The sequence below is a fragment of the Curcuma longa genome, chromosome 2 (genome assembly GCF_044706935.1).
Source record: "Curcuma longa cultivar G26 ecotype Majalengka, Jawa Barat chromosome 2, ITB_CL_G26_1.1, whole genome shotgun sequence".
Taxonomy (NCBI): Eukaryota; Viridiplantae; Streptophyta; class Magnoliopsida; order Zingiberales; family Zingiberaceae; genus Curcuma; species Curcuma longa.
In genome coordinates this window covers 4973468-5114054 of record NC_133862.1, presented here as the reverse complement: position 1 = coordinate 5114054, position 140587 = coordinate 4973468, and the positions used below count along the sequence as shown (strand labels likewise).

Here is a 140587-nt window from a genome sequence, read left to right as displayed (position 1 = left end):
TGCAATGAATTATCTTGCTCAACACTGCTGAATTTTGTCATCATACTTTCAGTTTTATTTTCATAGCTGTATACCTTGTCACTGGTGCCATATGCCACTCATTTGTTTGTTTGAGGGAATTTGAGTATGTCATAATTTAGAATAAGTAAAACAAGAATCATAACATCCTTTCTACCTGGTTCACTTCATGAATCTTCATCCAATATTGATCCTCTTTTGATGATTTTGGTTCTGTGCCAGAATTTAGGTAGGATGTACCCTTTTATGTAAGGGTATTTCTATTATAAGGATTATGCTATAGTGAAGATGGTATGCTAATTGGCATGTTAATAGGTGATAAAATAAGAAAAAATGAGTTAAGGTGATATGAATATGTTCAAAGACAATCACTAGATTTTATAGTTAAATATCCACCAGATTTGGTGGTGTGACGGATTGGGATAGGCTAGGAAAATTTTGGTTAACTTAAGCAAAAGTATTTTAAGAGAATTGATTCCTCAAATGATATAGATTTTCAGAGAGTTCAATGGAGTGAAAAGATCCATATAGCTAAAGTAATAGTTTGGACTTAAATCATTTATTGTTGTTGTAGAGATTTTCTTGATGATTTTTAAATTTTCATCATGATCTAGTGTAGATTGAGATGGTAATGTTAAACTTTGCCCAATAGAGCATGATTTGATTTTTGAAGCTTTGATTGCTTTTTTGAAACTGTCATTTTATAGTTCAATTTCCATTTTTGTTTTTATCTACCAAATTATATTTTTCCATTTAGCACTATTCAATTCTTATTGATCGTGGCTATTTGCTATGACCGGAGTTGTGACAAATTCAATCAAGTATTTTTGTGCCCTATCTACATCTTCACTGTGGTAGAATTACTTTCCCCCCTGATTTTGAGCTTATCACATTGAGCTATAAGCAGATTATTTGACATTCTTGGTTCAACGTGCTAGATTTAATCTCTATCTCTCTCACACTTGCTCACAAGTCAGTTTGTACGGATAAGTCACAAAACCTTCTAATGAAGGGCGAGAGCATTTTACAGAAAATTCATTTGTAGGATTAATGTCCTAGTGAAATTGAATGCAGGGCTACTTGTGTGAATAATCTTTGTATATTTCTTTGCATGAATTTTTAGATTTATGTAGGATTTCTGATGTAAAATAATACATGACTTTATTTGTGCTCTAATTTTGTATGAAAATGCTGTCTTTTTAACTCGTTAACTGTCTGTTTGTTGCTATCATTTACAGAGGTTCAATGGAGATCACTCAGATTCTCTTAAATGCACAAGCAGTGGATGGTACTGTTCGGAAACATGCAGAAGAAAGTTTGAAACAGTTCCAGGAACAAAACCTTCCTGCTTTTTTGCTATCTCTTTCTAATGAGTTAGCCAACAATGAGAAGCCTGTTGATAGCCGAAAGTTGGCAGGCTTGGTACTTAAAAATGCTTTGGATGCAAAAGAACCGCTTAGGAAAGCTGAGCTTGTTCAGAGATGGTTGTCTTTAGATGTGTCTGTCAAATCCCAGATTAAATCTTGCTTGCTGCAGACCCTTTCTTCTCCAGTACCTGATGCTAGGTCTACTGCTTCCCAAGTTATTGCTAAGATTGCTGGCATTGAACTACCTCAGAAACAATGGACTGAACTTATAGCATCTCTGCTCTCAAACATACATCAGCTCCAGTCGCATGTTAAGCAGGCTACACTGGAAACTCTCGGCTATATATGTGAGGAAGTTTCTCCACAAGTGGTTGATCAAGACCAGGTCAACAAGATACTTACAGCTGTAGTCCAGGGAATGAATGCTTCAGAGGGAAGTACAGATGTCAGGGTTGCTGCTACAAGAGCATTGTATAATGCTTTGGGGTTTGCACAAGCAAATTTTTCAAATGACATGGAACGTGATTATATTATGAGAGTGGTCTGTGAAGCCACTTTGTCTCCAGATGAGAAGATCCGGCAAGCTGCATTTGAGTGTTTGGTAGCTATCTCATCTACCTATTATGACAAGCTTGCATCATATATGCAGGACATATTCAATATCACTGCAAAAGCTGTGAGAGAAGATGAGGAGCCTGTTGCTCTGCAAGCAATAGAGTTTTGGAGTTCAATCTGCGATGAGGAAATTGACATCTTAGATGAATATGGGGGTGATTTCACAGCTGATTCTGATGTGCCTTGCTATTATTTTATCAAGCAAGCTCTGCCTGCTTTGGTTCCCATGTTATTAGAGACACTTCTTAAACAAGAAGAGGATCAAGACCAGGATGAAGGTGCTTGGAACCTTGCAATGGCAGGAGGAACTTGTTTGGGTTTGGTTGCACGCACAGTTGGGGATGACATCGTGCCTCTTGTGATGCCATTCATTCAGGAAAACATCACAAAACCAGACTGGAGGCAGAGAGAGGCTGCCACTTATGCATTTGGTTCAATTCTGGAGGGTCCATCACCGGACAAGCTCATTCCTGTTGTCAATGCTGCTTTAAACTTTATGCTCACTGCCTTGATGAAAGATCCAAATAATCATGTCAAGGACACTACTGCTTGGACATTGGGAAGAATATTTGAATTTCTCCATGGATCTATGTTGGAGGCTTCTGTCATAACTAATGAGAATTGCCAGCAGATACTTACTGTCCTCCTTCAGAGCATGAAAGATGTTCCTAATGTTGCTGAAAAAGCCTGTGGTGCTCTTTACTTTCTCGCCCAAGGTTATGAAGATAGTTCAGGATCACCACTGACCCCTTTCTTTCAAGAGATCATTCAGTCTCTCCTTAATGTCACACACAGGGACGATGCTGGGGAATCCCGCTTGAGGACGGCAGCTTATGAGACACTGAATGAGGTTGTGAGAACATCAACTGATGAGACAGCCCCAATTGTGACTCAGTTGCTCCCAGTTATAATGATGGAGCTCCACAAGACGCTTGAGGGCCAGAAGCTGTCATCAGATGAGAGAGAGAAGCAGAATGAACTGCAGGGCCTTCTTTGTGGGTGTTTGCAGGTTATCATCCAGAAGTTGGGAGCATCTGAGACAACAAAATATGGTTTTATGCAGTATGCTGACCAGATAATGGAACTTTTTCTCAGGGTATTTGCTTGCCGGAATGCCACTGTGCACGAAGAAGCCATGCTTGCAATTGGAGCCCTTGCATATGCTGTCGGGGGAAATTTCATAAAGTACATGCAAGGATTTTATCCATATTTGGAAATGGGTCTTCAAAATTTTCAGGAGTATCAGGTATGTGCTATCACTGTTGGAGTGGTTGGAGATCTATGCAGAGCATTGGAGGATAAGATACTACCCATTTGTGATGGAATCATGACACAGTTACTTAAGAATCTCTCCAGTAATCAGTTGCACCGATCTGTTAAGCCCCCAATATTTTCTTGCCTGGGAGATATTGCATTAGCAATTGGGGAAAATTTTGAGAAATATTTGATCTATGTTATGCCTATGCTACAGAGTGCAGCAGAGCTGTCTTCGCATGCTGTTGCAACTGATGACGAAATGCTGGAATATGCCAATCAACTTAGAAATGGGATCCTGGAAGCATACTCTGGTATATTGCAAGGTTTTAAAAACTGTCCAAAGTCCCAGCTTCTAATGCCTTATGCACCTCACATCCTTCAATTTCTTGATACGCTATACAACGAAAAGGACATGTATGTTCTCATGCTTTGTTTTTGATATGTTCTGATGAATTTGAGTGATTCATCTTTCTTCTTGCTGACTTAGTTGTTATTTTATTCCTCTTTTATTAGGGATGATGCTGTTATGAAGACTGCAGTAGGCGTCTTAGGTGATTTGGCTGACACCCTCGGCAGCCATGCTAGTACATGGATGAACCAGTCTGTTGCCAAGTAAAGAGTTCCTGGAAGAATGTTTATCCTCAGATGATCCATCCATAAAAGAGTCTGCTGAATGGGCTAAGATGGCCATTAGTCGGGCAGTCTCTGTTTAATCGTAAAGTATGGTGTTTTATGAGTCTGCATATGCATAGTTGTCAGGTCAAGTCTGGTCTGGGGTTGCATACATGTGTCAGTCGTCACCAGTTTGCACAGGATTTTTTTATGGGCAGAGTCGCACGCACGAGCCATTTTCTAATATAGACATGAGCATCATGTATTGGTTTCTTCCCATTTCATTGGGAAATTGCATTGCAAATGATTCAACTACGCCTATCATGCAGGAGAGCTGAAGCTCTTGTGGAAAATCCATAGGGGCCCATAAATAAGGGCGTATCCAGAGACTGTTGTAGTCAAATTTCCATTGCATTATTCCAAAGCCATCCTTTTGCAGCATACAAGCAAGTCTATAATTTATAGTCTCCTGGTCTCTGGAGCATGTTCCACATTTTCAACTCGAGTTCCAAGTACTCACAGTGTCTGAGTATTTGGCCATTTTCCTTTTGGGGATATTTTATTTCCTTATGGGGATTTTGTCTTAGTTATTTTGTATCTTCAGAGTTGGACTGCCCCTCCCTTGGAGCAATTGTAGAAGTTATATTGTGTTATTGCTCTGCCACCAGTAATTGTCATATATTGCTCAGTAATTTCGTCCATTACACCTTGGCATTCATGTGTATTGTCATTGAATTTATTTAATAACTTCAGGTTGCTCTATTGGTTACTTGTATGATCTTTTATGTATTTTAATGCTTTTTGTTACCTGTTTAATTCATTGGTAATAGTTCTTCTCTTTGTGGTGATTTCCTTGCTGAGCTATTTACGTGCATAGTTTGGTTCTGTTGTTTATAGAATCGCATGATCAGTATTTCTGTCTTTGAGATGATTCCAACTGAAACCCATGGTTGTAATAGACTATATGTAAGTTGGTCTGACAAAATTATTTATTCTTTTTATTTGCATATTTATTTGATCGGTTTGTCAACTGTCTTAAATAGTCTATTGGTTTATTCAACTTGATCTCTCTCATCCAATTAGTTTGACTAGCACAATTATCCTGAACAACTTTGATCAACTTGAATGACTTAACTACATGGTCAACTTGATCACTTGTCAACTTGGCTAACCTAACCAACTCTATTGTGCACTTGACTACTACACTTAACCGCTATGTCCCAACTCATTAGCTAAGTGCTCATGGTTGAATTGACTTGTTCTTCTGCAAAAAGTGAATCTATCACTCTAACAGGTCTACACGGTTGATTCCATGACCATCTGTGAGGGAGGTAAATCGAGAAATTACAGTTGGTCACGATGGAGGAGAGTATTGCTTCGACTTCGTCGAAATTCAAACTTTTGTCTTTTTTTGTAAATTTGTTCCGTCGTAACCAACTCAGTTAGGCTTCGGAGTTGAATTGACTTGCTCAATGGCACTGATCAAACTAGTCCATCTACTTAGGAATGACAATTATATTTATTTTTTATCGGATATTTATTTTCAGAGAATTAAATATTCATATCTTACTCAAATATCTTATTATTATCATTTACGATTAAATTTTTTTTAAGTTGAATTATTTTGATAAAGTTATAAATCTTTATCAAATTCTTTAAAAAATGATAATGCGTAGTCGAAATTCATGTTAGATATAAATAGGATTTTATCAATTAATCCTTAAAATTATATTATTTTTTTTCAATCTATATTCTGGAAATATATTTTAAATGATTCTAAATAATTTTAAAAAATCACGAAACCAAAGAGCGGTTCAATCAATCCGATCAAATCATCAAACCGGTATAAGCGACTCATGAACCGGTTGATGGGTTCTGATTCCCCTCCTGTTATATATTCTTCGACCACCGCCGCAGTAGCAGCAGCATCTTGTCCTCTCGCGGCAGTCGCACTCGGTCCCGATGGAGGACGGCGGCGAGAGTGTGTTGGACGCCATATTCCAGGAGATCGACCTCGCTGGAGAAGAAACCCTAGAGGACCCCAAGGCCTGCGACGTCGAGATGCTCGACGCCCATGAAGCCCTAGAAGCCGGAGGCGGACGTTCACCCTCAAGCTCGGTCGGAGGCGGGGATCCTCCGGAGGAGGGAGGTCGGAAGAAGCCCCGTAAGAGGTGTCGTAAAAGGAAGAAGAATCGATCGGCGGGGAATGCCAAAGGCGATGATGGTGGCGCCGCTTCCAGCATCGCCGACATCAATAGGTTCCGATATATCTCTTTCTCGATGAGTTTATCGGGTTTTTAATTTGTTCTTTCCTCCTGTAAAATTATAAACAGTTCATTCTGAAGCACTTTTCTTTTCGTTTAAAAACTATTGGTAGTGTTCAAAGCTTTGTTTTCCTTTTGATATTTTACAGGTTTGTGATACAGACATGTAGGCATCTAAAAGAACACAAATCCTACTTACTTTGGAGTGCAGTAGGTTGCCTTGGTGTCTCTGCTGTCAAAGATCTTGTTAAGGAGGTATGCCTTTGTAGAAATATTTTTTTTCTGTTTGAAGCAGGAACGATTTTTTTTATTTTATGTTGTTTTCTTCTGGGAATTGATGTGGCAAATGATGCTAGCTGAACTTCTCAATAATCCTGTTGTAAGCTAGTTGTGCCATTGTATTCTTTGCCTATTTATCTTTGGTTTCATTTGATGCATCATAGCAGATATCTTCTCTGCATTTTTGGATTCCTAAGTGCCAAATTTCTATCTTGTCTAGCTAAATCTCAAATGAAATTGAGTCCGTCTAAAATAATAATTATTATAAAACATTTTTGCAAATATAAATAATCTCCATCTTTGGTGACAGTATTCTAGTCGAGTCGATACAACTACAAAATATACAAATACACAACAGATTTTAACACTTTGCTAAAATTGCTTGATGCACCATGGTGGTTTGTCTGGAGTAACTCCATAACATTACTTAATTTGGACAGTGCTTAACTTTGATTCCTCTTATCCTTGTCAACTATACATGCTAGGTTGCTTTAGTCATGCTGGTTAAGTCTTTGCTTAATCTTTATTCTTGAACCTTGATTCTCTAGCTTGGAACTATAGATATTTTCTTTCAAATGTTGAACTCACTTGCTATCTCAAACTGAAAAACATCAAGCTTCATATCATAAATTTTTAATCTTTGGTCTTGAAGCAAAAATTTTGCAGCCATCAACTGACAACATTGTCCCATTATAATATCACAATTATATTAGACTTAATTACATTAAGGTTACCCACTACTGGGATTGGGCACAAAAATTCAACCCAAAAGGTTGATACCTAATGTATTTCCAACACTTCTCCAATCTGTTTGCCATAAGAGATTGCTCTTTCAGTTACCTATAGTTCATTTCACGGAAACTTAATCCAACAATCTGAAAATTCTCTTTTAAAACTATATGTTGCTTTTGCTCTTAAAAATGGAACCTACGCATTTGGATTCTAGTACGATGGAGCTAAGATACATCTTTCATTGCTTATCAATAAATTTTGGTTCTTACTGAGCTTTCTCTTGCTCAATTGCAATATATTTGTCAAGATATATTGATCTGTACTTTGAATATATTGCTTGTTTGGGGAGACTATAGAAAAGATAAAGCACATCTGTATTGCTAATCGGTGCATTTACTTAATTGTCATGACAATGTATAGATGCAAAAGAGGAGTTCTGATGATGAACTGAGGGAAAATGTGGGAGGGCAATCTGGAACAATTCCACTTTGTTGAGAATAAGATCCTTGGTGTCTAATACCAGTTGATGCCCCTTATAATGTAGTGTATCATGGTATGTTCTAGTGTACCAATCCTTTCACACACAGCCTTGTTTGTGATGAAATAATTGATTTTGTTGTTGCTCAGTCAGTCCCAGTAGAATGTTTTGTGGGATTGTTCATGCAAACAACCATATTGTTAGAATTATAGAGCTCTTGTTGCGCTGTGTCATTGTATCAACAGGGTAACATGAAATTGATCGACTTGGTTATCTAAACATGATTTATTTTGCTTTCTCTTACCTTTTAAATTTTATGCAACCAATGGATTTTTGTTCCAAATGCAGGTTGATGCCATCCAGAGCTGTGGTGGCCAGAAGACTAATGATGGTCGGCGCCACCGCACAGGCGGTGGTATTCTATTTAATATTTTAAAAACTCGCGAACCAAAGGCATACAAGGAAATTATGGCCAGAGGAAGGGAATTTGAGGTATCGGATCATCACATTTGAGTTATTCTTTTATTCAATAAAATGACCTACAGAATTGATGAATTTAATCATTGGAAATACATTAGCATATATTGAGAAATATTTAAACCAATGTAAGTTGGTAGGGTGAAACATGTTTCAAGCGCATTTTTAAGTTTATATACGACTGCTCCAAGTAACTTTATGATCTTTCCAGTCCACTTAAAGGTTACTATTTCACTCTGCTCTACATTGTGTTGTGTGGATGACTAACTCTCCAGGATGCTTTTTTTCTTCTCAGAAGCAGCTGAAGGTATCAAAAGGAAAGACGACGACAAACACTGAGGGTACCTTCAAGAATTCCAGTATAACATCAGCAGCAGAGGAAGCTTTAGACCATGCCGAAACTGGAGCAAATGATCAGCAGCAACTTGAATCTTCCGAGCCGGTCAAAGAGCGCAAAAAATTGGCGGATAGGATGCGCATTCCTGTTTCATATGAGGATCTCCTTGAGGAAGGTGAAATACCCCAATGAAACTTCTAGACCAAATATATGACTGATGAAGGCCGAATCTTGCAACCCACATGACTCATAATCCAACTTGTTATGGCGGATTTTCGATCCTGAGAAGTAATCTGCAGAATAATTTGGCTGGGCGTACATGTTTCTCAATCTTGGTGGAAAGCTTCTTGACCAGTTTTCACATAAAGGGGAACTCGATAAGTGTGGGAACTAAATTTTGTAGAAATTCATTTGTCATCTCTTTTTGTGGATGCAAATTGTTTGATGAGCCTCTTCAATCTTGTCTATTATTGCTTCGCAATTAGTATAATATTGTCTGCAGCTAATTTAGGTTGGTTTTGTGTCTAGTTTAAAACATAACTTAGAAATCAACTAGCCTTTGACAAGTTTTTCTCCTTTTTTTCTTTTTATTTATTTTTTGAATATGACTGCTAAATCACATAATACAGCCTTTTTTTCTCTTTAATTTTTTATTATACATACTTTAGTTTCGAAAACTAAAAATATAATTCCTTTAATATGTCACTAAAATATGCAAACAAAAGTGGACTTTGTTTTGTTGTTAAAAGTCACATGCAAATGATAGAAAGAATATGTAAAAATTTGTAAGTCTTTTTTATTTTAAAAAGAATTTTTTTAATAATCTAGATGTTCAATTTATATTATTAAGTTTGGAGGTGGATGCTGTGTCTCAATAGGAAAATCGATGTTTTACTATCAATCATAAGTTTTATGTTCGGCGTAGTATTCATATTGGAAATTATGATCAAGAATTGCTTTATCAATCCGCATCTACTTCAGAGATACCTTCTAAAATATTTTTTCAATCCAAAAGTTCAGTATCTCCCCCCGAATTAGTGAATCAGGAAAGGTAAGGTTCTTTTGTGCAGAATAAAAAAAAAAGATGACTCTTTAAAAATTTTATTGTAAATTGAAATACTCAATACAAATAAATATAAATGTGGGAGAAATCAAGAAGATGCAACATGATCGTTGATGATCGTTTATCTGATTGGTTAGTAAAACAGGAATACTTAAGTAATTTATTGAATAATTAATTTTAGAAGTGGACAATATTATAAATACTTAATTTTAGAGATGATTAAAAAAAAATCAAAAAGAGCATTTTAAATTCATTAAGGTTATTTTTTAAAAAAGGTCCTTTTATTTCTAATCCTGAACATTGAAATAGGCCGGCTCGACCTCATTGGAATGAAATGGGCTTAAATGGGCCGCCTCTCATCTTCGTGCAGATCCATAGATGCAATCGCCAATCGGCGAGTCGCCGAGTGGGAGTTTGAGCGCGAAATGGCGGAAGAAGTATCGTCTAGAAGGAGATGTCGTCGAGGATGACTCGGAGCCCATCGATTACCAGGTTCGCTAGCTCTTCTTCTAGGTTTTCTACCTTTCCTCGAGCCTCAGCGATTCGATCCTTCGGTTCCCATTTCCTCTTTTTGCAGAACAAGAGGAGATGGTTGGGTCTTTTGAGATGGAGCATGCTCGATAGGGTCGCATTTGGAGCCGGCTACTGTTTACTTTGTACTGTTGCTCGAATGAATTAAATACTGTGTCGAGACCTTGCCATTGATTTTAAAGTAAGTTGATCTTCTAAGATTCGGTGTAAATTTGACTTTGTTTGTAAAATTAATAATAAAATTGTTCTAGCAAAATTTTGGACACGAACTCAGTAACTTTGCTAGACCATAATAGCTTGGCAATTTGGAAAGAAAAAATAGATTTATATTTCATTGCAAATCGTTGATCTACAGGTGCTCTTCAGTTTAATACAACGGAAAAATATGAGGCAAATCATGTGTACTGCCAAAACTAATGAAGATTGAAATATACAAATAATATTTCAATCACTGCCACCATTTCACAAGGAGTGACGGTTTACTTTCGTTTTGCTTTATAATGATAATAAAGACATACCATTATCTTTGTATTTGATTATTTTAGAATTTAATTTATTACAAGTTTGTATTTTGCTGACTTGGTTGCGGTCCTAGCTTGTTCATTTGCTGTCAAGGGAATAGATGATAATTGAAGATCTCTGCAGCAGTGGATGTGGTATTCGTGCTACATTGGGATGCTGCTTGCCATCTTTTGGTTGTTTTACATGATGAAATGTCATCTTTCTGAATGTGTGTAAGCCTTCTCACTCTTCAATCTAGTTTTAGTATTGTTAAAATAACATAGTTCAAAAAGAAAGCTCAGTTGTTTCTCTTAATAGGTTTTTTGTTCAAGTAAAGTTTTCTGAATTTTTTGCTTGCTATTTTCCCCATCAATTTATTTGTAGTCAAGGCAATAGCTTGTCGTTTCCTTCAGGCAATGCTTCTCCTAAGACTTTCATCTCAACACTGCATATCCTTACTGGCTCATTTGTGATCTTGGTTGCCATTATGGTTCCTCATATATGGTCATAAAAAAGTTATATTTCTTGTAAATTATTCCAGGTTACCAATATTTAGGTGGGATGTACTGGCTTCTTTTTGGTCCTCTAAGCTACAGATATTTCCAATTTCTAATTCTTTGGTTAGAACTTGTTCATGGAAATACGATTTTGTGTCATCAGTAAAAAGCTGAAATAGTTTGACAAGTTCGTCCACCTTACATGTCTCTTACATTTTCATAGTTGGTTAAATCTTTGCAGTGCTACTGGAGCCTGTCTTTACATGGTTCATTTGCTACATGGATCGATGTAAAGCTGCTTGTTATTTGCATGTATGATTACAAGGCCTTGTAGAGCTGGTAATCATGTTCTTCGCCATATGAATCTCTTACTTTCTTATAGCTGTAAATTTATTTCTTGTAGAAACAATAGTATAGAGAGACGAAGATCTTTTACATCTAGAGAACATTCAAGTAGTTCATTATGTCAACCATTACTCTTGTTTATGTCGTGATACATTACAGATCATGAACAAGCTTAAATTTTGTCAAATTAGCCTTAATTAGCTCCTTTTTCTGATTTTTTTTTTCACATAATCCAAATCATATAATTACTAAAACCAACAACCTGAAATCCAATCCAATCTGAATGGAAAACAGGAGATAGGGTTGGGTTATAGCCTGATGCCTTTCTAATGTGGCATGATGAGAGTATAAATTTAATATGCATTTAACAGAAAACAATAAGGTGCCACTAAGAGAGTCAAAATGGATCCGGGTCTCAGAACCAAAGAAATATTAGTAACCATTTGAGATGTGGACACAATTTGGATCTATTTAACTTGTGTTTGCATTTTTATAAATATTCAATGCAAATAGTTGTTAAATTTTTTTGATCATTCCTTTCGTCTCACATGTCATGAGGTGAGGGTAGAGAAAAATAAACATATTTTGCTCATTTGGTGGTATCAACTTCTGTTTACTTCCTTCAACTTAATTTTTCCTTGTCATGAAAAATGAAATTTTCTATGGGGCACACCTGGATGTGGATAATTTCCAAATCATGCACTAAATTTAGTTTTATTCAATTTGTACACCATCCTTCTTGAAATGTCTGTTTTACACTTGTTTTCCTTTCACCAGCCCTTTTGCGACCTGGCTAGCAGCCTCCCAAGGTGGACCAGGGATTAAAACACCATACAAGTTTGGTCTCTTTCCTGCAATTAACCCTATTTGATTCTTTTTTATTCATTTTTGTTTTTTTATTTTTAGCCAAGATAACCACCCTTCGACTCTTTCTTCGACGAATCCTTATCCTTGACTTATGCAGTTGGGATTACCATCAAAGTCTCATATTAAAAATACATGAAGAAGATCATGAATTTGTAAGATGAAAAATATCTTCATTGGTATCAGACCTTTTGGATAAAGTTCAAAAATAAAACTATAAGAACTTAAGTCCAAAGTGGACAATATCATACCATTGCGGAAATATGCTAATTCCATCGGTAGGTAAGTTTAGTAGGTCAGTTGGACTGGATATTAGGTAGTCTTGACAGATCAAGAGGACGGGAAGAGATCAGACGTCAAGCTGGCATCGATTGGAATATAGTAGTCCTTCGTTTGAGGGGAGGATTATTGGAATTACAATCAAAGTCTTACTTTTTAGGTAAATCCCAAAAATAAAACCATAAGAACTTAAGTCTAAAGCGGATAATATCATATCATCGTGGAGATATGTTGATTCCATCGGTCCTAACAGCTACTTCACTTTTCTTTTTCTTTTCCCTTTAATTCTATTTCTCACATGGGTGAGTAGAGGGCATGCATGAACTTTTAGGAGCACGTGAAATAATCTTTGTTGCAATTTCTTAATTTGACTTGTATAAGGCTAGCCAAAGTGTTTTTTTTTACGAACACCTTTATGACTATGGACAAATCATACAAGTTAGGTGAGAGCATCAATGAATTAAGGTGTTCTTCCCCATGTGATCCTTGATGGCCCTAGGATAGATGGATTCCCTAGAGTCAAGTAGTTTGGCAGTCTCTACATTTAGATTAATTTAGGACAATTAAGGTGTTCTTTTTTCTAAAACATCTTGATGGCCTTTGATCAATTAGGTGGCTTACTTAGGGAGTAAGTATAGGTCAGTTGAGTAGAATTCACCATTGTATTATGGAAAAAGAGTAGTCTGGTACATGAAGCTTCCACCAATGTAGAGTCCCAAGGAAAAATCTATTACACGCAATATTGTAAGAGGTTGTTTCCGCAATAATTTTATCGTTGAGTCAAGATTCTCCTTCACCATTGTACTATGGAAACAAAGGAAATAATACCAAGCCTTTCTATCATTGCTTCACTGTAGAATTGCCAAAAGCGACGTAATATTTACGGCTTTATATCGCTCCCCTTCCTAAAAGTGCCACCTTCTCAATCACACATATAATTTTGATTCTCCAGCTACCTTTCCGACTATATTTAGCATGATTAGACAATGGACAGTGATGCCTTTGGAAGATATTTCTAGTTTCTTTTATTTCACATGTATATATTTTTAAAAAATTCTTGTAAAAAGTCTTTGATAGTAACATGTTTAATTATATAATGTGACGGCTTGTCCAGTAGTTGGGAAAATGGCATTGGCCGGTGTCCATGTTCGTTGCTTCATAATCTTATTCACCTAAGATTCCTCCAATTCGATGAGGAATCTGTGGGGGGAGCTCTAATTGTTCAATGCTGCTGTCACACCTTTTGATTATTGATTCAAAATTAAAGTAGGTTTGTCTTGTTATACATCACCTTCTATCTCAATCCTTATTATGCCCATTCTTTTACGGTGGAAGAAAATTATTATTTTTTCCTATGACTTTAAAGAAGTAGGTTTATTTCTAGCTATTTTCCCCACTTTCCTCCAGTTCATCTTTTCCTAATTGTTTTTCTTCACCTAGTGTTGTTTTATCATCCTCAATAAGCATGGTTAGTTCTAACAACTTAGGGATAATTTATGGTTTTATGGCTACTGGATCTAAATAGATTATTGGGAATTAGATTTCCTGCTTGATATTGATTTTTTTCTTTTTTTTATTTGAATTATTTTTGTGAGTTGGTACATTAGAACAAGTTACTCATAAGTATGGTGTACATGTTAATCTCTCTTGATTATGGCTTGGATTTGGTTTGCACTATTATCTTCTTTATATAAATTCTTGATGTGATGGATAACAAGCCTAACCTACTCTCTCTTGGGGTTCGGTCAGAGATTCCTCTCCATTTTTCTAACAATATGCATCATGTTCAAATTTTTTTAACTAATCTTAGAGATAGACGATCTTCTTGAACTAACCTTCAAAATAGTTATCTTTATTGGGATTCAATTTATGATTTATTTATTTATTCTTCTAAGTATTTTATCATTGTACCGTATCCGTGGGAGCATATGCACCACTATCTTGAGTGTGTATCCTTTTAAATTTCATGTTTACCCTCATCTTCACCATGTGTGAGCTTTGAATGCAAGATTCAATGAACAAGCAAGCTCGCTAACGACGTGATGATAGAAAGATTCAGGAAATGGGTGATATCTTAACATAGTGATTTAAGATAAGTTTTCATCTATTCACTTCTCCTCGCCCTATAATTGCTATAGATAATTTATCCCCACGGATATGATTAAAGTTGACTTTTCAGTATGCTAAGTTATGCTCTGGATTTATCTGGTAGGTGAACAAGAGACAGTCATCTACAAATTAGTCAAGCAAAGCTTAGACATCTAAAGAAAAATATATCAATGGCAGAGGTTGTGGGCTGTCAATTGATAAGATTATGATAGAAATTATGGTTAAGATTTCAAGATTTAATTTATCATAATTTATTGATAAGACTATGACAGGAATTATGACTGAGATTTCAAAAATTAATTTACTATAATTTATTAGATGTAGATTAATAGTAATGTGTAATATTAGTTGTATATATATTCTTATCTTAAATAGACAAGTAGTAATTAGTATAATTGTTATAAATATTTTCTTATCTAGAATATATTGTATAAAAATTCTTATTTAAAGAAAAGATTATCAAAGAAAGAGACATTCAACCGTTTTATCAATTTTATCATAATAGATAACTCAATCTCTTCCCTCTTCCTTCTAATTCACTCCTCTCCATCTTCATCCTTTATCTCCCCTCCAATCCTAATCAGCAAGTAAACAAAGTCTATAATCTTTTTGAATTGAAACCTACAATTTTTTTAGATTTTCATCAACCTTCAAAATTTTAAGCAGGACAAGTTGAGCGTGGAGAGCAAGTTAAAATATATTCAGATCGTTAGTGTTTGTTTTTTCTTTGCTTTAATTTTTCAATTTGTCTTAGAAAGGACATTTTGAGGAATCTTTTGAGTCGATACTTGCTTCTTTTGTTTGCGTAACCACTCCCTAGTATAATACTATCTTCGCTCTTGTGTTTACTTATATATATATGGGAAATTTAGTCCTTGAATTTCAGGGTTTATAAAAATTGTATGAGACAAAGGGATGTGTGTTTTGTGAAACAAAAACCCTTGATTCATAAAATGCTTGTCTTTTGCTTCAAGCAACTCGCTTTCTTTTTCATGACGTATTTATTTCATTAAACTATTCAAATTGTTTGAATGATTAGAATCACATATTTATAATGATTACTCCACTTTGCTTGCTTGCACATATCCATGTTTGTTGCTTCCTTGCACATATCCACTTGATCTTTTTTTTTATTAATCCAGTATCTAATTCTTTTATTAATTTTAAAAGTGAACGGTCTGATCCCATGAACTGCCCATCAAGTAAATTCAAGAAGTAGTGAACCACGAAGAGGACCTAACATCATCAGTGATTCGAAATCCACGGGGCATTCAGAAGTGTCCAAGTGAAATTTGAATTCTTGTTGCATAGGAATGAGTCCCTCCGCTTACACCAAGTGGCAACTTGGGATCATTTATCGTTTCTTGCATATGTCCATGTTCGTTGCTTCGTAATTTTATTCACCTGGGATTCCTCCATTTGGCTGGGAGCTCTATTTGTTCAATGCTGCTGTCAAACCCTTTGAAAATTGATTCAAACAATTTGGGAACATTTATCGTTTCATGGCTGCCGGATCTAAATAGATTATCATGAGTTAGATTTTCTGCTTGACATGATTTTTTTTATTTGAATTATTTTTGCAAGTTGGTACATTAGGACAAGTTATTCCCAATTATTCGTGTTCATGTCAACATCACTTGATTATGCCTTTGATTTGGTGTCCTTATTGTCTTCTTGTATACATTCTTGATGTGATCTCTTGGGTTCCGTGAGAGATTCCTCTCCATTTCTCTAACGATGTGCATCACTATTTTGTTTTATTTCATTTGATTAACATTATCTTTTTCTTGATTCCCAATATGCACATTAGAATATTTATTCCTATTAAAATTTGAACTCTAATCTTATTGTTTATTTCCTAGGTATTTTTACTATTGCATCGTATCCATGAGGACATATACACCTCTGGGTTATGGTTGAATTGGTTTCTGTGAGATAGATTTGTTGTAGTGGATAAGAGTTAAATTTTGATGAAATCGAGATAATATCTTCTTTCGTAGTGATCAATTATATATTTGCTTACAGATGCTAGATTGAAGATCATGACACTCATGTGGCTGTGGTGCTAGATCAAGAGGTTGTGATGTTCAGTTGAGCAGTAACCACCCTTGATTGGGTGGACCCAGCAGATAGGAAGTCTCACACGTTAGGTTGGCGGTGCGACGACATGAATTGGTCGGGCAAGTGGGCATTAGGTGACATTAGTGACAATCATACAGGGAGAACTTGCCCCTCAAGCCATAACTCTATACGTCATAAAATGGGATGAACATGTGGTGCACACTCAAATCAAATGTAGCATCACCAGAATTTTCAACTCCCAACTTTCCTCGACAGATAAGCAGGGAGGCTTGTCTATCACCTCCTATGCCACCTCAGATTTTTAAGATTTTGCTCTCATGACGGGGTTGGAAGACCTCCGCTCCATTGGGTGTCAATACACATGGACAAATGGCCACATATGCTCCTAATTGGATAGGGCAATGGTCGATCGAATTTAGTTGGAATAGGACGGTAGTAGTTTTGCCGAATTTAAAACAGTCGGGGTGTGTAGACGGCTTATGATCACTTTAGAGGAGCTAATACTAAGAAACCATGGACGAGGACAGTCTAACTGAGATATCTTCAATGAGCCATACCTCCACACTATGGTGTTGGGGGAAGACTAGATTGATGAGAGCTCGTTACCTTGCCATGTTTGCCATGATCCACCATATTTGGAAGGTCAAGAATCGTAGCAAGTTTGAGGGGGAACGGTTTGATACTGAGTTAGTTTACAGGAAGATACAAACACATGTATCTAGGTCCCTGGACATCTACTCAGACTTGACACTTCGTCAGACATGAGTAGTTAGCCTTGGTCGGTTCACTTTGCTTGTTAAAAAAAACTTCTTTCTTGGACACCTATTCACATCTAATACCTTGTTAAATGCGCGTTGGTATCTTTGCTTTTGTAGTGTATTGAGGGTATACATACAAGATAGAGTGAGACATCTATTCAAATATGATGTTATATCAAGCATGGATCGATATCCTTGGTCACCTTAACATATATTCACATCTGATACCCCATCAAAGATGAGTCGATATCTTGGCTTTTGTTGTGTTTTGAGAGTACACATTGATATAGAGTTGGTAGTTAGAGTATTTTGAGGGTATATAGAACATTGGACATCTATTCAGATCTCATATTATATTAGGCATGGGTTGATATCCTTGGTCGCCTTGAATAGTTTGGATACTTATTCACATCTGATACCTCGTCAACTGTATGTCGATATCCTTACTTTGGCTGCATTTTGAGGGTATGCATTGATATAGAGTTGATATTCAGAGGTTTTGAGGATATATAGAGCAAACATGAGTTGATGTCCTTAGTCACCTTGTATATTTCGAAAAAAATCTAGTTTCTTCATAGAGGTGATGACTAGCTAGTTGTGGAGAAGGAATAAATGGTGGTTATAGATGTGACGCTGCAAGTCTTTCGATCTCATACCAGGAGACTATTAGCTTGGTGTGAGTCGTCACCTTACTAGGCATGCATCACTCATCATATGCCCAACTAGCGAGGAAATGTATCATGATCGAAGGTGTACGGATAGATGTTGTACATTTTATAGTGTGTAAGAAGGAGACACTAGAATAAATTTTCATCTAATGTCTAGACATCACTCAACTTTGGATGGTGGCTATAGATGACACAAGCGATGATTACATGTTGAAGGATATTGCGAGTATTCAAAGATTGTGACATCAACAGATGGTTGTGTGCCTGACATCTTACAGGACATCCATGATTCATCATATATGGTCGACAAGGTACACTAGTATGTTAGATGGTGACTTTTTAAAATTTTAAATTAGATGAATATTTTAAAAGTTAATTTTTAAATATGTATAAGTTATATTTTTGATTTATTCGATTGATGAATTAAAGAGAAGGTCATATAATGATAGAATGTTAGTACAACAATGATGAAATATTAAGATAAAAATGTAGAATTATAAAAAAAAACAAAAAAAGATTTTTTTTTTCGGGTCGATTATGTTATTCAGATTGATCGGATTATACGGATTCGGAATTAGAATTGAGTTCGGATTCAAATTGAAATTTTTTTATAATATTTTTACTTCAATCCAATCTGACCCATCCAAATTGATATTTCTATTTTGAGGAATCTTTTGAGTCTGATAGTTGCTTGTCTTTACTTAACCACTCTATAGTATAACGTTTGCTTAATTGGACATTTGGAGGGACCTTTTGTATATATATGGGAATTTACTTTTTTTTTTAAGAAAGAAATAGGATGCCATCTCTTCGATATTAATCCTTGAATTTTAGGGTTTATAAATATTGTATGAGACAAAGGGATGTGTATTTTGTGAAACAAAAACCCTTGATTTATAAAATGCTTTCTGTTGCTTCAAGCAACCTGCTTTCTTTTTAATGAAATGAAATGATAATATATTTTTTTCTTTAAACTATTAATTGTTTGAATTATTAGAACCACTCTAGAATGATTACTCCACTTTGCTTATCGATATGGCAAGCTCTTGATTGATACGTATAATTCATATAGTTAAAATCTTATTTAGATTTTTTTTTAAAAAAATTATTTATTTCAAAATTATATATATAAAATTATAATTTGAATTTGGGCAAAAATAAAAAAGGACATTTTTTGAAAAAATCATCTGGCAAATGCTACTTTTTAAATTTGGGAAATGATATTTAACACGAAAAATCTCAACATGAATAGAGCATGACACTCACATTGACAACAGTGGAACCCACTGTCAATGTGAATGTCATGCTCCATTCATGTTGAGGATTTTTTATGCTAAGTATCATTTCTCTTTAAATTTTAATCAAAAGAACACATCATTCCACTAGTAATATAATTATCTAACTATTTTTAAGTATATTATTTTTATTATTATCTTTCACTTAAATTTTAAATTGATCAGACACATTATAATAGCTACAGCTTCATAGATATTATAACATGTATAACAACTACGGTTTCGTAGTTGCTACAATGCAGAATTAACCTGTTCAAAAATATTCACATTGTAGTTGTGACGATTTTGTAGTTGCTATAATGTGAGTTCAATCTAATTCACCTATCATTAACGTATGTGGATTCAATTTATTTATCTAATATTCATATTACATCAACTACGAAATTGTAATTGCTATAACATTTGTAGCATTTATAGTTTTTAATTGCTATGATGCGTTTTTGATTCAAAATTTAAATGGAAGATATAAACGAGAGATAATAATAAGAATAATATATTAAAGAGAGGATAATTGAGTAATTATACCGGGGTCATTGGTAAAATGAGAGTTTTTTTTTTTTGATAAAAAATTAAAAAGGAACCCTTCCATGAATTTGAAAAAATGGGAATCTCGTTGATTTCTTGACCTCCCTAGATTCCCATTTTTTCCTCTTGAAAGTGACATGGAATCGTTCTTTATTATTGTCCACGTCGGCCAACAGTGGCCATTCAAATAATTGTATCTATTAAAAATAAATTAAATTAATCGAAATTAGTGAAGGCCAGCGAAAAATGAACAAGATGTGTGAATTCTGTCTCGCGGGTGTAAGTTATCTCCATGTCTCTTTGCCGGGTCCCGCACAGAACCGACGGTTGCGATCCATGCATCAGCAACAGCACGACAAGTAAAGCATGAGCCCAGCCTTCTATAAATGAGACTCTGCTTCTTCGCTTGTTCCTCGCTCTTCGTCGCCGTTTCCTTCCTCCGGTTGATCGTACGTCACGATGGGCCGCTCCGCCGCCGGATCCCTCCTCGCCGTAGCTTTCCTCTTCTTGATTATTCTTTCTGACGCTATAAGAAACCCCATAATGCTTCCTTCCGATAGAAGCGAGGGTCTGAGGGTCGAAGAAGGTAGCGGCGACTCCGTAGGCACCCGATGGGCAGTGCTCATCGCTGGATCCAACGGTTTTTACAACTATCGTCATCAGGTATTTTTTGAATCCGTCGTGTTCATTTATCTCTCCTCTTTTAGTTCTAGATTGCTTTGTAATTGTCTATGTACTAAGTTTCTTGTTTTAAGTTCGATGATATACTTTTTGTCCCCCTTTTTATCTGATAAGTTTAGAACATTTTTATTTTTTGCGTGGAGATATAAATTCTAATTCAAAAAAAGGGATTTGAAGCTTGTCAGTCTGAAAACATGGTCAATTTCTATGCTTTTTCTTTGGAGATTTTATGCTTGTTTTTTTTCTTAAAACTTTTTTTTTGTTCCGTGTTATCTCTTTGTTTGCATGAAGATTTGCTAATAATATAAGAGATTTGTAAAACAATCGAGAAGGGCGTAATGAAATTAATTTGACAACTTTAGTGGGTAAACTGATTTTTTAATGGGGAAAATTTTGAATGGGACCAATTGAAACTTTCTGTTTTTTACCTTTTATTTAATTTGTTCAATCCATTTGGTCCCCTGTTTCGTATTGTTTGTTGGGTCGTTTTGACTGGCTGTTGTGGCTCAGTTTCTATTCAACTCTACAGGCTAAACCACAACCTAAACATGCACACACGATTGAAGATGTGGTCTAGTGGTGCGGGTGCCAAATGAGTTATTGCAGGAATAGAGCAACAATAGAGTAAGGATAAGTATTATCTCGATAATAAAATAGAGGAAGAATAAAACCTTAGAATAGAGCAAGAAAGAGTTACGAAGGATGATTAAGAAATCATAATTGATGTTCCAAATTTAGTTTAGTAAGCAAATATAAAATTCTATGAAAACTCATAGAAAATAGAATAAGGATTCCTATAAACCAAAAACACCCTAATTTTTTTGATTTGGGCTATGTCAGTTCTCAGGTTTTGAGTTGTGGTTCTGGATTCTTTCACCTTGAGAATCATGGGGTACAAAGCGTAAACAGAGTGGAGAGTTCTTTTGAGGAAGTGTATTAGGTGTCTAAAAATGCTTGAATTGCGTTTTTAATTTTTGCTCCTTGATCTTGATTTGAGAGTTATCTAATGAAGTGAAAATTTATTTGCATGAGTGAGGATAATTTTTGTCCTTGTTTTTTTTTCTCTCTTTGAGAAATAGATGCAATTCAAACCATGTAAATCATTTTCTTGTATGTGAATTATGCATGTTATCATTTGCTGTTCATAGAGGTTGCTTCTTGATTCATAGAAAAGCTAGACTTGTACCATATATGTGTCCACCTTTTATTTATTTAGATGTTGAAGAGGTGGATTGCTTCAACCACAAAAACAAGGTGATTTTCTATTCTGTGAATATATTGTTTTTTGTCAGCATCTAGACGACAGAGTAAGATATCTCACCAATCTGTGGTAGGTTCTACATGAAGTTTTTTAGCCATATTGATCTCAACAGGTGGTGTATGAGCTGCTTCACCAATCTTAGTTAGACAAATTTTCTCCAGTAGTGTGACATGCCAGATGTACGAAGCATGAATCTTTTCTTTGTTGGTATTAGGTAATAAGGCTAATTGTAAACATAGTTTGCTAGCACCTGTAGTTGGTGCATTGGGTGATCATTTTCATGTACTTTTTCTCTTTTTCTTGTCTTACAAAGTTCTGTTGAAAATACCTTCTTTTTTAAAATGAATTTTAAGGAATTCTTGTACGAAATAATAGTTCCTTTGTCTATCTGTATGCACTCTTCATTGTACATGGATCCTAACACTTTAAAGCATAAACTCAGGCAGATATTTGTCATGCATATCAAATAATGAAGAACGGTGGACTGAAAGATGAGAATATTATTGTTTTCATGTATGATGACATTGCATACCACAAGCACAACCCAAGACCAGGAGTCCTAATCAATCATCCCGAGGGTGGAGATGTGTATGCTGGAGTTCCAAAGGTTTGATCTTTTTTAACACACTTCATTCTCAATATTTCTTGGTTGCCCTAGATTACTTGTCTCAGTTTGGATCAATTCCTTGCAGGATTATGTTGGAGAGGATGTTACTGTGAACAATTTCTTGGCTGTTCTCCTTGGAAATAAAACTGCTCTAAATGGAGGTAGTGGAAAAGTAGTTGATAGCGGTCCAGATGATCATATTTTTGTATTTTACTCTGATCATGGTGGACCAGGGATTCTTGGTGAGTACTTTCCTAGATTTTGTCATGCCATTACATTTTTGAATACACATATCATTTATCTAATGTTTAATGCTATACTTATTTGAAGGAGAGGAAGTAGGATAGAAATGAATCATCTTGTTTTCACTCTATTTTATTTTTCGTGTTTATTTTGGTGGAACCAAAGAAAATAAATAATCTTACTTATCTATGCTTTTAGTCATTGGTTAAACTTCATTTGCCTCCCTTTCCACTTAATTTTGTTAACATAAAATAGAGGGATTTGATGGAATTAAATTTTTTCCTTGTCTCCATTTCCTTCCAAATAAACAAGACAAAATAATAATTTTATTCCTTTTCATATCGTTTCCCCTCTTAATTCCATCCAAGTAAATATAACATAAAGGATGGGATAGTTTGGGACTGTCATGATTCATGAAGTTAATCTGACACAACAGTCTTTTCTTAGAGGATGTAATTTAACACTGAAAAGAATCAAAGAAGATTAAGGGGGAACAACTTCATGACTTATCTTTTGTTGCATCTTCCTTTGTCGATAGAAACAGTGATAATGAGGCACTGACACTTGGAAATTTGTAGGGATGCCCACATATCCTTACCTATATAGTGACGAGTTGGTTGGTGTGTTGAAGAAAAAACATGCTTTGGGGTCTTACAAAAGCTTGGTAACAACCTCTATGACATTATCTAATTTCATAAGCGCACATAATTTATTGCTCACTTTGATGTTTCAGGTATTTTATCTTGAAGCTTGTGAATCAGGGAGTATTTTTGAGGGTCTTCTCCCAGAAGACATAAATATTTATGCAACAACGGCAGCAAATGCTTACGAGAGTAGTTGGGGAACTTATTGCCCTGGAGATTACCCTAGCCCTCCTCCAGAATTCCACAGCTGCTTAGGTGACTTGTATAGTGTTTCTTGGATGGAAGACAGGTACATGAACTACATAATGTTATCCAGTTTGACTTATTGTTAGGTCATGAATAGGACTTCAGTCGTGACCAGTGGTAAAATCTTTAGAACCATTGCATGCATATCCTTAGAAAAAAATGTTTAGTGATGTTGAATGATGAATGATCTTTTCCATGTCTCTTCTTGGTAATATTTTTAGCAACATGGTATGTGTTATACTCTTCTGGGAGTCTGGAGTGTTTGACATCAAATCAAATCAAATAAGCTAAACTTCCCTTTTTAGATATCTCTAGAATAGGGTTCTTTAGCGTATATGAAAGAAAGGAGTGTTTGATAAGTTGTTAAAATAAAAAAATTCTATACAAAATTTGGTACAAGCTTGCTTGGCTTTTGTGATATCTGACTAATTCTATGCAATCTGTTACCCATATATGCAGTGATATACACAATTTACGGACTGAAACATTGAAGCAGCAGTATCAACTTGTAAGCACTTCTGAATTTGGTTTGTGTTTCTTGGCAGTAGTTAGTTTGATAGCCTTTTGGGTTTGAATTTCTTCGTCCTACATCCTTTACAGGTCAAAACCAGAACTTCAGTTGGTGAGACATATAGCGGTGGTTCACATGTTATGCAATATGGAGATGTAGAACTCAATGCGGAAAACCTTTTCTCGTACCTGGGTTCCAATCCTGCTAATGAGAACGCCACTTTTAACGAAGATAATTCATTGTATTTTCATAAAGCTTCTGTTAACCAACGGGATGCAGATCTAGTCTATTTTTGGCATAAGGTTGGTGCTTCTCGACTACCTAATTTGTGTTACATGTGCTCTTAATTCTCTTACTTCCTTCTGCTCTTTGTATAATTTTCATGGTTTCAGTGGTCAATGCTGATGTTTAGAATTATCTTCATCTAACATGTTGATTTGCTCGTTGTTTATGACTAAAATCTTCCATTTCCCTTCTGAAGTATCAAAGGGCACCTCTAGGCTCATCCCAGAAGCTTGATGCCCACAAGGAATTAGTTGATGTACTGGCTCATCGCTTGCATGTAGATGCTAGTGTAGAACTGATTGGGAACTTGTTGTTTGGTTCTGAACGAGGATCAGAAGTGCTGAAAATGGTTCGTCCTTCAGGCCAGGCTTTGGTGGATGATTGGTCCTGCCTCAGATCGATGGTGAGCATACTGATCAGTTATTTTTAAAACAATTTTAGTTCATACTTGTTTTAACATGTCTATGAATTATTCTAAAAGGCACTTGCATGCTCATTAGAGCGACAAGTTGAATCACTAAGACATGTCCAAATCTAGAATTGAAACTCAATTCATTCTTGATAACTTCCTCAACATTTGCATCATCAGACTGAATTAGAATTTTTCTCCCTTTCCTCCTCTCATTAGAAAGTGATCTTTCTTTCTAGGTGAGGACTTTCGAGATGCATTGCGGATCTCTCTCTCAGTATGGGATGAAACACACGCGCGCTCTGGCAAACATTTGCAACGCAGGTGTCAGCGTAGAGGCCATGGCGAAGGTTTCCGCACAAGCTTGCACTAGCATCCCCACCAATCCCTGGAGTTCTCTCCACAAGGGTTTCAGTGCCTAAACTCGCGATGGACTGTTCGTCGTCATGTTAATACTTGTGCATAAATCTATAGTCAAGTTGCTTAGTTATATTCTCCAGTTATACTTCAGCAAAAGGTGGAATCCGTCATCTCAGCGGCTCCACATGGTCAGTGACCTATATTCTTCAGCTATATGTGTATCACACAAAAGGAGGACAAAGCACATTCATCACGATATAGTAAAGGTATTGCTTGACTATCTTCTCCAACAATGTAAATATAAATTAAGATGGTTGGAGACTATTTTATATATCTATTTGTCTATCTATATTTCCTACTCCAACTGTGTAACTTCTTGTTTAATTAGTGAAAATGGAGTTTAAGTTGTCAGTGAATTAAGCTTTTGGTTTTTTCTTTTTTCTTCATTTTTAATGAGATGTGTCATGGACATTCCAATAAATAATAAATAATGTCCTTTTTTTAATTTCTTTTCCCTTTTTAACAATTTATACATGAAATAACTAAATATTAATGGGCCCATTTAACTATGAGGCCCATCACGAAGGCAACCCACATGCTATCACTACCATCCCGTCAAACCGTTATAATCGCTGCTATTTAACTCCGATCCAGTCCGCTACCAAGAAAAAAGTCGTTACAGCAGTTCGCGATAGGTCTCTTCGCTTTCTCCGCTCCGTCCCTCTGCGATTCCTTCGCCGCCTCCTCAAACCCTAATCAATCGGCTTTCGACTCAGCTCCGATCCGCCGCTGTCATGGAGATCTATCGATGCCCAGAGGTAATCAGCTGTCTTCTCCTCGATTCCCTCTTCTGTAGTTTTTGTCCATCTGTTTCTTGATCTCGGTTGGGTTCCTTTCGATCGTCCGCCATGGTGGTCGGCTCCTCCTCCTCCTCCTCCTCCTCCGCCGACGAGGAGCAAATCGGTAACCCCGGTCCTCAGCCGGCCACTGCTGTCGCTCAAGTGAGCCCCGACTTGGCGGCGTCCTTAGCAGCGGAGGACGAGGCCGCTGTCGAATCTTTTGAGCGCAGGATCCGGCCGGCGCTCTCCGTGGTCCATCCACCCGACTACCATTCTTAGGTCCACTTCCAATTGGAGGAAAAATTCGAGGTAAACTAATTATCCATTGGAGCTAATCACCTCTGCGTCTCTTGTTCTTTGGATTATTTGCATTGTTCAAACAAATCAACTAATGACGCAAAGTTTGGTAAACTAATTATTTGGTGCGATTATTTAGACTAGTTGACATGATTGTTTCTTTGCCAAATTTCTTCACCTTAACGCTCTGTTTGGGAGGAGGTGAGGGAAAGGGAAAGAAGGGTAAGGAAGGGAAAAAATGGAGGGGAAGGGGAAAGAAGGGTAAGCTTTCCATTACACCCCGAATCAGAGGGTAAGAAAGGGAAAGAAAAATATAAAAATTATTTATTCTAATTTTACCTCTCTATTAAAATATTATTTATTAAAACAAATCATCCATTAGGTTAATTTGTCGCTCCTTTCCGTCCCAACGCAGCAGCTCTCGGCCTCTCGTCTCATCGCCGTCCCAAAGCAGCCGTCAAACAGAAGCGGAGCCTCATCGCCGTCCCAACGCAGCCGTCACACAGAAGCGGAGCCTCATCGCCGTCCCAACGCAGCCCTCATCACTTCAGGTCTTTTTCTTCCTCAAGTCTTCACGAACAGTTTGCTCGGAATCACCTTTTTCTTCCTCACGAACAGTTTGCTCGGAAAAAAAAGCTCCTTTCCACCCTGATTACTGATTATTACAGTATGCTTGAATTACTGAGATAGAGATAATAAAACTTCTGTTCTTACTAAGTTAGTTGTTCGTTGTGATGAGTTTTAATGTGTGTTGCATATAGTTCATTAATTAATATGTACCTTATATTGTTTGATTCCCCTCATTGGGTTCTATCCATATCGTATGGTTCCATTGAGTGGCTCTTTATTAAAGAATAGTTTTCATTCATATGAATTGTATTCCTCATAGTCCCACTAATCTCAATCCCTAGCTATAAAGACCTAGGCAAAAGAATTGATTTTAAGCAAAAAAAACACAGGTCTGCTGAGCAACTAGGGTGAACTCATCTTCTTAAGACCCCGCACCAGCACCAGCTTTAATTAGTAGTCCTGAGAAACCCAACATTAGGATATTTAGACGGGGACTAGCTTCTAGAAGTATACAGTGCAGAATGAGTACAACTCTCTTTTTCCATGTTAGACTCAAGAAAAGGTATATGATGCCAATTAGGCTATTGAAGGCTATTCAGGGCTATATTTATTCTTTTTCTTTCGGCAGCTGCAGCTGTTCAAGGGACGAGGACTGATTATAGGAATGAAGCTGAGTGCTTTTGTTCAAACGTTTGACTAAGCATACATGACCACTATAGGAGCATCCTATGTAGGAGTTGTCATGTTTTTATCTTCCTCAAGCCTTTATTTTTTTTATCTTCCTCAAGCCTTTTTTATTGCAGCATCATGTAAACCACCTTTTTTTTAGTCTTCCTCAAGCTTTATTTTTTTTTTAGATATGTATGACCACTGTAGCAGTATCATGTAAAGTAGCTCTTTTGTGATTAAATCTTGTAATTGTTCATGGAGCATCATGACTGTATAACAACTAAATTTACTGTTTCCAAATTTCCTCTAGATTGGATTTACTATCTCACAAAATTTAGATCTAACAAAATTCTTTCTTGGATTTTTTTTACTTTCTATTTAACAGTATGAATATCTTGTATGATATTAATTTATTTATTTTTATTTATTTGATTATAGATGGGTGATCAAAACGATAAACATAATGATTTCATTAAGTTGCAAGAAGGGGAGAATTGATTAGGGATTCCATAGCTGCGGCTATGTGGTTAGATTATAATATGTGATATTTATGTTAATTTGTTTATCTTGTGGTTTTGGACAAATTATCTTGTAATTGGATGATTGTGAATGTTGACATTTTAATTTATTATGTTACTTGAATGTTATGTCATATGACTATTTATGGGATTGTATGTTTGATTGTTACTATATTTTAATTTTTAAGGATGTCAAAAAAGAAGAACTGGCAAAGTGAAAATGCAAGTGCAAACAAGGCGAATAATCAATGTGTTTGGAATAAAGTAATGGATGATGCTCTTATTGATGCATATTTGAACCAACATAATATAGGCAACAGGGTTGGTGGAACATTTACTACACATGCATTCGAAAATATTGTGAATGAATTGAAAGAAAAATTTCTCGACAAATTTATTGATAAGGATAAGGTTCAAAATCGCATGAAACATATTAAAAGAGGCTGGTTTTCATGTTATGATATATTCAAAAATGGTATGAGTGGTTTTGCATGGGATCCCATCACAGAATTCTTCAGTGCTGAACTTGAAGTTTGGCAACAACTAATTGAGGTGTGTATGCATTTAAAAAATATATTTGATTTTCTTTTGTGATACTATCTATGAATGAATATTTGATACAATTATCTTGTAATTTGTAGATCAAACCAGCAGCTGCCGAATGGAAGAGCAAGCCTATTCGAAATTATGAAAAGTTAGTTCAATTATATGGGAAAGATAGGGCTACAGGACAACATGCCAACACTGCGTCAGAAATGCGAAAAAAAAGGACTAGCATGGAAGTGGAGAATAATATTGGTGAAAATCAGTTTGAAACCATTGATGAAGTTGATCTTATGATCTCTCAACAAGAAATTCATTTGGATAATTCAAATGCAATTAATGAGGATGTTCAAATTCCAACTCCTAATTCTGAACCAACTAAATCTCAAGCTAACTCTTTTGTTGGAGCATCATCAAAGAACAAGAGTGCAAAGAAAGGTAAAGTTGATGATGACAGTATAAGTAAAGCAATTGACCATGTAGCTCAAGCCATTATGAGTTCAACACATGAAATGGTTAAGTCAAATGAACTTCCCATTCCTGAGAATGAAGTGTGGAGCTTGTTGACTCAATTAGGTGTTGAGCAATATAGAGTTTCTAAATGCTATTTGTATCTTGTTGAACGCCCGAAGATGTTGAGAGCTTTACTTGGATGCCCTTTGGAATATCGCAAAAATTTATTATTCCAAATGATGGATAGAAAGAATCTACTGCATGATTAGTTTGTTACTTGTTAGATGCAATATATTTGGATATTATGTAATATGCATTTGGATGCTATGTACTTGGATGATTTTGGATGTTTGGTAAACTATTATTATTTAATGTAAGACTTGTTACTTGATGCTATGTCTTTGGATGCTATGTACTTGGATGATTTTGGATGTTTGGTAAACTATTATTATTTAATATAAGACTTGTTACTTGATGTTATGTACTTGGATGCTATGTCCTTGCCGTGGACTTCATTTCTAGACTTTGAAGGGGTGGATTTAATTTGTAATTTTGATTGACGAACAAGTCAATGACCCTATTGATACAAAACAAAGTTTCATTGAAACGGTTGTGGCCACACCCACTGGTACTGGAAATGGAACTTCATTGGCCAGGTATCGTTCATTTGGTGGAAACACAAAGTATATATCTTCTGGTTCTTCTGAATTTGCTCAGAGGCTTCTTGCACACTCTCTTCAACCGAAATTAACAATTATAAAGCCTGGTAATCATTCACCTACTGATGATAAAAAGAAATATGAGGAAATCTCATGTCTAAATAGACATAAAGAAGCTTGTGAAACATTGATAAAGACGTCAAATTCAAATTACTCCAAACTGGCTTCTCCACCTATCACAGAAATGAATGCATCTTTTCAATGTACTAATGATTTAGGAAATTCCAAAGTGAAACTGAGAGTCTTGGAGAACAGTCGCCAAAGGTATAATATTCTGTTAAGGCAACAATCATAACTACAAATTAGCATTAGCTCTTCTGTTATATGTAGCAGTTAAGTTTGGAGAAAAATCTCATCGTTCTCTTTATATTATGTGTGCAGCAAGTTCAAGTTAAGGGAGGAGTTATCAAGGCATTAGACAAAATAAAATGTCTAACAAATAGTTATTGTCAAATTATTATAGATTTATTTTAACAAGTAAGGATATTTTTGTAATTTTATATATTTAACCTTCATTTCCTTCCCCTTCCTTCCAAACAAGGTAACACATGTTACGTTAATGAACCTTCCCTTCCTCCCAAACAAGAAAAATATAAATACTTCTCTTCCCTTCCCTTTCCTTCCCTTCCCCTTCCTTCCCCTTCCGTTAATGAACCTTCCCTCATCCCATCCAAACAGAGTGTAATTCACGCTAATCCTTTGATAGAAAAAAAGCACCTTAAATCCTCCACGTAAATTATGAAAATACAATGATAAATCTCAATTAGCCGACTATACTGAAGGTGATGGCGCAGTCCCACGGAAGTTTTCTACATGCCACCAAGGTAAATCAGGAAGTGCACGTAGCAGTCAGCTCAGACGTCCGACGTTCTTTGATTGCGCTCTCTATTTAAAAGAAAATTTCTACAAATACATCGTAGTTGGGAATCAAATTGTGAGTATCTGGATGACAAATTGGATATCCTATCGCGGCATTATGCCCAAAGACATGAAAATACATATGATATGAAGGTTTATAAGAAATTAATGTAACAGTAAATATTAATTGATATATAATTAGTCGCAGCCAACAATTTATTCATAACTTAATTTTAAAATTCTAGCTTTGCATAATTTTTTTATCGATATATATATATATATATATATATATATATAAATAAATTTTAAATTACTATTCGTTTAATATAGTTAGGGTTAAATTCGCTTTAATTATTTTCCTTGAATTTAGATAATCGTATCATTTTTATTTGCTGATGGATGAGGATTATGCAAAATAAATGGTAGGTAATAAATAAATGAAATTTCAAACTATTATTGACAATTTTAACTTAAAATTGAATAAGAAACCTATTAATAATTTATTATTTTTATTTCAGAAATGATTCGAGTCAGAGTACTTTAATTAAATGAAAATAAATTCCAGTTGAGGGAGAAAAATTGGCACACGATAGGACTTAAAGCCGGCACAGTTAACAAAAACCTTAAAAATAAAAAACTAGAAGAGGTGACATAACAAAAAGCTTGGTCGATAAAAAGTTTATGTGAATTGAATCGCTCATCCTCGAATTAATCAATATGAAAAATTAAATATTTATGAAAAATTAAAAAGACAAAAGGCTACTGAACCAATCAAATTCCTTTCCTTCTGTTCAAATTAGTTAATAATAAATGATTGCATTATATGCAGGATGAAGACAACCACTTCACCTCTCGATGACTTGTGGAAAATATCTACGACACTGAACAAATAATCTTCAAGATTAATCGATTCAAAAAATTAAATATCTAGATTATAAATAAAAGTCAAAATAAAAAAATTGAAAAGACAAAAAAACAGTTTGTAACTGCCTTTGTATGGATAGGTATATGATACGAGGTGATACATTTTAGATGACTCACTGCACGTATATGAAGGTGCAAATGCAAACGCAACAATCACTTTTCATAATGATGTTGGCCTTACACATTTTAGATAGGAGAACAAAGAAGCTCTACAACATCTTTCTTGCTTGACCTGTAATTTACATAAATAACAGATGAATGTTGCCAAAAGGCAATAAACTACATAAAGAATCTGTGGAATGAATGAAAGGTGGACATAAAAAAATTACAAGAAAAATGAAAGAAAATTAGACCCAAATATTTACTACCAACTACTCTGTTTACTTGATGATATGGTCAGGATGGAAGGATATCATATACACATGAGGGCAAGGCAGAAATTTATGCACAGGCACAAAGGCATAAGCAGTGGATAAACAGGAGGGCAACAGTTGCTACTTTCATTGTGCCAAAAATGCAAAGCCCGAACTCTGACAAAGGAAAGGCGGTGGATCGATATCTGCTATATCTATTTCTGTCATTGATTTTGATTTTGAGATATCATCAACCGAAAATGGAATGCTGCATCAAAGCAGAATGTAAATCTAATTTATAGTAACTAAAATGTGGAACAGAGGAAGAAAAAGTTTACGGCTTACCTGGAATCATCATCTAACAAGAAAGAACTACCGGAAGAATTAGTTGAGCCCTCGGCCATCATAAGTCTCATACTTGAAATGATCTATAAAAATTTTTTTTAAAAAAAACTCATGTCATTACTTGGAAAGACCTAAAAGTGCAACAGAACTGTTTGAAGGTATTAGCAAAATAAGTTGATACCATCAATCTCACTCAAATAGAAAGATATGATTGTCCCAAAGGCAAGCTATGAAACGGAAGACTTGGTATAGGCCAATATATTTATTCCCAATTGTCTCCCATCAGTTGGTTATGTCAACAAGAATATTACCAGACACTAGAAAAAAAACTTTGAGGACTTCCTTGCCATTATTGCTTCACGAGACTGGCCCCATCAAATTGGTGCCTCAATTGCTCTCTATTTTGTCTCTACACTAACTTAGTTGGTACTACACTTGGCTATTCCATTGTGAATATGAAAATTATGTATGTGAAATATATATATATATATATATATATATATATATATATATACTAAACAGAGTGCAACTTAAGAACAAATCTAAATGAAATCAGACCTCTGATGAAACGCTGTGTGTGCCATACTTGTCATCCCAGTACATAGTACTGATTCTGTATAGCTGTTGTATGCTAAGAACCTGAAAACCAAATCAAACCAAAAAACAGTTCGTTACTGACAATCTAAATGACTGAAACTTTGAATATTTATGTGGTCTCAACTGGGCATAAATCTTTGGTTATCTCCTTCAGTGTCTTCTTTGGTTTCTGATGTAAAACCTATATCACAATATAATATTAATAGCTCAAAGATAAGTTACCGGACAACAAGTACAGTTATTCAATATGCTTTTGCAAATGTGTGGCTGCCAAAAGACAATGTACCAGGAATCCAACAGCCTGCCTAATATGCTTCAATTCATCCCATGAAGAACCAGCATACTGTGAGAAAAATAATATTTTAGCTTAGGGTTAAGGATGACATTTACAAGAACGTGGATCACCTCTTCAGTTGCATCATTGCACCAACGTTCTAATTCAGCAAGTCCTGCTTTAACATATTCCCCATTGCTAAACGAACAGCACTCGCGCCTCAGAAGAAGGCTACAAAATTAGAAACATATATTAACATATCTCTCTGCAAAAGAATGACCAAACTGAAATAGCAGAAGCAATGAATTACATAGTTGAATCGATTAGTTACCTGTTGAATAGTTGAACATTGATGGAAGAAAATATTTGAGTGAACAACTTTTGAACTAGGAATGGAGGGGCCTAAAAGATGAAAATCTGAAAATGTCAAATCAAATAATACCAAATGAGAATATTGGAGTGTCAAGCTCTACTCCAACTTACATAATTAGCTTTCAGTGGTTTCATGTAGTTGGTTAAGCTTTTCACAATACTTTGCCAGTGTCCCATAAGAGCTTGTTGGGCCACAGCATTTGCTGGTGAACGAGTTCCTTTGACTAAGCTTGCACGGGATGTCCTTGGAGCCTGCATGTTTTGCATCATTGGAACATTCCCCTCTCAACAACTTGAATAAAGCAAAAAAACTAGCTTTACGGGGCACTGTGTAATAGTAAATAGATTCTAAGGGGCACAGATTACTCGCCCTAAGTACCTGTATACACAAGCCAAGAACAGGAGATATCTCTTTCTTTAAGCTGTCCCTTATCATTCCATAAATTTTCTCAAGGAATGCAGTAAGTTGTTGCTTAAAAAGCAAAGCTGGATATTTAGCTTCAAGTTGGTGCAAGTCATTTGATCCACCAACCATGCGACCATTCAGAAAAGGAGTTCCAGCACTCTGAGGTGATGCTCGAATTCCCTCAAAAGTTAAATTGAAAATTAAAATAAATTAGTTAAACCGAAACAAAATTGAGAATGTGTGGATTTATTTCCAGAAAAATCATGATAAAGAAGTTCTACTAGTTTACTTGAGGCATCCTTCCAAACATAGAAGCTGATGTTCTCCGCCTCTGTGGAGTAAAACTTCCCATGTTACTTGCTTTCAGTGTGCGTTGAAGAAGAAGCAATAGTGTAGATGTATTTGACAACCAATAAGATAATACATTGGTGTTATCCTGAGACATCAACCAAAAAAGTCATACTTGATAAGATAGAATTTTCATCAATTAGAAACATGTGTTGTTTCTCTTTTATGGCTGAAGTACAAAGAAGTTATGAGTTTGCATCCAATTCTCATGAGTTTGAGATACCAAAAAAAAAAAAATCAGAATTAAAGCACAAGGAAAAGATAAGCTACCTCAAGTTTTGAACCTATCGCTTGGATTATTTGGTCAAAAATATTAGTCCTTTCAACTTCAAAAGATCTCCACTGGAGGAGGCATTTATATATAAGGCAAGCAGTGACAGGTCTACCCTTGGAGAATCCTAGCTCTTCAGAGATGCACTTAAGAAGCAAGTTCTGACTTTCCTGAGGACAAACAAAGTTTTATTATCAGTTTCCAGTTAGAAGGACACTATCAAGATAGCAGCATCATTATAACTTGCTAGGAATTTGATCAGAAACCTACCTGCTGCTTCTCACTCAATGACTTTTGTGGTTTTTCATCAATTTCAAGATTCTTGGGATTTGGTAATGCAGGACTCCAATCCTGCAAATATTCTCATAATTAGGCAAATACAACAACTCATTGTTAACTCCTTTACTTATCAGATAAAGGTAAGCTACATCTCTCAATGTCGAGTGAAGAAAGAAAATTTTACTTACCAATGGAGGTTTTGTTTCTCCAGATAGAACATTATTATTCTCTGGTGTTCTCTGTGACAAAGTCGCAGACAAATAGAGGTCAGATATTAGGAGATAATAATCAGTATGAACTAAAGTAACAGTATGTACAGGGAAGATAGTTGCTTTTGGATGCACAGCTAACACTCTGCTAGTTGGTGAAATGGAAAGTGCTTGCTGGCGAAGCACTTGATTCTCTGATGCCAGATTTGATACTTCCTCTTCAAGTCTATTTTGGCAGACAGAAGGCAAGTTTCTATCTCAGTTACAAACAAAGATGTGCTAGGAACTGGGTAGCCACAGGGTCCAAATGTTTTACTTTATATTATAAAAAACATAGATTTCATGTTAGCTTGCCAATGTAAAAAAGGAACGTATGCAACTAGTCACTAAACAAGAAATGTTAGCACCTCCGAATAGTATCTTGAAGCTGATGAGCATGTCTTTCAGCATTTTCAACTTTCTTAATGAGTTCATCATTTTTTTCTTGTGCCTCACTGTAAGCTTTCTTGGCTGCATCACTTTCCAGCTTCTCCATTGGCAATAGAGCCTGTCATGGTAATAAGAGAAGGAACAAGTTATAAAGTAAATCAGCTTCTCATATTAACAAATTATCAAGTATCTAAAGCATTCAAAATAAGAATATTATATTTTCCACAAAAGGTAAATATTACTTTTTAGTTGGAATGTTTCAAAACTTTTCTATTCTTCATAATACCTAACATATTTCACTTTTTCCATCCAGGAAGCAATACTAGCAGAAGGAAATTAGCAACGCTACCTTCAACTGTTCAACTTGAGCTGTTAATGAATTGATTTTCTCCATGTCCTGAACCAGGATAGTGGTCTCCTTAATAACAGGAGGTGCTTCTTCTAGAGCTTTTCGTGCGGCATCACGCTCCCTAATAAGCATTAATTTGGTCTCTTCAACTTGTAGTTGCATCTCAGATAACATAGTTTGTAATTTACGCACTTCATGTGCTTTTGATTCCTCCAGATCAGTCTGCATACTCAAGATATCACTATTTCAACTAGTAAATAGGTACGATGCATTCAGAACAGAAGTATGACATATCTATATCTAAGAATTTAAGCAGTCATCTACCAGAAATCTAAAATCAAGAAATGTTATCAACTTAAGACAGAATAATTACTCTTAGTCGTTTCTCCAACTGTAAACGCCAAGTTAACTCCTCAACCCGCTTCTGAAGCTTGTCTTTTGCCTCTTTCAGAGCTCCCGTCTCCCTTGCAGCCTATGGAAAAACCATCATAAGTCGAGCTATCTTGACTACACATGTATCCCAACATATCTTTGGCAATACCCAGGTCAATTTTTTTTTTTTTGGCTCAATTTGATTTGCAGAATCACATAAAATTGCCAGGAAATTTTGTAGGAAGGTTGCGTTGTTTGGTCCATGAAAATTTTCTATCTTTGATATTCATTTTCCAATATATTGAAAATTGAAAAGGAAAAAGGAAACAAGTATTTTTCAGCAACTAATAAAATTTATTTTTTTCTATACAAAAGATGCTTGATCCTTATCAAAAACAACAAAAAAACTGTTTGAAAATCTTGGCAGTTGAAAATTTAGAAACTTAATAAACATGGCACATTGCTCTGTTATGGTTCAGCTTTTTTTATTTTTCTCTTCTTTTGAAATTTTGAGGCATCTTACATGCTAGCGGAAAAACATGCCCATAAACATGGGAATGTGAACCGACCAAAATAGGCAATAATCCTGCACGTCACCACTTGTGGAGAGGGATTATTCCTTCAGCTTCTATAAATGTATGGGAAAGTATAATGGAGTATAGTATATAAAAGAAGAGTATGTATAGTATATTATATGATTTAATTGATTTTTATTACTACTGATATAGTTTTGCATAAAGCTTAATTGAGAGAAAACATATATGTAGCCGATCAAAAAGATATTATATTATACTTTTTGTATGATTAACTCTCAATATTTATCCTTTCAAATTAAGTTGTCGAAATAAGAAATAATTAAATAAAAATTTAAAGTCAACATGCAATAAATGGGTACCAAAAACTAACATATCATCATCACATGCCTATCAATGCATTATGGTTTTAATTAGTATACACTCTAAAAGGGCAATTTTCTAAGAGCACCAAAGTGGACGATATATAGAGTGCATTAAGATTTAATAACCATACCATTCTTAGTTTTCTGAGCTCTCTTCTAGCAAGCTTTTGCCTCCATGAACATTGATAGGTAAGTGCTGCCTTCTGCAATCTCTTGTAATGTGAATAATCTCTATGGCTATGCCAACGACACTACAAGTGAGAAAATGACACAATACTAAATGAGCAACTCAGTGCATAACAAAACAATATCACCTATCTCAGACACAATTCAGACACAATTTAAGAAATATATTTACTAGAGAAAACTATAGCCGACCCCACTTAGTGGGATAAGGCTTGGTTGTTGTTGTTGTTGTTGTATTTACTAGAGAAAACTGACATCAGGATCCCTTTCTAATTAAAAGAATAAACATTCTGGAACAAAAAAAAAAGGTACCTGGATGCAGATTGCTGCTTTAGTTTGTTTTTTGAATCTAAATACATTGCGAGCAGACATTGCCCTTAAGCCTGTTTGCAATGCAATTGCTGACATTTCAAGTGCTAAATATGATTTCCTTGCAATATAGCAATGGTAATTTTTCTGAATCTTGAGTGCTGCTGCTTCACGCCTCATTTGTGCAAACAACTTACAAGCCAACCATCCTACATTAACAAAAGCAAATAATACTTAGTCTACAATACCAAGTACGCCTAAAGGGACATGTAGTCTAACCAAGGCTTTATGTGATTGCCAGTTTTTTAACTGTCTATAAATTAATTTCTAAAATTATAATGCTATAATTTCATCATTCACTGAAATTGATAAAAAACATGGCCAAGACATGGCTAGACTTTGAAGAAATGGAGATGAGAAGCATTAAGAACAAATGCAAGTTGATAATTAGTAAAATGAAGTAAAGCACTAAGGCATACAGCAAACTATATAAACAAAAGAAGGTTCACTTACATGAATCTCCAGTACAAATTAGGCAGCATAAGTAACTCCAAATAAGGTTATACCTCTACAGAAAGTTTGCAATTGAATAGATGCTTCCCGTAGCAAAAGAAATTCTTTGCGAGCAATATATGTCCGGATTTGCCTCTGTATGGTTCTGGCTGCTCTTCCTAATACCTCTGCCCTTCGAGCATCCAGTTCAGCCATCTGGCCAGCTCTCAAAAACACTTTACTCTTGCCTAGCTGCCAAGGTAAACCATAAATTTAGTTAGGATTTATGATAAGACAGTTTAATAAGAATGTAAGGATTTTTGCATGAAAGTAAAATATAGAGAATGTACGTCAAATGTTACCAAGCTGTCTTTATCGCAATTATTTGGAATCAAGTGCATGGATCTTATACCTCAATTGAACTACACAAGGCATAGAATGAGTAATATTCAAATCAAGTAATAATTTTTCATTGCACTAAATAAATTTTTCCCTGTATCCGACCGCTATCTCTTATACCTTTGTGACACCATAATTGCATATCACATGAGGAATTGTGGGCTAATAAAGAGGATTTATAAGTTTAGATGGATGAGTTACTATTGACTTGGGTTTAAGCATTTTTCATCAATGGTTGGGCCCCAAAAGATAATTAATTGGTGACAATTGGTATTATAGCGACCCTAATCCTAGACAGTAGTGAGGCAAAGAGTTTTATATATGATGGTGATTCCACCGTCAAGATTCAGATGTTGTCAATTAAGGATGCTCAGAGCTTAGAGTTGGACTTTGAGTCTTGAAGTAGACATCAAGTTTTAAGTAGAGGTTATGGCACCCTAGCTTCATCCCACGCACAAGCTAACAGAGAGGGTAATGAGCAGGAATCAGTGAGTTACTCGTAACTTGGGTTTAAATATTTTGGCTCAATAGTCGGGCTTAACAAATAAACGAATTAGTTCTCTCATTTCATCTATTTGACTTGTCCAACTATAGAATCTATTAGTGTTGATACCATCTTGGCCAAGTTCTCTCATTTTATCATCTATAGGCACTAAACCTAATTGAATTGAAATAATAATTTTTCATTTTTTTCTAACATCACACATCCATTTTAGCATTCTAATCTTTAGCACATTAATTCTTATGAATGTTTTTTTCTTTACCACACAACTGATTCATAACATATTGCAGGTAATATTACAATTTACAAAAAATTTCTTTTAATCTCAAAGGCAAGAGACAATTGCAGAAGAATATAAAAACATCTCCTTCTCAAAAAGGCACTTATAATCCTAATAATATCCACTCTTTTTGCATAAACATTTCTTCTTGTTGGCTAATAGTTGCTATGCAAGACTTGTAAACAACCATAAGATGTTAATAAAACAGATTCCCATTTAGGAGCAAAAAATTTAAACATTTAAGTTTTATAATAACAACAAATTTAATTAGTATCTATTACAAAATTATTGACATTGATCCATGTGAAATCTTATTGATTCACAAGAGAGAGCCTAGGTGAGAATGGATTTTCTGATATCCAATCAAATGAATTCTCTCCAGGCAAACTGAAGAATTTTATACCAGTGCCTTTATTATAATACCAATTGCCTAGAATATTCAAATGAATTCTCTCCATGATACTAGAATATTCCTTGAAATTTCAAGATATACTACCAATCGCCTACATGGACTTAGTGAATCCTCTTCTCTTTTTTCACATCTCAAATTTTATCGTCCAAGTAACAGGATTAACAAGTTACCTTATTTTATTTACCACTGACATCGAAGTCAAATATTCTCATATTGCTGTCCATTATAATAGTATTTAGAATTTAGAGATCTATTCATACAGTGATATAAAAAATATTTATGTAGCAATGGTAATTGAGTTGCTAGAAACAAAAATAGAAAAAATAAATAAATAGATACTATGTAATATTTTTGTAATAGTTTTTGAACGCTCATATTAAATTTATTAATTTTAGAGTCTTTTTTAGCATATTACTATTTTATTTTATGGTATTTTATTTCAAACCATTTAAAAGTAATAGATAATTCTTTTAAAAAAATATTGTTTATTGATATAACATAAGTCTTTATTCGATTATTAATATTTTCTAATTGATCATTTTATTTTATAATTTATTAAATTTCACAATGTGAATAAATAATGTTGTGTGTGTGTGTAGGAAAAGAAATGATACAATTGTGTAAAATTGAACTTACTTGGTAACCTTTCAATCTCATTTTGGCCAAAATCTTTTGACACGCAATCTTGTCATCATAACTATCAAGAAAATTAAGACGAAAGCAGTCATATCAAATTAAGTATTTCATAATTACCATTATTAAAGCACACTAAACATATTTCAGAACGAATCAAATAACATACTTTTCTTCCATAAATTCTGGTGCCAGAAGGGCAAATCGATGGAGAAATTCATAAAATGTTCTTCGAGTAGGATAGCCAGCACAGCTTATCCTAATTGCTTCAAGAACTCCCTATAATGATGAAGCAAATAAAAGAAAATTGCAAAAGCCGATGCCAAGAACAAAAAATCATAGTGTTGAGAAACAGGTTGCATTAAGTTAGGATCTTACTCCACATCGCAATTGCTGGATGACATTGAAGTTCTCGAATATAGCAGGTTTGAGAACATTATTTGGCTTCACACACCTAATATAATGTGGTTGCATAGAGCTCAAAGTTTCCATCAAAGCTTGAAGTTGTAACTAGATTTACACATAGAACAAACAAGTTGAAAACTAGTTAAATCTTTGACAATGGCAGTTTATATACATCACTTATCAAAAATTACTAAATCAACATGTGCTAATCATAAAATATTTAGGTTACCAATGCAGATCTATATAATCATACACAATAGATATTAAAATACCAAAAATAACCCAAGCATTTGAACAACTTATAACCAGGACAAGTACCTCTATCAGCAGTTAACTCAGAAATCCGCTCTGATAAAATCTTAGATAAACATGTGTGCAGAATCATACTCCAATTCAACTCAAGGGGGGTTGAAAATCTATCACTAGTACAAAAAGAAACCAAACCAGTATAACCTGTTATGATAAATAGGAAAATTATATGGTTTTTCTTTCTCTAGGTAGTCCTCTCTATATTTATATTCATTATTATAACTTTTCATTTTGCACCCTTGAATATGTGGTATTACAATTAGTTCTTAGCAGTCTTGTTGAAGTTGATTCAAAGAAATTATAGAAATTCATTTGTTATAATAGATATAATTAATTTTAGGATCACTTAAAGATTTGATTAGCAAATTTACAAACTTACCATTGAAACTAATAAGGTTACAATTTCATTGAATTGCACTTTCTCTTTGATGAAATGACAATCAAATCTTTATTTGTTTTTAGTCTCTTGTGGATCCCTACTAGAGATTATGTGTATGACAGCTTGACTGTCATAGTATAACTTCATTAGCTCTATGTGAGTATGTTTCAACTCAATCATCAGTTATTTAATCAATATGAACACACATGTAGCTTGGTATATAGCCCTTAGTCTGCCAGTTTTGCTTTTTCGCACTAATAGGAAATTAGATTTAATATCAGAAGGTCGCAATAGTTTGATGTCGATCATTTGTATGTGTGAGAAAATGCTCAATAAGCATCAGTATATACCACAATATGAAGATGATCTCAATCCTGAAACAAGAGAACTTTCCCATGACCATTCTAAGATATTGTGAGGTAGTGGCTCCCTTGTCGCGGAGCTAGTTTGACTTTAAGATTCATAATAGTGTTAACCAATTTGATTCCTAGCATATCAGTCTCCTGAAACATATTAAATACATACTCCATTGAAAGAAATACATGCCAAGTAGCAATCTCTATGACATGGAAGTACATGGCATCTCACAAGTCTCTAGTTTAAATGTTAATGAAGGCACTAGTAATTAGTAATAACAAAATCATCTACACAAACAATAAAAAGTGTATATCTTCCTAACTAAGAGATGAGGTGATATATAGTAATTGTTCAAACTAAAGAATGGCAAAGCTAAATTTACCAACCAAAGTGCTAGTGATTTCTTAATCTTGTATGCTATGTCAGTATCCCCTGACCAGCAACCCTTAAACCATGCTCTATATAGACTTTCTTAGTATGATCATCATGAGAAAATGTTCTCGACAAATTGATCAAGGGGCCAATAAAAGATAGCTACCATACTGAAAAAAAATGAATTGAAGTAAATCTCTGCCATAAAAGAAAAGGTGTCAAGATAATCAACATCATCTGAGCATATTCCTTAAATACCTTTGAGTCAATCCATAATGTTATCAAGATAACATTTAAAGATAAAAACAGACTTGGAACCAAAAATAGATTGCTAGAGAAAGAGGAATCAGCTTCTAAGTGTTGTTACACTGGAAAATATTCATCTCATCAATCATAGTCTACAACCAACCAAAATAATAAAGGATGTCTGAGATACTTTAAGGAATTGGCTGTAAATCTAAAGAGGCCATCAAGGCACAATAATGGGTGGCGGAGAAGCATAAAAAATAAAGTGAGAAAGTGGAGGTAAGGTAGTGTAATATACGGCGAGAAAAAATTAAGCCTACCCTCTCCACCAACACAACTTCTACATCCCTATTAACTTGCTTTACTGCTATGACACACAGCTAAACCTCCAAAGTGAATCTATCAAGCTCAGGATCAAACAAATAGTAGAGATATAGTAGAATCTCACAGTATTCATTTGTGTTATATTTGAGAGATGTTCTAAATCAATCGCCTTAGATATTGTATTATTTATTGAATAAATAAAATCACTATTTGAATATACATTCTCTATGTATTTGATTTGATCTTAAATTCAATTACTGATATCCACAATACAATGCATAGCATGAGAGAAATTATGATTGAATAACAATTAGTGGATATCTCTACATGTGCAATTATGTACGTATTGAAATATTCCCTAGTCAATGAATTGATGAGATTAGACATCGTCAATTCTGTGAAATTAGCATATGTTAGACTCCTTGATTTTGCCAAACAGTCAATCCTTACTGGCTCGAAACATTGAAATGTTGAGACTTAATATATGGATGCTAGTTAAGGGTAACTAGTTCATTGGGAGTGAACTGCCATGAGATTTCATGTACTTTTATAAATATCTATGAAGATCTAATTGCAGTTCGAGTGCAAGTTTCCTCTGACTTGAGGTATTCAAATTATCTTGGTCATGGAGACTTATACTTTGACATCTCAAGCAAGCGTCTCTATGGCGGTATAGACCCAGGATGATTAGATATAAACCGAAATGCCTGAAAATGTTTGAGTAGCCAACAGAGGATTCACCACTCTTTTAATTAGGAGACGTATACTCTATGGTCACTTGTCAGAATTGTTACTTGTAAGTCTTTGATCAAAGCAATAACACGTCAAGAGGATAGTCCTCTTGGACAGTTGTTTTGAGTAATTTGAATTCGCAGGACAAGGAAGTACAACTTGTACTAGGTGCGACGTAGTCAGCCTAATGGGAACTGACATATAAACCATATTATGAATTAAGCGGGTGTAAAATGGTGAAAGAAACACAAGTACGATCAACCATAGCTGCTAAAGGGTTCAAAAAGGGTTCTGAAATCAACTGTGATTTTTCGATTAATTAGGGATCATGATATACTACTAGGTGTCACTCATAATTGATCCGTAATTAATGGTTAATTATAGACGGTCAAAATAAATCGAAAATCTATAAGGTCGCACGCACTACGAGTTTCTTCAAGAGATATAAAATAAATTTGAGAATTGGATTCTCAAAAGAAAAAATTGAGTTTAATTGGACTAAACGAAAGATAAATATGAAAGATATTTTGTCAGAAAAGAAACGTGAATGGACCACGTCTTTTGAAAACAAAGTGAGCCCTCTTTAGTTTAATTATAAATCAAATTGGTTTAGTTTTAATTAAAGGTGGTTTGGTTTTGAGCCATTCCAGTTTGGTTTTGAACCAAACTTGAGGCTAAAAAATAGTAGACTGATTTAACAGATTTTGATAATATTTCTTAATGAAATTTTTTCTGTTAAACACTTATAAATATATCTCTTATGAAGAGTTATTAACAGAGATTAAAAACCTAATTGTTAGGTTTTAAAAATTCAAAACAAACTCCCCTCTTCTCCTCTTGTCACCGCCCAAGCAAACCCTTTCTCAAGTTGGTGCCGCCCATTTTGTTAGGGCTTCTTGTTGCCGCCGGCCAAAGAACCTCCTCCAAGACTCACCATCAGTTTCTAATCCTCTAAGGATCAGTACCTCCCAAGGGTCGACCGTTCCGAAATCAAAAGAAGTTGCAAACCAGCGGTGGAAGCAAGGAACGCAAGGAGAAGCAACGGTTGTTCTCCACCAAAAGGTATTGCTTCTTCCTTTCGATTTAATTTTTGTTTCAAGGCAATTGTTGCTACTGGAACATCCACACCATATTGGTTCGCTACCCCTTCTTGACAGTGAACCATACGACCTTCGAATGGAGGCGTGATCCCCTCCATTCAATCCGATTCATATCGCTGGGTTGCTTTGAGCAGCCGAATACGGGATCGGACCGTAGATCCTCTCTCAAATCGTTTGTCTCGTCCCTTCGACTAGTATTGTAAAATACTGAAAGATTAGGGGTTTATCCGTAAATAAATGAACCCTAAAATCTTGTTGCGATTAATTAATAAAGCCCTAAGTATAAAGGAGTTAATGGTTTAATAGCTTAATAGATCTTAAGCCTACAACCCGTTAGGACAAGTTAAAAGAAAACCCTACAGCGCCGCACTTTTCCTCTTTTGAAACTGTGCTTGATGAAAATTGTTGAATTGAGGTTGTGAATGATCAAATTGGGGCTGAAAATTGTTGTGGTGTAAGATACCGGAAAATTTCGATTCTGGTACGAACAAATCCGTCTCGCGAAGACGAACCAAACAAAATTTGTTTGGATCAAATTGGAGACCGTTTGACTAGTAAACCAAGCGAACCAAAGTTGAATCTGGTTCGCTACAGTAACCGGTTCACTCGTATTAATAAATCCTAGGTTTTTAATTGGGTTTAGCCTAGTAAACTTGGTTTAATGGCGCCAATTTGGGTTTAACCGGTTTAGGTTACTATTCATCCCTCTTTAAAACTAAAACTCGCGATTTCCCTATTTTCTTCCTCCGCGCGGCGCCCTCCTCTGCCCGACGCGCGCCTCCACCTTGCCGCCGCCGCCCCCCTTCTCCCCTTCTTCCCTTCTTCGCTTGCTGCCTACTGCCGGTCGATCGAGTCCTCACTGCCGTCGCCGCTTGCCCTGCTCAGCGACGCGCGCTGCCGCCGCCTCCCTCGCACGAGCCTTTGCCGCTGCCACTTGCTTTGTCGTCATTGTTCACCGCCTTCTTCCTCAAGCTGCCCGAGCAACTTCTGCTTGGCCCGCCGCCGTTAAGCTAAGGGTTCTGAATTAGGTAAATTTCCTTAAATGTGGATGTAGAGATCAAGATTTGTTGATATTGGATTAGATTTTGTGAATAGCTTGAATCCCTTTAGATTTGTAGATTGATTTGTCTTCCACAGCTCATGGGTGTGAGTTGTTCTTGTTCGGCAGAGAAGAAAGGAGAAAACCGAAGCTTGGTTTTAGGGCTTGATTAGGCATAGATCTGAGGTTCTTGGTGGCATGGACTGTGGTGGAAGGACCGAAGCTTGAGCTTGCTGCTAAGGCTTGATTTGAGGTAAGGATTGGTTGTGGTTTTGCTAAATTTGCGGGGTTACGGTTTGGTATATGTTTTGTTGGAATGGTTGAGGCTAAGTTTTGATTAGATGGTAGATTACAGATAAATTAACCTAAGTCTTGTTTCTTTCACTTTTGTTTAAATGAAATTAGTTGGAGCTAAGAAACCTTAATGTTGCAAACATGAATGAGGATAATTACAGCTTGATCCTAGTGAACACGTCTTAGATAGATGAGACCAATCGGTGCTAAGAAGAATTAATAGTAGTTGATTGGTTGGCCTGAATCTCCTTTAAAGGTTGTAGTAGTGATATGCTATTTATACTGAAATGATCACAGAATAATTTCTACATACTCTAATTATTACTTCTGACATTAGAATCGCAAACACAATTGTAGTCACTGTCGTAATGGTTTGATTTACTCAGGATAGTTTGCCTTGTTGAAAGATTCGATCGGATGATTATGGTTGAATCTATTATAGATCATGGATCCGGATGTAATGAATCCAAATTGGGTTAGGTTAGTCGGGGTAAACGGAGTTGGTTGGAATTAGTGGATTAAATTATGGGGTTTAATTATTGTTAATTTAATATAATATTAGTAAGCATTGTATGGTTGGTTATTATAATTACAGGACATTGAATCGGACTTCTGGACAGAGGTGTTGGACACCGACTACTTTCGGAAGGCGGGTATCTTGTCTCTGACTTATCTATTTATAGATATGTCTGTGTAGACATGTATTTATTTCTTGCTGCCAGTGATAGTATATTTTCAGTTTATACCGATTTTGTTTGATACCTATAATTTGATTATTTATCTGTTATTCATTTGACTGTATATCGTGTGATACTTTCTATATACTACTGATTGATTGTGATACATCATATTTTCCGATGCACATGCTAGACATATGACTTTATACCACTTTAGTATTAGTGTAGTGTGCATTATAGATTGGATGTGGTTACCTGTACTAGGGTTAGATACCATGTTGATATAGTGACATGCTGGCCAGCATACTGTCCATTCGGTCACGCATTAGCGATGACGTCAGAGTGCACAGCGGTTATACCCCTACCCATATGACCTCACATACCAGTGCTGGATCTGACGGGCATATTTAGTTCCCACGCGACCTCACCTAGTGGTGATGGATCTGACGGGCAGATTTAGTTCCCACGCGACCTCACCTATCGGTGATGGATCTGACGGGCATATTTAGTTCCCACGCGACCTCACCTATCGGTGATGGATCTGACGGGCATATTCAGTTCCCACGCGACCTCACCTATCGGTGATGGATCTGACGGGCATATTCAGTTCCCACGCGACCTCACCCTTCGAGTGTGATGGATCTGACGGGCATAGTTCCCACGCGACCTCACATCTCGGTGATGGATCTGACGGACATTTATTATTGAGGACCCACGCGACCGCACTTTGGTATGTAAGGATCAGATGGGTAGCAGGGGTGACCAGGATAGGTTTTTATACTTGTGCATGATATAGGGATTCTTTGGTGATATGGTTACTTTCAGATTATTTGCATATGTTGGATATGTATATACAGGGATCGTATGGATTGGTTAGTGATCAGGTTACTTATGAGTATATCGTTAGCATGTCTGGTGAGTACGTTTACACATGAATTTAGATTTTCCTTCTTGTCATTTTTCTACCGGTATTTCTATTTCTGTCTGCTAGTTATTTGATACATATCTACTCGATACCCGTTGAGTTCGTTTGAACTCACCCCGTTGATGTTATTCTTTTCAGGTTGACGTCTGTCTGGAGAGCCGCGCTGCTAGTCCTTCGTAGGGTGGCATTTGCTTATTTTGCTTTTGCTTATATTTTCGGAGTCTATTGTGTCAGGACCTGTTTTTATGTCGTATGGATTGGTCATATACGGTTCTAGATTGCGGTGCATATTATACTTATTGGTAGTGGACTTATTTCATAATGTTTAGTAAATATTACCTATTTGGACATGTGTGGATTTTGACCGTGTAGGCCTTATTGTGGCCATGTAGGCTTCGTTATACTGGTATTCAGGGAAAGTGAATTGTTACAGGGGAGATGCTGCCGAAATCTCTCGGCAAGCTGTCTCCCGGGGCGTAACATGTGGGGTTGTTGAAATCCTTATTGTTGTTGATATGGTTGTTGAAATTGATTTGATTGTTGTTGGAAATCTTGTTGAAACTGCCCCATCTGAAAATTCAGGTTTTGAAGTTGAAATTGTTGATCCACATGTTGAAAACCTTGATATGACTCCTGCAAATAAAAATTTTGCTGTTCAGACTGTTGAAAAGATGGTTGTTGATAAAATGAATTTCCATACATTTTAGAACCCAACAATGATCCAAGTAATAATAAAACTGATTATTCATAAGCTCAAAACAAACAATTCCTACTAGTTATTCCCCGGCAACGGCGCCAAAATTTGACAACCCTAGATTTGCTATGCAATGTCACGAGTAGGGTTGCAAATTAATTTTATAAATTTATCGAAAACCCACGATAAATACAAGCAAACAAGTATAGGGGCCTTGAGTCGTATTTTTCCAAGGACTAGTAGATAATCGTTTAATTCAAGCTTGGGTGTCGTATTTTTTGGGGTTTTCTAGATAAAAATGGGGGTTTTGGTGTTTCTCGAATCAAATGTGAATTAAAATCAACAACTAAATGAAAAATGCAAAAATTAAACCTATGAATCTTAGAATTGCAAAACACTAGCTTATGAATGAAGCAGAACCGAATTCATCCGTATAAACTAATTCTAATTAATCAAATGTAACAAGCTTCAAAAACACTAATTCAAACAGCTAATCAACCAACAAAACCCTAAACCCAATGGCACGGAACAGTGAATATTGACACGCTACAGTACCACTGGAATAAGAAATAAGGCTTATCAGAACACGAACTGAAATTCAAATGAAGTAAACTTCTAATCACTACCATAACCAAAAACAATTACGAATCTAAGCAATTCAAATGAAGCAAGGCATTTAACAACTAACAATTTAAAGTGCAGTCACTGTAAACTGAAACAAGAACTGGAAATTCGGAAACAAAATATCAGGAATGCAGAAACAAGAAACAAAACGCATCCAGTCTTCCTCTTCTTCGTGTTTTCTTTCTTGATGTCAAACAAGAATCAATTTGGAAACCCTCCTCCTTGAAAATCCCTTCGGAAGCTCGAGCCAATAGCTGGAGATTGTCTACTCACGTCCACGACACCGAATTGAGGAGAAACCCTCTCCTCAAAACAGAGAATGGAACGAAACAGGTTTGTTTAGCTGGAATCTGGATTTTCTCTCCTTCTTCTTGCGCTGATGAGTTTGCTGAAACCTTGTACTTGTTTCGCGAGCTTCGGAGGACCCCTCGTCGACGCGCGGCTTCGGTTTGTTCAGCAACTTGCCGGAAACGCCAGGAAAGGAGGAGTGTCAGCGGCGGAGAAAACCTCGCCGTCACCGAGCTTCCAGCTGCCGATGATGCCCAACGGACCGGTTCCAGCCTCCTCGGGAATCCAGAAACACGCCGGAGAATGAAAATTTGGACGGGGCTTGGCCGGGAGTTACGCTCCCTGACAGGGGATACGCACGGGGCGGAGACGATGAACAGTGCGCAGCCAGCACTGTTCATTCCCCAATGTTTTTGTTTTTATACTCTGATTAATCAACAGATCTGGACTGTCCATTTTGAATCCAACGGCTGAGACTTGATCCAGGCTCTAGGGCAGTCTAGGGTTTCCAAAAAATTCAGAGATTTTGATCGGACTCGATCTAAGTCATGTCCTCCGTGTTGGCTTGATCAATTTAACAAATTTGACTCAATTTGACCGCGGTTGAACTCGAGTTGGGTCCGATTTGAGCCCTAAAATCAATTAAAATCAAATTAATGCAAAAATTGCCATAAAATCATGAAAATTAGAATCAAGCCTCAATTTATGTAATATAGCACAAACATGATTGAATCGATTCAATAAATAATTATTTTCATGCAAAAACTCAAAATTTGAATCGATTAAAAATCAATAAAACCCTAACTCATCACAACCTTACCAAACTAATCTCGAATCTGATTTTGAATAATACACTTGCAAATTTTTCTAAAAACCAAGTAGTTCAGCAGCAAAACTCTAGTATTTAAGATTCTATGTCTAACTCTTCATACTCATTTCGAGACATGAAACTCTCACACTACCACTCTGAGTTCACACACTGACAACCATATAGACCATGTGGAAAAGTTTTGGAAACAAAAACCTTTAGTACCTATATCTGTACCTATGTAACAATCAATCTATTGAGCTTTATACTCTTGCAAATATAAGAGAAAGCAATTTAAAAATCAATTAGCACAATAGTGAAAGAAGTTTCACCAGCCTTGATTATTCACCATCATGTGATGTACCTATAATAACCTTTGTGAAGTTTGTCTATGTTGATTGTATGATCTATAATTGTATCCTAACCTTATGGCGGGGATTGAATATATCTAAGTTTAAGCTCATGGTACAGGACATTGACTTGCTACCGGACTTCTGGATAGAGGTTTGCTTTCGGACACCGACGACTTTCGGAAGGCGGGTATCTCGACTTATCTTTTAGATATGTCTTTTTTCAATCTCTATAAATTGTAGAAAAATTGCACATGAGCATGGAAACGAGCAAAAAGCTACGACGCATATTTATTGCAATCAACAGAAACTCTTTGAGTATATCATACATTTTTCTCAATAAGACATTGTCCAAAACCAAAACAGATTAAATCAAATGATCAAAACCATCATGTACTGACGTTTGGGAAACACAAAAGTTCTACTAAATGCTGAAGTAAAAGGTTTCTTAATTGGAACTCTTCAATTAAAGTAGCACCTAGACACGGCCAGCCACTTGATCAAGATCCCGCTGTCCCTGAGAAGTGATTTTTCTTCCACTGCAGTAGAGAAAAGAACACATTAAGGTGATAGGACTCAACGCAGACGGCATGTGATAATAAATATTGAAAAGTGATGTCAAAAGGAACTAGCAATTCATTGATAGCAAACTCTCTTATCGAGGTTAACAACACAATTCAAGATCCCTTAATCTGTTTAATCATGTGTTTATGATGAGTATTAGATGTTTACTAATAGTTAAGATGAAGAGTCCAACTTCTATAAGACTGCTAAAATGTGCCGAGAAGACAAGACATGAAAAATGCTTACCCTTTAGGATCGATCTCAATGATATTCATCACTTGCAGTTGCTGCAGAATGTGGCGGGCAATTGCTCCACTGCTCTTGCAGAAATGTGGTGGGCGACTTCCATTCCTCTTCCGGCCTCCGTAAATTTTCTGAAAGCCACCTACTCCAATGCCCTGCCTTAAGTAAATCTTGCGGGCCATTGAAGCTGCGAGAAAAGATAAAGGATGAGACTGGAATGTATGGCAACTAAACTTCTTTCCCACTAGAAAGGTAAATAGTATAGATGTAATTGTGCATGGTTTCATGTTACCTGCTCTGATATAGTACCAGTCCGGATCATAAGGAGCAAGCTCCTTGAATCTTCCAGTTTTTACAATATCATTCCACTCGGGAAGCTCAATCTATCCAGGAATCAAGACAGAAATATCATTAGTAAGAAAAGTCAGCCTAAGATTAATGTTGCATTTACATGGATGTGAAACTATGACAAATAAGCACATCAAACGAGAAAAATCAAAGACTTGGTTAGCAATAATAAAATAAGATAAAAATTTATTTAAATATAGATAATGATATAATAGATGATAGAGTCCAATGGTATAGAAGGATCTATATAGCCACCCCCACCTAGTGGGATAAAACTTGGTTGTTGTTATTACATGGATGGAAACAAGAGTGAAAAAAGGATAAACTTAAATAAATTAATTCCATCATTTCCTCTATTTTACTTCCTCTCAAATTGGAAAATAAGATACACGCATTTCATAGACACAAAAAGCAAATAATTATCCTCTCGATAAGATAATATAAATCTTTTCTTTTTTCCTCTTCGGTTAACTATTGCATCTACCTTCTAACTCCTCCGCTTCAAGTAGACACAAGGAAAGCATTAAAAGAAATAACAGTATGCTGGACCTCATATCAATATCTATCTATTTGTATAATCAGAAAGAACAGGTTTTCTTGTATCCTAGTAATGGAATATGTAGCTTAAAGATGGGGCCTAAGAAATTACTTGAAACGAAATTACGAATTACCTGGAAATTCTGAGGCAAGGTGAAGTTGATTAAAGCAATCAAATAGTGTAAAAGCATCTTCACCTCATATTTAATCATTATGATTATCAAACTATGCTTGTCCCATTGGGATCGACTAAATGAATCTTATCCCTCCATTGAGATCCATGCAAGGTTATAACACTGATTATATTCAAGGCTATAACCCATTGATCTCCTTTAAACATGTCAAAAACGCCTCAACCTTTCTTCTGTCAATTTACCACTTAAAACTCCAAATTTTGAGTCATTTCTTGTTTCAATCAGATCGAAGGAAATCCTATTCTCACATTAAACCGACCAAAAGAAAATAATTACACGAGCATGTAAAATGTACAGAATTATGATTAACAAATTCTGAAAACATAGATCATCATACAGGCAACTAGGAATCAAACTATAAAAAAAAGCCGCAGCATTGGCATGATTTCTCCACCGTATAACAAAATCAAAATCATCGAAGAATAATATCTGAAACTCGATCAATATAGAGAAAAGAATCACAAAATAGGATCTTTGAAGTAGATTAACAAAGCAAAAAGAATTTGGACCGAACCTTGCCAGATCTCTTGAGATGGGCGGAGTAGGCCTTGACGAACTCGTGAGGCGAGACGTCCTTCACGGTCTTAGCTACCTGGTTCTCCATGCCGCTGTTGCAGTCTCACCCTCTCTTCCGCCGCTACTTCGTCAGCAATCGAGGAAGCGAGGCGCAGCCGCAGGAACCAAACTAGGGTTTCCGGAGCGGAATCAAGGGCTTCGTTTATATAGAAAGCAACGGACGCGCTCACAAGCCCTTAATTATCCAATTCACCTGAATCGGATTCGGATCCTTAACAATAGAATTCGGATCCGGATCCTAATATAATTATTTTAAAAATATTAACTACATTTCGGATTCAAGTACAAACCCGTATGTAGAGCTAGGCGCGATTTGCATGAGAAGCCCAACTCGAACACCTAAATATACAAAAATTTTAAAAATAAATTAGTAAATAAATAAATATCTAAAGATTTCTAAAAAACATATAAATATATATATTTTTTAAATTATTATTATTATTATTATAAAAATAAATAAATAAATATCCGCGTTGTGCTGAGGCAAGCTTGGTTAAGTAGAGTTTAAATTTTTTAACAAGCTCATAAAAATATTCTCACCCTCATAATTTAGTATGCAACTGAATTAAAAAAAAATAGAAAACAAAATCATAATAAGCATTTAGCTAATTTATCCATAAATTATTCATAAACTTCACTCATGTATACTTATCAAACTATTTCACTGATTTTGAGCTTGTTATTTTTTTTATAATTTAAACTTTTAAATAAATATGAATAAATTTGCTTTGCTTTTTTCATTAATAATTGTCATTGATGGTTTCATCACCAAGTTTAGGCAATCAATGACAGATAACTGGATGCACACTTACACATTGCAAATGGAGAACTAAGAACAAAAAAAAGCTCAACTGAAACAAGCAGCAAAATGGGGAAAGTGTCAGATGCAATTGCCTAACTGCAATGCTACAAAAACAACTGCCAACAGTAACTGAGCAGATGATCCTCTGTGTTTATCGCAAAAACTCTGACCAAAAGATAGGGTTACATGTATTGTAAGTTATCCCTATAAAGCATCCAAATAATCATCCTAGTAATATCCCATAGCGGCCCTAGCGAACAACCGTAAAGAAAGTTGCAGTTCGCACAAAATTTCACAAGCCTAAATGAGCAGAGATAGGCTTCCAGGTACCATTAGGGATATCCTGAAGTGGCCCCAGAGAAAGAGTAGAGCGAAGAGATAGGGGCACTTTGCAGCCTGCTCGACACAATTGGATCTTCATATCTTGATGCTGGGAGGCTGATAGATTGTTTGTAGTTTGTTTGCTCAGGAATTGGACTGATCTTTCCCTCTCCTGGAGATGCAGTGGTAGTCCCTTGGTAAGGGAGGGTTGGCTGGAATTGTCTCACAAGCCTGGAATTGGGAAATGAAAAGTTTAGTTGAGCACCAAGATAAATAATAACAGAGCAACTCAATGATGCTGATTAATGAATTAAGATACCGTCATTAGATTATCATTTCGTAATATGTTAGGCAACAACAAACCTGTTATTTAGAGCTAACTATATTATTATTGCCCAATTTAACATCAAAATCTGTATTATACCAATTTAGTCTTACTGGTGTTGCTAACTTGCCCAACACTGTGGCTTATAAAGTTAGATCGCTTGTATCAACTTATAGATTTTCTGACAAACTAAGAAATACACATTCTCCTTTTCATTTTAATTTCTTAACATTCCTAACTCATATAAATCAATAACTCTTGAATAATAAATCTATGATGCCTAACTCTTGTGCTCTCCACAAATTCAAACTTAAGAGTCTTTTTCTAATTACACTTCCATCGATCACTACAAAACCATATCTGGATAAATACACAAGGGGAATTAACATAGATATAACTTGTCATTTCATCTAATGTCGATGCTAAAAAATGGAGGCTTAGGTTGACCCTTAATGTCAATTGTCAAAAAGAAATTCTAAATATTCCAAAGAAAAATCAATGAACGAAGCAGAGATGCCCATTCAATATTATGAATGCCAACTACAATCCTCCAAATAAATCTTTACTTTCAACCCCTACTTTGATTGGCCATTTCAATCAAACCCAAGAACCTATAATTTATAGGAAAAGCCACACCTACATTTCATAGTCATACAGGAAGAAAACACTTGTTGCAAAATAATTAGAAAGGGATAATCCAATATAATCAACAAAATGTGAAACATTTACAATATCCAACAAATTTCAGGAAACAGCTGATAATTACATTACCGTTTGCAAGTAGGGTTTTGAGGATAGTAAGCCCAAGCAGTCTCCGCTTGAAATGGATCAGCTGTAGGTGTTATGGAACGACCATTATAAGAATCTTTTGCATCAACTTCCCGAATATGTCCCAAATCCACGGGTGTTGAATGTCGCAGATGACCTGACCTAAATGGTTCCTCTGGGAGTACTTCATGAGGCAGATGAGCAAACCTATATGGGTCACCAGATTTATATGGATTCTCAGGTGGCAAATGAGGATTTGCACATGGTTCACGATCTAAACTATACAAATCCTTAGGTGGTAAACGAGGATTCTCACATTGTTGATGATCTAACCTATATGAATCCTCAGGTGTCAAACGAGGAGTTGCATGTGGTCCATGATTTAACCTATATGAACCTTCAAGTGCCAAACGAGGAGTTGCATGTGATCCATGATCTAACCTATATGAATCCTCAGGTGGCAAACGAGTAGTTGCAAGTAATACATGGTCTGACCTATTATGATCCTCGGATGGCAAACGAGGAGTTGCTTGTGGTACATGGTCTAACTTATATGGTTCCTCAGGTGACACAAGAGCAGTTGCATGTGGTACATGGTCTAACCTATATGGATCCTTGGGTGGCAAACAAGGAGCTGCATATGGCACATGGTCTGACCTATATGAATCTTTGGGTGGCAAACGAAGAGCTGCATGTGGCACATGCCCTGATCTATATCGATCCTTAGGTGGCGAATGAGCAGGACGGTGACAACAATCCTCAACATATTTAAGACGTGGTGATGTATGTCTCAGGGGTGAACGAGCTGAATAATGATGATCCTCAATATATTTTCGAGGTGGAGTTGCCTGTCTCAGAGACGAATAACGTGGATGACGATGATCCTCAACATACGTAAGAGGTCGAGTCATCTCTCTAAACGTATCCTCCTGATCCTCAACATACATAAGAGGTGGAGTCATCTGTCTAAATGTATCCTCCTGATCCTCAACATACGTAAGAGGTGGAGTCATCTGTCTAAATGTATTCTCCTTTACAGGATGGAACAGTGAGAACAATTTACTTACCTGCATTTTGGTTTATATGACATAAAGATGAACAATAAAAAATTCTATTGAAATCATAGGCAGTAAAGGTTACACAAGGCCAAAAGTTTGCGGTACCTGTTTTGAATTAAGCTCTGGAGTGAATTTTCCCTTCGAGTAATAGTTTCCTTGAATAGCTTGTTTAAATGATGTCTCCGGAAGTGGCAGACAATCCATATAAACCTTGAATTTCACCTGTTCTAGACAAGAAAATAAGCAATAGACATGTACTCATAAGATAGATGGTGAAGCATGTGAATTAAAATTTTTGATACAGCTCATAAACTTTGCTTGGCATATCTAAGCTATATTGCAAAACAAAAGAAATAAAAAGGCTTGTTCCTGCAAGATTAAGGTCATGATTTCCAAATCCTTCAGAATGTTCATTTGTTCAGCAGCATCAGAGATTATCCCAATAAAGATAAAGCAACAAACTAAAGGATTCAGCACTAGCTAAATAGTCTCAAACAGAAATCAGCATACATTTTATTCTACAAAAATGAGTTAACATGGCAGATTATTTTTATAAAAAAAAAATCAACCCAAAACTCAACATCATATCAGAGAAATTCTCACAAAATTTGTGTAAAATCATTGTTTGTTGTTGTATGTTGCTTTCTGAGATTTTCATTTCCATTGTCGTCTACCTTTTTGCGTCTATTATCATTTTTTTCTCAAATAAATGCTTGTCTAATTTTTTTTTCAATTCCATCGTCTATAGTTCTCATACTATATCAAAATAATAATAATAATGATTGACAAAAATTGCAAGAAAATGATAATAAGCTAGATTTCTGTATACAATTTTACTTCCAACATCCATATGCTAATCAGAGTAGTAGGCCTCTAAAAATGCATCTTCAGCAAGCTAGAAGAATCTCAAACATCAAGAACAAATGCAATGGCGATTCCAACCGGATTATTTACCTGGGCTGGAAAGGCACCTCCAAAGGCCTTCCGCGACAGGTCCATCCCTCCATGGCAGATGGCCTTGTAAACCCCATAAAGAAGCTTCAGATCGAAGTCAAACAAGAACAACTTTGTACCTGGCTTGATCTTCTCGACGGCCTTTTGCCTACACGAGGGAAGCCCGAAAATATGGGACCGAAGGCATTCGGGCTTCGTCTTGCCACTGCACATGAAGATGAATCCAGAAAGATTATCCGCTGCCTCATGGTGTTCCTTGTTCGTTCTAAGGCACTTCGCCCTGCTGTTTCTAGCTGCATAAGTCGCCGCTACGTCAGCCAGCGCAGATGTGGATCTACTCCCTCTCCGTTTGTCCGCATTCCTTCTTTCCTTCTTTAACTTCTTCGAAGAGGTCAAGAATGCAACTCTCCTCTGCTGATCCTGCTTCTCCACCCGCAGTTTAACCATCTGACAAGAAGACCAAATCGAATGCCACGGGAGCGGCGACGATCGCCGGAGATAACTGAAACCCTAATTGGATTTACGGCGACGAGTCGGCTCATGAAATGGACTGAACATCGAAGCGCACGAACGGATAGGAACGGCCGAGATCAACGGATTCGGCAGACGGAGACGGGTCGATCGCATGGATGCCACCTGTCCCCAAGCATGAATCCGGACTATCTTGATTGTGATTACGAGAAGAGAAAGGGCAAATCTGCAAAACTCTTTATTTAAAAAAAAACATGAAACTTCAAAAATACTTACTTTATTTTTAAAATTCTTCCAATTAATTAATCCTGATCAATCTAATTTCATAAAAAATTTTATCGATCATTAAAATAAATTAAAATAATATTCATGTAATTTTATTTATATATTAGAATTATAGATCGCAATACAACCGCTTTATTATGATTTTCCATAATTTTTTTATGAGATATAGAATATAGAAAATCGAACCGAAAATCCACCCATAGGGCATGTTTGGTAAGGAATAATCAGTCCGCAATGTAATCAGAATTACATTACAAGATGATTTACTTTGTTTGATAACATTTTAGAGATGTAATGTAATGTAATTGCATTACAAAAAAAAAAGAACCAAGATATGTAATCTCGATTACAAAGAAAATAATATGGAATCTGATTACATACAGATTCTATTTTTATCGTAATAAATATACCCTTCTATATGATAAATAAATAAGTTTATTTCTTAAACCATTTAATTTATTATAAGAAAATAAAACTTGTTTATTTGTAATCTCACAACTGCAAATCTTGTTTCAAAATCCAAGCTTTATGGCTCTCCATCATCAATGGATTCTATTACTCTTCCGCCGCCAAACTCTTGTGCTGAATCCTCTGTTCCTGTCATCGTTCATGACGACGCCAATTCCCTTTCAAGTCCACTTCTTGATCCGCACTTTCGCAGATCGCATTCTTCTCCATCCATCTTTGCCGATTCCCGTGCTCCGTCGTCCTCTGCGATCGATCTCCAACCCATTGCCAGACCTCCTCCTACTGCACTTTCCTTCATGAAGCTGGCCACCGGCAGCGTAGTCCTATACGTCTCCGTCGGCGTCGCCGTCTACGCGGCGAGGCACAAGAGCTTCGAAGGTCGCACCACTGGCTCCCCCATTGTCGACGGCCTCTACTTCACCGTCGTTAGCCTCTGCACCATCGGCTACGGCGACCTCGTGCCGGGCACACAGGCAAGCCGCCAAGCTATTCGCCTGCGCTTTTTATCCTCGTCGGCTTCGGCTTCATCGATTGCACACAGGCCGCCAAGCTCGTGCTCGGCTTTGGTCTGCTTGTGCACGCACTGGACTGGCAGGAGGAGGCGCTGCTCGCGGCGGTCGACGCCGGCGGCCGCCGCGCACTCGGTCGCGCGTTGTTCCTGGTGGACGTGCGGAAGCGACGGATGCGGGTGCGGATCAAGGTTGCGCTCGCGCTGGCGGTGGTGGTCGCTTGCATCGCCTTCGGGGCGGCGGCGGCGTGTGCGCTGGAGGGCCTGTGCTGGGTCGACAGCTTCTACCTTGCAGTGGCGTCGATGACGACGATGGGTACGAGGAGGAAGGGTATTATTGGTATTTTATAATAATAAAAATTATATTTCTTATTGAAAATAATGGACACCAAACACTGTAATATAATCATCCTTAAAATCAAAGATTACATATATTCCTTCAACCAAACATAGTAATGTAATCTTGATTACATTACATTATATTACAAACTTGATTACATTATAAGCATGATTACATTACGTCCTACCAAATGTAGCCATAGCAAACGTAGTGAATAAAATTATATATACTAACAGAACATTATTTTAATCTACTCAAAATCAAATAGCAAAACAAATTAAAAGGGTGCTTTTTATATTATAAAAAATATTTCATTAATAAAATTTTTCAAAATAAAAAATCCACTTATAATTTCATTTTCGATGCTCCAGCCCAACGTGCAGAAGCTGAGGCTGCTCACCAAGGTGGAGAAGGCAGGGCTCCCGACGGCGGCCGAGAACCTCGGCCTCTCCCTCTCGGCGGCGGCCTCCTCTCCAAGGCGGAGGAGCTGGCGGTCCTCTCCGCGGCCACGGACCCTGCCACGCCCGGAGCTCTCCTCGGCCTGAGCCTGGCACTGCTGGCTCTGGGGCCTCTCTGCGTCTACCTCGTGCCTGAGGAGCAGGCGTCGGAGGTGGCCTTGCAGGTCGCCGTCGCCGTGATCTGTGCGCTTGGCGGATCTGCAGCTTCCAATTTCGCAATTAAGAATTCAATTCTGCTCGTTGAAGAACTTCTCGAGTTTGTGAAATGAATCAAGAATCAGTTTACAGAAATACGCTTCTCGTCGTAGGCTTCGCATGAATCAAGAATCAGTTTACAGAACCACAGATTGATGGATTCGTTTTGCCTCATTGCATTTGGATTTCTTTCCAGAATCTGACCGACCAATCGCCGCCGCAGGTGACGAAGGCGGCCTCAGTCGGCGAGTGGTCGATCCAACGCGGAGCGCCTGAGTGATTCGACGGCAACATCGCCACCTTCTCGGCAGTGAGAGCGTCCCAAATCACAACCTTAGCAAATTCAGCAAATCAGATGCAGCATGAAACCTACTACCCCTTTGGAGAATGGCAACTCACCTCGTTGCTTGGCTCGTCGATGGACAGAACAAACTCTTCGGTATCGCTGAACACAGCCTGCGATCGCAACCAAAACAAAATTTCGATAGAATGCACCAAGATACGATAATGAAGAAACTCTTCGATTCGAGCTAGTTTTGCTTGCTTCAGAAAACACCAGGATGATGATCGACGAACCTGACAACGCTGTTGTTTATGTACTGCTCCCAAGTATTGCTTGACGAGTCTTCCCGTTCCAACTTCCCACAATTTAACGGTAGAATCCTTGCCGCAAGAGAGGATGAACCTGGAAGACCAATGTGACAGTGAAGAATGTAAGAAGAACAGAAGATCTGAAATGTGTATCTGTATCATACATTACGACATAACGTCAATGGATCATCCAGTTTCAGATAAGATGGCACAAGAACAAGGTTGTTTGAAATCACAACATTCACATATTTGACCCATTTGAATTCAGCAACATGGGTGGTGGTTTGAATACGCATTTACTGCCCAAAGTGGTAGTTATGTTACTAGGTTCTGCAATGTATCATCTAGTTGACCAAACAAGGATGTGCAATGTATCGAGAGGTGATGATTAGTTATCTCTCGGTCTACTAATCCAATGTCACCTCTTCCACAGATTTGTTGTTGTTGTTGTTTTTATGAAACTTTTGCGATATAGATCAAAATTCTGTACCTTTGGTCTTTGGTGAAACTCGCACTAGTGGCTTCCATTGATCCATGGGCACCGACTATGGGGCGAATACATTGTGCAGTGACTCCATCCCACACACCAAGAGAACCATCTTTAGATGCCGTCACATACATGTTGCCGGTCGACGAGTACCTCACCTACAACATGTAGATTTGATTCAGCCTAAGGGAAACCGTTGCGTTAGATGACTCGAGGTAGAGATAACATGCCTGGTTGATGGCTGCAGTATTACTCAGATCATGGGCATTTGCTGTTAAGTAACACTTGAAAGTATTGATATCGTACAAATGGGGAATTGGATGATCAGTCCCTGCAGAATGAGAATGAACACGCATAGTTATCGTAAATATTAACAGCATATGATCGAGTGTAGCATCGGATGATCAGTCCCTGTAGAATGAGAATACACACAGCTATCGTAAAATATTAACAAAAGAAAATCTGAATGTGAGACAATACGGCTAGAATGAGATAGCCGAAGCAAATATAACGCGCGCAAAAGCAAAAATGAATAATGCTAATTGAGGACTTGATGTGCTTCGGAGGCCTCTCCTACTCCACAACTCTTTTCACATCGATGCGATCCCAAGGGCGAAAGTAGGGTTGCCGCAAGAGCTTGAAACTCGAACGATTTTGAAGCTTTAAATGAAGCCAAACAATGGAAGATGTTTGCGCATTTGAGAACGCGATGAGTACAGCTTAGAAAGGAGGTGTATGCATTGATCATAAAAATAGAAAGAGGCGAAACTAGCCAGAGATGTTCAGGAAGTCATCTAGCAGAGATTATATGTGAAGTAAACAACAAACAATCACATGATATCATAAAAAAGTAATTAAACTAAAAGTTCAACATTTAAAAGTTAAAACAGAAACAAACCTGCCAAAAGATATTCGCCAGAAGGATGAAAAGAAACAGATCTCACATTGTGAGTGTCCTGAGTGCGCAATCAAATAGAAAAGGCTTGATTCATGTAGACCGAATACAATTTGAATTGTTTGAAAAAAGAATAAAGAAAAAGATCATCTGAACCTGGATAACTCTGACAGCTCTCCTTGCAACTGTCTTAGAGAAATCAAAAAATCTGAAATGGGATATGAAAGTTCATCAGTATATAAATAAATACAAGAAACCCCCATAAGATGAGTAATCGAAACAATTTTCTATGCGGGGGATAAAATAGGTCAGAGAATTCTACATTGATAAAGAAGTGGAATTTGAGGCTTAGCAGTAGGCTAAGGCTTCTCTAACGATAATATTTCTTGACTAAATTTGGTCTATTTGTCCTAAATGTAAGCTAACAAGATTTTCTTTACTTTTTCAAAACTAAGAGATCCAAAAGAGAGAAGAAAATAAAATATGCTCATAATGAAAAATTGTATGATCAGCATTCCAAGAATAAGGTATTCTGCCTTCTCATGACATCTTTTTTACTTGTTAAGAGAATCAATCAGTTGGGCAGGCTATCACAAAAACAGAACTAATGGCTTGCAGGTAACTCATAAGATGGCAAGACTTGCAGGCAATTCTTACCATTTTAATTCAATTGGTCAAACTTCTGATGGTAATCCAATTTCTTAACATCAACCAAGGGACTTAGAAGATAATAAAAAAGAGCAAAAATGATAAACATATTGTTCATTGTCAAATGCTTGAAAACAGAAGTGTGTATAGTGATATGGAATTAAGTTGCTTTAGAGAAGCTGTTGTTATATTTGAGAGATGTCCTAAGGCAATCAATTAGATTATATTATTTATTGGATAAATAAAATCACTATTTGAGTATATATTCTCTATGTATTTGATTTAATCTTAAACTCAATTACTGATGTCCACAATACAATGTATAACATGAGAGAAATTGTGATTGGATCACAATTAGTGGGTATCTCTACATATGCAATTATGTACGTATTGAAATATTTCCTAGTCGATGAATTGATGAGATTGGACATTATCAATTCTGTGAGACTAACATATGTTAGACTCCTTGGTTTTGCCAAACAGCCAATCTTCATTGGTTGGAAACATTGAGATGTTGAGAGTTAACATATGGATGTTGATTAAGGGTAACTAGTTCATTGGGAGTGACCTACCATGAGATTTCATGTGGTTCTATAAATATCTATGAAGATCTCATTGTAGCTCGAGTGCAAGTTTCCTCGGACTTGAGGTATTCAAGTCATCTTGGTCATAGAGACTTATACTTTGACATCTCAAGCAAGCGTCTCTACGGAGGTGTAGACCCGGGATGATTGGGTATAAGCCAAAGTGTCTAAAGGTGTTTGAGTAGCCAACAGAGGATTCACCACTTCTTTAATTAGGAGACGTATACCCTATGACTACTTGTCAGGATTGTTACTCGTAAGTCTTTGGCCAAAGCAATAACACGTCAAGAGGATGGTCCTCTTGGATAGTTGTTTTGAGTAACTTGAATCCACAAGACAAAGAAATTACAGCTTGAGCTAGGTGTGACGTAGTCAGCCTAGTGGAGACTAACACATAAACCATGTCCTGAACTAAGCGGGTATAAGATGGTGAAAGGAACAAAGACACAATCAACCGTAGCTACTGAAGGGTTCAAAAGTAGTTCTGAAATCAACTGTGATTTTTTGATTAATTGGGAGGTGATTATGTACTACTAGGTGTCACTCATGATCGATCTATAATTAATGATTAATTATGGACAATCAACATAAATCAAAAACTTATAAGGTCACACGCACTACGAGTTTCTCTAAGAGACATAAAACGAGTTTGAGAATTGGATTCTCAGATCGAGAGAGATTGAGTCTAGTTGGACTAGACGAAAGACAAATATGAAAGATATTTTTTCGGAAAGGAAGCGCAGATGGGCCACGTCTTTTGAAAACAAAGTGGACTCTCTTTGGTTTAATTATAAACCAAATTGGTTTGGTTTTAATTAAAGGTGGTTTGATTTTGAACCAATCCGATTTGGTTTTAAACCAAACTTGAGGAAAAAAAATAGGAGTTTTATTTAACAGATTCTGTTAATATTTCTTAACGAAATTTTTTCTGTTAAACACCTATAAATATATCTCTTATGAAGAGTTATGAAGGGATTAAAAACCAAATTGTTAGGTTTTAAAAATCCAAAACAAACTCCCCTCTTCTCCTTTTGCTCCGCCCAAGCAAACCCTTTCTCAAGTTGGCGCCGCCCACTTTTGTTAGAGCTTCTTGTTGCCGCTGGCCAAAGAACCTCCTCCAAAGCTCACTATTGATTTCTAATCCTCCAAGGATCAATACTTCCCAAGGGTCGGCCGTTTCGAAGCCAAAGGAAGTTGCAAACCAGTGGTGGAAGCAAGGAACGCAAGGAAAAGCAACGATTTTTTTTTTTTCAACTGAAAGGTATCGCTTCTTCCTTTCGATTTGATTTTTGTTTCGGGGCAATTGTTGCCGCTGGAACATCCACACCATATTGGTATTTCTTGATAGTGAACCATACGACCTTCGAACAGAGACGTGATTCCTTCTGTTCAATCCAATTCGTATCGTTGGATTGCTTTGAGCCGCCGGATATGGAATCAAACCGTAGGTCCTCTCTCAGATCGCTTGTCTCCTCCCTTCAACTAGTATTGCAGCGGAGACACGACACGTGACTTAGAGAAGTCATCTTGAAGAGATCTCGACGTGGATATGAGTAGAGGCAACCTTGTTCAAGGTTGTTAGTTGATGTCATTTCTGTTCTGCATCATTCAAAAGGTATAAAATTGTTTATGTCTTATTTACGATTATGTTTGCATGTGTGTGTTTTCTTGAATGGCTTTTAAGTAATTAGTGATAAATTTGTTTATTATGCTTCCGTTGCCATGATTTATGAAATCAAAATTTTAAATTACACATGTAGAAACCCAACAATCTATAGGAATAGAACTCCTAAGATCTAAGTCTTCATTGGTTCCAACTTATAATAAACAGTGTAAAGGAACATGATGTTGAGGAGCTTATCGAAGCGATGCTACATAGGCAACATTGAAACAATATGAAAGATGTCTCTAACTTCAGAAGCAAAAGCCTGTAACTAGTAGATATGTGTAGTCATCTTAATGTATGATTAACACAATTGAAATAGATTAAAATCATGTCATAAGACTAAGAGGTGTCACCATAAGTCTTGTCCATGCCTGATAGCAAAAGTAATGGAACATACTCAGGAGATTAGAATCAATGAATTTTCATATGAAAGCAAGTGATTAAGCATTAAGCACTCCCATAGTGCTCTTGTAGACACAAGAATCTCAATAGGTCAGGTGGTGAAGTGTTCTAATTGACCTTGGCACATAAACCACTTAATCTAAAGCATCCTACGAGGTATAGTTCTTCCCATTTCTCTTGTCCATCAAAATCTTCATGGAGTCAAAAAGGCTCAAGAAACTAGTGATGTGAGGTGATAAGTAGTCATGAAATCTGGCATTTAGGACAAAAAGCGGCATTGATATATGCACCAAGCACAAGAGAAGAGCAAGAATAAGAGGGAATGTCATTGTTTGAACCTTATATGACGGAGTTTCAGTTCATGACAGAAGCAGTGTTTGTTCTCTACTAGTTAGTTTGAAAAGAGGCTGCTTCCAATTAGAGGAGATCCACAAGGTATTGTAAAACAAGGGAACAGGAGTACGGGGTTGTGGACAGCATTGGGATATAGAAGCTGCATTGTTAGAAATCATGGATTGCATGACACTAGTGCAGTGTGGGATGCATGCAAGGGTTGTGAAGCTCTGACTCACACAATGAGCATCGTCAACCTGTAGTGCAAGAATTCACATAGGGGTTACAAAAGCAATAGCTCGGGTAGCAAAATGTATTTGGCACTCAGAGACATAGGGTATTAGTATTGCTTACAATGCACAATGAACATAGATGGTTTGCTAGAGGCATTGCAATGTAGCAGAGATGGAAATCACAAACTAACAAGCTTTGCTCGGTAGAGATGCTCTCGGATGAAAAGATTGACACTGAAAGTCGCAATATAGGAGACGAGACTTGGTAAATTATTAGGGTTTTCCTTTCCTAAGTAGTTCCCCCTACTTGTATGTATATTCATTATTGTAATTTTACACTTCAACCCCTATGATATATGGTATTTATGATTAGATATCTAATATAGCTAACCATATAAAACAATGGTGGCCAAGGATATATGTGGTGCAAATGTATTTTTAGAATAAAAGAAAGTTTAAAAAAAACATTTTATTCCTTCACCAAATATCTTAACAATATTGGGAATTAAATCAAATTTTTTATTGAATGCAGTGGAATTGTGGAAGAAACATATGGAAATGAGAAAGAAAACTAGTGGCATACAGTATCAACTCTGAAAGCAAAGATAAACGCAAATCAGATCAGAAAAAACATAAACCTAACATGAATGCTATTGAGCAAAGGAGCTACTTATGGAGATTTTATTCTAGAATGTTTAAGATTAAAGAAACCCTTCTACAAAAGTTAAAAAACATAACACAAATAAAGAAGCTATTAAAAACCCAACATAAGACAGATGCAGAACTGATTAAGGAAAAGTCAGTAGCTCAAGTACTTCAGACATCAACATAATATTAGATTAAGCAAAAAAAATTACTTTAAACCGTGATCCAATAGAAGAGAACTTGGATGACCTCGATGAATCTTCAGGAAGTGGAGGGAATAAACCCGACACAAAGGGACATGTAGAAGCATTGAGTAAATCCTGATGTTCTGGTACCACATAATCTTTGTTTTTGTCTAAGAAATGATTAGCTTGATATGTTACCTATCAACAAGCAAGATAGATAACAATCAATTACCATCATACCATGTACATTGACATGCAAGTACAGGATAAGATTACAGTTACCTCGCCTGCATAATGGCAGATTGTAAAATCTGTACGAGAAAGCTTTGGTTTGACAAATCTCTTGTTGCTTTTAAATGTATGATACAATTTCTGAGCAAGCGTCGCATGTGTAGACTTGGGAAACATGCTATCTCATATACCATTTAAAAGAAAAAGCTAGATCAGTCACAAATTCACAATAGCTAAAGTAACATATGATAAAAAAAAAAACAAGTGAACTATCACACTATTCTTAGTTCTTTTCTTTTGAAGAAGTAACAAGTAATCAGCAAAGGTGAAGCATCAAAAAGAATTGTCAGAGTCTAGATGCATACCAAGCTTCATCAAGAAGGGCAATGATACCGCCAGGTTTCTGAAAAAAGGAAAATTTATTACCAGTGGCATTAGGAATGAGAGAAATCAGCAAGTCCACGGAGAGGTGAAAGGTCCACTAATATGCAAATTATGAATTTCAGGTAACAAGAAAATTAGATCAAGGAAGAGATGGTAGAACATAGATCCCATAATTTTCCATTATTTTACATATGAATATTACTGGATAACAAAGATTTAACGGTAGTTTGAGAGCAATTTTTATCATTTGAAATAACATTAAAATTCAAAACCAAAATCAAATAATAAGTAAAGTATGAACCATTTGTCTTGTTTTGGCATGTTAAAGATTCAAATTACCACACTGGAAGAACATCAGAAACATGATATCAAACAACAAATTGCTCAGAAAAAATTGTTAGATCAATGCTTCCGCTCTTTCAGTCATACTCACAATTTCACCATAAATACCAGTTTCACAGATTGCAGTTGCCAATAAAATCTTAGCTACTGGGTAAGTTACAGTTTCTTCTTTGATTTAACTTCAACAATGCATCATTGTAGTTAAAAAAATTTCTAAATTATCAAAATAAAAGTTATTATTGGTCTCTTTTTCTTCTTAACCATCAATCCTAATCAATTCATCTTGACTGAATTTATTTGTCATCTTCCTTAAATGTGTCCATGTCACCTTATCATCTTTCTTGCTCTTATCGTTTTTGAAATATTTGATTACATAACCAGCCATATCAGGGGATGACAATTGACTGTTTCTGTAATGTGCATTAGATGAGCATACCATGTGGGTTATCACAAACTAGTCCTGTCATACCAAAGTTTGACAACCTTTCATAAAAACACCAACCCTAATCAGCATAAACCTCAACAACATTTTTGTGACTAGGTGGTCAACTTATATACCTGGATATTTTCATACGCAAAGGGTGGGCTGGTAGGTCATTTCGAAGCAACCTTACAACAGTACAAGGATGTGATGTAAAATAAGAAAGGATTCTTTCATATGTCTGGACCGATAAGGGTAAAGAAATTTATGGTTATAGGATTAGGTTAGCAACTTATGATACAGGAATATTCCAAGAGAAAGGGTGGTTAGATTTGGTAGATGCAGCGATTAAGAGAAAATAAGCATAATATGCTTAACGAAAATAAAATATGTAGGAAAATGGTTGAGACAAACTAATATAGGTTTCGAATGTGATATACTAACAGAGTTAAAGCATAAAAATAGAATAGATATTATGATCGAAGTTAAGATAATTAGACATAACATTATAATATTAAACTTGATTGTAGGAAAATAGATACTCAATTCTATATATTTTAATGTTTTCGAGTAGTATGGTATGAATAAAGTTTATACTTGAAGAAGAATTAAACAGTATGTAGAGAAGCATATAGGAAATTCAAAGATTACATACAGGCACTAAAGTTGGGGGAAAAAGGAAATGAAAGTATGGTTTTGGATGGTAGAGGTTTTGAAGAAGACATATTTTAAAGATTGGGCTAAGTTTTAGAAATGAGGAAAACATAATGTAGAAAAGCTAGCTAACGTTGAGGCTAAAAAACTTGCAACCAAGTTTAAAGCATATGATAGTTTCTATGTCAATATAGAAAGTTAGAAACTAAGAATTGGAAGAAAAATATTTACTTGTCTGCCAAAGCTACAGAAGAGAAATTAGTGATGGTGGACGCTTAAAAGATACTGAAAAATTCTTATTGATGGTAAAGTAATTGATGAGATATGAAAATTTTACTTTTTATATACTATTTGAGAAGCATTCTAAAAAAGGCTTAGAAACTGAAAACTCTAGAAAGTTCAAGAATTACAGACTATTCATAATGCTAGAATGAATGCAAATTAAAGAAACTTCAAACAAAAGTAAAATAGGTGAAATTAGGTATGAATGTTATTCATATTTAAGTTTAGAAGAGTTTAGAAGTCAAGGTACAATTTGTCTAACTATATTATTCAATATAATTTCCAGAAATAATAAGTTGCTTAAGAAGTGGAAGAAAAGTTTTTAGTTATAAGAATAATGATGAGATATAATGTTGTTCTATTAATAGAAGCATTAAGTTGATGAGTTATGAAACTTCACAAAAGATGGGTGAAATTATTAGATATAAGAAAGATCAAAGAAAATTTCAACTCAATTTAATTAAAAGTGATTTAAAAGATAAGTTATTTTTAGTGATATAATCTCAGATAGAGTTCAATGGTGGATTAAAATCTATGTAGTTAACCCTGAATAGTTAGCACTAAAATGTAATATTGATGATGTTAGCATAAAAGCAGTAACAAAAATAATGTTTTATTATGCAATTAAAAAAATGGCCATATGGCAATTTGGGATGTCGATTAAAGTATCAGTTACATCCAGGCCATTATCACTTTATAACGGCTAGAATTATAGAACCTAGCCAAGATATAAGACCTAGAATCAACTATTGGTCAAGATTGAACAAAAAGTAAAAGCCTGATGTCAACTTTAGCGGGTTTTATACGTTTATAATACATTAACTTTGACAGTATTTATAAGATTTGTTCAAGGTTTAACATATATGATATTCATTTTAATGCAAATAACTTTTTGTCTTAGCCAAAATGTATTTTTTTGGAATCTAAGTTTGTCTTTGTTCATATCTTCTGGTAATGCTTTTGTGATGTTCTATGACAATTAAAATTAATGGATGGCTAATGGTGATACATTGTGGCTTTATTTGGATAAAACTTTTAGGCCTGAAGTGATCTCATCCTCAAGCTTCCTTAGAAATGAGGAAATAGGCTCAAGTCAGAACAGAAGACTCCAATGACCAGCTACAATGTTAATCATATTAGCTTTCCATGTACCTTCTCAATTAAGTCAAGAACATCTTGGTTATCAACAAATTCAATGTAGCTCCAGTCAATTTCCTCCATGGTATACTCCTCTTGCTCCATCTTGAAAACATGCTGTTCAAATCATCATAGAAAAAAATCACACTTGAGTCAAGGATCTCCAAGGTATCATGAAGTTTCAAGCAAACCTGATTAAAATGTTGTTGCAGCTTTTCATTTGCAAAATTGATGCAGAACTGTTCAAAACTGTCACAAGCAAAGTGCATCCATGAGCAATATCAGCTTCATTGTTAATACTTCAAATATTTAAAAACTGTGTTTCTGTTAGAATGCTGATGGCTTACCTATTACATTTGAAACTCTCAAAACCATAAATATCAAGTATCCCAATCAAATGTTTTGAGTCTGGATCCTGTCCAATTGATACATTGATTTTTTCTACCAACCTGTAGGCAGCATATCAATTCAAACTTAAATCATATCTCCCCTCAGTAAAAGAAATTACAGTAGAATATATCAGTAGATGACAGATGTTATCATTACCAATCAAACAAAAGGGAATAAATGGTTTTTGCTAGCCCGTCTCTGCTAACAATTGCAGAAGCAGGATCAAGAGTTCTGGTAATAATTTCTTCAGGTGTCACCATGACACGTTTGATCAAAGCATTTTCTAGACCCTGGGCATCACACCTGCCATAAGCATATTATAGCAGAATCTAAGCATGTTAGTTAAACAAAACTAGCAAACATGAAAATATGAATTTTGGCATACATCAGGAGTTGAGCTGTCATGTTCAGATGGAATCTTGACTTCTCGTCCTTGATAACAGATGAATCTATATCTGGTCCCTTTGCAAAATCGACATTACCAAGATGAAGTATAGCAGCAACAACCCTGAAGATTGCCTCCTAAAACAATCACCAAAAATACCTCTAAAAGACACGTAATGCCTTGAGAAATGCCTATCCGTAAAAAAAAAAAAAAAAAAAAAAACCTTTTCCATGATAAAAAAAATGTAAATGTAACTAGAATTCCTCAAAATCAACAAAATTTGTATACCTGTTCTTGCTCACTTATTCCAACTATATCCATAGCTCTTCTAATTGCAATATATTCTTCAGCATCATCAACACCGTCCAATTTAACGCATTTGGACTGATTTAGATAGTGAAATGAGTTTGGGCTTCCCAGTTTATACTTTTTGATATCCTATCAAAATTAGCAACATTCCATATGGATAAAAATTAGCTTCCACAGAAAAGAGGGCCTGACCAAAAAAGACAAGGTTCTAATAGCATGACATATTACAGAATAAAAGTACCTCATGAGGAGCAGCACATAGTAGGTAAAAGCAGTGGTAGTTTCTCTCAGGATCATTAATTTGGCAAACACGAGATCTTTCAAGCAAGTAGGTTCTAATAGCAGCGCCAGATATTCTCCGATTTTTGTCAAATTGAATCTCAACAAACTTACCAAAGCGACTTATTGTAACGTCACATAGGAATAGTGAAACTCAATTAGCTAGGCAGATATGAAATAAAACTCTAAACTACAAAGAAGAAATTACTTCCAGAAAAAAGATAATCTTTTCAGAATATAGGTAATCCCAATATGGTGGTGCAATAGATGCTAGGTATTTTTTGAAAGCATAATCTCACATTGGATTAAGTAAATACAGAGAAAATATACAATTCTTACCTAGAGTTGTTGTTCCGAACAGTTTTTGCATTCCCAAAAGCCTCGAGAACTGGATTTGACTAATAAATAAAATTGAAGAAGGCAATTCAATTTGAATATGTCATTTGTTCTCTCTAGAGAGAGACAGTGACTTAATTGTTTTAATTGGCTCACCTCCAAAACTTGTTGTTCGACGGTCCGTCCTTCAATTCCTGATCGCCCACCTAAATATGCCAGATATCTCATAAGCAACTTTGTTGTTTCAGTTTTGCCAGCACCACTTTCACCACTGACCAAGATGGAGTTATTTTTTCCTTCATTAATCATTGCCCTGTTTCCTTGTCATAAAGAACAAGTCAGAAAAGAGAAAAATAATCATACCTTAGAAGAAGAACTAAAATAACCTGTAAGCAACATCAGCAACTGCAAAAACATGGGGGCTCAGCTCCCCAAATGTTGCTCCTTTGTATTGTTCCATCATATGGGTGTCATATAGATGTGGTAGTCTTTGGAATGGGTTTACTGCAATCAGGATATTACCGGTGTATGTCTGTAAATTTCAGAGAATCTGGAGTCATAAAGAATTCTCTAATATTCCATTACTTTATTTGGAAGTGTTTACCATGTATTAAGAAGTGGCTTACATAGATGTCATTAAGCTCATATCGTGTGGCTAGGTTTTGCAAAACCCCAGGTTCATGCAAATATGATAATTTTGTCATGTCATCTACTCCTCCAGGTGGAGCTTCTGTATCTTTAGGGAATACCTTCGAGAGATTTGCTACGACCTTGGTGCATATGTTAAGTAGAATACATCATTAGAACCAAAACTAACAATCAACTTCCATTTCTACTCTGGATATCAAAAATAACACCCATGCAAATTGCCAATTAATTGAAGATTTTTGGCATAACCTAACTAAAAACAACAAATCACATGTGAAAAATTAAAGTACAAGTTTAGCATGTTCAAATTTTAGGGGGGAAAAACCTTTTTGCATACTCTCACACCATTGAAGAACAACCTCAATCTACAATCGACCTCAATCAAAGTCCCTGCCATCAAATACAATGAGTTCCACAAGCTCCACAATCGCACCTCGATCCAAGCTCCATGCCATCGAGTCCAACAAGCTCCACAATTGCAATGTCAATAACTTGATCCAATTAAATTCACAAGCTCCATATGCACTATCCAAGTACCTTCGCATAGCCCTCCCAGCGCATCAATGATTTAGATATATGTGGTTTTGACACAGGTAGGATTCAAACATTCAAGTCCCAGTCTAATACCATGTTATAGGCTAACCACTTATCCCAAAAGTTTGAGCTCTTAGGAAAGAAACCAATTTATATATTTATATTGTTAACATTTATACACAAGATCTTTTCCCAAAAAATAAGAAAAAACATATTATGAATAATTTTAGGAATTAAAAAATGAAGAGAAGTTTGAGTCCTAATCTATCTTTCCTATGCTACACACCATACTACATTGTCACCGATATCTCTATTGACTGCAAAAGCAAAAATAAATTAGTCATTAACTCTCTCTTTGACTATCCTCTTTTTGGACTAGATGTGGAAAAATGTTAATTCGATATTTTCTCTCGAAACTCTTGTCAACACCCTAGTATCAAGATGAAAAGTGGACATAGTAAGATATGGAATAGATAGCCCACCACAACTTTACCATATGACCAACCTACACATTTCTCTAGAGAAAATCTTAAGTGGCAATAAACACTTGTGACTTACCATTGAGCAACAAACAATAAATTGTCAGATGCAATGACAAAATATTTTAAGAAGTAAAAATAATACAACAACAACACCCAAGCCTTCATCCCACTGAGTGGAGTCGGCTATATGGATCCTGATATCTCATTGGACTCAATCTCCTACTATATCATCATTTATATTATATTTAAATGAATTTTATCTGTTTTATCATTGTTAACCAAGTCTTCTTTGATCTCTCACTTCCTCGATTAATATGCATATTTGTTTTGATCTGACATCGCCTAATTGGGACATTTATTGGTCTCATAAGTATATATTCATACCATCTTAAACGTATCTCTCAAAATTTTCTCTCAATAGGCGCAACCCCGACTTTCTCTCTAATATTCTCATTTCTTATCCTCTCCATCTTTATACATCCACATATCCACCTTAACATCCTCATTTCTTATCCTCTCATCTTCCGTTCAAGTGCTTAGTGTATAGCCCAACATTCAAGTCCATATAACAAACTAAGTCTAACCGTCATTTTGTAAAGTTTCCCTTTAAGCTTTAAAGGTACCTTACAAATCACAAAGAAAACTTGACGCCCTACTCCATTTCAACCATTTTGCTTGTATCATATGAAAACATCTTATCAACCCTACATCCCTTTACAAAAACGAACCTGGATACTTAAAGCTCTCAATTACAAGGAAGTTGTCACCTCCATTTCCCTTTAAGCTTTAGGATGCAAAAATAATAATAATAATAATAATAATAATAAAAAAAAATTAAACAAATGGATAATCATAGTGAAGCTTGGTTGATTGTTTGCCCAACATACCATTTTCCCATTAGTTGTACGCACATGGACCTGATGACCACTGATCTTAAAAACCTCTCCATCAACCCAAGCCACAACTGGATCTTCAATCCACACATGAGAACCTACAATAATGTTGTCTGGACTTGCCTGCAAGAGTAGGTCAAAAATCAACTGTTAAAGATAACAAACACAAGAAAGCTCTACTTCAAGCAAGGAGTTACTTCATAAAGGCATCTAATTGAAACCAACAGAAACGGGTGTTTTCTTCCATGAACATTACATCGCACCCATCCAAGGCAATAGATTTCATATGGATATCCCAAGAAACAAGTGCAAACACCACACTAACCAGGTAATTGCCACTTGGGAGACGGTGGCTTTCACACAACTTATTTACTTGGACAGAATTGAAAGGAAGTATTGTGCTTATTCCATGGGAAAAGCATACGGAACAGAAAAATGGAAAATTGGTAGGCAATTCAGTACCATCAAAAAATAAAAATGACCTTTAACAATCCAATAAAAAACATCAGTTCTCTCAAACTTCCTTGCTTGCGTTATAAAGCTGCAAAAATACTCTAAATGTGCACTCTCTTAAGACAACAAGTACACGTTCTTAGCCACAAGGAGCAAAGAAACAAAGGGAAGAGAACATTAAAGCTCGACGATGTAATCCAGAACTTACCAGTCCGCTTATTCAACAATCGATTAAAAATAAATCGACTTTCCGAGAAAAGCGAAAGAAGGTCAGCGATCCAGTACCATGAATCATCCGCCCGGGATCAGCCCTAATTCTTTCAATACTCTCCTTATCCTCCTCCTTCGCCTTCTTCCTGCCGTGACTAGGGCCCGAGGAGGCGACGGAGGTGGGACGGCAACAAGGGCGACTCGAGGGCCCGAGGTTCTCGGGGAAGCGAACTGGCAAGCGACCGCAGCCGTAACTCGCCAATGTTACCGGAATTACTTAAATACCCCTCCTCATCAATTTGAATCCATAACTTGCCTCTTTTGAATTGCTGCTGTGCAAAATGGTCAAAGGTTAGCTTTTACCTGAAGAAGACTCCTCTCACACGCTTAAACAGGAGAGCCCAATAATAAAATAATGATAAAATAAAATAAAATAAAATAAAATATTAGTAATTTCTCAAAAACACGCTTAAAATTAAATATTAACATTTCTCCTTTTTTTAATTCCCAAAGCACTTCTTATACTAAATATTATAAATATTAATAAATTTATAAGAAGAAAATTGATTTCTAGATCGAGGATAATTTTGAATAATAGAATTTCTTTTTTAATTTTTGATATGTTTGTACTCGTTACAAGGATTTGACCTAATAATCTTTAAATATAATTTTTCTTTAAAAAACAAAAGTGTATTAGTGAAGTCTTTTTAGCATTAAAAAAATATAAAAATATTACTTTAAATGTGTCGTTTGATGAAATGTAAAGTTTGCCACTTTTAACAATTAACCCAAATTTTTACCGTGCCTGGTCTTTCTTCCCATCGCTGGGAATCGTCAGCGCACCGCAGGGCGATCTCGAATCTCGTCGCCGGCCTCTTCCTCCCGAACGCCGTCGACTATCTCCTTTCCTGCCGTTCCCCGACGGAGCGCCTCCCATGGTCGTCTCCAGCACCTTTCCACCCTAGTGCAGCCGGGGATACGATTCTAGCCTAGCGCCGCCGCCGAGCTCACCTTTCATCTCCGGTCGATTCCCACCCGATCACTCCCACGATGCCAGAAGAGGAGTAATAATCAGGCCAAATCAAAATAGTCGGCTCTTGCAGTGTCCATTTTGCGATCGAGGCGGTGGATCGAGCGTAGTAGCGACTGGCATCCGGGAAGGCGAAGTCAGTGAGTGTTGGTTGTCTAGATCAGCGACGAGCTACGTAGTAGCTTACGATTACTACCAGAAGAAGCATAGGTAGGATCTTAATCCCGCTAATTATTGAGGTTGTAGGATCAGTGATTTGGTTGATTTGTTGAATCTACCCCCTTTTCTATCAAATTATACTTGTCGATGATTACTTCTGATTGGATATGGATGCTTCACATACTTGGAGCAGGACATGCTCCAAGGGCATAGTTAGATAGACTTCTTGGATACTATTTTGTTGACACTATAATGTCAGAATTGTTTTGTTTTATCATCTATGTAGCCATACGTAGTTGTTTAATAACTATTGACATATTGTTGGCATACCATGACCACTGAAGGCCGTTACGATTTGTGTACAAATCTAGATGTTGTGACTTAAGACTTGATAACTAGCCTTTTTCCATGGATGCATCTCAAGTCATGGGTGCATAGGGTATTGGACGCATCACTATTAGGTGTGCTCGTGCTAGAGTGAGCATAACATATCATTTCCCACAGTTCTGTAAAGTCCAGTGGGTTGATACGCACTCTTGGTTTTGTGTATGACATGATAGTAGCATAAATCATTTAAAGTAACCGTGTAGATTGTAATGGTAGATCACATGTTGATTCGTCATATACTTATCCACTATTGTTGCATTCCAATTCAACGATGTCTTACTGTTGATTTGCAGGTATGATACCAGTGGAGAACTGAGGTAAAAAGACCCTTCCTTGCATCCGCTCAGGATTTCTAATAAACTTCATCAAAGCAATTTCTTCCTAGCACTCAGTTCCAAATGGGAAGATTAACCGTCATTACTGTGGTTAGCCTTTGGGTTGTTCCTATATTGATCATGGTGAATTGGATTGTCCCTGATCCGTACATGGTATCATACAATAGTTTGTGCTTTCTGATAAATGGTAATTGATGTTTTTCACTGAGTTTCTTCATTTTGTCAGGATGAGATATTCCACATCCCTCAGGCACAACGTTATTGTAGAGGGGACTTCTGGACCTGGGATCCCATGATCACCACTCCCCCCGGCTTGTCAGTATTTTCAAATTTAATAATTTGTGCCCTTTTCATGATTGCTGTATTACTTTGCACTGCTTGTTTTTGTTTTCTGACTTCTCAATCTTTTCATTTGGCTGCAATGAGGAATGAAATATAGTTGAAGGCCTTCTACAATATGCTTCTTCTGATAGTTGGTTGACTTAACAAACATTGAACTTGAAGGAGCAATAAGTTAAATAAACTATATCTTAATTTTTTCAGTATTTTTAATAAGTGAATTTCTTCTCATCCATCAATGTGTGGATTTTTTCCCCTGTTTTTCTTGTTAAGTTTTCAATTTAAATGTGGCTATTTTCTTCACACTATATGAATTCAGTTTTATTTTAAGGAAATACTTATTTAAATCAGTGGAAAGATGCTAAGGGTGTGGTTTGGGGACCAATATAGTCTAGCCTTTCAGGAGAAATTGATACAGACCACATTTCGGTCCCTGCAAAATTTGTTTGATTTATGTTGTTCTTGGAATCAATCTAGTGTAATGTGCCTTAAGGAGAAAATATGAAGGACCACATTTAGCTCCTGCAAAACATATTTATTTTTTATGGGGTAACTCTAAAATTATTGTAGAGCATTATTCAATTAATGACAATTTGTGTTGGGTCGAGCTAGAAAACTTTTATCAATTTCTAAGTCTAGAAGGTGATGGAGAGACTCTCAGGTTCACATAAGCTTGACCACGGCAGCATTACGCCTGATCAGGTAATAGTGCATGAGTTGGAGATGGAGAGGCATTTCCATTAATATTTCTTGAGGACCATTTGTGAACTTTATTGTGAAGGCCAGCTCCTGAGCCTAATCCCAAATGGGGAATTTAACCATTGTAGTGGTGGTTATCTTGTAGGGTATTTTCATCTCATCTTTAGTTGACTAATTGTCCCTGATCATAAGATTGTGTGTTACAATAGTTGTAAATTTTTTCATTACATGATTAACATTTCTGGAATTTCTGCTGAGTTTATTACTTTCTGCCATGCTCTGTTTCACATTCCTCAAGTGCAACACTATTGAAAAGGTGATTTCCACACTTGGATTCCCATGATTATCACCTCCCCCTTGCTTCTGAGTGGGCCATATCCTGCTCTTGCTCTTCTCTGATTGTTATGATAACAAGATGAGAAATGGTTACTTGTCGTCATTTTTAAACTTTGAGTGATTTGCGTTCGTAAAATTTAGGGTCTCGTTCGTTCCAGTCTCTTTGCTCATCACCTTTTGGGTTCACTCAGAGCTAGTGATAGTTCAAATTTGCTCATTTGTGCTCTTGTTTTGATGAGGACAAATGATCTCCTTATCATTTCTGACTTTTGTGTTTTCTAGTTTGTAAAGGTTAGTTTTTTATGTTCTGGTAATTTGCTTTCTGTTTCCTCTTTATTTGTCTGGTACAAATTGATGTTAATGATTACAAAGGTCCTGTGAGTTGCTTCTCTTGGTTCGGTTAATCCACACTTAGAAGTTGGAGTGATCATCCAGAAACTATATATTAATTTTTTCAGTATTAAGAAACATATGTTCATCAGTTTGTGAAAATCCACACTGAGAAGTTAGAGAGATTGTCCAGAAACTATATGTTAACTATTTCAGTGTTAAGATACATTTACCAGTTTGTGAAAACACCTCAGTTCTTTTTTGGCTCGGTTGGGTTGTGAATGTAAATAGGTTATCCTATTCACACTAATTCTATGTTTTGTTTTGAAGAAGCATCAGTGAATTTTTGGTTTGAGTTATAGACTTAAGGAAAAGCAAGCTCAAGTGAATCGAGTGAAAACTTTTAATTTTTGCTTAGGTTATGACAATTTCTAATTTTTCAGGTACTTCCTTTCGCTGGCCTATGTTGCTTCCTTGTTCCCAGCTATGTGGTTAGCAGAGACTTCCATGACATTGGCTTCAATCTGTTCCACTTCAATTCTCCGATCAACTAATGCTGTTGTAGCGGTCATCTGCTCTGTAATAATTTATGATTTACTCATCCAGTTAAGACCTAATCTTGGTGAAAAAAGAGCCACGACCTATGCAATTGTGCTAGCTTTGTATCCACTTCACTGGTTTTTCACATTTTTGTATTATACCGATGTAGCTTCACTAACTGTAGTTCTTGCAATGTACCTGGCTGGTATAAAAAGGCACTATTGGCTCAGTGCTACGGTGCGTAATCTTGCAACATTAACAATTTATCATTTTCATATGCAGTTTCAGTTCCATAATAATCATTACCTTTCCAAAATTTCAACTGCTGCTTGTCTCTTCTTTTTCTGATACATATTTCGATGCTTCCTTTTTTATCACACCAACAAGGAATCATTGCGTTAGTTTTTCCTATGAAAGTAACATAGTTTGATTTGGTGAAATCTGATAGAAGTTGAGGACCGGAACAGTTACTTTCGCACTTGAATATTGTTGGATAAGAAACATTAATCATCAATTCATCATCATAATTGATATTTTTGAAAAATGTATCTGATTAAGTAAAGCTTAATGTGAAGGGGGATTTCACCCTTTTTTTATTAGCTGAATCAAATGTTGATGAAATATTATGTGTTTCTTGTGTAAATCACCTTTTGTGTGTATCTCTTGTCTATGTTTATATAGAGGTGAGATATGGACAGTTGTTGGCTTCTTTCTATAGTCATTTATTTAGTCACTTTATATCTTACAGCTTGGTGCCATCGCAACATTGTTTCGACAAACAAATATTATATGGATGCTCTTCGTTGCTACAGATGGTGTTATTACTTACATTGAAGACTTGTATGAAAATGACTCTCTTTCGGGAGGCAAACATAAAATAATGCTCAAGGACAATGATCTTCAGACCCATTATATGAGTCCTCTAACATCTTCGGGGTTGAGAAAACGAAGAATGCATTCCTATAATGGTCAAGAGTCTACATCCGAGGGAATCAGTTCTCTACACAACTCTCCAGGTAGTCTTTTGCAAACAGACTTTGCATATATTTTGAGTATCAGAAAATCTATCACGACATTCCTCCAAGATACGTACGCATGGCATGTTTTATCATCTCAACTGATAAATTTTGTGATTATCCCTTTCTTTTCCTCTGCTTTATATCATTTGCAAACTAATGGACACTTAGCACGTGCTTTTCCTTTTTGTAGTTATTTTAAACATGTTAGTGTAGCTCATGAGACCTTGTGATTATGTTTCATCATGTGCCCTGCATTTGGTATCTGCCGAAATTGCATCCTAACAATTTTATTAAACTTAACTTGTGTATAGGTTTTCTTGATGAGATCCTCGATGTCACTTTCAAGTTATGGAGCTTGAAATGGAAAGTCTCAATTGCATTTTTCCCCTTTGCCCTGGTGCTGTTAGCATTTGTGGCTTTTGTCATCTGGAATGGGAGTATAGTTCTTGGTATTATTTTGTGGATTAGCAAGCTTATGTATCTGAATTGAGTGGTCAATACTTGGAGAAACCTAAAGTGCACCTTAAATAATGCAGGTGCCAAAGATGCTCATGCAGTATCCCTACACTTTGCCCAGATGTTGTACTTTGGTCTGTGTTCTGCGGCTGCCCTTGTCCCTGTGCATTTGGAACAAGCTGCAAGTCTATTTCAATCTTTTAGAATGCACAAGATTATTCACTCTTCTCAATTGATGGTGGCTCTTCTTGTAGGATTTTTCGCTGTACACTTTTTCAGGTGAGGACCGTGAATCTTTTTCAGGTGCTCGTAAAACTTTATAGTGTTTCTGTTGTCTATCATGCAGCATGGTATATTTGTTGAGGTCTCAAATATGTAATCAGACAATTGGTTGATTCAATAGCATGGACAAGTTACGGAGACGATAAAAATTTGGAAGAGTACTAAAAGTAGCTAATTTATTGAGTCAGAACTACCATGAACAATGTTTTCTTTTCCTATGCCTAATGACCTTCTTGCTGTCAATTATATCCCTTAATTGCAAATTGATGGCTATGCTCATTAAAAGGAATTAGCACTGCTCACATATAGCTCTGAACAATTTTCTTAGTAGCATTTAGCCCTACTCAAAAAGTTGCAGTTCTGTGAGCTGGTTTGTTCTTTGTGTAAATGTTTTAGTTCAAACACTCAGTTCAATTTTCCAATGCAGCATAGCGCATCCATACCTCCTTGCTGACAACCGTCACTACACCTTCTATATATGGCGGAGGCTTATCCAGGTTCACTGGACAACTAAGTACCTCCTAATCCCTCTTTATATCTACTCCTGGTTTTCGATCGTCAGCATACTAGGTGAGTGCTGCATTCATCCTAGTAGCATTTCACAGGGTGCAACTTTTTTCAAAAGTTCTACACTTTCTTGATATAACAGGGAAAAATCAGAGAAGAATCTGGGTTCTCTCTTATGTTGTTGCCACTGCACTAGTTCTAGTACCTGCCCCGCTCATCGAGTTCAGATATTATACCATACCATTCTATTTATTGGTGCTTCACTCCCCTATTCCAAAAACTTGCAATTTACGACTTATCTGGTCGCTTTACGTTGTTGTAAATATCTTCACCATGTACTTGTTTTTATTCCGGCCCTTCCATTGGGCTCATGAGCCTGGTGTTCAGAGATTCATATGGTAGTTCTGCTTAAAATTAGGTAAATATTTTGAAAACATATTTCATGGTTTAGTTATCGATTGATTATTTACCCCAAACTCTGTGGCTGTGTAGTAATTGAATTTTGTAGGCGTTGGTGGATCCAAATTACTCCTTGAAAACCATTAAATGGTATCGAGCAGGAGAACAAGTGAATGGATGGCTAACTCACTCCAGTGTTGCTTCCGTAAGTTACTCTCATGGTGAAAGTTCTCATTGTTTTGTTCTCCATTGCAAGCTAACACAATAACTATATTCATTAGGAAAAAAAAAAGGTTCTTTTACCAAATATTTCTTATGTTCTTCCGCTGTGTGGTTTTGTAATAGTACTAATTTAAAGTGCAAATTAATTCTTATGTCACAATAAAAAGTGAAAAACTTTAGATTAAATTAGTTTTTATAAATTACCATAGTTATCAATGACTCAACTATTTAAGATCAACTATATAAAATTTTATCAGTACATTCAAATCAACTATATTATTTTTATTAAATCAATTCATTTTTTTACTATTATCTTTTAATGTATTAATTTTTCTAATTGCTTCATCTATTGCAATTATTAAACTAATTTATAAATTAATATATTTTTTTAATTCGTTTTAGTGTTAAGAATGTTTTATAGGAATATGAATGTTTCAAAAATATCATTTTGCTAAATTTAATAATAAGATCATATAATTTAAATTGGACAGTTTCACATAAAATGTTTAATGTTTCTACATCGTGAACAAAAATTTCTAATAGTTTATGAATTATTATTACTTTAAATTACAATTTTTAACTAAAATTACATGCTCAGGAAGGTTTCATGGTTTACCAGCAAAGAGAAGAAAAAAAGAGATTCTCCAATTCAATTTAGGTAAAAAAAAAATTAAAGACTAATGAACGAAAGAGTATCTTAGAAATCAAATACACCATTTAGTTAATATAAAAATTAGATGCTCATTTTGTACATTTTTGTATTTCTTAAGTTACTTAACTTCTTTCAGAATCGGTTTCAATAAAATTTAAAAAGATTCAATCAATACAGAGAACTGACGTGCAATATACATGTCCTTGACAGATGTTACTTTGTTAAATGTTAACTACAATATCTCAATCCAAAAGTCTTCAATGAATTTTCTCGTCACTTATTTGGGTCACTTTCTTCCATAATTGATCGACACAACAGAAGTGCAAGAGAAAACAGATCCAGTTGTGGGGAGTAGCAAGTACTCTGATTTGGAAGAAACCTGGTATATCTGTATTTGGATTCTCATATGCGATCTTCTTAACTTTGTCAAACATCTGCACTCAACAAACCTTGCATTAGCCATTGATAAACTCCTATTTGTTTCAACTAGGAATAACAACAATGCTAAAACAAAACAAACTAATTTTCGCTCTTTCGTTCTCTAGCAATTGCATGAAACAATCTTTCAAAACCAATTAGAACTTTACTATTTCCATTTTTTCCTTCTTTTGTAGTGAACCTATATAATAAAACCTAGTGGGTTTTATGTTCCAACTACAAGTGGAAGTCACAATTCAGATTGTGAGATCATTTATACACCACAAATAGTTTGTTTCAAATATGATCCATTGCTCAAAAGCTACTAACATGATCCAACTTGGTGGAATTCATTGTCATTAACCAAGCACAACCCCTCCATTTGTGGGTCAACCAAGAATACCCAATAAACTGTTAAAATTGAAACTTTGCATATTTGGAAGTGTAGTCATGCTTTATGAATACCTCTTGTCAAATTTCATTGCCCCTTGTCAAAAGTAAGAAATTTTTGAGGTAAACTTATTCATTTATTCAACCAAGTGATATTTTAATGAATATTCTTATTATAGCCTACAAACTGTCCTATTCTCATGATAGCTTAAAGGTTTGTTAGAGACAGATTGCTATAGAAACACAAACAGGAAGTAACTAATTGGGTATGTTATAATTTTTCTGATTTTGCCATTAGGGGGATACCTGAGAATAATGATGAGATATAGGATAAAATAAGCAGAAGATCTAGGATAACATCTCCAATAGTTACTTCTTGTTATGGTTACACACTATTTTTATTGCTTCCTTTGTCTCTTAATGCCTGTGTTAATTGTTAGGATCATGATTGTCAAGACTCAAGATTGTATTCTGGACATTAGGCCTTGGAAAATTATGGTCCTATGACCCAAATTGGCCTCATTATTCTAGATAGGAGCTAAATTGGAATCCTATATATTTATAATCCAATCTATGTTCCCTTGTCATGTTCCTAGGTAGGATCTCAATCTTAATAATATTGTAATAAATGTAATATATTTGCGTGGATATTCATATTGTAAAGCTTGATGTTCATAACTAGAGCACTTTTTCATGTTGTGTATAATCTAAGAAAACTTTCACTTTTGACTTCTAAGGAGAATAGTTTTGCCAAATGGATCAAACAATATATTGCTTACTTGAACGTAGTCGTGTGATGGGAATTTCTTGTAACTCACGTCGAATGCACAACCATTCACCAAGCAAAGACATCAATGCCAAACCAATGATATTGACAACCCACCAAGTAATCGAAGACGGCCAACCTCCATAAACGATGCATATAAAGAGATGGATGATATAGAGGGTAGCTGAGAAATCCAAGCACTTCTTCGCTCTTTCTATCAGATAAAGCAAATAAACTGCCCTGCTCAAAAAAAGATGATAGTGTTACATCTTTCGCCAAACAAGTTAATTAAAAGCTAACCAATCATATGTAATCAAATTTTACAATTTTCTAGCTGCTGAACAAATTGCTTTTCTGTCCTGTTCTCAAGTCAGGAAAGTTTCAAGATTATAAAAGGTAGATTGAGATACCTCCACCACAACTCCAGAAATAACATATGCAAATAAGAACACATGATTTATATACTTCCTTAAAGTATACATGTCTACAAAGTGACAAGATTGGAATACTTTTCTTCAAGTATGTATGGTACTTCATCCAATTGAGCAACTGATTATCAAGCAAATAAATGGAAATTTGTGGGATAAATGATTTATTCTAGGTGTATACTTTCTACCATTTTTCACACTATATAAATACTCACCCTATTTCAATAAGCCCACATAAGCACCATGGTGAAAATTGTAACTTTATCGAATCAAAAACAGTTAGTGCAGCTGGGGAGAGAAAAAATGTCTTCACACAATTTTGAACAACAAAAGAAAATACTTATACATCTTTCACCAAGCAAATAAGTTCTAAAATGATCGCCAAACCACCAAAGTAACCATAAGCACCTAGCTTAGCTGATAAAATTGTTACTTTTCTCTCTTGAGTCAGGAAGCTTTTATAGATTATAAAGAACAATTTGAAATGCCAACACAGCTTGACGATGAACATGGGAAAATTAGATCACAGGAAAATATACTATGACAGGTAACCCAATCCAAGATTCAGACACAAGAAATTCATTCATCTTAATATCATTGAGAAAAAATACAGTTGCTGTACCACAAGAAGTAGTAACTTATCCTTTGTGAAGTCTAGCTAGTGTATCTGCATTTTAAACAAGTACATAGACTACAACTCATACAAGCACTATTAATAGATAATGAACACAGCCATCAAAGGTAAGACTTTAATTGGGTGGAAAATAGGAGGCAGTGATTTCAAATGGATAATGGATCACTCATGTACTTCCTAAATGAAGCCCATAAGATTGAACTTCTCTAATTTTGCCATTGCTAATTACAAAAAGTATATTCAAAAGCGTAGGTAGTGCAATTTCTCTGAATCAATCACAATCCACAAAACTAGCACTATAGATTAACATAATTCAATCCTATCCAACAAAGTCACTGTAACTAGCTGCTTGTTTGGGTACTTGAAGCAAAATCAACATGCGTGTTGACAAAAAATAGGTTGTAGATTGACACCTTTACCTAGCAAGGTTGGTGGAACAAAGGAAATAATCTCCATCGCACAATCAAGCACAAAGGCAAAGAAATTAATAAATACAACGTAAGAAAGTTGAGATTTTTACCCAGCGAGAGAACTGAGGACGAAGGAAACGATCGCGCACCAGCCGGTGACGCTGGACGCGACGAGCGTGGAGAAATCAAACAAGTACATGAGGCTCATCCGCGGCACCCGCGTACCGACAAGGAGGACCATGAAGAAGCCAAGCGTGAGATAGTAGATGCACTGCAGGCAGACGATCTGCGCCACGATGAGCCACGGATCCCACACGATCGTCCCATAGAACATGTTTTCCTCTCCTCGTCCCGTAAACCTAATTTCTTGATCTCCTCCCGAGATCTACCTAACTATCCAACCCGAATTCAGGAATTCGGGCGGGGAAGGGAGAGAAAAGAAACCAATCGACCGAAAACTGCATGAACCTTAGCGAGAGAGACGATCAAAACCCTAAGAGTGAATCCACGCGCAAGTGCTCGGTGAAAACGAAGCAGATCTGAAGCCGCCTGATCTGATGGAATCAGCGCATCGGGGAGGAGAGGCGTTTGTTCATTCGACTGCGGACGTATTTGTTTTTTTACATTATTTAAATCCGTCCAATAAAAAGATTAACGCAGGTTGCGAGTCAATGAACGCCTCCAGATTTTTAACTTTTTAAAATAAATAAATAAATAAATAAAAGGACCCCTGACAATCACATGTTCATATTATTAAAAAAATACTATTTTATATATTATTTAAATAATATTTTTCTCGTAATTTACTATTTAAAATACTCCTGTCCTTTTCATTCCAACTTATTGCTATTTTATCACTCTGAAATTACTCATTTTATGTCCCTCCGGTGGTAAAAAAATAAAATATTTTTCTCAAATAACTAAAATTTAAAATTCACTTTCACAAAAAAATATAATCTGCCATCCAGCAGCTATCACAAGTAAATCGAGCCCACAACTATCTGCGATGAGATGAATCAAAAAATTATAATTGACCATATCGAGGGCAAAAGAAAAATTCACATGACATTTGAACAACTAATAATATTAAAGTGCTATATCAGAATATTTTGCTTGCTAAATTTATTTGATGGACGAAATGTGGGATCGGACCTCATCCACCTATAGATTAATCGGTGTGTATATATATATAAGAGATATTTTTTTATGAGGTAGACATTTAATTTTTTAAAAAATATTTATATTTTTATATTAAAGATTCCTAATAATTTTAGTCAAAATTATTTTTAACATCTAAAACTACTTAAATATTTTTTTAAACTACTTTTATTTAATCAAAATTATTTAAATATTATTGAATAATTTTAACTAAAATTACTAATAATATAGAGCAATTGATTAAAATGGCATAGAGCATCTTTCAAAATAAGATACCTTTTTAACTAAAATAAAACAAAAGCAGCAAGACAAAAATTAGTAAAACAAATAATATTGTAATTCTTTTGTTTAATTTTTGACAAGTTTTGCATCAATTTAATTGATTAAGACTCAAATACAATAAGACTAAAAGTACTTAAAATATTAAATATGTTCTGACAATAAAACTAGATCATTTAATCCCTAATCCCCAGCCAAAATTAGCCATCTAACTTATTCAACAATCATTGATAATATTGATCTTCATCACTTCATTATGAAAATCTTAAAAAGGAATCATTTAAACATAAATGATAGCTCAAATGTACTTCACCACCAAAAACAACTATTTCAGAGAACAAGAACCTGAAGAATAAAACTGAAGAACTTATGTGGAAGAAGAAAACCCCATTTGAAATATTTAACTGATATTCACACCATCTGTCTTAAGCATATGTTTACAATACAGGAAAAGGAGTGAGAAAGTCTGTAGAGATTTGAGTTCTCAATCAAATTCAAGAACAAGAGAGTTGATGGTTGAAATCTTGTACAGATTAACAATCACAAGTTTCACTCCAAATCGAGGATGCCAAAATTGGAGACAAGGATCTTAAGCTGCTGGACGAAACTAGCACCTGTCGCATACTCTGTCAGCAACCCAACTGCAAATCCAAACATCGCCCATCTGCCAAGCACCAAACAACAAACACATCAAAAACAAGATTAGCGCGAAGTTCTGTTATTATACTTGTCATTGTAAACCAACTTTGTTTTCATTATCATTTTCAAATATCCTTCTAAGTATCTTATCGAATGGTAAAAGTTTGCTTCTTGATGTAAACGGCGAACCAAGGCTGGATGAAAAAGAAGAGTTGCAGAATTAACATGACAGCTGATGTAAAACCATGTAAGAACTTGATTAATAATGATTTTAAGCGTAGTTGTTGTAAGGCTAGGTCAGTGTTGCTAGCAGTGAAGAGACAAGATCAGTGTTGTTTTGTTGCAATAATGTAAATGAACTCTAATGATGCTTTTAGCACGCAGAATATAGACAAGATATGAAATAAATATTCCTAAAGAATAGAATAGATAAGGGAAAAAGGATAGTAAAAAGTATTCCTTATATTGGTTGATAGAATCGAATAGGCATATATAAATATTTTTATAATTGGTTGGTAGAAATGGTATAATCAATTATAATGGGATAATTTTGACAAAGAAAACTAATATCCCTCTGTAAGTTTTTTCGTCCAACTTATCTAGCTCAAAGGGTTTCTCTGCTTGGCGCATTTAGTTTAATCAATACCGGTGGTGGCACACATGGGATTTTGAGTTTAGGGAGACAAAATTACATTATTTTTTTAGCATGGGGGGCATTAAGAAATTATTTTTAAAAACAAAAAGAAATTCTATTGACTTTTATACAGTATATAAGGATAAAAAAAATTAAGCGGGCGGCATGGCCACCCCAACTCCTCTTGTGTTTGCTAGTATCAAGCCTATTTGCCCACTCCCATCAACCCAATCAACATGATTGATGTCACTAGGTTCAATTGGTCAATTTGATCTACTAGTCCATTCGATTATAAATTGGCCTTCTTGGCCATGCTAGCCTATTCGACCCAACAGACAAGTCCCAGCCTGACTAGTGTGACCGTCTAGTTTGATTGGCACATCTGTTGAGACTGGTCTGCCTAACCACAAGTACAGTCAACTTGTCTAACTCATCCAACCTGAAAGCCCAGTCTGACTCAATTAGTTTGCCGAGCCTACTTGACTCTTCTAGCCGCCAAGCTTAATCAACCTAATTGGCACGATAGGCTTGTTTGACCAGTCTAATGTGATAAGCCAACCAGCCTCAATCAGTGTAACTAGCGAGTGCAGCTAGGCTGTGCCTCTTGTCCCAATCAACTCATCCAATCATCTATCTCAATTGACCCGACTAACCCATCTGAATTGCACAACCCGAGTATCATGTCCTACCCCAATCGATATGATTGTCTAATCGGCATATGCCACCACTTGGCTTGCCTGATCTTATTAGCCTACCCAACTCAACCAATTTGATCATTTGATTGGACTGACCACTATCCATTCCAAAGAAGATGGTTGGGGGATCAATCAGATGTATTATTTGAAAGAATAAATTGATAAGTAATGATTCCTAAAATAGAGAAAAGAATAATTATTCCTTATGAAATGAGAATTACAATTCGGTGGGAATTGATATTCCAAGGTCATTTTGCAACTAAACACGAGAATGTCTATTCCATGAGATTTATAGGAGATAGAATTGCTACTATTCTCATGATCCAAACACACCGTTCATGGAAATGGTATCGTCAAGAATCTTATCATTGCATCACCATATATAGAACTCTACATGATTTTAGAGCCATAATACAACAAACCTACTGTTGGAAGTTCAACTAATTGTCCAATTTCATAGCCTCGCACAACCAGTTGAATGCCCTAAATAATTTCAAAAGCCTCGGAACTAGAAAAAATTCGAATGAGAAAGCAGTTCCTCATATCGAATCCGACTGTATAACAACAATTCATCTAAAAAATCAATGCCTGGCAGTCGGAGATTCAAATGTAATCCTCTTGATTTGATGTCATGTTGTTATTAAGTTTGACATTTATCCTAAAAGCTAAAAAATATCGAGAAGAAGATTAAAGGCATTAAAAGGGGGCAAAATAAAGATCACTCAGAGCCTAAAAATCAATGGATAAGTCAATTTAATGAGTACCTGCCATTGCTGATCTCATTCTTAGGTAAGAAACCAAAGAAAGGGCCCTGGTTCGCCTCCTCCAGCTTCTTCTGTTTGAAGTAGTCCTGCAGCTCCTTCGCCACCTTCCTCTGGAACTCCAAGGTCACCACCACCTCCTTGGCAGCTGCAGCAGCAGGAGCAGGAACAGCAGCAGCAGAAGGAGGAGGAGAAACGGTAGGTGGTGAAGAGGGTAAAGGAGGAGGAGGGGACAAAGAAGGGGCTGCAGGCCTCCTCAGAGGGCCCTCAGCCTGGGAGCTCCTGATGGTGGTGATCGGCGGCCTCAAGGACAATCTTGGACAAGGGTGAGGAGAGGAAGTCTTGATCTTGATGGAAGGGATTGAGGGAGCTGCTATCGACATGATTCCTGAGGTTTTGCTTCTCTAATCTCCGCCTCTCTCTCTATCCCTATCTTCCATTTCTTTTGTGTGGATTTTGCAGTGGTTTTATAGGGGAAATAAGGAAGGGAAGGAAAGAAGTGGACGAGACGTAGACAAGTCTGTGTTGCGACCTGTGGCTGGGATAAGGTCTTGCTGAGTTCCTTTGTTATTTCCACTTTACTTAATTAATTAACTTTAAACTCAGATTAAAATAAAATAAAATAAGTGTCATTTAATAACATGTAAATCCTGTGAAATATGGATACGAACTGAGGAAGAAAGGTTAAAAAAAAATTACCTTAAGATAGGTATGATAATTATTGCATTATATTTATTTACTATATTCTAGAACAAAATCATTGATTTTATCTCATAACAATTCTAATACAATAGCACATTGTTGAGAAAGGAAACACTGAATGAGTCGACCGAGAGATATTACATAGATTATCAACGTTCAAAAAACCTGGAAAGAATCAAGACGACAAGGATACATGGACAGAAAAAATTACCATAAACAAAGGCTGCTGCCTCACTGCAGTCCTGAGGTTCTTCCTAACACTTGAATGAACATCTTTGATCATTGTAATGGAGCAGACGAACAGTGACGTGATACAGTATCAGAGTGCTACTCGGATCTGTTGGCCTTCACATGACATGGCAAATGCAAATTTACTGAATTACACATTCACATCTTCTCAATTTTTCATGTTCAAATTCGTCGTCGGATACACCATAATCACTGCAACATTTGAAAGGCAGATATCAACATAAAAACTGGATAAGCACTATAACGAAAAGAGAGAACATCGAGTCAGTGATCTTTTGCTTAATATGAGCAGAACAGAGAAGTGAGGAGACAGGATTCCATAGCTGAATAATAGCAGAATAAGAATTAATCTGGAGCCAAAATTGACAGTGTTTTACCGAGCTTACATGAAATTAGTTATGGTTCTCATACTGTGTATTAATTGCTCATGATGTCACTATTTGGCCAGCATAAAATTTTATTAGCAACATTATAGCCGTTGGAACTTTGGTTGCAGTGGATCCGAATAATCACTTTGTCAACTAGTAGTAATCACGGGTTTTGAAGCACATGATCATTTTTGATGATGCTCCATTTGTGCTAATCAGTGCTGTGCAACTGAGAACCGATGAATTTCCTCTACGATACAATGAGATAGAGTAACCTTTTATAGACTTGCACTGTCCAAGAACAACCGACAACCCATTTGACAGAAGAAAAAAAAAACATGTCGCTGAATCCGTATACCAGAGTGTGGAAATTCAATGGCTGAAACTTAGTCTAAAGTGAGGAAGAAGGTTACTGCAGGAGGAAAAGAGGAAGCTCGTTGCTTGCTGAGAATTCTATAAAATTCAAGTGAGTCTGCCAAGCCCACTCTGGCCCTTAACATAGACTAGTTTTGTCCCTTGGTTGGACTATATCTCTTAGACCATACCCAACTAGACTTTACTTGGCTCTTAGATTGCTTGGACAATCTAGATTGTGCCAAACTATTTCACCCAGATCCATTCAATCATTAGTTTGCCAGTTAGGCAATTGTTGATGAGCGCATTTGATTGGTAGATCCATCTTCCTACATAGCAACCTAGGTGGAGACAATTATCAAATATGTGCCTCGACACAATAAAGCAAAATACAATGTGAATCAAGTGCCACATTGCACTATGTAAGCTTCTTTGCCATGTGTCAAATTAGCTCAGTCATGCACAGGCAATTGTGCAATAACAGTGCATCACATTGTGTCTATCATGCGCATTGCATCACAACACTCATGAGCATTGTGAATGACTTCACCATGTACAAAGCACGTGGTGGCTCCAATAACTCTACCTTTTTGAAGATTAACTTAATATCTATGTTTAAATGTTGCAAACTCCCTCTAAAAGCTAGATGTTGACTAAAGTTCCTACATGAGTTTCCCATAAGGTGCAACATCTCCCTTTCTCATCTTTTCCATATCTTGAAAGCCTTTTTGAAAAATCCTTTATTTTGAAAAAAAAAATCAAAAAAAAAAACAAGAAAACAGATTACAATTCAAACGAAAGAAACATAAAATTCCTTACCTACAATAATCTATTTCAAGTCTGGGATCTATGGACTATGGTAGGTACTAGGAACAGGATACTAACCATATGATTGGCAAAGACTTGTATATTTTATTTGCTAATATCATAGTAAAACATACCTGAGCTCAAATTCTCTGACCTCAACAAGTTCTTTGCCACATTTATCTGTCCACTGAACTTTTCTACCCACAGTGCAACAAGATGTCTCAGTTTCAGTTTGTTCTATGACCTCATTGGCATCAACTTCTTTGTATGTGGAACAATCTCCGGAAGGTTTCTTTAGCTTATCCTTCAGGCAAGGCTTTCTGTCACTCTTGTAACAAGTATCACTGGCTGTTGTCTTGCTTGTGTCAGAAGAGATGTCTGTTGAAATTTCAGACTGTTTAACTAGACGAATTTTGCTTGGAGATTGCCCATCAAGTCGTGCATGATCATGCCTAAAGCAATTGAAGGAAATGCAGCCCCCAGAACTTTGGGTTTTCGTGGTAGTTGACTGAGGTTTGGGCTCAAATTCATGCTCCACTAACTGGTAACTACTCCAAGGTGAAACTTTCATGGGCTGTTCATTTTCCCGCCCAAAAAGCAAAAGGGCAAGACCATTGGTATATCCCGATGCAGAAGAAGAAAAGAATCCTCCTCCTTCAACAGTCAAAAGCATTTCAACAGTTCACTGCAGCCAATTAGCTGAAGCCACATCAAGGTTTTCGATGCACAGATGTATTGCTTTCTTGAGCATCAAAATTTTTCTCTTCAATCCATCAATTCAACTTCCTGCATGCAGTGACAGAAACTCGAAAACAATAGAAGGCAGTAGAGATCAATAAGTAAGCCCCAAACGTAGGTCAAGTAACAGTCTGGCAAATGTAAATCTATGTGCTTCGAAAATTGGATCATGATTTTGTTAAAAGAAGTGTGCACTTGTATTAGACTCAAAAATATTGTGGGTATGGTGTGACCCTTTACAATGGTCATCCCAGATCAATCCTTGCAAAAGGAAGCTAGTGCTCAATTCTTCAATTCTTCTTTTATAGAATTGATAGGGCCTTGTATGCAGCAAAAAGTTTCACAAAATGGAAACCATGTAAGATCCAAATTTTGCTTTGGATCATATCTTTAGAGAAGGATAGAAGTAGAAAACACTCTCTGAATGAGCATATTATAGGCAGAACTATTGTATGCAAACAAAAGGAGGGACCATGAAAATATAGAATTGACTGACAGCTGACAGCAATGCCTTCTTCCTATGGAAAACGGCAGATCTACACGGTGTGTTGTTGACAAATGCTCATTAACCAATGGAGTGAGAAACTAATAAAAAGTTTGACATACGTTTAAGCATTATGGTAGCAACGAAAATGAAAGTCAATTTTTATTAGTTTGACATACGTTTAAGCATTATGGTAGCAACGAAAATGAAAGTCAATTTGAATGAGCCACCCCAGTTATTGCTGGAACGGGAGTCAAAATTTTTAGTTGGTTGACAGGACACATCTCAATACACTAAGAAATTAACCCAAAAAAAAAAAAAAAAAAGGTTGCACACGATCAAAGGATTTCACCATCATTTACTCATATTTATGCATCGGTTAGCTTGTCAAAGCTAGCCACAATCCTCCCTTTGTCAATGCTTCAAGAAATTAGGAGCTATTTTCTTTCTCAACCTTCCAGAAAAACCGCAAGAAAAAAGACCATGAAAGAACAGGTATCCCTTTCCGCCATTTTACATTTCGAATGGAAAAATGGAAGTCTCTTATACTGACAACGAAAACACCACATTAAATCAACTCATATGTGATCCGCCGAACCAGAAACGAAAAATCCAATGACGTTTCCATGAAGATAACCTCCGCAGAGGAAATCATGAACAAAACTAGATGGACGCCAAAAGAGTCCCTTCCAACCAAAATATAGCATTCATATGAAGCCAGGGATCCACAGAACCAAAGGAGAAGGATAAGAATCTGAACTACGAATGTCCAAATCTCAGTAATCCCCCCCCCCCCCCCCCCCCCCCCCCTTACGCGCACTTATGGCTACAAATCTAGGGTTCCCACGCTATCACATCCAAAAGGAACAACAAAATCAATCCAAAAACTCATCATTTCACAAACAAAAACCAAGGATCATAGCTAATCTGAAGACATCGAACCTCGAATGGGATCTCAGCCACAAGGAGAGATTTGACAAAAATGGCAGCGACAGTGGCACTTGCGACGAACTCGGAGATCTATTTTGCTTCTCCTTCGCTGAGCACGCCAACGAATCGGCGCCGGGAAATAATTAAAAAGCACGCACCAAAGCGGGGAGCGGAGTCGGTCACTGCTTTCTCGCCTTTCCTTTCCGCTCGCACACCCGGTTCGGATCCACGGAACGATCACCGCCGTCGGATTAGCGCGAGCTCGGCGTCCGTACCGCATGGACCGCCCGATGGAGGCACCGGCTGACCCGGCTCGGAGTACGCCACACTTCACCAGAGACGAGAGTTTTTAAATTGTCGAGAGAATTTATAAATGTTACCTATCGAAGACCCACCCGCTCGGTACACCCTACGGATAATTTATGTACGTAGGTGGATCAAGTTCCCGTGACTTCTGTCGCACGCATTAGGTGGACCAATGGAAGTGTCGGTACATTATTGAAACGAGTATATTCTAGAATCCTCAGTCTTTTGGTTTGTGATTTTTTTCAAAAATTAGAAGGGCGCTGAGAGGGCATACTATTTTTTAAAAAATATTAAAAAGAAGCACTATCTTATTTTTTTTATTCTAATATTATTGTTATTCTATCATTGTTATATATATTATAATTGTTATATTCTAAAATAAAATTATTTTAATTTATCAAAATTATTATATATAAAGATTATTATACTAAAATATATTTTTATCAATTTATTTAAATTTAATTGAATTTTTTTTAAAAAAATTTAATAACTAATATGAATATAATTATTAGAATAATTTAATCAAAGTTAATTACTATAAAAGGACATTTTGAGATAAAAATACGCCGGGAGTTTTTGTTTTTTTTAAAAAACCTTTTATAAATAACCAAAATAAGGTTTTTGACTATTTTTCCTAAACAATTGTTTCTCTGAAAATTATTAAAAAATAAATTGTTTCAATATGCAATTAGCAGTAAGATTGATGATAATTCTATCCTACATAGTATGATTTTAATGGATATATCGCATTGCTTTCGTCCAGGGTTCGATGTCGTACATTAGGTTTCGATGATGGTATTAATTGCATCCATGTTTGTAAAATCACTGTCTTGGATCATAGTATTGCACAATCTTATGATCCGGAATACAAAATCAATCATAGATCATGCAAGATCATTTTTTGTTGTAGGATCGGTATGATCGGAGGAGGATCAGTATGATTGGAGCAGGATCAATACAATCGGAACAAGATCGATAGATCCTTTGAGAAGCCATTTTTTAACTCCGATTGAACCATAAAACTTATAATATATCAAATTGAAATTTATTACAGCTGGGTGAAAATCATAATCGCTTAGTTTTAGACAAAAAAATATCATTTAGAATATTTTAAGAGATGTGAAAGATTTTTAATATTTTTTATTATCTTTTGGTCTATTTTATAATTTAGATTATTTTTGTTTTTGCAAAATTAAGATTAATATTGTGAGACTATTTAAACATATATTTATTTTTGAATTAGTTTTTATCAATAATATTCTGCTCGTTTCTTTTCCCTAAACGATGAGGGTTTGGATGTCTATTGCATAATATTCTGCAGAATCAATAGATTTTTATAAGATTATTTTCAATGTTTACATTCGAATCAAAGGTCTTTACAATATTCTACTTTGTTGGCTGTAAGCCAAAAGAATATTCTTATAGTTGAATATTATTATTATGTTACTAAAAACTTTATATTCTTTTATTGTATGATATAAAAATATAAATATTATTAAATATTAATGTTCTTAATAGTTAAATTATTAACTATTTTAAATTTATACCTGTAATAATGATTGTATATATATGTAAAATTATTAATTTTTATTATTAATAATTATTAATCATGTATTATAAATTTTAAAAAATTTTGATAGGATCGTATAATTCTATGATCTAATCCTGATCGATCTATCATGATTCCAAATCGATATTACATAGGATCATGATTTTATAAACTATGATTGCAACAAGGTAAGAGTCTTTGACGATCTTATTCGCCAAGTAATCAAGTATGAGCCTTTCATCAATCGAAACGAAATGGTAGTTGAGATGCACACCATAGGTGTCGTCATCGCTTCCATTTTGTGTTCCTTATTTCGGTTCAACATTGTAAGTGTATTTAATTACACTCATTAGAAACAAAGTCATATGGAGCAAGTGGTAGTTTCATTGCAGCTTCCCGGGGCATAGCCTGAGTTATATTGGTTACATTTATTAAATATTTAAGACTAAAAGAAATAAAGGTTAATCATCACGAATGAAGATTTTGATTTAAAATTGAATTGGATAGAACAAAATTCGCAGCTTTCTCGGAGCCACGAGGGAGGCATGATCGTGGCCACCGCCCGTGTTTTGATTTCATTAAGTTTATCTTTATAAAAATTTTTTTTAATTGAAGTGGTAGTATGATTGCACCTTCATTTTAGAAATATTCATCCGCCATCATAGCCCTCGATGATATCTATATAAATTTATTAAATATTAAAATTTTAATAAAATAAATAAATTGAATCATCCAACTATGAAAAAAAAATGATTTAAATCAAATTGGATTGTCAACAAAATTCATCACGTAAGCATGAAGATAAGGAGTTTTCTTTAATTCAAATCGAAGTTGATTTCCCAATTTTATTTGATCTGATTCTCATTTAAATTTCCAATTACAACTCTCGTTAATTCTTCCTTTTCAAGAATAACGGTCCTTTTTTTCCCTCCTTTTATTATTTTTCAACCGATCAACATCAACTTTATTCCTTTTTCCTCTCTTTTTTAAGCACAAGTAGTTATTGTTTATTTTTTTTATTTTCTCAGCTAATCAAAATCATCAAAAAATGATAAAATCTTTTTTTTTTCCATCTTTTTAATTATTTTGCTGAACAATACAATAATGTAATGTAATGATTTTTTAATTATATATATATATATATATATATTATTTTTTAATAAATAATATATAATTTATTATATTAAATTTAAATCCACTCCCTCTCACATACTAATTTTAACCCTATTATTACCCTTTAAACTATACTTGTCTGTGAGTAGGATTCTTTGTTTGATGGTGTGAAGATTTTGGATGGGTAAAGATACGAGAATGAACACGATGAAAAAAAAAGTATTAAAGAAAAAAATCAGAATTATACCTATTAAAAAAAATCAGAAAGATACATAAATGTCATTTCATTTCATTGGAGGGGATGAACATTTCATTTCATTTGATTCACTGTTTAACTTGCGAGGTCTCCTAAGTCGTATTTTACAGAAGATTTCAACTAACCTACATCAAATCATCATTTGCAAAGTTTTCTGAAAATCCATTTGCAGCATCATCTAGATCGATATCGATCTCCATTTCAGGGCCTTCTGGTAGTCTCAACAATGGAAGAGTAGGAAAACTGAAGAAATAAATGCATGTGTTGTCCCAAAGATCACCGGCGAGCTTGCCACCGGCAGCAGCTTCTATGGCATCTGGATCATTTCGCGAAGATGCGGGCCGGGCGATATATCGATCGTCGACGTTGGCAGAGACATGAACCAGAGAGCATTGAGGAGCTCCGGCGGCCGCGAACCGAAGACGATGAAGTCTCCATGGATCATTGCATTCGACGCCGCTCTATGAAGGAGATGAACGTGAAATATTCATCAATTTGGTGATTTAATTAATAGATTAATTATAAAATATTTTATAATTAAATTGATGAATATTTTATAAAATATTCATCACCAAATTGATCATCACTTTCAGAATTGATACTGTATTTTATAAAATATTCATCACCAAATTGATCGATATGAATATTTTAGAGTTTATACTTTCAGAGTTGATATTGTATGCCAAATTGATCAATATTTTATAATTATAAAATATTTTATAATTATAAAATATTTTATAATTAAATTGATGAATATTTTATAAACTATTATTTTCACTTAAATTTTAAATATTCATCATTTGGGCAACTCTGAAAGGGATTTAATTAATAATAGATTAATTATAAAATATTCATCAATTTGGTGATTTAATTAAGTTGCCCAAAGTGTTAACCATTTAAAGTGGTAATATTTAAAATTAATTTCAAGAGCACCAGTGGTCTAGTGGTAGAATAGTACCCTGCCACGGTACAGACCCGGGTTCGATTCCCGGCTGGTGCATTTTTTTTAAAAAAAATTTCAATATCTTGTAAAAACTAAATAAAATAATAATAATAATGCACACATTTCTTACGTATTAAAAGAAAAAAGAAATTAATTATAAGAGCTTTTCCGTCTCCCCTGTCATGTCATTTCGGAGCATTTAAAGAAGCAATCTCCCAAAATTCTCTTCTTCTTTTTACATCGAAATAAAAAGGAGAAAAAAAATATTGAAAAAACGTCTTTCTCGGAAAGGGAAGACACTCTTTAACACGAAATGACAAGTGATTAAATATGTCTGCTATAAATAATCATTGCTTGATATTACAATTAGGTGTTTTTTTCCATCTTTAATTAACCCGGTGCAATTCGTGGGTTAATCATTCCAGCGTTGGGCCCACGCCTGAGTCCAGTTTTCGCACCAATAGGTAATTGAGTAAAAGCCTGGGTAATCATGAACGCGCACGCTTTAGCGGCTTTACGGCAAAATTGCGTACGCACGTGGCGCGGTGGCGGCGTCACTTACGACGTCAGCAAACCGGTTTAATTTTGTCATTGTTATCACGTAAACGATAAACCGGTTTATTATTTGATCAACTAATAACCGTCGACATATGTATAAGACGGCGATATATATATATTCCGCTACCAACCGTTCGCGCTCATTAGTCAACGATGCACACGTGATCCGCCGTCGGATCCATTACAAAATCTATTCCTTTTTCTCATAAGATTTAGTTTCGACATTGATTTTTTTCCCCCTCTCTTCGTTTTCTTCCTATAAATAGCGCAAAGAAACCTTCTTCTGATAAGCAAGGAAGGCATGGAGGAAGAGAGAGGGAAGAAGGAGGAGGAGGAGGAGGAGGAGGAGGAAAGAAATCAAGGTTTAAGAGAATGTGTGTCTTCTGTGGAAGTCAACCAGGGAAGAAGGCAAGCTATCAACAAGCTGCCGTGGATCTAGGAAATGAATTGGTAACTTACTTTTTTCTTGTATCATTACTCATCAAATTAACTTTCTCTTTTTTTTCTTCTCATTTTTCCATTATAAAAAGGAGAAAAAAGAGGATGAACAGATGCTTCGTTCTTCCTCCTCTTTGGCTTTGTTTTTGTTCCTTTTGAGTGGTATTCTAACTGTAGCTTTAGCTTGCTCTATTTGGTATAACAAGCAGGTGAAGAGTGGCATAGATTTGGTGTACGGAGGAGGGAGCATTGGACTGATGGGGCTTCTTTCTCATGCAGTGCATGACGGCGGCCGCCATGTTCTAGGGTTTATACTCTTCCTCTTCCTCTTCCTCTTCCTCTATATGTATACTTAAAAACAGTGTAAACCATAAGTTTCTTTTACTATGTTTTCTGAGCAGGGTGACTACAAGGTCCTTGATGCCAAGCGAGGTAATCGAGCTTCTCTAACTTCTAGTTCTTGTTCATTAATGTATGTGTCAAATTTGCATGCTGTGTCATCTATTTCATCGACAGTAAGCAAACGCCTGCCTTAGAAAGTGTTCATGGTGCTCACACTTTTATTTTAGATTCTTATTCTTTATTCAATAATTCAAAGTTTCCTAATCTCATATCGAAATTATAAAGAGACTGGAACAGTATGTGCTTTTGAGTCAAAAGTCCATATAATCCTGGAAAAAATTATGGAATCTTGCTGATAACCACAATTTTCTTTGAATGTATACATGAGAATTCATATTATATTCTTATTGATTTCGATCTGTACTTTAGTGCAAATTATTTCTAAATGTTTGTTTCTATTGTTGATAGATAGATAGATAGATTTGTGCTCAATTGTTTTTCATGTGACAATCAAGTTTACCTCATTGAGCTATTTGCAGTTAACTGATCATGCTGTAGGAGAAGTGCTAACCGTAGCCGATTTGCATGCCCGGAAAGCTGAGATGGCTCGCCGAGCAGATGCCTTCATTGCATTGCCTGGTTTACATACACATAGTCCCTTCAATTATGAGTGTCTATGGTTTTATACCATAGATATATATGCTTTGATCTCTCCTAGTTAGTTAGTTAGTTAACCTTAATTCGGGCATCATCGATCGATATATGAATTGGTTTATAGGCGGATACGGAACGCTCGAAGAACTTCTAGAGGTTATTACATGGGCTCAGCTAGGGATTCATAAGAAGCCAGTATATGTTCTACATGCCCTTGTTCATTATATTTGAGTTCCTTAATGTTTTACTGTATCAGTGTATTTGATCTGTAATTTGTCAGGTTGGGCTGCTAAATGTGGAAGGTTTCTATGATTCTCTTCTGTTATTTATCGATATGGCTGTAGACGAAGGGTTCATAAGCGAGGCAGCTCAGCACATCATCGTCTCTGCTCCCTCGGCTAAGGAACTGATCAGAAAATTAGAGGTAACCAACCTGTTAGTTAGCACTAAAGAGTTGATGAAGTGAAAAATTATGTACAAAATGGATTAGAAAATAGAGTATTATTCATTCTTCTTGTTCTAATGATTTTACAGGATTACACTCCCAAGTATGAAATAAACTTGGTTTGGGATCCTAAATTGGTTTGATCAGTTATTGTAAACACGTCGCTCGAACTCATCGATGAGCCCGAATTCAGCAAGCTTGGCTCGGTCGTGACTCGTGGATGTTGTTTTGCTTTTGGAAATAGCAACAAGAACTATGTTTTGTTATGTACATTTATAAGAACTGTTTGGGGAGCTGATCAGCTTCGAATATATGTGAATTTCAACTTCACCAGAGTTGATTGCTACGGATTGATCTATAAGAGCATCCATAATGCATAAGCGTTATAACGCCTTCCATCTCATTAAAATATTGGAATTGACTTCCACATATTTGTTATAATATTATACCTTTTTCACTCATATTTTTATTAATGTTAATAATTATTTATGGATCCCATCATCTACTTAGCTCCGTTCAAAAATAATTATTAAAAATTAATCTTAAACAATTTGAATCACTTTTATTTAATTTTTAATTTTATTTATATTTTTTAAATAAAAATTAAAATTAACCGTTAATAGCAATTAAAAATAATCATTTAATAAATATATTTAATAAAAATAAACAAATAAGCATGCGGGATGGGCCATTATAATTGATTATGATGAAAATTGTTGTGGGGCGTTATATTGAACGGGCGTTGATTTTGCCCTAATAATGGAAGATTACAAGATTATTGTCCACTTTTTTTATAAAGAGCCCCCGTTTGTTTCAATCAACTCAGCTATGTGTTTCTGATTTTATTTTAGTGATCCTTCCTCAATATTGGAGCATGATTCACATTCTCTTTCATCTGCCATTTATATCAAATTTATAATAATAATAAAGTATTTATTTATATCAAATTTATAATAATAATAAAGCATTTTTTTAAAAAAATTATCGTTCTAGCTATTTTAGATAAAATTACTTTAACATATTTAAAATTATTAAATAAGTATAACTAAGATAATTTTAATATCAATCAAAATTATTCAAATATTAATTAAAACTACTTTAATTTAATTAAAATTGATTTAACTTAATTAAAATTAGTAAAATATTATTAAAAAATTTTTGATCTACAATTAAAATACTTTTAATTAAAATTATTATAAAATGAACAAAATTCAAAATTACTCTACATTAAAATTTTCAATTAGAACAACACTACTTTCATAATATTAGCCATCATTTCAATATATTTTTAAATAAAATGCATTTGTAATTTTTGTCAAACAAAATATATTTAAAAAAAAACTTTCTTGCTCAAAAGTTTGGCAAGTGTCATAAAAATCTAAAAAAATAAAAATTAATGACTTGGATAAAAAAAATGGTGCCCACTTAATTTTTGCGGAATAAAAAAAAAACTATATTCTCAAAATCTTGTTGGAGACTTTAAAACCCTACTATTTTTGCTTAGTAAATCACCTCCACTGACGACCATGTCATCTTCTCCTCTCTTCCAATGGCGCTTTCTGCTCACCGCCCGCCGAATTCGCTCTTCTTCTCCGACCACAACCGCCTGTATCGCCGCCGCCTCCTGCCCGCCATTCTCTCGCGCTCGAAACCCCTCTGTATCCCATCCGGAGTCGCTCCAAATTCCCACCTTGCCGCTCGCAGCTCACTCCACGCCTCCGCCCTCAGCCCCGCCGACCCAGACGCCGAAATCTGCCGCCTCTGCATCCGAGGGGACCTGGACGGCGCTCTTCGCCTCTTAGCGGAAGCCAAGGGGCGCAGCCTGGACGATGACGCCTACGTCGCCCTCCTCCGCCTCTGCGAGTGGAAACTCGCCGTCGAGCAAGGCTTTCGCGTCTGCTCCCACATCTCGTCCACCTCCTCTTTCGCTTTCAGCCTGAGCGTTCGCCTCGGCAACGCCCTCTTGAGCATGCTCGTGCGGTTCGGCGACCTACTCGCTGCGTGGTCGGTGTTCGGGAAGATGGTCGAGAGGAACGTCTTCTCCTGGAACGTGATGATTGGGGGCTACGCCAAGGCTGGGTTTCTCGATGAGGCCTTAGATTTATACCAGGGCATGCTCTGGGCCGGCGCCCCACCGGATCTGTACACGTTCCCCTGCATTCTGAGGTCTTGCGCTGCCATCCCAGACTTAATCAGAGGAAGGGAGGTCCATGCTCATGTCATCAGATTCGGATTCGGCACAGAAATCGATGCCATGAACGCCCTCATCACCATGTATGCCAAGTGCGGGAACTCTGCAATCGCCAGGGAGGTGTTCGATGGTATGCCGAGGAGAGACTGCATCTCTTGGAATGCGATGATTTCAGGCTATTTTGAGAATGAGGATTGCGCTGAAGGCCTGGAGCTGTTCTTGACGATGAGGGATCTCTCCCTACAGCCTGTTCCGGAGACAATGACGAGCGTGATCTCTGCTTCTGATTTGCTGTGCGATAGCAAGTTTGGTAAGGAGATTCATGGCTATGTGATAAAGATGAACTTCCTTGCAGATGTTTCAGTGCATAACTCGTTGATCCAGATGTACTCCACCTTTGGGGACATGGGAGAAGCTGAGAAAATTTTCTTGCGCCAGGAATCCAAGGATGTGATATCGTGGACCGCAATGATATCAGGATACGAGAAAAATGGACTGCCTGAGAAGGCCTTGGAAATGTTTGAAAGAATGCGGGATAACAATGTCATCCCGGATGAGATCGCCATGTCCACTGTTCTTTCATCTTGCACTTCTCTAGGACGTTTAGACATTGGCACCAAGGTACACAAGCTAGCACAGGACATGGGGGTCATGCCCAGCACCATGGTAGGAAATGCATTGATAGACATGTATTCCAAGTGTAGGTGCGTCGATAAGGCTCTAGAGGTCTTCAAGTGCATGCCCGAGAAGGACGTGATTACTTGGAGCTCCATTATTTCAGGTCTGAGGATCAACAGCAGGAGCTTTGAGGCTCTGAGTTTGTTGCGCCAAATGCATGTAGATGTGTTGCCTAACTCCACCACCTTGGTAGCTTCCCTGTCAGCTTGTGCTTCAGTTGGAGCATTGATGTGTGGGAAGGAGATACATGCCCAAGCTCTGAGAAGAAGGTTAGGATCACAAGGATATTTGCCAAACGCTTTGCTCGATCTATACGCCAAGTGTGGAAGGACTAAATATGCTAGAACACAGTTTAATGCGCATAGGAGCAAGGATGTTGTCTCATGGAACATCATGCTGACAGGTTATGCTGGGAAGGGGCATGGAGATCTTGCTGTATCGCTGTTCAACCAGATGATCGAAGCTGGTGTGCAACCTGATGAGGTTACAATGGTGGGTGTCTTGTGTGCTTGTAGTAGGTCGGGGATGGTCTCGAAAGGTTGGGACTACTTTAATATCATGAAAATGAAGTACTCAGTGACTCCAAATCTGAAACACTATGCTTGCATTGTGGACCTTTTGGGTCGTGCTGGGCACTTGGAGCGAGCGTACCAGTTCATAGAAGATATGACTCTCGAGCCAGATGCTGCCATATGGGGAGCCTTGTTGAATGGATGCAGAATTCACCACAACCTAGAGCTCGGCGAATTTGCTGCCAGAAAAATCTTTGAATTGGACGATTCAAGTGCTAGGTACTATGAGCTGTTATGTATCTTGTATAGAGATAATGGAAGGTGGGATCAAGTGGCAAAGGTAAGGAAGGTGATGAGAGAGAAAGGACTAGCGGTCGATCCAGGGTGCAGTTGGGTAGAGGTGAAGGGATCTGTTCATGCGTTTCTCAGCCTCGACGAGTCACACCCGCAGATAAATCAGATTTATGCAGTGTTAAATGGCTTGTATGAAAGGATAGGGAGAGCAGGCATGGCTCTGCCTGAGGATGGATCCATCGATGAAATGGAAGCATCAGAGTCTGATATCTTTTGCGGCCATAGTGAGAGATTAGCAGTGGCTTTCGGGCTCATGAATACCACACCTGGAATGCCAATCTGGGTTACCAAAAACTTATATATGTGCCGGAGCTGCCATGCCATTCTGAAATCCATCTCAAAGGTTGTTCGCCGAGAAATAACAATCAGGGATATTGAACAATTTCACCATTTCAAGGATGGAAGCTGCTCATGTGGAGAGGAAGGTTATTGGAGCGGAAATGTCGATTGATCTCTTGCTTTTGCCATTTAAAGAATGGAAGCTGCTTGGTTTAAATTTCAGATAGGCGGCTTACTCTTTACCCAAGTAAGTTGCTCTTCTCTTAGATTTAGTTTCAATGTTGGTTGCTTAAATTCATGTCAAATTCAGATGAAAAAAGATCAAAGTGAATGCTAATAACTTGAATAATCGATCTACTGCTATCTTAAATATATTGTTCAAAATGGGAAGATGAAGTCATTTGCTATATGAAAATTCAGTGCAACTTGCCCCACACGATCGGCCCCCCGACCATCTGTGGAGAGGTAAATCACGGTGAATGCGGGACTGACCAGGGCATGGTGGCCGAGGGATTTGGAAACATGGCACAGATTGATGTTATCGCAAATGCAACCATGAGCCCTCGAACCGCCCACCTCATGCTGCATTCAGTGCAACTTCCTGAATTTAAACTAGAGTACTCTACCAAATTATGCCTGCCATTTTCAGACCAGCAAATTCATGCCCTTTATTTATTTATCAACCAGTTCATATGCATTGTCAGTTAAACTACCCTCAATCAGCTACACAGATGCTTTGTTTATTCTGAGGTGTGGATTGAGGAAGGAAAGGAATCAATGGTAAAGCAAAGTTCAAATCAATTAATTATTATTTAATGCATTAACTAAAGTGTTTTTTTGTCCCTTCTATACTCCTGAAACCTCCCATTCAAAGTAAGTAAACTATTCTAACTATAGAATCTGTTGGTAATTTATTTTCTCTTATTTTATCATCATTTATTGGGCTAGTCCTAAATGTTCTCAGATTTTAGTATTGTGTTTTCTTTTATCCTTTCTAGTAACACAATATTTAGCATTCTCATATGAGAAATTTTGTATGTGTTGCTTCATAACTATCCAACACTTGAATCTATTAACTGAAGCAAGTCATGTCATAGTTTTATAAATTTTCCTTCTAACCTGAGGGTCACGCAACGATCACAAGACTCTAAAAGTTCCTTTGCTTTTGAACCAATCGATCTTTATTGCTTGTGAAATAATAGATCTAAAATATGTAAACTTAAGCCTCTCTGACAACAATAATTTGAACTGAACGTATGGAAGTCCATCTGAACCAACTGAACTTTGTCTATAAAATTAAATAAATCTAACAGATATAAAATCGATTAATTTAATTGATTATTAAATTAATTAATTTTTTTAAAATAATTGATTGATTCGATAAATTATCGAATTAATCAAATTTTTTTAACAGTTAATTGATTTGGTCGATTATCAAATTAATTAGTCAAATCCACCTAAATTGATCAATTCAGTTATGAACGGATACAACAATTAACTGAAGTTTCATTTCTAATATTTACTTTCAGGACATAATTGAGTTGGTTACGATAGAGCAGAATTGTTGAAGTAGACAAGGGTCAAATTTCGACGAAGTCAAGATAATGTCCTCTTCTGTTGTGGCTAACTTTTCGATTTACCTCCTCACATATGGTTATAAAATCGATCATGTGGGATCATTAGGATGATAAATTTCATCTTTTATTGAAATTAATTTTTAATATTTAACTTTAAATCCTTAATCATATATTAAAATATAAATTTAATTATTTAGAGTTATCTACGTTAACAAGTTCCAGATTTTTCCCTCAATTTTTTGTATTATGAGGATTTATGGTCGACTCGGTCATGGACTTTTAACGCGAGAGCGGAAGGAAAGTTCATTTCATCCAAATCAAACAGATGAAAAAATATTTAAAAATAATCAACAGACAGATTTTTAAATAAATCTATCCGTTTATTATTTTATAATATATAAATAAAAAAGACAATTCATATTTTCCAAGTAAACACAAAATGCACTTTTCTCATGGTCTCTCTTGATTGCTAGCTTTCTTTTAGATTTGGTTGTTATTGTATCTTTTTTTTTTTGAAGCAATTTTTATTTTTATTTTTTATTTTTTAAAAAAATCTTGTTAATATAAAGGTCTATATATAAGTAATAGAATTTTTTTATTAGCAGAAAGATAAGACCGACAAGAGAGATAAAAGTCCCTACGAATATGATATAGCAGTAAAATGCTCAGAGGAATAATAAAATCACTTAACTTTAAATTTCAAATGAAATGAATATTTATGAGTTCATATACCTGTAAAATTAGTCAGATTAGAGAATGAATTTAACCATTTTACAGCAACCTTATCCTTGAGAATTAGAACAAACCTTGGACATGGTAGTCAACCACTAAGTAAGGCTTACAAGTGGCTCTTGACATCTTAAAACTTGATTAGTTTGAATTCACCTAAGTACTTATCATAGAGTCATATGTGTAGTCACCGAAAGAATTTGTAAATTCTAAATCATATCAGTTCTATAAATTGAATGAGAACTTGAATAACTGGATATACAAATAAAATAAGGATCTAATTTTAACAAAATATAGTTTAACATATAAAATATATAAATAACGACAAGAAATTTAATTGGAGAGTCATTGTCCTTGTCCTGCAAGGTCAATTGCTCGATCCCTATGGAAGAAGATGAAGTAGAAGCAAGAGGGTGATCTTCTAAGAAAATTAAGATGACGATGTCGTAACACCTTCGTCAATGAGAAACGAAGGCAGGATATGAATTTTAAAACCCTAAATCCTTAAGGATCAAATCCTATATATAGAAATTCGATATGTTACTATTTCATAGATAATAACGGATCGGACTAACAAGTTCTACATATTTAATCCACATTCGATAAACTTTAATTAGATCACTTAAATGAATTTGATTCATATCCACATATACAAATTACAATTAAATATATTTTAGGAGAATAAATCCAATAATCACATCCTACTAGTGCATAAATATAATTGAATGCCTACTTTGTGGTTCATAAGTTGATATCCAACTAGCTTGCAACATGATTTTTATCAAAAAAAAAAAAAAGTATACACTTTTTTAAGTCTAATTTTACACAAAATCCATTTGTCAAAATTCTTTTATATCTAAAATGCTCATTTCCTAAGCCAAAGATATCTGAATGGCGCATAAAATTGAAAGTACACTATGGTTTAGATTGAGAATAAAACTTCAAAAAGGGGGGAAATTGATTTATTTTTTTTCACGTTTCATTATTAGGGGAGGCATCTAAAAATACAAACTACTAAAAGACATAAATAGACTTAAGAAACTGTCCTAAGTACAATGATTTAATTTTGTATCAATTTAAAATATTTAAGATCGTCAAATATCTTTATCGATAAATAGTAAATATATACTTAAGGGCATTTAGCCAACTAATTAATGATTATCGATTGCTTTTGTAAAATTAATTATTTGGTCAACAAAGTAGGTCTGATTTTTGGTAAATTTAAAAGCAAGATAATCCTTGGAATAAAGTGTGTTATTACGATCTAATTAATTCTGGAGTTGATAGATCCGAACTCACAAGCAGTCACATCTTTTACTATCGCATTAGGCGAGTAATCTGTTTAATTCCCTTTCATTAATACAGGAGTAGATCAACATAGAGAGGTCCACGCCATGACAATTGGTGGAAAGCATTAAGACAGACACTCACCATTTAAGTCAAAGAAAATCAGAATGGGGAAGTTTGTAATCCATCAATAATGGTTGAAACACTGGGAGACAAAAAGGCAAATACTAATGATGATCGATCGATGATGATGACACCACAATCACCACGAGCCTCTCCTTTGGATTGTCCTCTAAGATCTCCTTCACCAAATCCAACCTAGTACAGTTCCAACATATATAGTGGGTTGGTTGGACGGCTATTGCTGTGATAGGCTCTTCGTTTGAAAGTGGTACTCTCATGCAAGATTCGATTTCTATATAAGATACACCTCATATGTCTGCGGTGCTCGAACCACTTGTGATGTTGGACTGTGGCTCATTGTTTGAAAGTGATCCATGCAAGTACTTTATAGATTTTTCTGATGTCTGCTGATGAAAAATTTGTACATGTTAGATTGTTCATCATCATCTATACTTTATAGGTTTATTAGATGGCTAATGAAAAATTTAAAAAATTAAATTCGATTCTAAAGTTAGATTGTATATATATATATATATATATGTTACGAGATTAGAGCAAGAATAGACAAAAAAAAATAAAGAACACATACAGATTTATGTGGAAAACTCTTGACGAGAAAAAACCACCGGTAGAGGAGAGAAAATTCACTATAAAAAATGGAGTACAATGTCGGCACACAGTCTTTGTTGTATATTTTAAAAATTAGAAACCCTAACAATAAGCTTTTAAAATAGGGAATAGTCCGTATTGGCCTGAGACCTCTCATAATTTAGTTTTCACGATATATGTTGCATGTGACCTTTTCAAGCCGGATCAGACAGAATTTGGGTTACCAAACTCTAACAATATATACCATAATGGGTTGGTTTTACTTTGACTTTTTTTTTTCAAAATTTACTAATGGGCTATCATGATTCTTTATGTTCACCTCCAAATGATAATTATTTTATTTTAATAATTCAAACATACAAATTTACTTGATTAATTTTGGAGGTAAATATAATTAACTTCTAAAATATTTATCTCCTTTGAAATTTGAACTTAAGTTCTCTTATTGTTTCTCTTATTCATCCCTTATTGAAGATGACAAATGAAGTTTGATAATTATTAAACCATCCACCATAGTTTTATATTTATATTTTAGTTTTTTAAAATTGCCTTTATTTTTTTTTTTTATAGTTTTGTAGTGGGCAAAATGAATATGGAAGGATAAAATAAAATTTAAAAATCATGACAAATACAATAGGTACCTTATTTTTGTTATTCTGACCCCTAATAGACATTAAGGTATTTTATTTTTGCCTTTAATAATGTTTATGGTTTTGATATCTTTATTTTTTAATTTTGAATAAAAAAAGGTTGTTTTATTACCATCGTGTTATTTTACAAAAAACACCTAAATAATTTTTTAATAGTTAGAATGGTAGTACTATCATTTAAGCCTTTTTATTTTTAATTTTAAATCATTAAAGTTATCAATCAAATATTATTCACAAATAATTCATAATCTCTATTTATGATATTAACAAGCTGAATATATGTATGTTCAAATTTATCCATTTAATTTAATAAATTATTCAAATTTATTTATTTAATTGATCTTATATATATATTGAATGAACATAAATAAATTCCTATCAAACTGAATATTAAATTTACTATGAATATTTGATTCATTTATTAGACTACTTTTTTTGCCTTTTGTTCGATCGATAATCACTTGAACAAGTAATTAATGTGGTTGCAAAATCACAATTGAATTGACAATCAACTCTTTGAGATTGCCTAGCTACAAAATTGAGGTTGTATGGTCGCACAATCACTTTCCTTAGCTAACTTGGCCACGATTTCACGACTACCTCAATTGCATGTTCAAGTGATAGCCGATTAGACAAAGGCCAAAAGGAACAAGACAAATGGAAACGCATAGATAGCTAAGGTGGTATGAAACTTTCGCATAGGAAATTTAGGAATTTAGAAATAGATACATGGTTTGTTATTGGGTATTTGAAAAAAAGTCAAGTGATTAGTTTACTAATCAACAATTTATTTAAAATTAATTACTTTTGTCAACTTAAAAATTCTAACCTAAATTGTGTACATTAAAGCTATATTTTTTATAAAATAAAAAATAATAGTTTCAATGCAAGTATTCATTATTCCATAAATTAGGCCACAAAGAGCTTCTTTATATATAGTAATTAACATAACCTAAATCTAACAGTCAAATAATTAATAAAAATTATCATATTAAAAACTTTATAACCAAACTTAACTATCCCATTTAATACCTAACCTAAACATGATAAAAAAAAAATTATGGGCTCTATCGTCCGGTCTATGCTTACTACAACTTGGGACTTCAAGTTTGCCACTTATATAGTTTGAGTTCGATTTGGTTTGGTTCGATTTAATTTTATTATAAAAAAATTAGGATGGATTGTTTAACATTTTCTTATTATCTCCAAAAATATTTGAGTTTTTATTTCTTTTTCAGGGTTTCGAAAGATATATAATATGGCAAAAAAGGAGGAGGAAAAAGTAAAACGGAACCGAGCGTGACAGATCTCGCAGCTATAAATAGAAACAAGAGCAAGTAACATCCTGCCGTCTTCCTTCCTTTTCCAGGCTGCCTTCTTCGCTCGCGCTCTGGCCAGGCGCCGTCGCCATCGCCAATCGAGTTCCTTGTGGTGCTTTAAATCCAGATAACGAGAGGTCGGTGAGCGGGAGTGGGGTAATATCAATCGAGTATGGTGCTCAGGCGTACAGCGAAGGTGTTTAACATGCGGAGGGCCATGGTGTGCGGCCTCGAGACGGAGAAGGAGATCTCGAGGGACGGCAGCCATCACAGCATCTTCAGCGGGATTCTTCCCTCCCTCGGGGCCAGGAGCAACCGCAGGGTCATGCTCCGGTGGTTCATCGTTTCCCCTTATGATCGGCGATACAGGTCTTGTGTTCTCTCTCCTCTGCCGCTACTACGGCTACTTCTTTATTCGCCTCGGAGATCGTGGGACGCGGGGGTTTCTCTGGATGGAAAGCTTTCCAGTTTCCTGGGGTTTCCCTCTGTTCTTCGCTTTTTTTTCGTTCACGGGAAAAATGAGAAAACAAAAAGGGGAAAGTATACAGGAGTAGGCTTTCTTTTTTGATAATTTAGATACTTCGCCCGACTAAGCCTGGAGGGTTTCTCGACTTTGCAAAAAGATAGTTTTTTCCTTCTTCTATACCCTTTTTTGTCATAAACTCTTGAAGAATCCGAAACTTTCTTCTGGATCAATATTCCTTACGAAACATCAATCACAGGTTTCGTGTGGGATTCCCGTTGAATAGCCTTTAACCTATTTTATTCTTTTGGGAAACAATTGAATTCCTCTCCTAACTCCTAAATCTGTAAAGGTATTAATTATGTGTTAAGTTAAATTTCAAGTCTAATTTTTTGGGAAAATATCGCAAGATTTAGGAGTGCCAGTTAAGTGCCATAGGCTTTAAGATTGTGATGCATATAGTTAAGGTCCAATTTTTTAGATGTATAAATGTTGATTTTGTACTCCTTGAGAGAGTTCCTTTGCATACAAAAAATTTCCTTCTCGTTTCTAGTTTTTTGTCTGTTTTTTTTTTAAATGTAAACGCCAGTGTTTATGTTGTCTAAATCTTTTGTGTGGTAACTTTGCTTTTACTTTTCTTTAAGTCATAAGTAGTAATTTAATTCGTCTGGGAGAGAAGTGATTGGAGATTTCATTATTGTATACGTTTCTGATGTTAGAAATTCTACCACAGGGCATGGGAGAATTTCTTGATTGTTCTTGTTATTTATTCTGCTTGGGTTTCTCCATTTGAATTTGGATTCCTTGGACATGCAAAGGGAACTCTTGCCCTGTTGGACAACATTGTCAATGCGCTCTTTGCCATTGACATCATTTTAACCTTCTTTGTAGCCTACCTTGATCGAACTACTTATTTGCTCGTGGATGATCCTAAGCTAATAGCATGGAAATATGTGACCACCTGGTTTGTTCTCGATGTTGCTTCCACGATCCCTTCTGAATTTGCACTAAAATTGCTGCCGCATAAGCTCAGCTCTTATGGATTCTTCAACATGCTTCGGCTTTGGCGTCTCAGAAGAGTTAGTGCACTATTTGCTAGGTATGACTAAGAAATCTTGTTCTTCAATCTGTTTTCATGTTTCATGAATCATGTGAATGTTTTTGACTCTTAATGACAAATCTCATGGTTCAAGAATTATGTGTTTAGATATTAACTATTATTTTGTGTTCTCTGAGTAAAGATATTACTACCCCCAACTAATCACACACACGCTATCTTTTCATTTACCAGGCTAGAAAAAGATAGGCACTTCAATTATTTTTGGGTCCGATGTGCAAAACTTATTTTTGTAAGGATCTCTACCTAAGTTTATACATTCACATACCTTTTGCAGTGGATAATTCTAATGATACTGTCATTTCATAACAATCTCACAGGTGACTATCTTTGCTGTGCATTGTGCTGGGTGCTTCTTTTACCTTCTTGCTTCAAGGTATCACGATCCAAGCAGAACTTGGTTTGGTTCTTCTGTGCCAGATTTCCATCAGCAAAGCTTGTTGATTCGCTATGTGACCTCTTTGTACTGGTCAATCACCACTCTTACAACTGTTGGTTATGGAGATTTGCATGCTGTAAATATGGGAGAGATGATTTTCGACATCTTTTACATGCACTTTAACCTTGGACTAACAGCCTATTTAATAGGAAATATGACCAGTTTGGTAGTTCATAGAACTAGCAGAACTAGAAGATATGTAAGTTTCTCAATGCAAAACTTGTTCATTCCATTCAGAATCCAGCAAGTTGAGTTTGCAACCAATGTTTAATCTCGTTTCAAAACATTAAGGATGTGTCATGATCATTGCAGAGGGATACAATCCAAGCAGCCACAGGGTTTGCACAAAGAAATCAACTACCTGAGCGCTTACAAGAACAAATGATCTCACATCTTGGTTTGAAGTTCAGGACAAACTCAGAAGGGATCCAACAGCAAGAGACGCTGGATGCTCTTCCAAAAGCCATCAGATCCAGCATCACTCACTATCTTTTTTACTCGCTTGTTCAAAGGGTGTACTTGTTCTATGGCGTTTCTAATGACCTGCTATTTCAACTGGTAACCATCATAGTTTTCTAACTCCGGACTTTGCCTGATTATCACAAAATAGATATAGATATATTGCTCTCACCTCAGTATCTCATCTTTTACATTTTTGAAGGTCTCTGAGATGAAAGCTGAGTATTATCCTCCAAGGGAAGATGTGATTTTGCAGAATGAAGCTCCTACAGACTTTTACATACTAGTGACTGGAACAGCGGTAAAAAGGGAGTGTCATTTGAGAATTTTGTTTTTTTTCACTTAACTTTAAAAATTACCAAATTTTGTATCATCTCAGTGATAACCTAGTTATCTTTATTGTTATATGAAATAAGAATGCAATCCATTAAATGTGTATTTACAGACTCTAGAAAAATAACTAAACTAAAAATTTGGGAATTAAACTAGCTGATTTATTTTGGACATACTAATATCACAAACGAAGTGGCTGTGATTGCTTATTAGCTTCAGTTCTAGATCATGCTACAAAAGTTCTTGCTTTCCATGCTACCAAGTTGCCTCTGACAAAGGGCTAATTTATCTCAGATAGTCCCTTCTACCTATATATATTGTTCATAGTTTTGTTATATTACATTCTAATCCTGGTCACCATATTCACAAGTAGGCCCTTAATATTTACATTTAGGTCTCTAGATCTCCCTCCCAAGACATCATAAAAATCTAGCTTATTACATATATACTCAATCCGAATCTTAAGGATTTAGTTAGCAGATTATTATTGGAGCTGAAAGATGATGTGATAATTTCATTGAATTATTACCCCATTTTGACCTAGTAGCAATCAATTTCTATGTGATTTTTCCACTTGTAGAAATTGGATTAGAGTTTGTGTACGATTGCTTGTTGGAAATAAATGTACTCCACAATCTAAAGGTGATGATGACTTTAATATATGAGAGCTTTTGCTAGAGCATTCCTTGGATACCATAGAATACTTTGCCTTCAAATGCTCATGAGTCAGAGCCTCAAGAAATTAAGGACCATTCTCTCGGAAGTAATACTATGAGATATTTTAATTTTCAAAAAGGTCTTTAGTACCTTTCTAGATCAATCAATGATAGCTCCTATTCTGTCATCAATTTGACATTCAAATCTACAGGGATATCAACTGGCATAGCTCTCAACATGTCATTTTCCTTGAGCATATTCAGTATATTTTTGCAATGGTTTCTCCACCTCTATGCTAAGAAAATATCTTAGGTCACTTAAATCCTTAGATTGAAAGTGCTCACGAAGATAGACTTTTAGCCTCATGATCCTTGTAGAGCCATCACTTTTATGATGATTTTGTAGATATATATATAGATAGATAGATAGATAGATAGATAGATAGATAGATAGATAGATAAAGATAGATAGATAGACAATTAAGAGAATATCATTTTCAGATAGAGAGATTAGATGAAAAAATGAATGATCTAAGACATTTCTGATGATCTTGAACTGAACAAAAAGTGAAACTATATTTACCAAACCGTGCTCTAGAAAATTGTGTTAAATATACAAGAATTATTCAACAACCTGCACACCAGACTTCTCTTTGAGGTTTCTTTATATATACTTTTATTAAGAGCATTGTTCTTTAACAAAAATATGAGAACCATTAAAATAAGTGCTAAGGTGGAAAGATGAAGAGTAAAAATAATTTGTGATTACCTATCATGTGTGTTGATGCCTTTGAATAAAATAATTAGGGAGTCTTAGATTTTACCTTGAAGGCAGAATTAGACGTATAGGTAGTTGGAGAAATTTAAACTGGTGGAATTTTGGAGGAACAACCGAAATTGTTTTATTTAACAAAACTAATTAGCAGTCTTGTGGGTGTTGGCATTTTCTTAGGTAACATGTGCAGTAGGTGGTTATCCAAACCTCTCCCAATAATAATCTGATGGATGGGATGGTTGCTGCATGAACAATGAACAAGAGGAGAGTACGAAGTATGTACACATCCACAAATCTTGTCGTCAGCCTCCAAGACCTTGTTCAGCATTATGAGTCGCAACTTACGATGGAGAAGAGGAGTGTGGACATGCTAGAATAGCACCAAGAACTCATGCTAAGGCATTGGATAGAGTTATGCAGTAGGATGAACAAGTAACTAGACCATGAATCATCTATACGTCGTGCTTTAAAATTTTGGGATCATGGAAATAGGACTCCACCGAGGGGAGAAATTGATAATAATGTTGTACAGTGAAGGCCTTCTGGGCGGCGTGGCCGGAAACATTTGGAGAGTAGAATTTCTAATGACACCAGATTCATGAGGGAGAATTTGATCTACCTGCTAGGATGTGAAAAGCATGATGGAAGGCTTTGCAGTAAGAAGAAGAGGCATCCTTGTTAGGGGAAGGACAAAGAAAGAGAATTCTTTATTGCTATATGAAATAAGAATACAACCCATGTATTTAGATTTCAGAATAACTAACCAACCTAAAATTTAGGAAACTGGGCTAGGAAAATAGAAGACCACGTAACCTATTCTTTCTAGCAATCTCTAGTTTCTCTCCTATTTCTTCAACAGTCTAAAATCAGTTGGTAATCTGATAGATAACAAAAAAATCCTCCAAGATAGATATATTTCCCATAGAACTCATTTTTCTTGCTTCAAAGCTGATGTGTTAACTTACTTTGCAGGAGCTAATAGACCATAGGAACGGAACAGACGAGGCAAGTTGTTTTTCCCCTTAACTCCCTGAAAGGAAAAAGGCTATATTTGATTAACATCAGGTCTATTCTTGTGAATTAAAGCATTGACACACTTTCTAAATGGGCATCTTGTGCTTATTCCGCAGATTGTTCGGATCGCACAGAAAGGAGATCTCCTCGGAGAGATTGGTGTTCTTTGTTATAGACCACAATTCTTGACAGTTCGAACAAGGTCATTGTGCCAGTTGTTGCGATTAAACCGCACTACATTCCTTAGTATTGTTCAGTCAAATGTTGGAGATGGAACAATCATCATCAGTAACCTCCTGCAGGTACATATATGATACAATGGCAGCATGTTGTTGCTAGAATTGAGTGATTAATATAGCACTTCACTAACTACGTTTGTGCTACCAAAAATGCATAAAATTAACTTCTCCCATACATGACTAACCATCTTCTCATGTTACAGTACCTTAAAGAGCAAAGGGATAATCCTTTGATGGAAGGACTCTTAAAGGAGATAGAAAGCATGCTGACCCGGGGTAGACTGGACTTGCCCCTCACGCTATGTTTTGCCATACTCAGAGAAGACGACTTCTTGCTCCATCAACTTCTAAGACGCGGTTTGGACCCAAATGAATCAGATAACAATGGACACACAGCACTGGTTAGCATTCTATATTTCTGACACTTGTGGATTTCAGAGATCTCATCTGCCACAAGGAATTTTAATTTCATTTGTTTCTTTCGATATATATACATATATATATAGCAGCTTCCAAAGGAAGTGAACATTGTGTTCGTCTCTTGCTAGATTATGATGCAGATCCCAACAGCAAAGGTAGGCGCACTGCAAACTTATCCATAAGTTTTATGCGTGTATGTATCCATCGATCGCTCCAGTGCATATGTATTTTGTAATGGCTTGCAGATTCTGAGGGGAGCGTTCCCTTGTGGGAGGCCATTCTCGGTAAGCACGAGCAAGTGGCAAAACTACTGAGCGATCACGGCGCAGAGTTCTCGGCCGGCGACATGGCCTACTTCGCCTGCACTGCCGCAGAACAGAGCAGCCTCGACCTCCTCGAAGCTTTCGTCCGCTACGGAGGAGACGTGACGGCGGCGAAGAAGGATGGCACCACGGCGCTCCACCGCGCCGTGTGCGACGGGAATCTGCCCGTGGTCGAGCTCCTGCTCCGCCACGGAGCCAACGTGGACGCCGCCGAAGACCACGGATGGACGCCCAGGAGTCTGGCGGATCAGCAGGACCACCACGAGATCAAAGCTCTGTTCGAATCCATGAAGGGCGCCTCCGACTGCTCCTCCGCGCCGCTGGCGCCCGTGAGGCGGTTCAGCAGCGAGCCCGTCTTGCCGCAGGCAGCGGAGGAGTTCCAGTCCTCATCGCGGGACCAATCCCATTTCCATAACTCGCTGTTTGGGGTCATTTCAGCTGCCAACGTCGGCGCCCGGCGGCGGCATAACCAGGGCGGCCTGCTCTCCCCGCTCGTCGGCGGCATTCCGAGACCGTTCCTCCCCGACGAAGGGGGCAGCATGAGCAGCGCGTGCATGCCGCCGCCGCCGCCGCCGCGCGTGACCATCAGCTGCCCGGATCGCAGCGAAACGGTCAAGGGGAAGCTCGTGCTGCTCCCGAACTCGTTGCAGGAGCTGCTCGACGTAGGGTCGAAGAAGCTTGGCTTCGAGGCGCGCAAAGTGCTGACGGAGGACGGCGCGGAGATCGACGACGTGAGGCTGATAAGGGACGGTGATCGTCTGGTTCTCGCCGGGGAAAATAATTAAGGTGCAGTTATATAGTTTAAATAGATCATAATCTGTTATTATTATTCAAAATTTATGAATTATGATGAGAGATGAAGATAGGCGAACAATTCAGTATTATATTAACTGCTAAATAACACGTGTATCCGTTCCTTGTTTTCCGGAGATTTAGTACTAAAAAAAGCCTGCACAGGCAAGACCTATTGATGCCAGATCGAGTAAAAAAGATCCGGAAATGGAAATGCGACTAGATTCGCTAGGGTTACGTCACGGGAATTCTCCTCAATTCCCTGAGCTGGCATGCCATTTCCTCCACTAAGCTCACTCCGTCGGTTCCATATCTCAGCGCGCCGACAGCGCGGCTAAGGATCTCTTTCTCCGCGTAATGCGCGTGCAATCGATCCTTCAGCCTCGAAACTTCATCTCGCAGAGATCCGCAGCATCCACCGTCATCGATCTTCTCCTGTAGATTCTTCAAGCACGTCGAAATTTGAGCCTTCTCTTCCTCAAAGCCTTCCGCCATGCGTTTCAACTCTGTCTCATGGCTAGGTTTCTCTTCCGCCGGTTCGGTAGGTACTTCGCCGAGCCTCTTCCGGCAACTCTCGAGCTCTGCTTCGAGATCGAGCAGCTCTTTCTCTCGATCCGTGAGCAGGTTGTTGAGGTTGTGGATGGCTTCCTGGTCGTGCGCCGCCTGCTCCTCCATCATCCGCAGGTACTGCAGCGCCTCCATCCGCATCCCGGCTTTCTCCTCCTGCAGGCGGTTGATCATCGCCATGGCCTCCTTGGCCGCCACCGCCGATGCGTTCCGCTCCTCCTCCAGCTCCTTGTACAGCGCGGCCACCGTCATCCGGTCCTGCTCGTGCTCGACCTGCTGCCCCAGCCGCTCCGCCGACGCCTCCCCTTCCACGTCGGCGACGATGCTCTGCAACCCGGCTGAGCAGGAGGCGTCCAGCTCGATCGTTCTCTCCGTTGAGTTCACAGATTTGACGTTGGTATCGACGATGTTCCAGTTGATCTCCTCCAGCCCCTGCGCCGCCGCCGGCTTCGTCTCCGAATCCGACGACGACGACGACGTACTACTGACAGCGTTAGAGTGGCTGAGCTGCTCGGTCAGCAAATCCTCCACCGGCGGCTTTGCGCTCGTCGAACACGACTCCTCGATGTCCATAACGCCGTGCATCGGCGAGTATCCATCCTCGTTTTCGTCGTAGCCGTCGTCTTCCTTGTCGTCGAATGGCATCTCCGACTCGGACTCCGACGTGATCTTTGGTTCGCTGTAGCCGACGTGCGACATGAGGTCGAAGGCATGCGTCCACGGCAGCTCCGAGTTCTTCCCCTGTTTCTTTCTTAACTGTGCTCGACGTCCGGCCTGAGCACCATTGACTCCGGCGCCGTCAACTTTGACGACTTTTTTCTTTTTGGATTGAAGAACGTCGCGACGGAAGGCGAACGGCTCCCGCAGCAGGAGCAGGAACCCACGGAAGCCTGTCCGAGATCGCCACCTCCGTAGAGCAAAGTGACGTCTCCGAGGTGCTCTGTTTCGGCGGCGTTAGAGACGGGCAATTTGGGCTTTCGCGGGGCCGGGGCGGCGGAGGAGAGGAGACATGGCTCGCACATGTTGCGGCAGCTGGCGAGGCGGCGGTGGGCGTGGCAGTATATCAAGGAGGAGACCTCGATCTTGTGGGAGTGGCAGAGGCTGTGGCGGTGGAATCCTCGGCGCTCGCCGCCCAGGACGTGGTCCAGGCGCGAGCAGAAGAGGCAGGGCGGCTGCAGGCGGCAGGCGCGGGCGAATCTGGTGGCGGCGTACGACAGCACGGCGTCGACCAGCAAGATCGCGATCAGGCACAGCTCGGAGACGGCCGCGAGCGACGCGGAGACCAAGCGGTTGGGCTTCGTCATCGGCGCCGGCGCCGCCTGCTGCCCTGCTGCTGCTGCGATTCCGGCGACCATGTCCGCGAGCATAATTACACAAAAATGGAAGCCGAAATTCTTGCTGAAGATCAAATCCCACAAAACGAATCTGCAGATCGTGCAGAATTGCTTCAAACTGACTTAACCAACCTGAAGAATCCAGTTCTCGATGTTCATTGAAATAGAAGGTAGCTAATTGATGAGCAACCAGGCCATGAATTATTAAGAATTAATGCTAATTTGCAGGGGAAAAAGGCCGAAAGAGAAAGAAAGAAAGAAAGAGGAGAAAGATCGGCCTTGTCTTTCCCTCTTCTTCTTCTCTTCCGATCTCGTAATCTCCTTTTGAAATGCTCGACTAATTTGTGGTTTCTAAATTCGAATTATTTGAGTGGAGAAAAATCAGGCATCGATCCGATAACGTCTTGCAGAGCGGATTATGCGGAGCGCTAAAAACTAAAACTGGTCATCGGGCTCCAGAGTTTCAGCGTGGATGCCGGAACTCATTCCTGGTTTACAATTGCCGGAAATTAAACACGGGGCAGAAGATCAAGAATAATTCTTTATGTTGGACAATCTTTGCCGGAGAGATTGATATGTTGCTGAATTACAATACAATTTAGTAAGATTTAGATCTCTTCATTTGAGCAAAAGAAAACGTTTTCAAGTGGCAAAATATTGATTTATTCGCTTGGGCAAATTTTCCCCTGATCGGTCCAACATTCGACGCGTGCAGATCGCGCTCGCAAACAAGTTACCTTACAGGTAGTGCAATCCGGGCCCTAGATTTGCACCCCCTACGCACCCATGCGGGAGAGAAAGTCTCTCCCCTTACATTTGTTCATAACATTAATGTTTGTGACACAATATAAACTAACAACAATGCCTTGAAACTTCCAATGTGAGACTATATTCTCATTCACAAAGAAGCTTTCTCTTTCTAATACCTTCTCTTTCCATTCAAATTTCTAACACTTTATAAGAGCAATAGAAGATGCATGGAAGAATACCAATCGTAAAACATTCAAAGGGAGGGACGATAAAAGAACTCTTCTGTTTCAAGATTAATCGGACAAATGACGTCCAAATCTCTGTGCCCGTCTCAAAACCCAACCCCTGATAATCTAGATTTTTATAGACCTAATTAATCTTGAATATTGATGCTCTTAATCTGACTATCGGATAAATCTAATTAATCTTGAATATTGATGCTCTTAATCTGACTATCGGATAAATCTGAAAGCGTAAATGACTCTTCAACTCTCTCCTTTCTAAATTTTTCATCCGATTGAAGAAAAATACTCTATAATATGCCATAGTTGAAATTTAAATTGAGTCTTGATGAATCTACCGAAAATTTTGTCATGGCAATGCTGGAGAGGTCCTTTTTCTTGTTATCTCTTATTAGGCTGAGGATAGTTTTATTAAAATTGTGATTTTGTTAAAGGTCACATTGTGATTCTAAATTTATTCAATTAAGAAAAAGATTAGTATACGATGAAATGGAAACACATGAATTATAAAATAATAATAATAGATCTTGACTGATATATATTTTGTATCAGTACTTAAGATTTTCAAAAAAATTTAAATTAAAAATCAATTTCAATTTTAAATTTAGTAATTATTTTAAATTTATTTCTTTTGTACTTTAGAGAGTGCGGAGTGCGTCTATAAATAAAAAAATCTCATAATCTGAAATGGTGTCTTAAATAAATAATTACCTCTTTATAAAAAAAATAAAATTATTCAAGGATTCAAGAGACTTATAAATACTTCGTAGAGCTTTGATTAGTATCTGTTTATTTTATCTCTTGATTTATTTAGTCTATTGATATGATTTTTAATTGGATTGCAAATGTTTTGATACAAATTTAACATAATTCAATTTTTTTATTATTTTAATTAGCATTATATGTCCCGTCATTTTATGAAAATTTCCTACCAATCATTAGGATAAATTTAAAATTACTTATAAAACGGCCCAATAATCCAACTTTTCAAATTTATCATCTTACTAGAATAAAATATTCTATGATGCATCATAATTAAAAATTAAATTATAAATATTTAAGAAATTACACAGGCACTATGCCGCTGCACCATATGATATTTTATTTGGTAACTTATAGAATTGCTACGCCCTAAAAGTACATCATTTAAATTGTACTTTTATATTTTAAATTAATCACATTAGTTCCGATTAAGAATAATATTTTTCCCCACTTTAATTAGGGGATTAGATGTTTGATGGGTAACATGCAAGATGCCTAAATCCCTCTACGTTGAATTATTTTATCCTTTTTTTTTTAATTATCATTTTTAGTAGTTCAAAATTTTTTTAAACAATTTTAATTAAAATTACTCCATTATTATTGTAGTAATTTCGATTAAAACTCCTCTGAATTTTGATTAAAATTATGACACATTATAAAAAATTTTTTTGTCAAAAATTGATATGGTAGTATTGAAGTAATTTTGATCTAATTGAATAATTTTAATCAAATTAAAATAGTATTAGAGTCGTTATTTGAGACTGCCGTAATCAATATCAGAGAAATTTAATTTTAATTTTTTTAAATAATTTAGGTATTCAGTTCTTTAAATCGATTAATTTTAAAAGTGATCGATTGTACTCTACGAAAATTTGTTATTGATCATTAAAGTAAATCGGAAAGCACAAATAATACATCTCTCCGTAATCAGCATTCTAAAATTATCTTTCTATTAGAGGAAATTAATCTATAATATACGGTAATTAGAAATTAATTTATAAATATTTGACTACTAAAATACTTTACCGTTACGATTGCACGGGCAAAAAAAACTTTAAAACATTACCGTAATTCTAACTCGAATTACTAAACAATATTAGACTAATTTAGTAAAAAGAATATATTTTAAGATAAAAAATTATGGTGAGATATTGTTTTAATTTTTTAAATAAAAAAATGTGATGATAATATAATAAAAACAAGAGGCGCATTTTAATTATATTTTTTTTTAAAAACATGAAACAGATGTGTTTTGTATTTTTTATTATACCATATTGTTCTGTAAAAAATGTTTTTTTATTTAGTTAAAGTATCTAACCGACTCATTTAATTGTAACATATTCACGACAAATATAATTAATTTAGTTATAATAAGCTAAGTATTTTATAAAAATAATTAAAATATAAATACTTATACATTTATTATGTTTTAAATAAAATATTATTTTTCACTGTATATAATTATTTCAAAATTTATTTTGTAATAATGAAGCAGCATAGATTCTTTTGCAAATTTTCAAAACCGTGGGTCCCATCCAACGGGTGGCGAAAGCTTCTTAGATTCCATGGGTCCCTCTTCTTTCCACCCATCTCGATAGAAATATGATAGATCAAGATTGAATTGGAGAGGATTAAAATTTAAATTTGGATCCACTTTAGGAGGATTATGCAAAATCATAGCATGATATATATTTTTATTTTACAAAATTTGATATTCCTGATCTAATCTCAGACCACTCATCGGTTGAGTTTGATTGTGGTATTAGTTGTTCCCACGGACTTAATCGAGTTGATATTCGAGTGAAAGAATTATTATATTTTTTTCATTTTAAGGTATTCGATATCATAGTTTATCTACTCTCATCTTATTGTTCAGAGTGAGTGATACATCGCTCTCGGGGACATTGCTGAGTTGGTTATGACGGATTTGTAGACTTGCAGAAAGAGGGCAAGAGTTCGAATCTCAAGCCGAAGTCAAATAATATATTCTTCCGTCCTCCGTCGTGGTCAATTGCAATTTACCTCCTCACAGATGGTCGTGGGACTTCCTCACAGATGGATTGGGCGTTGGGTGTGGAAGGGGTGGGCAAAGTAAAAAAAATTTTATAAAAAGAACCAATGTATAATAATTTAATAGTGAAAACTTTTTTACAATAGATAAAAAAATCTTTAGAGTGATACATCATTTTGGAGCATATTTGAGGTGGAAAAAAAAAGAGTAAATTTTGATAAAATTGAAATAATATTTTTTTTAATGATAATTATAAAATTTTAATTTATCTATGATCCATGAATCGTAACAAATTTAATGAGAATTTAATGATGATGGTGACATCAGCGAAATAACAGCAGCGACAGCGAAGCTAGGAGTGGACAACGATGTGACGGCGGCAACGGCCGAATATTCCCTCCCGCACGCCACTCGTGCCCGCGCTTCTGCTCCTCCCCCGGACCAACCTAACCGCTATAACTAATTAACTGCCATCTGCTCGACCGCTTTTAGCTGCATCTCCCGACAGCCCGCGGCTCCGGTTTAATTCCTGATCCGCGGCGCGGCGGAACGGCGCGGCTCGTCCTGTCCTCTGTGCTGCCGAAAGAGGTAGATAGATTTCGCCGACCGTGAGAGAGAATGGCTTTTGGATTATGGATCGGTTAATTAATCGAAGACAGCGATCGCGAGTATCTTTCCTTCTTTTTAAATGCTACTCGTTGTCAGCTTCGTCGCCGAGAATCTTCCGAGCTTACCGTCCTCTCATACGGTTTCCTTCTCTTTCTCCTCTGTTTTTGTGGTGCCTGCGTGGATTGAGCTCTGGAGATCAAATTAGAGAGAGAGAGAGAGAGAGAGGGGGCATGGCAGGGGCTGTTCAGTCCGGAGACACGAGGCCTCGGCTGAGGTGGACGCCCGACCTCCATGACCGCTTCGTCGACGCCGTCGCCAAGCTCGGTGGAGCAGACAGTAACCGAGATCCTCTCACTCCTTATCTGTTAATTCTTCGTTTAGTACTTGGAAATTTGATTTGAGGATCTCGTGTTGACCGTCGTCGTCACTGTTCGAGCGCAGAAGCAACGCCGAAATCGGTGCTTAGATTGATGGGCATCAAGGGGTTGACGTTGTACCATCTCAAAAGCCACCTGCAGGTTCCCTCCTCCTCTCCCCTGCTCCTCTGTTCTGTTCCTCTCTGCTGTTACGCTCATCGTGACTGAGTAATTCCTATTTATGATACAGAAATACAGACTGGGAAGACAATCTCGAGGAGAGCAAACAGGGATCGAAAGCAACGAGGGTGAGCGGAATTAAACAAGCAGCCACCAAATAACAATAACTACTACTATCGATTAACCTTTTTCTGTGTGCAATTGGTAACAAACAGGAAGCAAGAACTCAACTTGGAGTAGGAACTGCTCTTCCGACACCTGCAGCAGCTTTTCTGGACGAGAAAACGTTGGGTATACAAAATTAATCAGAGATTTTTCTTCGACTTTCCTCTAAAACAATTTTAGCTGGAGATGCTAAAACACTGAAAAATAAAATAAAGCTTTTGACTCTTTGGAACTGTAACAGAGACATGCGGATCGCTGAGGCATTACGGTACCAATTGGATGTTCAAAGAAGGCTGAACGACCAACTTGAGGTAAGATTGTGAATTATTATTATCATTATTGGAGTTCTCCATTTTTACTGCTCGATTCAGGTACAAAAGAAACTGCAGACGAGAATTGAGGCTCAAAGCAGATACTTGCAAGCATTACTAGAGAAAGCTCTCACCACCATCTCGCTCGATATGAAAGCCTCTGTAGGTTTAGAAGCCATCATCGCCTCTTCTCAGTCCCAGCTGCAAGCGGAGCACGAGCTGAATCCAAAATCAGGCGATGGAGGAGGCTTCAAGAGGAGGGTTTCAGGCTTCCAGCTCTACCGGGAGGGGCAGCGGGAGGAGGTCGGAGAGGCGAAGCTGCTGGACCTGAATGCGAAAGGAGGAAGCGGCTGCGAACTGTTTGGTGGAGGAAGAGGAAGCGATTTAACTCTGCAAATTTGAACAGAAAACAACTGATCGTATCGTCTGAGTTAAGAGAAGCCGAATTGGCTGGGAACGAATGCTACTAAGTGAGGATGAATCTCCCAGTAAAGTACGAGACTTTGAAGTCGTGGACTGCACTCATCTTCATCAATAAGCTTCCCTTCATACTGTGGCTGTGAATTATCAAATACTACGACTGAGAGTGCCATATATTGCGATTTTGGATCAGAAATATATAGTTATTTTTTCTTGTACTTGAAAAGAAATTTGAAACTATTTACATTTGTAAGTATTTTTGCTAGCCTTAATCTATATACTTAGTCCATCGTTGTTTGATTTATACCGCTATTTTAGTGGGTTTATATGTTATTTATGACATACCAATTTATACCGTTAAAAATTAAAACTCATTAAGTAATTAATTAATATTGATTAAGAGTTTGTATAATTAGATGTGAATGTATATGTGTATAGAATCAATTAACATGTATCGTTATCATTGGTCATAGATTTGTTAGATAAGGCACGGGTTAATCTCGAGGATTTCATCGCCTTGGGTTATGCCTCCTATTGGGTCTGTTACGTATTTGATTTATCTGTTTATATCTCGCTATAGGATTGATAATATTGAACCACTTGGGGTGAATGAAATCATCTTTTGCTAGATTGATAAACTAATAACCTGTATCACCTTCGGGTGTCGGGTAGAGGCATTTGGATTGGCATCTTCGGGTTGGCGAAGATCATCTTAAAGGGTAACAACATATTATATTTTTTGGATATAATTAGGGATTATGATATATCTCCATCAATAGCATAGTCTAATTTTCAACCAAAGGAGATGAATTCAATAAATTTTAAAAAAAAATAATACAACATAAAATATAAAAAAGTCATATATATAATTACAAAATATCCATATTTAGTGACGGAATTATTAGTTGCTAATCAATCACTAAATCTATTTAGCGATCAAATTACAACGAATAAAATTAATGAGTCATCAAATTTTCTATTGTAAATGGATTTAGCAATCAAAATTATATTTTATCACTAAATTAGCTACGATAAAAATTATTTTCATCTCTAAAATAGTGATCGAAATGATATTTTGATTGCCAAAAAAAATTAAAAACTATTTACATTTGTAAGCGTGTTTTGCTAGCCTTAATCTTATACTTAGTCCTTCGGCCCATCCTTATTGGATTTATACCACTATTTGATGGGCTTACTATATATATATATATGCTATTTGTGATATACGAATTTATACCATTAAAAATTAAAACTCATTAAGTAATTAATTAATATTGATTAAGGTTTTGTATAATTATATATGAATGTGCGTGTGTACAATCAGTTAATCTCTATCGTTATCATTGGTCGTAGATTTACTAGATAAGGCACAGGTCGAATCTTGAAGATTTCATCATCCTAGGTTATACCCTCCCTCTTAAGGGCATGTTTGGTATTCAATTTATCTATTTATACCTCATTATGGGGCCGACTATATATATTGGACCGTTTGGGAGGGTGAAATCACTTTTTGTTGGATTAATGGGCCGATAATGAATTGAGTATTATAAATAAGGCATGCTCCCCATATAATTAGAGATTCTGATAGATCTCCACCAATACTGTACGCAGCCAAAATTTTCAATCCGAGGAGGTGAATTCAATAAATTTAAAAAAATATAATACAACATAAAATATAAAACAAAGTCATACGTTAATTTCTACTAACAAATACCCACAATTAGCGTTGGAATTATTAGTTGCTATTCAATCGCTAAAACCTATTTAGCGACTGAATTACAACGAAATAAAATGAGTCGGCAAATTTTCCATCATAAATGTATTTAGTGATGAAAATTATTTCCATCACTAAAATAGCAAACGAAACTATATTTCGATTACTAAAATTAACAACTGATATATATTCGGTCGCGATATTGGCGATCGAAACTAAGTTCAAATGCTATTTTAGTGATAGAAATTAGGTTTCGATCGTTAAAATTATAAACAAAATTTTTTCTGTCCAAATAATAGCTGCGGGTAATATAATTTCTATCGCTAATTTTCTTAAATATTTCACTAATTAAGAAATTTTTCATTTTCATATGGGTGTCAAAAATAGATCCGATTCAATCCAATCGAAAAACATCATGTTACGGGAATAACCCATAGGGACCCTCTGGTTCTACTCGAGTCCGATCCGCGTCTCACCCAAAGGCCCATAGGCGGCATCTTTAAGGCTTAGTTGACCAAGTGCTCTCTCTCTCTACTCGTTCGAGGAAGCCATTGAATGATATCTCATTCGGCCTTCAGCATGAGCTATCGAATGGCCTCCTCATTCGATTCGGGACAAGGTAGTTGTCGAATCACTCTTCCATTCGGTTCGCCCATTGGCCAAATCCTCCATTCGGCCATGTCCTCATTCGGCTCGGCCATGACTCCATTCGGCCATGCCCCCATTCAGTCATGTCCTCATTCGGCTCGGCCATGTCCCCATTCGGCTCGGCCATGTCCCCATTCGGCCATATCCTCATTCGGCTCGGCCATGTCCCCATTCGGCTCAATCATGTCTCCATTCGGCTATACCCCCATTCGGCTATGTCCTCATTCGGCTCGGCCATGTCCCCATTCGGCTTGGTCATGTCTCCATTCGGCCATGCCCTCATTCGGCCATGTCCTCATTCGACTCGGTCATGTCCCCATTCGGCTCGGCCATGCCCCCATTCGGCCATGTCCTTATTCGGCTCGGCCATGTCCCCATTCAGCCATGTCCTCATTCGGCTCGGCCATGTCCCCATTCGGCTCGGCCATGTCCCCATTCGGCTCGGCCATGTCCCCATTCGGCCATGTCCTCATTCGGCTCGGCCATGTCCCCATTCAGCCATGTCCTCATTCGGCTCGGCCATGTCCCCATTCGGCTCGGCCATGTCTCCATTCGGCCATGCCCCTATTCGGCCATGTCCTCATTCGGCTCGGCCATGTCCTCATTCGGTTCGGTCATGCCCCCATTCGGTCATGTCCTCATTCGGCTCGGCCATGTCCCCATTCGGCCATATCTCCATTCGGCCATGTCCTCATTCGGCCATGTCCCCATTCGGCCATGTCCTGCCCTGCTCTGCGCTGCTCCGTCTGTTATGCGTGGTGCGCTGTCTGCGTGAGCCACGCATGTGCTAGAGGCACCGTCGCAGGCTCTGCGTGCCCTGCTCCGTCTGCTATGTGTGGTGCACTGTCTGCGCGAGCCACGCATGTGTCAGAGGCACCGTTGCAGGCTCTACGTGCCCTGCTCTGCGCTGCTCCGTCTGCTATGCGTGGTGCGCTGTCGAGTCACTGAGCGATCGGATCGCCAGCCGGCCACCACCCTTGCCCTTCAAACCACCCATCAAGCCGAATCGCCGGATCGCCCCATAGTGCCCTGACATATCCCATCATAACTCTGACAAGCCCATACCCCTATTTATTACCGCCATCCTTCTGACACCCGCATGGCCCATGACAAGATGACTACTTACCGACGATGGGACAGGGAACTCGATTGTCCCTGACACTTCATTAATCATGATGGGACGTTCCTTAAATGATGACGTGACAGGTATACACGCTCATCTCCCCTTAAAATGACCACTCCCTTCAGCAGGTATCTCTCTCGACTTCTCTCATTTTCTCTACTCTCTTCACGCTCAAGTTCTTCTTCACTGTTCATCTTCTTCCTCCCACCGTCCCTGACTTGAGCGTCGGAGTGGTCGCGCCAGGACACCCCCTGGCCTTCCCACTGACATTCTCTGTGTTCGCAGGTTGCTCTTGAAACTTTTGTCAGTCCTCATCGGCTCCGGTGAAGTCCTAGGCGACCTTGAAGCTACTACCGCCTTCAGCTCCCTCTACAGTTCCGTTCCACGGCGAGGAGGGTCAGGTGACTTATCCCGACGCAGTTCTCAACCGGAACACATCAAATTAGGATCGAGAGCTTGTGCGGATTAAGATTACATTGCAAATGGCAAGGAGAAAATAGTATGGATTTATCCATAGAATCCAAACCCTTCCAATATTTGTGTTTTGTTTGCATGTTTTTTAAAATACGAATAGGCAACACTTTACAAATAGTACTTGCTGCTTTGTTATTTTACATGTTTTTTTTATGACTTATGTAGATTCAGATTAAATTGTAAATGCCAAGAAGAAGATAGTGTCGGATTCATATGAACCAAACTCAACTTTTTTTTTTTGTTCCACTAGCTACATGTTTTGTGTGCATGATTTTTTAAAATACATACAAAGGATTCTAGTATTTTAGCCCATGAGCTCTTCAATTTGAGGGTTACTGTTTAAGCTGACTTACTGTTGGAACAAACTCCCTTATTCATTGAAAAAAAAATGATAAATCTCAGTCAGTCTCATGAACTCAATCTCTGGGGGTGACTGGCCCACGGAAGTTTCCCACCCACTGGGTAAATCGGGAAGCGCATACGGTGGTCAATCCAGATGCCCAGCATCCTTTGATTGCGTTCTCCATTTGGAGGAAAATTTCTACAAATACGCCGTAGTTAGGGATCAAACCGCGAGTCCCTAAGTCACAATCTGGATGTCCTACCGTTGCACCATTGCCCCGGGGACCTTTATTCATTGCAAAGCTTATTGTTGAGGTTGAGATGATAATCCTTCCATCAAATCTAAGGCTTTCACATTGTTTCAGTTGTTTAGTACCTCTTATTGAAGATTCTGTATTGTTTTGGATTCCTTAGCAAACCTGATACAATAGCAAAGAGAGAAGAACGATGAATGAAATGGAAAAACCCAGCTTGCAATTGATACCAAAAATAAGCCTAGCTATAGTAGGCTTTTACAATAGACAATTTCAACTCCACCACCAGCCAAAGCGATCACTCAACGATTAAAACAAAAGACTCGGACAAAGCAAAAAAAACTCGATCAAACACTTATCTAAATCTTAACAAAACCTATAGATTTTTTATAGATGCTTATAAGTTACACCCTGTGAGAGCGAGAGCATTGACCTGCTTAGAGATTTAAATATTTTGGTATTACATCATATCATATCGATATGATTTAAATATAAAATTTATTAATTAAAAATTTAAAAATAATTTAAATATTAAAAAAATAAAATAATTTTTTAATCAACTCCTCTACGGCGGCAACGTGCTCTCACGATGCCGCCGTTTGCAACTGTTAAGGGGCTCGCGCAACTCCTTCGCAGTGGTCGTGAGGCTCGCGCGATGTCTCCCCGCTGGCCATGGAGCTTGCACGATGCCTTCACGGTGGCCATGGGGCCTCGAAACGTCGATGCCGTGTCGATCAACGGAAGAAACAAAATATTTTATATATGCTGTCTAATACTAAACATTTTGCATGACCTGTACTGTAAAAACTATCTTCACATACTCATTGTATTATTGCATTAGCTATATATTCTTATAATTTAGTTATATTTTGTATAGGAGTCAATGAGTCATCCATCATGCTTCATTTTTATAATTGTCTTACTGTTTGTTTATATCCAATTGTGCTGATATATATATATATATATATTGACAGCCCTATCGTCTCGGTCCGGCATCTCGGCCCCGAGCCGATTCCACCTATCCGTACGTAGGGCCCGCTGGCCCTATCGTCCCACCCCGACATCTCGGCCCCGAGCCGATTCCATCTATCCGTACGTAGGGCCCGCTAGCCCTATCGTCCCGCCCCGACAACTCGGCCCCGAACCGATTCCACCCGTTCGGACGTGAAGCCGGGACCGTTTTATACAGACTTCCCCTTTCCCAAGGACCACTCCTCCATCATACGGTTGTGAATGTTCTCCTGCCGCCTATGCATGTAGCTCATCATGGCAAGGCGCGTGCGTAACATGACCCCCCCCCCCTCTTTAATACAAGCCAGCGATGAGACATATACACTGACTATACCATACTCTCTGACACATCCATAACGGTGATGGGACCCCGGTCGCTTCTATGATGTGACACAGCCTCTTCAGCTTATATAAAAGGTTAACTTTACACTGGGTAAGGGGGGAACAATCTCACACGCTCTCTTTTCATTCTCAATTCCATCCTTTTATGAGGTAGCTGATTTAATCATCGGAGTGGTCGCGCCGGGGCTACGCCTGGCCTTCCTACTCACCCTTCTCGTGCTTGCAGGGCCCTAGGATCCTCCACCTTCATCTCCGTTCAAGTTGGCACCAGTGATGTGCTGAGGGGAGAGAGCTGTGCACCCAGAAGCAGATCTCAACAGGAAAAATATCTTTTTTAAATTCCTTAGTAAATGACAAGAGGCATGCATGCATCTTTATAATTAATTCATAAACCTCATTGATAGGGTTAATCAAGATGACGTGCCTTTCTTGTAAATTAAGATCAGGAGTTTGTTGCCGAACCGAGACACACCATCTGAGTTCTATTTACTCGGTCAAACTCATATTTTGACGCCGATCCACTCGGCTAAGCACCGCAAGGAGTCAACCAAGCTAGGAAGGAGTCAGCCGCCCTAGGCCGAGTCCGAATCCTCAGGCAGAGTCCTCAGGTAGACTCCTCAGGCCGAGTCTGAGTCCTCAGACAAAGTCCTCATGTAGACTCCTCAGGCCGAATCCTCAGGTAGACTCTTCAGGTCGAGTCCGAATCCTCAGGCAGAGTCCTCAGGTAGACTCCTCAGGCCGAGTCCGAGTCCTCAGACAAAGTCCTCAGGTAGACTCCTCAAGCCGAATCCTCAGGTAGACTCTTCAGGTCGAGTCCGATTTCTCAGGCAGAGTCCTCAAGTAGATGTCTCAGGCAAACTCCTCGTCAAGCAGAGTCCTCAGGCAGAGTTCGAGTCCTCAAGTAGATGTCTCAGGCAAACTCCTCGTCAAGCAGAGTCCTCAGGCAGAGTTCGAGTCCTCAGGTAGACTCCTCAGGCCGAATCCTCAGGCAGACTCTTCAGGCCGAGTCCGAGTTCTCAAGCAGACTCCTCAGGCCGAGTTCGAGTCCTCAGGCCGAGTCCGAGTCCTCAGGTCGAGTCTGAATCCTTAGGCAGACTCCTCAGGCCGAGTCTGAGTCCTCAGGCAGAGTCCTCAGGTAGACTCCTCAAGCCGAATCCTTAGGCAGACTCTTCAGGCCGAGTCCGAATCTTCAGACAGACTCCTCAGGCCGAATCCGAATTTTCAGGCAGAGTCCTCAGGTAGACTCCTCAGGCCGAATCCTCAAGCAGACTCTTCAGGCCGAGTCCGAGTCCTCAAGCAGAGTTCTCAGGCAAAGTCCTCAGACCGACTCCTGACTCTGAGCCGACTCCTCTCCGTTAGCCAGATTCCACCATCTCGGCCCAGGCTCGACTCATACGAATTTTACCTCTCGGTGCCCTGCTCCATCACTCTCATCATTTCTTCTGACAGTCTCATATCCCTTAATTATGATCGCCGCCTTGACACCCATGTGCGAAGTGACAATACTATCGCGTATCAACGATGGGACTGATATTCTGATTATTCTATTACCTCTGACAAGGTCATTACTCATGATGGGGCGCGTTTCTTAATTAGGACATGACATTACACTCCTCTTCTGTATATATACGACCACTCCCCTCTGCCCTCAGGTATGCGCGCACGCAGATTCACAACTCTTCTTCTTCTCTTCCCCGCTAATTGTCTCCATCTCCCTCGCTGACTTAAGCTTCGGAGTGGTCGCGCCAGGATACCCCTGGCCTTCCCTCTCACGTTTGTGTTGATTGCAGGCGCAGGAGCCTAGCCGACCTCTCTTCTCTCGCCCCCGTTGTATCTTGGTGCTGAGGAGCCGATAACACATCTGGAAGTGGATCGCAGCCTTGAAACGTCGATGCCGTGTCGATCAACGGAAGAAACAAAATATTTTATATATGCTGTCTAATACCGCACGAGATTTTAGACCACGAGTAAGAGTAAACATTTTGCATGACCTGTAAAAACTATCTTCACATACTCATTGTATTATTGCATTAGCTATATATTCTTATAATTTAGTTATATTTTTTATAGGAGTCAATGAATCATCCATCATGCTTCATTTTTATAATTGTCTAACTGTTTGTTTATATCCAATTGTGCTGCTATATATATATATATATATTTAAATTACTTAGTAAATGACAAGAGGCATGCATGCATCTTTATAATTAATTCATAAACCTCACTGATACGGTAATCAAGATGACGCGCCTTTTTTGTAAATTAAGATCAGGAGTTTGTTGACAGTCAAAGTCGAGTTGAGATGACAACACCGATCAAGATAGGTCTAGGTGTTATAACCGAACCGAGACACACCACCCGAGTCCTATCCACTCGGTCAAACTCATATTTTGATGCTGATCCATTCGGCTAAGCACCGCAAAGAGTCAGCCAAGCTAGGAAGGAGTCAGCCGACTTAGGCCGAGTCCGAATCCTCAGGCAGAGTCTTCAGGTAGACTCCTCATACCGAGTCCGAGTCTTCAGGCAGAGTCCTCAGGCCGAATCCTCAGGCAGACTTTTCAGGCCGAGTCCGAGTTCTCAGGCAGAGTCCTCAAGCAGAGTCCTCAAGCAGAGTCCTCAGGTAGACTCCTCAGGCAGAGTCCTCAGGTAGACTTCTCAGGCCGAATTCTCAGGCAGACTCTTCAGGCCGAGTCCGAGTCCTCAAGCAGACTCCTCAGGCCAAGTTCGAGTCCTCAGGCCGAGTCCGAGTCATCAGGTAGACTCCTCAGACCGAGTCTGAATCCTTAGGCAAATTAACTTCTCAGGTCGAGTCCGAGTCCTCAGGCAGAGTCCTTAGGCCGAATCCTCAGGCAGACTCTTCAGGTCGAGTCCAATCTTCAGGTATACTCCTCAGGCCGAATCCGAATCCTCAAGCAGAGTCCTCGGGTAGACTCCTCAGGCCGAATCCTCAGGCAAACTCTTCAGGCCGAGTCCGAGTCCTCAAGCAGAGTCCTCAGACAGAGTCCTCAGATCGACTCTTGACTCTGAGCCGATTCCTCTCCGTTAGCCAAATTCCACCATCTCGGCCCAGGCTTGACACATACGAATTTCATCTCTCGATGCCCTGCTCCATCACTCTCATCATTTCTTCTGACAGTCCCATACCCCTTAATTATGATCGTCGCCCTGACACCCACGTACGAAGTGACAATACTATCACGTATCAACGATGCGACTGATATTCTGATTATTCTATCACCTCTGACAAGGTCATTACCGATGATGGGACATGTTTCTTAATTAGGACATGACATTACACTCCTCTTCTGTATATATACGACCACTCTCCTCTGTCCTCAGGTATGCGCGCACACACAGACTCACAGCTCTTCTTCTTCTCTTCCCTGCTAATTGTCTCCATCTCCCTCGCTGACTTAAGTTTCGGAGTAGTCGCGCTAGGGCACCCCCTAACCTTCCCTCTCACGTTTGTGTTGATTGTAGAAGCAGGAGCCTAGCCGACCTCTCTTCTCTCGCCCCGTTGTATCTTGGTGCTGAGGAGCCGATGACACATCCGGAAGCGGATCGCAATAGGAACAGGGCCTTGAAACGTCGATGCCGTGTCGATCAATGGAAGAAACGAAATATTTTATATATGCTGTCTAATACCGCACGAGATTTTAGACCACGAGTAAGAGTAAACATTTTGAATGACCTGTACTGTAAAAACTATCTTCACATACTCATTGTATTATTGCATTAGCTATATATTCTTATAATTTAGTTATATTTTTTTATAGGAGTCAATGAATCATCCATCATGCTTCATTTTTATAATTGTCTTACTGTTTGTTTATATCCAATTGTGCTGATATATAAATATATATATTTTAAATTACTTAGTAAATGACAAGAGGCATGTATGCATCTTTATAATTAATTCATAAACCTCACTGATACGGTTAATCAAGATGACGTGCCTTTCTTATAAATTAAGATCAGGAGTTCGTTGACAGTCAAAGTCAAGCTGAGATGACAACACCGATCAAGATAGGTCTGGGTCCACCACGAGAGGATGACCCGTCGCTCAAGGTCAGCTCAGGTTCAATCAAGCCACGATCGATATGTCAGGCAGGCCTAGCCTTAGCCCACCCAGCTAGGTTTGTTTTATCTCTGCTAGCCTCATCTCAGTTACTTTAAGCCTTTCATCTCGTCTCAACCCTCGTCTTGGCCAACCTCATATCGGCTTATGCCATCCCGTCTCGGTCCCATCTCAGCTAACCTCATCTCGGCTTATGTCATCTTGTCTTGGCCCTGTCTCAGCTAACCTCATCTCGGCTTATGCCATCTCGCCCTCCCCGTCTAGGCCAACATCATCTCGCCTTGGCACCGTTTGGGCCAACCTCGTCTCGGCTAATGCCATCCTCATCTCAGCTTATGCCATCTCGTTGCAGCCCCCGTCTAGGCCAACATCACATCTCACCTCGGCCCCGTCTGGGCCAACAACGTCTCATCTCGACCAGCGTTGTCTCGGTCATCCCTACAGTCTCTGTCACTCCGCCTCATGCTGATTCATCCGGGAATCTCGCTTTGCACCTCTGACATGTTAGCACGGCAAACCGTTGCTAAGAAAAGCACCTACCTACGAGCGCCACAAAGTTGGTCCCCTTCCTTCTGCGCCACCGTACAGGAGTATCCGATCGTTAGACATGGTCTCCCGGCCCCTGATACCCCTATTCTGTATATAAGGCTAAAGAGAATATGTCGATGTCAAATCTGGTCCCTTCCAATACCCTTTCTAGACATATACAGCCAAAATAGAAAGAGAACAGAAGGGAATTTCCTTCTGTGACAAGAGGTCGTGTGTGAAGGCGAAAACACCACCCTACCCTACAAAGGGAATCTCAATACAGGTTATAAAAGGATAAGCTCACTACCATATTTGAGGTTCGATTTCTGAAATTCCACTTCTCTTATTACTTGCTTTTGTTCCCGTTCACCTCATTCCCATCGGAACCCTAACTTGAGCGTCGGAGTGACTTGCTGGGATTTTTCAGCACCAGTCTAACCTCGCTCTTCAAGTATGTCTCAGGTTCGACTTCGATTCAGCTCTTCGGTTCAGCCCAAAGATCGTCTTCGCCTGGTCCAAGGATTGCCTGTGTTGGATAGTTCGCTAAGGCGCCCGAGACCTAAGTTTTCAACCGCCCATATTTTTCTTTCAATTCACAAAAAGACTTCCTGCCCAACCATCAAGCATTTATAGGTCTTCATTTTTTTTAGTATTCCATCCGATAGTCCTAGGTAAGCCCCTAAATTAATCCTAAATTCAATTAAATCACTTTCTTTAGTTACAATCTTAATTTATACATTAGGATTCAGAGGAAGACCATTGAAGTTGGGACCTCTAGTACCCCTAGCACATATCCTAGATTTTCCACTGAGGAGCTTAGGATTAGATTTGTATTATTTACATTTATACCCCTATATTTTAGATATTTATATTAGATATTTTTCTTACGTTCATGTATATCTTCCATGGAGGTCGTAGAGTATTACGACCTAGAGAGACTAGTTTATTGTACTAGCTCAATTAACACAAATATGTGTGTCGAGTTGTACAATAATTTAGTTCAGATCGATGATCTGATATACTCCACCTGAGTTGAAGGTAGAGATTTGATCCTATCTCCCACTATCATTAGAGAGCACTTACGACTTAGACATTCATCATGTTCATTTTAATTTTTATATTTATCACTCATTAAACATTAACATTGATTCGATTGTTTTTTATACTATATGCAATTATGTAGAAGTGTCAATTCGGGTAAATCGGATAGATTCAGTTGGATTGAAATACAATTATTAAAAAATCTTAATGCAAACTCGAAAATCCTAAACCCGACCTTGAACCCGAATACCCTGACCAACCCGAATAATTCAATTTTTTTTTACTATTTTTTCGATAATTCTTCATTTTATTTAAATATTTTTTTATTGTCATACTAATATTACGTAAACATCTTAGTTCTCAAAATACAATTTGATTTAATCTAAAAAAAATCACCTAAACCCTAAATCTAAGTCAATCCAGATCAATCTAAATCCAATCCGAACTATTTATCTGTTTTTTTTAAATCTTATATGTCATCTTCACAGTGTTTTAAATAATGATAAATCTCAATTAGTCCCATTGACTATTCCCAGAATAATAGAACTCACAAAAATCATAATAATTAAGTTTACAATCGCCAGTCCCAGAATAAATGCAAGTTTGTGTGCCTAGAGGAGAAAGTATCTTGGCTTGCATGCAAGTCTTTTTTATAAAAGATAGAATTCGTCATTTTAGCGGTCTCGTTTTATGATCATCTGTGAAAAAATAAATTAAAAAGCTATAATTGACCACGATGGAAGAAGGTGTTGCTCAATTTTATTGAGATTTAAATCTTTATCCTCTTTTACAAATCTACTCGTACGGAGTTATGCTCCAGCGCGACTTGCATGCAAGTCTTTTTCTGCAAAAAGGTGGATCCGCCACCTTAGCGGCCCCACACGGTCGGTTCCACGACTATCTGTGAGGAGGTAAATCGAGAAACTGCAGTTGGTCACGACGCAGGTATTGCGTGGCTTCGTCAGGATTCGAACTCTTGCCCTCTTCTGCAAGTCTGCTATGTCGTAACCAACTCAGCTATGTCCCGGGGGCGACTTGCATGCAAGTCGATCGCATACAAAGTGGAGACTATCCTCCATTAATTTCTCACGCTTTGTTTGTAAACTTCTCCTCTTTGTTTCCCAAAGAAGAAGGAAGCATCAAACAGCTAGCTAGCAATCATGATTTGGTTCGCGCTGACAGCCTTGGGATGGCTCGCGGAGAGCTTCATGGTCGCCTTGGTCGGAAAGGCCGTCGATCGCGCTGTTCAACAGTTCGGTGAGCAGCATGGAGTTGAAGATGACCTCAAGAAGCTGAAGGATTCTCTCGCCGACGCCATGTTGAAAATCAGCACCGTCGAGAACTTGTGGTTAGAAGACGAGGGCCTGCAGCAGCGATTGAAGGAGTTGTTGATAGGACTCAAGGATGCTGCTTACGATGCTGATGACTTATTGGATGAATTCCAATACAGAATTCTGAAGCAGCAGATCGAACAACAAGGAGATAAGGCTGGTAACCGAGCATCGTCTTCCTCCTACTCCACTCCCCCTCCGAGCAAAAAGATAAAAACTTCATTATCTAGTTACACCAGTGGCCTTTTCGGAAAGGCGGAGGATGATGATGATGATGATGATGATGAGCAGAGAATGAGGGAAATAAAGGGGAGGCTAGATGACAACTCAGTTGCTCTTGAGAAAATTTACAGTTCGCTAGGCGCAGAAGATGATAGAGGAAAGAAGCAATTGGTGTCCTCGGCGAGCCGGCAAACGAGCTCCTTTTCGACTGAACCTCAATTGTTTGGCAGAGCAAAAGAGCTTCAAGAACTCAAAGATTTGTTGTTGGAACCAGAAGCTGCATCTAAATTTGGTCAAAGTGGATTATCTGTTTTGTCTATTGCTGGTATTGGAGGGATTGGGAAAACCACTCTGGCTCAAGAAGTCTTCAATGACAGTGGCGTGAAAAAATACTTCAAGCACAGAATTTGGGTATGTGTTTCTGAAAATTTCTGCACAGATAGGTTGACCAAAGAGATTATAGAGTATGCAACCAAGAAGAAGTGCGATCTCCCGAATTTCGCTGCTCTTCAAGAGGTTCTCAAGGAGAAGATCACGCCAGAGAGATTTCTTCTGGTATTGGACGACGTGTGGAACGAGGACAGGCACAAATGGGAGAGCCTCTGTGCACCATTGAGGTCTGGAAAGCCTGGTAGCAAGATATTGGTAACAACTCGCTCTAGCAAGACTGCTAACATGGTTGGTGATGTGGATCCCATTCATCTGGAAGGTCTGGATGAGGAGAGCTTCTGGGAATTTTTCAAGAAATGTGCATTTGGTTCTTCAAATAGCGGAGTTCATCATCCTCATTTGGAAGCCATGGCGAAGAAGATGATTTGCAAGTTAAAGGGATCGCCGCTTGCAGCAAAGACTCTAGGAGGGTTGCTGAGCACGAAGTTGGATGAGCAATACTGGAAAAGCATTTTAGAAAGTGAAATATGGCAGCTTCCCCAAACAGAAAATGGGATTATGCCAGTGCTACAACTGAGCTATCAACATCTTCCTCCTCATCTCAAGCAATGCTTTGCATTTTGCTCCCTGTTTCCTAAAGATTATAAGTTTTCAGAACCTGATTTGATCAGTTTTTGGATAGCAGAAGGATTCATAGTGCCTCGAGGAAGTACCAGAATGGGGAGGAGCTAGCAAGCAACTACTTTTATGAGCTAGTTAACAGGTCATTCTTTCAAAAGTCCGAGGATGAAAAATTTATAATGCATGACCTCATACATAATCTTGCAGAACTCGTATCTGTGGGCGAGTCTTACAGGATTGAAAAAGGCAAATCCCATGAGACTCCTAGCACGATTCGTCATCTTTTAGTGCACGAAGACGAAGAAGGTATGCAGACAAGACGTTTAACAGAATTCTCTCATCATTACAATAAATTACGAACGCGACAATGTTGCTGTCAGTACCATTCAATTGCAAGAGTTTTATTCTTGATTGTGGCGTTTTGCAAAAATTAAAAAAAGATTCGTGTTCTTGTCTTGAAGAATTGTGCTTTAGATCAGTTGCTCGATAGTATTGGCAAGTTGATACATCTCCGCTCTCTTCTCAACTTATCCTGCAATTTCAAGATTCAAAGGTTGCCTGAGTCATTATGCGACTTGTACAATCTGCAGTCATTGATATTA

General features: G+C 37.1%; 17 protein-coding genes, 1 long non-coding RNA gene, 1 other non-coding gene and 2 pseudogenes across 20 annotated transcripts in view; 13 read left to right on the top strand and 8 right to left on the bottom strand.

Moving 5' to 3' along the window:
- LOC141816165 (importin subunit beta-1-like) overlaps positions 1-4644 on the top strand; it is a 5555-nt gene extending 911 nt beyond the window's left edge. The window contains 3 exon segments of the mRNA XM_074704000.1: positions 1257-3671; positions 3771-3867; positions 3869-4644. Of these exon segments, the coding sequence (XP_074560101.1) occupies positions 1264-3671; positions 3771-3867; positions 3869-3970 (2607 nt within the window). The 5' untranslated portion in view covers positions 1257-1263 and the 3' untranslated portion in view covers positions 3971-4644.
- A 1168-nt stretch (positions 4645-5812) lies between these two features.
- On the top strand, positions 5813-8897 carry LOC141816175 (uncharacterized). Its single transcript, XM_074704011.1, has 4 exons — positions 5813-6127; positions 6283-6388; positions 7971-8114; positions 8395-8897. Exons 1-4 carry the CDS (start codon positions 5832-5834, stop codon positions 8626-8628), a joined length of 780 nt encoding a protein of 259 aa, XP_074560112.1. The 5' UTR covers positions 5813-5831; the 3' UTR covers positions 8629-8897.
- An 11483-nt stretch (positions 8898-20380) lies between these two features.
- On the top strand, positions 20381-25616 carry LOC141822503 (vacuolar-processing enzyme-like). The gene is made up of 9 exons (XM_074709951.1): positions 20381-20616; positions 22338-22502; positions 22588-22744; positions 23324-23409; positions 23479-23678; positions 24095-24143; positions 24236-24448; positions 24628-24834; positions 25080-25616. Exons 1-9 carry the CDS (start codon positions 20413-20415, stop codon positions 25260-25262), a joined length of 1464 nt encoding a protein of 487 aa, XP_074566052.1. The 5' UTR covers positions 20381-20412; the 3' UTR covers positions 25263-25616.
- Positions 25617-26272: 656 nt separating this feature from the next.
- On the top strand, positions 26273-29480 carry LOC141822504 (uncharacterized). The gene is made up of 4 exons (XM_074709952.1): positions 26273-26348; positions 26752-26887; positions 28282-28645; positions 28735-29480. Exons 3-4 carry the CDS (start codon positions 28283-28285, stop codon positions 29356-29358), a joined length of 987 nt encoding a protein of 328 aa, XP_074566053.1. The 5' UTR covers positions 26273-26348; positions 26752-26887; position 28282; the 3' UTR covers positions 29359-29480.
- A 2328-nt stretch (positions 29481-31808) lies between these two features.
- LOC141821868 (myosin-17-like) lies at positions 31809-74903 on the bottom strand. 2 transcript variants are annotated; one of them, XM_074709244.1, is made up of 39 exons: positions 74758-74903; positions 74014-74142; positions 72089-72232; positions 71849-71994; positions 71619-71775; positions 71466-71524; positions 71089-71248; positions 70827-70976; positions 70539-70675; positions 70310-70456; positions 70111-70212; positions 69955-70012; positions 69779-69880; positions 66909-66946; positions 66595-66721; positions 66340-66510; positions 40684-40815; positions 40475-40584; positions 40309-40369; positions 38154-38331; positions 37591-37796; positions 37224-37343; positions 36196-36294; positions 35823-36044; positions 35452-35591; positions 35153-35270; positions 35024-35074; positions 34827-34907; positions 34556-34726; positions 34227-34373; positions 33911-34117; positions 33643-33783; positions 33491-33561; positions 33291-33390; positions 33172-33228; positions 33010-33066; positions 32847-32927; positions 32289-32371; positions 31809-32211 (listed from the first exon to the last, which is right to left on the bottom strand). In XM_074709244.1, exons 1-39 carry the CDS (start codon positions 74758-74760, stop codon positions 32091-32093), a joined length of 4584 nt encoding a protein of 1527 aa, XP_074565345.1. In that variant the 5' UTR covers positions 74761-74903; the 3' UTR covers positions 31809-32090. The 2 variants fall into 2 exon arrangements, with proteins under 2 accessions (XP_074565345.1, XP_074565344.1); XM_074709243.1 differs by having other exon boundaries at positions 31809-32164.
- LOC141821872 (uncharacterized) lies at positions 45338-47769 on the top strand. The gene is made up of 4 exons (XR_012601224.1): positions 45338-45557; positions 45698-45821; positions 46458-46511; positions 47603-47769. It is a non-coding gene; the product is annotated as an uncharacterized LOC141821872 (long non-coding RNA).
- On the bottom strand, positions 50492-52819 carry LOC141821871 (small ribosomal subunit protein eS19). Its single transcript, XM_074709248.1, has 4 exons — positions 52629-52819; positions 51328-51418; positions 51039-51222; positions 50492-50767 (listed from the first exon to the last, which is right to left on the bottom strand). Exons 1-4 carry the CDS (start codon positions 52716-52718, stop codon positions 50707-50709), a joined length of 426 nt encoding a protein of 141 aa, XP_074565349.1. The 5' UTR covers positions 52719-52819; the 3' UTR covers positions 50492-50706.
- Positions 53576-57431, bottom strand: LOC141821869 (uncharacterized). Its single transcript, XM_074709246.1, has 4 exons — positions 56919-57431; positions 56070-56186; positions 54910-55973; positions 53576-54044 (listed from the first exon to the last, which is right to left on the bottom strand). Exons 1-4 carry the CDS (start codon positions 57363-57365, stop codon positions 53825-53827), a joined length of 1848 nt encoding a protein of 615 aa, XP_074565347.1. The 5' UTR covers positions 57366-57431; the 3' UTR covers positions 53576-53824.
- Positions 58220-59717, top strand: LOC141818112 (two-pore potassium channel 2-like). The gene is given in 4 exon segments (XM_074705686.1): positions 58220-58615; positions 58617-58643; positions 58645-58966; positions 59362-59717. Coding segments are annotated over 4 exon segments (1101 nt in total).
- On the bottom strand, positions 59679-65194 carry LOC141818100 (cleavage stimulation factor subunit 50-like). The gene is made up of 8 exons (XM_074705679.1): positions 65070-65194; positions 61773-61824; positions 61620-61677; positions 60952-61052; positions 60725-60879; positions 60220-60328; positions 60043-60099; positions 59679-59976 (listed from the first exon to the last, which is right to left on the bottom strand). Exons 1-8 carry the CDS (start codon positions 65192-65194, stop codon positions 59815-59817), a joined length of 819 nt encoding a protein of 272 aa, XP_074561780.1. The 3' UTR covers positions 59679-59814.
- An 844-nt stretch (positions 74904-75747) lies between the features above and the next one.
- LOC141821870 (dol-P-Glc:Glc(2)Man(9)GlcNAc(2)-PP-Dol alpha-1,2-glucosyltransferase) lies at positions 75748-81848 on the top strand. The gene is made up of 10 exons (XM_074709247.1): positions 75748-75922; positions 76552-76746; positions 76820-76908; positions 78741-79074; positions 79586-79853; positions 80168-80305; positions 80393-80591; positions 81022-81164; positions 81244-81519; positions 81594-81848. The coding sequence occupies exons 2-9, from the start codon at positions 76657-76659 to the stop codon at positions 81501-81503; spliced, it is 1521 nt and encodes a 506-aa protein (XP_074565348.1). The 5' UTR covers positions 75748-75922; positions 76552-76656; the 3' UTR covers positions 81504-81519; positions 81594-81848.
- A 653-nt stretch (positions 81849-82501) lies between these two features.
- LOC141822015 (uncharacterized) lies at positions 82502-86019 on the bottom strand. Its single transcript, XM_074709424.1, has 3 exons — positions 85530-86019; positions 83961-84187; positions 82502-82808 (listed from the first exon to the last, which is right to left on the bottom strand). Exons 1-3 carry the CDS (start codon positions 85751-85753, stop codon positions 82801-82803), a joined length of 459 nt encoding a protein of 152 aa, XP_074565525.1. The 5' UTR covers positions 85754-86019; the 3' UTR covers positions 82502-82800.
- A 1204-nt stretch (positions 86020-87223) lies between these two features.
- LOC141822035 (light-harvesting complex-like protein OHP2, chloroplastic) lies at positions 87224-90019 on the bottom strand. Its single transcript, XM_074709446.1, has 2 exons — positions 89589-90019; positions 87224-87520 (listed from the first exon to the last, which is right to left on the bottom strand). Exons 1-2 carry the CDS (start codon positions 89966-89968, stop codon positions 87406-87408), a joined length of 495 nt encoding a protein of 164 aa, XP_074565547.1. The 5' UTR covers positions 89969-90019; the 3' UTR covers positions 87224-87405.
- A 625-nt stretch (positions 90020-90644) lies between these two features.
- On the bottom strand, positions 90645-92738 carry LOC141816795 (uncharacterized). Its single transcript, XM_074704529.1, has 2 exons — positions 92200-92738; positions 90645-90728 (listed from the first exon to the last, which is right to left on the bottom strand). Exons 1-2 carry the CDS (start codon positions 92736-92738, stop codon positions 90659-90661), a joined length of 609 nt encoding a protein of 202 aa, XP_074560630.1. The 3' UTR covers positions 90645-90658.
- Positions 92739-98370: 5632 nt separating this feature from the next.
- Positions 98371-98441, top strand: TRNAG-GCC (transfer RNA glycine (anticodon GCC)). Its single transcript has one exon. It is a non-coding gene; the product is annotated as a tRNA-Gly (tRNA).
- An 802-nt stretch (positions 98442-99243) lies between these two features.
- LOC141821461 (cytokinin riboside 5'-monophosphate phosphoribohydrolase LOG-like) lies at positions 99244-100964 on the top strand (annotated as a pseudogene).
- Positions 100965-102355: 1391 nt separating this feature from the next.
- Positions 102356-105168, top strand: LOC141821755 (pentatricopeptide repeat-containing protein At1g15510, chloroplastic). Its single transcript, XM_074709113.1, has one exon. The coding sequence runs from the start codon at positions 102371-102373 to the stop codon at positions 105005-105007; it is 2637 nt and encodes an 878-aa protein (XP_074565214.1). The 5' UTR covers positions 102356-102370; the 3' UTR covers positions 105008-105168.
- Positions 105169-111221: 6053 nt separating this feature from the next.
- LOC141818883 (potassium channel AKT1-like) lies at positions 111222-118330 on the top strand. Its single transcript, XM_074706298.1, has 11 exons — positions 111222-111498; positions 112326-112691; positions 112884-112941; positions 113030-113347; positions 113461-113706; positions 113810-113908; positions 116344-116376; positions 116502-116687; positions 116828-117023; positions 117122-117199; positions 117290-118330. Exons 1-11 carry the CDS (start codon positions 111302-111304, stop codon positions 118150-118152), a joined length of 2640 nt encoding a protein of 879 aa, XP_074562399.1. The 5' UTR covers positions 111222-111301; the 3' UTR covers positions 118153-118330.
- A 63-nt stretch (positions 118331-118393) lies between these two features.
- On the bottom strand, positions 118394-120081 carry LOC141821460 (putative myosin-binding protein 5). Its single transcript, XM_074708887.1, is given in 2 exon segments — positions 118394-119589; positions 119592-120081. Coding segments are annotated over 2 exon segments (1686 nt in total).
- A 4439-nt stretch (positions 120082-124520) lies between these two features.
- Positions 124521-126147, top strand: LOC141822096 (myb family transcription factor PHL11-like). The gene is made up of 6 exons (XM_074709521.1): positions 124521-124770; positions 124876-124952; positions 125041-125098; positions 125186-125261; positions 125377-125446; positions 125507-126147. Exons 1-6 carry the CDS (start codon positions 124665-124667, stop codon positions 125846-125848), a joined length of 729 nt encoding a protein of 242 aa, XP_074565622.1. The 5' UTR covers positions 124521-124664; the 3' UTR covers positions 125849-126147.
- Positions 126148-138581: 12434 nt separating this feature from the next.
- Positions 138582-140581, top strand: LOC141815846 (putative disease resistance protein RGA1; annotated as a pseudogene).
- The last annotated feature ends 6 nt before the right edge of the window (positions 140582-140587 follow it).

Excerpts from the sequence above, each read along its gene's own strand:
- LOC141822504 (XM_074709952.1), top strand. The coding sequence starts at position 28,283 with ATGTCAAAAAAGAAGAACTGGCAAAGTGAAAATGCAAGTGCAAACAAG. Across the intron at positions 28,646-28,734 it reads TTTGGCAACAACTAATTGAG|ATCAAACCAGCAGCTGCCGA; the intron begins GTGTGTATGCAT and ends TGTAATTTGTAG.
- LOC141818883 (XM_074706298.1), top strand. The coding sequence starts at position 111,302 with ATGGTGCTCAGGCGTACAGCGAAGGTGTTTAACATGCGGAGGGCCATG. Across the intron at positions 112,692-112,883 it reads GTTAGTGCACTATTTGCTAG|GCTAGAAAAAGATAGGCACT; the intron begins GTATGACTAAGA and ends TTCATTTACCAG. Across the intron at positions 117,024-117,121 it reads TAACAATGGACACACAGCAC|TATATATAGCAGCTTCCAAA; the intron begins TGGTTAGCATTC and ends TATATATACATA.
- LOC141818100 (XM_074705679.1), bottom strand. The coding sequence starts at position 65,194 with ATGCCGCTTTTTGTCCTAAATGCCAGATTTCATGACTACTTATCACCT. Across the intron at positions 61,678-61,772 it reads GAGCTGTCAGAGTTATCCAG|GACACTCACAATGTGAGATC; the intron begins GTTCAGATGATC and ends TTGCGCACTCAG. Across the intron at positions 59,977-60,042 it reads TCGACGAGCCAAGCAACGAG|GTTGTGATTTGGGACGCTCT; the intron begins GTGAGTTGCCAT and ends GAATTTGCTAAG.
- LOC141822096 (XM_074709521.1), top strand. The coding sequence starts at position 124,665 with ATGGCAGGGGCTGTTCAGTCCGGAGACACGAGGCCTCGGCTGAGGTGG. Across the intron at positions 124,771-124,875 it reads CAAGCTCGGTGGAGCAGACA|AAGCAACGCCGAAATCGGTG; the intron begins GTAACCGAGATC and ends GTTCGAGCGCAG. Across the intron at positions 125,099-125,185 it reads AGGGATCGAAAGCAACGAGG|GAAGCAAGAACTCAACTTGG; the intron begins GTGAGCGGAATT and ends GGTAACAAACAG.
- LOC141822035 (XM_074709446.1), bottom strand. The coding sequence starts at position 89,968 with ATGTCGATAGCAGCTCCCTCAATCCCTTCCATCAAGATCAAGACTTCC. Across the intron at positions 87,521-89,588 it reads AATGAGATCAGCAATGGCAG|ATGGGCGATGTTTGGATTTG; the intron begins GTACTCATTAAA and ends GGTGCTTGGCAG.
- LOC141821869 (XM_074709246.1), bottom strand. The coding sequence starts at position 57,365 with ATGGTTAAACTGCGGGTGGAGAAGCAGGATCAGCAGAGGAGAGTTGCA. Across the intron at positions 55,974-56,069 it reads CAGAGCTTAATTCAAAACAG|GTAAGTAAATTGTTCTCACT; the intron begins GTACCGCAAACT and ends ACCAAAATGCAG. Across the intron at positions 54,045-54,909 it reads CAAAACCCTACTTGCAAACG|GCTTGTGAGACAATTCCAGC; the intron begins GTAATGTAATTA and ends TCCCAATTCCAG.
- LOC141816795 (XM_074704529.1), bottom strand. The coding sequence starts at position 92,738 with ATGCTTTTGACTGTTGAAGGAGGAGGATTCTTTTCTTCTTCTGCATCG. Across the intron at positions 90,729-92,199 it reads GTCAGAGAATTTGAGCTCAG|TGATTATGGTGTATCCGACG; the intron begins GTATGTTTTACT and ends CAAATGTTGCAG.
- LOC141821871 (XM_074709248.1), bottom strand. The coding sequence starts at position 52,718 with ATGGAGAACCAGGTAGCTAAGACCGTGAAGGACGTCTCGCCTCACGAG. Across the intron at positions 51,419-52,628 it reads ATCTCAAGAGATCTGGCAAG|ATTGAGCTTCCCGAGTGGAA; the intron begins GTTCGGTCCAAA and ends ATTCCTGGATAG. Across the intron at positions 51,223-51,327 it reads CTGGTACTATATCAGAGCAG|CTTCAATGGCCCGCAAGATT; the intron begins GTAACATGAAAC and ends CTTTTCTCGCAG.
- LOC141821755 (XM_074709113.1), top strand. The coding sequence starts at position 102,371 with ATGGCGCTTTCTGCTCACCGCCCGCCGAATTCGCTCTTCTTCTCCGAC.
- LOC141816175 (XM_074704011.1), top strand. The coding sequence starts at position 5,832 with ATGGAGGACGGCGGCGAGAGTGTGTTGGACGCCATATTCCAGGAGATC. Across the intron at positions 6,389-7,970 it reads TCAAAGATCTTGTTAAGGAG|GTTGATGCCATCCAGAGCTG; the intron begins GTATGCCTTTGT and ends TTCCAAATGCAG. Across the intron at positions 8,115-8,394 it reads CCAGAGGAAGGGAATTTGAG|AAGCAGCTGAAGGTATCAAA; the intron begins GTATCGGATCAT and ends TTTTCTTCTCAG.
- LOC141821868 (XM_074709243.1), bottom strand. Across the intron at positions 34,374-34,555 it reads CGATAGGTTCAAAACTTGAG|GATAACACCAATGTATTATC; the intron begins GTAGCTTATCTT and ends TTGATGTCTCAG. Across the intron at positions 32,928-33,009 it reads TAACCAAAGATTTATGCCCA|GTTCTTAGCATACAACAGCT; the intron begins GTTGAGACCACA and ends TTTGGTTTTCAG.
- LOC141822503 (XM_074709951.1), top strand. The coding sequence starts at position 20,413 with ATGGGCCGCTCCGCCGCCGGATCCCTCCTCGCCGTAGCTTTCCTCTTC. Across the intron at positions 22,745-23,323 it reads TGGTGGACCAGGGATTCTTG|GGATGCCCACATATCCTTAC; the intron begins GTGAGTACTTTC and ends GGAAATTTGTAG. Across the intron at positions 24,835-25,079 it reads GGTCCTGCCTCAGATCGATG|GTGAGGACTTTCGAGATGCA; the intron begins GTGAGCATACTG and ends CTTTCTTTCTAG.
- LOC141822015 (XM_074709424.1), bottom strand. The coding sequence starts at position 85,753 with ATGTTCTATGGGACGATCGTGTGGGATCCGTGGCTCATCGTGGCGCAG. Across the intron at positions 84,188-85,529 it reads GTCCTCAGTTCTCTCGCTGG|GGCAGTTTATTTGCTTTATC; the intron begins GTAAAAATCTCA and ends TTTTTTGAGCAG.
- LOC141821870 (XM_074709247.1), top strand. The coding sequence starts at position 76,657 with ATGGGAAGATTAACCGTCATTACTGTGGTTAGCCTTTGGGTTGTTCCT. Across the intron at positions 79,854-80,167 it reads TTCTCTACACAACTCTCCAG|GTTTTCTTGATGAGATCCTC; the intron begins GTAGTCTTTTGC and ends ACTTGTGTATAG. Across the intron at positions 81,165-81,243 it reads TTCGATCGTCAGCATACTAG|GGAAAAATCAGAGAAGAATC; the intron begins GTGAGTGCTGCA and ends TTGATATAACAG.